This window comes from Pseudopipra pipra, chromosome 10 (genome assembly GCF_036250125.1).
Source record: "Pseudopipra pipra isolate bDixPip1 chromosome 10, bDixPip1.hap1, whole genome shotgun sequence".
Taxonomy (NCBI): Eukaryota; Metazoa; Chordata; class Aves; order Passeriformes; family Pipridae; genus Pseudopipra; species Pseudopipra pipra.
In genome coordinates this window covers 16,125,055-16,246,950 of record NC_087558.1, presented here as the reverse complement: position 1 = coordinate 16,246,950, position 121,896 = coordinate 16,125,055, and the positions used below count along the sequence as shown (strand labels likewise).

The window sequence follows — 121,896 nt, the reverse complement described above, 5'->3', positions numbered from 1 at the left end:
TGCTACTCCCACGGGTAGCTTCTGATGGCCAGGGCATCTCCTGAGACATCTCTTTCAAGTACTTCTCCAGCTCCCACTTGATCCTGTGTACAAGTCTTACATCCTCTCATTTAAAAACCTGTCAGCTCTTTCTGTTTGCCTTGAATCTGGCTCATATGAATTCCATTTGTCGTGTCTTAGTTTTTATTGGGATAGTGAACAATCACTCCCTCGTGATCTTAACATCTCCATCGTGCTCATGAATAGAGAGATTTTTAGCTAAGATTGTATTTAGTATGCTGTTCTCATTTATGTGTATTTAACATTCACTTTTAAAAACAGCTGAAAAAATTAATGGTGGACAAGTTCAGTTCTGATTTACTCAGCCGAGTGGTGGTTTCCTTTCCTGTTTAGCAGTAGAAATACCCTTGCATCTCGGCAATAGGGCAGGAAATACCTCTGCAAACTTACACAAGTAGAGGAAACTCCTGAGCTTCTGTCTCCCCACCCTCCTGCCCACCTTTGCAGGTACTGAAAGCAGCTACACTGAGCACTGACAGAGATTTGGTACACTGGGAGTTATTCTGGGCTTAATTCTCAGCAGTTAACGTGTCATTTTTCTTTATTTTACTGTGATACTAAGAATGTTATGATTAGCCTTTTATCTCTTGTATTAATTGTGGAACCTGAGTAAAGATGTAGCTTTGATATTGAGGTAAGACCTGGCCCTTGCTCTGATTTGTTTTGGTTGGGGCCACAGGTCAGATCGTTCCTTCAGAAGCAGAGCTTTGAGAAGCTCCAGGGATGGGAGGCAAATATTATTTAAAAGGTAAAAAAAAATCCATCCATGATCCCAATTCAAAAGCCCATTCAGGAACTTTCTAGGAAGGCAAAGAGGACACACATTATAACATAAATTTATTTCTGAATAAATTGCAACATTAAGAACTACTGTACAGAGAAACTGCATCACACTGTTACAACTGTCATGATATTTGTGCTTTGTAGGGTAAGGAAACATTTATTCTACCACAGCAAAAAGTTTTACTGACAACTAACTGTATTTGGTTTAAAAATAAATACATTTTCCCATTTATTAACTCAAACAAAGCACTTTATAATTCTCGGTGCTTTTCATTAGCTTTCAGCCTCAGAAATGCTGAGCTCACATTAGTGGGAGTTACAGATGTTCAGCAATTCTTAGGAGCTGGTCCAGTGACCGCACAGTTGTGTTCAGTGTTTGCAATAAACTGACCTTTATAGACAGTAAAACAACCTCCACTGTTCTGTATATGCTGCAGAGTAGATGGAGAATTACTCATGTTGTTTAATGCTCTACATTAGATTTTGATTCACCAACAATTTGTATTTTGTAACAAAGAAGTGATGCAATCATGCAAGTTTAGGAATGGTTTTAAAGATAAAATTGAGAATATGGCTCTTTTTCATAAATTATTTAAAACTACTTCAAACTTTTCAAAAATATTTAGTGCAAAAGGATAGTTTTTTTTTTCAAGAAATATTACAGAAGCATATACTGTCATATGGAAAATAAAACTTCTCATAAATATTTTTTGGGGAAAAGCAGGCAGGTATTCTATTATGCTGCTTGGGTAGGAGGGATGAAATATGAGTATTTTCAAAGAAACAAACTGCAGAAGAGCTATGATAAGTTATTTTTACCTTTAAATTCAAAACCAATCTCTTTGGCAGAGTTGAGAGAATGTACCAAGTGCATGATACCAACAGATCATCTCAACAAGACGATACCATAGTACATCTTATCAAACAGTTATATAAATGTTAGAGTAACGTGAACTATCACATGTAGTCCAAACACTTATATCCAAAATGAACACGCATGTCTGCTGAAATTTTTACAAACATTTTGCTTTCTTGGAAGTTACAAAAATTAACATTAAGATTTCTAGGATGAGATGGTGCTCTTTTCATATATGCATTTCTTCACCTCATTAACAATATATTTGATTACACTAAAATTAAAATAGTACTTTTTTCACTGCTTTTAACTGATATGTAGAATGTTACATAGTGCTTTAAACAGAAGCACTTTAGGTAACAGCTGTACTATCATTATTCCCTTTTACCAGGTAGGGACACTGAGGCACAGAGGTGAAATGAGCCGCCCAAGGTCACGCAGCACATCTGTGGCAGGACAGGGCTCGTGCACCTGCTGCCCTGGCTCACAGAGCTGTTCAGGAGTCTACCAGGTGGAGCTATACTGAACTGCACTGCTTCCCAGTGAAAGGGAATGAGTTTTTTTTTAAGGATAGTAACTGAGGGACTCGATTTTATTTCTTTGGGAAGATTACAGGAATCAGGAATAGCTGTGGAAGAGAAATAATCACATGGAAAAAAACAAACTAAAATGTATTTTCGGCAGCTTTTTATTTTGCTGTCTAACTGCAAAGGTGCTAAGTGTTCAAAAGCATTTATCCCTTAGCAGACTATGGGGATTTAAAAAAACCCTAACCAACATAAATATTACTTATTTAGGGACAGAGTGTCTTCAGGCATCCTGAAACACACTTTGGTTCTAATACTTAAACTGTACGAATATCAGTGTTGTTTTAAAACTAAATGTTAGTGTACATTTTAGCTGATTGATTTAATCAATTTGATGAAAATTGAACATATTAGGTAATTAAGCCTTTACTGTGTAGTCCATTACTTCAGAAGGCTAAAAATCCATCCCCTCCTAGTACAGTACATCCTATAGCACAATGTCAAGAGTCCCTCATGACACAGAAAGACACAATAACACCTTGGTTTCGCTTTGCTCCTTGGTGAGTTGTGGAACAGACGTGTGCTGTTTTTGTAGAGTTTGTATATCTTTGCACATTTTACTCAGTGATGTTCAGAAATCAGAGTGTTACACAAACCACTGCTTGTTTAAACTGGAATAAAACAGAAATGCTGGACCGGTGAGCTTTCTTAACCCAGCTCCAGAAGCCAATCAAACAGGCTTGGTGTCATCTCTCTGCCTTCCTCGCTGAGCTTGCAGTACTGCACCACGGCGTGGAAGATATCCCCCACTTTCCAGGACTTCCGCTGAACTAGCTGCACAACATCTAAAAACTAAATAAAAACAACCAAAATGAAATGCACTTAGGGTTTGTTTAACATTTTCTGAGGTTTTGTTAAATGAATACACACAACCTGCTGTTAGTCCTTTGTAAATGTGCTGCTCTAGGAGGGAGAGGACAGCATTCACTGCACAGCAACATAAAGGTTCTTGCTATTTATAAAACTTCATTTTTGAAGTTCCATAACTCCCCAAAGACTGATTGGATCTCATGACATTTTCTAAATTAGCTGCTTCCATCCATTATTTCTTATTTATTGCAATGAAAGTAAAAACAGGGAAAGTGAGTTTGATAAAGGATCACTATTTTCCTCATTATCAACAACTCACTGTCAAAATAATGGAAGTGTGACCATCCATTTAAAGGAAAAAAAAACCTTTCTTCATTACCAGTAGCTATATTTTAATTTATATTTAATTTTCTGTATATCTCCATATCCATTCAATAGTATTTTAAGTATTCACATAGTACTGGTGATAGGGAATTCTGTATAAAATTTTGTCACATGAAGAAATTTGCCACAGTTGTGGTTGAATCACAGAGAATATCTATATTTGATTTTTTTTAATTTCCAGAGAAACCAGAGGTTAAATATATGTTCTTAAGCAGCTGTAAAAAAATCCTGAATTTTGTCCACTTTGTACTTAATAATAGGCTTCACAGTGTCATCCATCTGGTCCCTTTTTTTTTTTGTGAAGCACATAAATTAAAATCAAAGCTTTTTATTTCTTTGAATTTCACAATATCTAATTAGCTTTCTCCTTCTGTGTTTCCAGCTTTAAACCACACAAGAAAATATTGTGTGTCTCTAGTTAGTGCAGCTCTTTGCTATTTACATACTGAAGCCTAAACTTTTAATATGTATTTTAATGATATTTAATAGGCACGTGATTTCCAAGAATGCTGTTGTAGGCAGGATGTGCCTCATTATTCTCTAGTGTATTTTTGCAATTGAATTAACTGTTTGCCAAAGCACATGGGTAAAGCTGACAGCTGTTTCTTTAATTAGATGCAATTTGGACTGTTGCTGTTGAATGCATTTTAAATTATGTTTATGATTCCCAAATGGATGTACTCAAGAAAATCAAACAATATCTCTGCTACTCAAAATGATCTTCCCCTAAGAGACCAAAATACTGATTTGTAATACTTTTTTCATTAATTGACTTGAATACTGTGACATGTTTTTAAGCCTTAAAGCTTGAGCTGTTCTTGCTGACCTTGGAAGTGGGTCTCTTTTGGTCTTTCCTGAAATGCTGTGGCTGGTATTTGGTGGTATCTATAAGGGAGCACTAACTCAGGAATAGAAAGAGTCTGCATCTCTTGTGGCCATTTTGGGTTTCGGTGTTCTCTCAGTGCTCTGGCTTGGACTAACCCCTCATGGGGTTTCTCAGTTCTGGTAGCCTGTGTCTGTCTGCTGCTCTCTGCAAAGGGACTTCTGCTTTCAAAACAATGGTTGGCAGAGGCAAAACTACACCTGAGCAAGAGAAACAGTGCACACAGAGCACTTTTTAACTCGTAAGCCAGGGGAGGTGCTTCTGAATTTCCATAAAATGATGCAATATATTACAATCAGTCAGTCTAATTTTCCATGTAACAGATGTGTTATTGCAAATATGGCTCCACTGGAAACAGTGGTGGGTCACTGCTGGGCTAAAACTGTCCCTGAGGGTAGTTATAAGGATATGCCGACACAGTTACATCCTTCCTGCCCATCCTCTGAACTTTCCATCAGGTGTGGAGCAGGTTATGTCAGACAGTGAACCTGAGCTAATATAGATTGGCTTTATGTTGCAGTTAGACCCTTCTGTACACTTGAGCAGTGGGCCTGTTCCTTGGGGGAGACTAATCCTTTCCTGCTGGCACAAAGTGACTGTGAAGGCAATGAATTCACCCATGGCAGACTCATGTAAATGTAGGAGGAACTGTCAGGCCCAGGCACTCCCCTCCTGTACCCTCAGCTGCAGCAATTTAGGAACAGCCAGGCACAACTTCAGACCTGCCTAAGGCTGCCCTAATCAGTGTTGGAGACAAGACAGAACCAGCACAAGGACTGAAAATCTTACGTCCCACTAATGTCTCACATTATAGTGAGATCAGCAGAACTTTCTAAGTGTGATGTCCACACACAAGTGATTCTTATTTTTAATTTTTAAAGCTACATACTTTAACTCCATGCAAACCATCTGAAGCCCTTCAAATGTAGCCACATAAAGGACTCTGTTAATTCTGCCTTGGGCATTGGTACTTAATGTATCATTGATATGAAAAAGTGAGCAGCTTCATCAAAGCATGCTACAGAGACTTTGGAGAAGGTCTCATGGTAATGCCATTTCTTGTGCCATGGACAATCTACTAAATATTTCACATACCTTAAATTCTGACACACTTATGCTCTCATCACTTTCTCTAATAAACAGTAGTATTGCCATCTTGCTGTAATGAAGATGTTTTTGCCTCTTCTTTTAAGCTCAATTACTTCAACAAATCATAACTGCTACCGTGATTAATTAACTAATTCCATAAATACTACCTTTTCAATTCTGTTTTCCTGAGATTTCTTAAAATAGATGGTTGGAATTCCAAGTTCAGAAGCAGCTATCCACTGCAGGGTGGCTCGCAGCTCCACATCGGGGCACTCTGGTTCCAGATCAAAGTTTATCACCAATAGGTCCTTTTGACAGTTGGCTGTTCCCACTGAAAGCTCAGAAGTACTTTCTGGAAAAATAAGCCCAACAGTTACTGTGCAATTACTTGTGTTAACTTCAAACTGTATGCTTTAATTGATATGGTTTAACTTACCGTCTGTATTTTCTGTCTGTTCTTTAAGGAAAACCTTTTCTTCTACTAATTCACTTAGAAACAAACAACAACAAAGCTTATTAGTCACACTTAGGAACAGTCTACAACATTGCTTCATGATGAATAAACTTCTCCCTCAATGTAAGACCTAGAAAACTGCAAGAAAAAAGTTACATAGGATGAAATAATAAAATGCCAACTATATTTCATTTATTTAATCTGTAAATCAGGAAAAGCTATGGGAATTGCAGCATTATTCCTGTAGTAGGATGAAGTACTTGTATTGTTTGTGTCATGTGTTACCTTTCACCAGGCTCTTATGTATCTTTACAGTTTACATAATGACAAGCAAATGACATTATGGTAACACACAGCAAGTCTCATAACCTGGCTGGAAACGCTGAATTTCCAATGTCTGCACTTTGCGGTGCTGTACTCTCTGGCTGAATCTTTTCCAGTCTTGCTTTCTAATTTTATCTTTCATGGTTAAATACAATCATAGCTACCGATGACTCCTACTACTGCTGGTTTTAAATGTATTAGCTGTTTGGATAAACAAATTCTATTTACACCTTGCAAAATTTTTCAAAGATACATGTTTTCTTATGTACCATTTTCTTAAACTACAGCCAAGTGGTCACTGCTTTAGCTTCCATCTCTAAGCACAGTATCCATGCTCTTGTACATGTGTCAGGAGACTGCAAATTCACTACTGATGTCACAGCTATTCCATTTGTTTCATCGCTCCTGGAGGGATTGCACTTTCAGCACACGTTTCTAGACTGTCCCATTTTGCTCTCAATCAGGGGGAATGCTGCAAATGTAAGATTTTGTTTGTAGCATGGGAGGACACTACCACCCTCATTCCCAGGGTTTTGGAATATCCCCAAGGGCTTCAAAGAATCAAGATTATATATGCTTGTGTAGTGGTTACTGCAGGATGTGAAAGAATAAAATGGCAGCATGCAACCTATGGTTTGTCTTGACTTAGAATCATAGGTGCTTAGTAACTTCCTTATCATCAGATTTTTTCCAGTTTTTCTTTTGAACAGCAAATATATTCTCTGCTTTGATTTTTATTTGAGGTAGTAGAAACTTCTCATGCCTATTGGCTAAGACCTGAATGGCCCCTGGAAGCTAACAAGGAGAGTTAGAAATTTATCCCTTTGATCCTTTGAGGGGACATGTTTAGGAACATGTGTAGGAGGTATCACTGCTGATGTGAAGATGGGAACGTTTTAACATTAGTCACAGAATCAGCAGCTGAAAGAGAATGCATGGAACCCTACAGAGATGTGAATGCCCTGATTTCTTACATAAAAAGAGCCTCTTGAAAGCAGGGCAGGTTTTAGCATAGTCTGGTAATGAGCTGTGACAATTTTCTGATGTCACTGCCTTCACAAAGTTCCCATGCTCTATGTGTGATGTCCAGTCTAAACAATTCCTCAGTGGCTGTACCCTGGCTGCATCATGACAGTCACCAGCTGGCAGGTTGTACCAGGATCTTTAGGCAGGTACTTGCACATCTCTTGATAATTTAACTCCAAGTTCAGTAGAAACATGCCTGGAAACAATAGGTAGGATGTACTGTGGGCCAAACTATTATTATTGGAAAGAATGCAATTATATTTTTTCTTTGTCTTTAATTGATCCTTAGTTGCTTGACCTTACTTGCTATAACAGTAGAGTTTTGGTAATGTTTGAAGTTATTCAGAAAAGAAGTTTCACACAACAGGAAACTGATACAGCAGAAAACTGTCTTTTAAATAGAGTGGTTGATGGACCAGTATTCTCCTGGGAGATCCACCTGAGTAGTTTTTCCTGTAATCTTTCACTGTCTAGTGCTCTCACTCTCCACAGACACCTGCATGTGCTTTTTTCTGAAACTATGAGCAGGCACAGCAGCAGGTGCGAAGCAGGGCTTGGCACGTTTTAGGTGGTGTAAACAATTTGCAGTTAAAATTGGACTAAACATCAAGTCTCGCTTCAGTGACTACTTACTTAATCATAGGAGAAGGTGGCACGTTCTCCTGATAAATTTCCAGGTCCATAATGCCAAGACTGCTAGTTGTACTGCTGTTGCCATTGCTGACAAAGCAAAAGTTTAAATATTAGTGCCAAGCTGTGCTGAACATGTCTCCATACATCTTTTAAAAATTTATGTATGTACAAAGCAAAGTGAGGAGGCCGCCTCCATGTAGAGTTCCACAAAATCAGTTGTGCTCAGCAAGTGGTTCCCAGAATGAAGCACACTAGTCTGCTCAAAGTAATGAGGCTTTTATTAAAATAGTTCTAGATGGAGCATGTATGAAGTGCATCAATGTGCATGTGTGTAAACTGAAGTGATGCAGTAAACTGGAGGATAAAAAGATGTGGACTCTCTTCTTGTGCATGCCTTATGCAATGAACATTTGGCCTCAAATGAAAAAACCAGTCTGCTTGAGTCCTTGAAAAGAAGGTTTAGCAGGTACAGAGATGCCCTGGAAGAAACCTGCAGAGATTCAGATATCTCTGAACATGGGGAGTTAGAGCAAGACATTGGTTGCCCATCATACTACTTACCTGTTGGGTGACTCCATGCCTGTAACCAGCAGTGGTTTCAGTGTATTACATCATACCCCAAATACTACTGGGGATCTGATGGAACCCACAGGTACAGAGATGGCCCCTCGTGTTTCTAACTACTCTGAAAGACTGAGATTTTAATTAAAGCCAGTGCTCATTGGGACCAACAATACATAGAAGTATTCTCTTTGGCTTCTTCACAAGGATAAAGTAGTACAATAGTATTAGTTCACTTTATAACATCATTGTAAATGGGACAGTAAATGTTTATGCAGATATTGTAACAGTGTCATGAGCAGGTTGTGAATTTGCTGCCTGTAAGTCAACTACCAGGAACAAATTCTGTGTGGCAAGTCATGTTGAACCACTTAATTTTTACTGGAAGAGCAACTAATATTATTTTTCCTTACATTAGAAGGATTGATTAGACAGTTCCTTTTCCTATCATGCTGATCTCAGTCTGTGCCAGCATGCCATGCATTCAGACTTGCTATGGAAATTTCTGTTTCAATGCAGAGCTGAAAGGCACAGTACTTCAGCTCTCTCAGACCAAGGACTTAGTTAAAGGTTGATACAATAATAACAGGATGAATGTTCAACTGCGGTGACAGACATGTTTTGTTCAGTTCTTTTTAGCTGGCCAACAGTGCTTTCTGACAGAGACTCTTTCTTTTCCCTGCTTCATTACCATAATGTCTTCCCTCCTTGTCATATTGATACTCAAGAGAAAGATGTAATTATTTGACAATATTTTAAAACCTAGTCTAAGAGCATATGAAGAAAAAACTTTGCTCAATTTCATGTCATGAAAGGGCTGAAGTCAAACTACCATCACTTTATATAAACTCCAAGGACTAGATAACATTTTTAAACACATGTCCTGACTTGAATAGATACAAAAAGCAGCACACTGCTATGGGAGCTCTGGAATTTATGTCTACTCAGGGGAACACTGGTCATCCTCTGTTAATCTGCACTCCTGTGCCAGTCTAAGGAGATCAGGCTCAATCTCTGCTCTTCTGGCAGCAACAGCAATCTTGTCAATCTTGGCTAAGGAGATGCCAAAACAAACATTATGCAAAGAGTAGCAAATAAATCAAAAGACTGCAGCAATTAGCTTGTCTGGTGGCCTTTTCACTGTAGGACTGAGGCACTTCAGTGGTGCCAGGAAGTTTTTCCTTTGCCTGAATCTAGCTACTCACCAGTAGTAAAAAGACCTAGCTGAGAACCAGAATGTGGATAATTTTTTTCCCCTTATTAAAAAATAAAGAGATAAAGTCTACCATTAGACTTTCTTTACAGTGTTCTAAGTAAATCTCGAGCTGCTGCCTCTCATTCCTGATGCATGGCAGGGAAATCACTGGCTTGGTTGATAGACCATATTGTACAGTGAGAACAGACAACACGGGTACCTCATGGATCGCTCGCTGAGTTGCAAGTAGCTACTTGTGTCGTCAGGATTGTCCTCATCATTAGCTAGCTGGGACCAGCTGCCAGTGCTTTCTTCACTGCTGCTGAGATGGTTTGGGAATTCTTCAGCTGCTTTTGTCTCTCCTATGATTTCAGCATCTGATCTGCTCTGAGGGCTGTTGCTGGCAGGGTGATAAGGAAGGCACGTTGATATGATAATACAGGCAAACAAACTGGTGACACCAATCTTCAGGCAATGCTGCTCATTAAAGTCAACCAAGCTGCAGAATTATATAGATGCAAAAGACTGGACAAGCTTATAATTTATCCATACAGTCCAATAGAACATATGATCTGAGATGCTCTTAAAAAAAGACTTTCTTATGACTGCTACAAACAAACACAAACCAAAGTAAATATTATACTGAAATATGCATAGAAATGGTTTAACTTGTAAAAAATGATTTTACATGTATGAAAAGAACTGATCACTGTAAGGGTCTGATGCTTAATGCACTTCAGTCAATCAGTGGTTGAAATACATGATATATGTTAGTGCAGAATGTGAACTACCAGCTCTCTGCAGGATCTCTCTAGAAAAGTTCTTGGTTTCAGACCTGTATCTAAGTTATGACTGAGGCACTGGTCTTTAGTTAGAGCAAAAGATTGCACTAGAAACGCTACTGCTCCCGAGTCATCACCTTGACCAAGAATATACTGAGACAATATCATTGTGGATGTCTCCTTTTGCCAAGCTCTCACTCTCAGAAGTTGTTGCATTAATGCTGGATGACAGAGAGAGAGGCAGCCTGTGCAGGGAGAATGGGAGCTGTTTGCCCAAGGGCTCTGCTCTAGCAGGCAGGGAGCATCTGCCAAGTAACTGTGCCTGTCATCCCTGACCCCTCAGGGGCAGAGCTCAGCATCTGCACCAACACGTGGGCTCTGAGCAGCCAGGTTGCAGGGTAGTGATGTTACTCAGATTTTTAATACAGGGCAGGAAGCTCCTGATACCTGGTCCAAAACACAAGAGATTTCTGTGGGTGATGTTTCTTGGCATTTTGGGTTTTGTTTGATTCATTAAGCAATTGCATCTCAGACTAGCGATGCTTTGAACTGACAGTTCCCCACTTGTGAACAGTCACTTGGAACTGTTTCTGTGTGACAGGACTGGGTCTGTGCCACTGCCTACATACCAGAAACAGCTCTTTTTCGTTGCTGAAGACCTCTTCCCTAGGCCTGCACAGCTTTTTATTTTTTTTTTTTTATTCCTAATTGACTGTATGTCTGCTTGATATTTTGCCTGAAGTCCTCTGTGCCTGTATCTGAACTAGCAAGTAGTTTAATGCAGTAGGAGTGGATCAAAGCAATTGCTGCTGATGCTTTTATAGCTACATTATATATTTTTAGGTTTTCACTTCAGCCTACGTAGACTTGGTCCAGCCAGCTATGCCAGAAATGGTTCAAATCTGTGTGAAGAACCACAGGAAGCTTTGCCTTCCCAGTAGGGGTACGAGCACATCTGGAACACACTTGGGCAGCTTCTATTTGAGATTCCTTTAAAAGAAATCTGCATTGCATGCTGCAAAGAAAGCTGATGTATGGAAATGGGGATGAGTTGATTCAGAACTGCACTGCATTGCTGAGCCAAAATGCTCTTGTGGTGTAGCCTCTGGTTACTAATTCAGCCTATTGCTTTAAACATCCCATAGGCACTTTGGAAACTCTGCATCAAAGGCAGAAGAAAAGTTGTTATGAAAGGGGTCAAAACTGCAAAAATAACTTCATTTTCACAGTCAAGATTCCAAATAGATGGATTTCGAAATGTATCTTACTAAAAGCAGGTTGCATTTTAAGGAAGAGGAAGGTGAGTGGGGGAGAATCAGTATGAAAGACTAGTGACACTATGATAATTATCATAATTGTTAATATACACAGGAAAGTAGATATAATCCATGTACTTTCCCACTTCAAGGAAAGCAAGTACTTCTGCTTTCTCACTTCAAGCAGAGCTTTGTCAAATGCCAAAAGAGAGCACTGCCTAGAATAAAATGAGCTACAATGGTTTCTAACACTAGCACCTGCACTCTTTCTACCACTCTGAGATAATGGGGTGCTGCAGTGCTCCAAGAGACTGGCAGTTTAGATACCATTAAAGTAACAGATACAATGAAGAAGTATAGTTAAAAGTAGGCAATGCCTTGAGAAAGAGCATTGCTCTTGGCCTCATAGCACTCACAGCAATCCTCTACATTTGCACTGCACTCTCATACTGGGCTCACACTTTGCCATAACCAAAGCAAGCTACAGATTTCTTAAGACAAGGAGTAGAGGTGCAAGGAGAGTGTGGTAAGGTATGGTGTAAACTCCATGAAATGGCATTAAAATAAAATGAAATGTTATTCTTTTCTCTATTTAAATTCTACCAGAGAAATCTTGAACTAAAGGAGGTGAGGGGTACTTTTAATATTTTGTTTCCTTCACTAAAGAATTTTTCTTACTTGTAGCTCCAGACTGCAAACACAAATTTGAACTTCAAGGCCTCAGAAGTCTGGTCTTGTTTCCAGGTACACAAAGCATTAGTTACACAAACAGGCATAGCAGAGAACTACAAATTCTGCTATCTTCTGTTATACACTAACACTGATTTTTATTTATTTATTTTTTTGAATTGAGATATCAGCCAGCACTACATGAAAGTTTATGTTTTGTCTATTTTTCCTGTCTTGACTATGAGAGACTTAAATATCTGTAGAGAGAAAACTTACTTATTAGTAAGTTTGAATGTTAGAACCATAATGTTGTCATATTTGATTTAAGTTTGCTCCAGAAATCAGCACTGTGATACTTGACTGGCTGATTTTATGTCATGAGAAACCTGTAGTCACAACTTAACCTGCTTGTTTCTTTAGAAGTTATATTCTTATCTTCTTCCTTTATCAAAATAACTTTTACTGGGAAAATAAAACACCGAAGCAATGTGCTGATTTGCTGTTTGGTCACGTACCTATTTGCTGGGGAACTGGAAACAGTGTGTTTGCCATCCAAAGCTTCTGGAGGCTTTTCTTTGCTTTGATGCTCCTTTCCAGAAGGGCCACATGAAGTTAAGGACTCTGAGTCTTTGTGTGGCTCATCTCGTTGATCACTTTCTATCTGAATCAAAGGCACTTCCCTGTGCTGACCTGCAGGGAGGCTCCCGGGGCTCTTCACGTGCTCTTTTTTCTCATCCAAATTTACTTCTTCCGTTTTGGGTTTCGATTGTATCTGAGCTGTGCTTTGGGGATGTTTGCTTTCCAGCACGTGTTCTCGGCTTGTATAGTCACAGGAATCCTGCTGGACAACAATTAAACTTTTACCACTTTCAACAATATTTGCGGCCAGTCGTTTTGCATATTGTTCCACGTGCGGTGGGGAATCGCTGTAAAACTGCTCTGCCTCTGCAGCCTCTGCCTCATCTGCTATGATTTTGTTCTTCCGCATCAGAGATTCAATAGAACTCGCCCACGTCTCGTGAATCAACATATCTGTTATCTGGTCAGTCTTGCATCTTTGGTACAGGCACGAGTCAGACTTGCAAAGACCTGAAGAAGCCACGGTACTGGCTGGCTGCACACTTAAGGAATCTTGGCGATGGTGGGCAAATCCATCTAAGGAATTTGCCTTAACTGGGACATTAACTGTAAGCCTGGAGCCTGATGGTCTGCTGTCAGGCATTGATGACTGCCTAAAGCAAAAAGGTGACCGTAGAGACGGTGGTAGCAAACTGTCACACCAGTCCTTTGAATTCCGAGGGGAATACAGGTTATCTTTATTTTCCCTTTCGATTTCTCTTAGCATATACCTATAAAATTCTTCTGTTATACTTTCTGTGCTGGACTGTTTGGATGGGCAACTTGGTCTTACGTTAAGATGGCCATTTTTCTTGGCTACCTGTTGCAAAGCAGAAGTTAAGATATTGTTTGCATTTTTTCCTGCATAGTAATCCAGTAGCAAATCAAAACCTCTTCCTTCATTTTCCATCTGGTTCACCATAAATCTTGAAAATTCATCTGTAATGCTTTCACAGCTAGACTGCTTTGAGACAGAACTTGTCTGACTCATAGACTGACCAAAGCTGTTCATTAGGCCTAGGGTATTGAAAGAGGCTTTGGAATCCGAGTCCTCCTCGGGAATGCTCTCACAGCTTGAGGCCTTGGCTCGACTCCATCTTTCACAGTGCAGTCTGTTCCTGGGGTGGTTTGGACCTTGCCAGATGCTATCAACCATGGAGAGTTCAGTGAGGTTCATGATCTTGGCAGCCACTTCATTTGCAAAGATATTGACTGAATCAGGTGTGTCCTCAAGGTTTATAGATTCATCTACTACCCGATTCATCAGTCTTTCCTTTAGCTCTGGATGCTCATCTGTTTTTCTTTTGATCTCACTTAGTCGAGGTGCCCTGTGCTTCCGAACCACTGAGCCATTAGTATGGGTTTCCTTTTTCCTTTTCATGGTTCTGCATGATAAACTCTGGGTCACTAGATATTCATTGCCTCTCTTCCATGCACAGAACCAGGGTTGCTTTCCATTTGAATTTTCTAGACAAATGGCAGCTATTTCTGTTGCCATAGAGACAACTGTTTCTGCCAATTCTTCTGCAAAATCTGTTATACAATATTTGTCTCTTGAATTTTTCACCTGTAGCACAGGCTGAGAAGGAAGCAAGACATGGTTTCCTAATAAAGACAAGCTAAGTTGAACATCATTATTTAGCACAGAATCACACTTATGCTTGGCTTGGTTTTCTGCAGTTGTGGTGGCACTGGAAGACAGCTGTTCTTGAACACCATGTCTGCATTCATTGTTTGCAAAGGTATTTTCTCTGTTCGAAAATGATCTGTAATCTTTCTTCTGATGCTGATTGTTGCTCTGATTTGGGGATTTGTAACAGTCTCGTGCGGTTCTTTTCAGGTATCTTTTCTTGGGAGATGTTTTTCCACCAAGTGTGTTATCCTCTGTATCTCCACTTGGTTCTGAGCTCAGTGTGGCACCTTCGTTGCTATTTACATCTTTCATATTACTTTTCCAAGTGGTTGTGACATTTCCAAGATCTTTGCTAGTACTGGTACTGTAGGATGTACCAAATGGCTTAGCAGCAGAGTGATCAAGGGGGCTATGAGAAGTTTCACATGCTGTTGCTGGTGTTGACCATCCTTCTGCTCTTGTTACTTTCTCTGCTTTTCTGCCCTCAGAAAAGAGAGGAGAACATTCTTCAACTTGCCTTATGTCGTTCATCTTCTTGCAAGTGAAATACATTATATTAAAAAGCAACTCGTTTGCAGTCTCTGTGAAAATGTCTTGTGTACTTGAGCCATTTTCTGAGTGGGAGTGTAGCTGTCTCTTCTTCCTAACCTCTTCCATAGAATGTCGTAGGATGATATTGGATAAGTTTTGCGCAAGTTCATCCCTGATTACTTCATCAGCACGTGGAATACGTGGCCTTGCTGCTGTTTCAATAATTTTCCCATTTATGGATTCCATAAAATGCCCTACATTTTTGTATGTGTTGGGTTTTGTCAAAATTACGGATGCCTCTTTGAGAAGTGCCTCTGCAATGCTCTCATTTAGCTTTTCCATGCTGCTTCCTATAGCTATGCTACAGTGCAGAGTAATGGCTGCAGAAGCCTGAGCAGCAGACAGAAGTCCACTTGAAGTTGCAGGGTACTTCTCCTCCTTCGTTTCCCCCAGACCACAGATGGCCACAGCACTTGCTACTTGAGTCATGCCACACAGAGCAGATGGAAAGGAATATTCTGTGCCAGCAGAGTCATCAAGGGGCTGTGAAGGTGCTGTGTGCACCTCTTCATCTACTACCACTCTGCTTCGGGAGTCTGTGACTTCTTGGTCCCATCTGAATTTTTCTGCAGCCTGGGGACTGGAAATGGTTCCAATGACAGTGGCTGCACAAGCCAGAGCCACTTCCAGTGCACTTTGGTCATGTCCGTTTGAATGTTCTTCCTCAAAGTAATCTGAAACTTCAGCAGAGCTTTCTGACTCAGTCCAGTGGCACAGGTTGGGGAAGGCAGACCCTGGCCAGTCAGGTATGTTCTCAGAACTGTCTGGACTTTGCACTATGACAATCTTTGGAAGTTCATTCCATGATCGGGAAGCAGATACATCTTCTGACTTACCGGAGCTTCCCACAGAGATGCTGACTGCAGCCTCCTCACTGAAACTGGGTCGGGACTGTGACAGTCTAATGAATGCATCCTGCAGAACAGATTCTGCCAAATTTGTGGCATACTGACCTGTGGTCCCCTGCTCATTTTGTGAGGGCGGATCAGTTTTCCTGATACCTGCACAGTCTTCCCCATCTGTCTTACTGTTGTGTTTTGTTGTTGGGTCACACAGAGGCTCCAGCTCCTCTTTAGCCATTTTGGTTAAAGATACATCTTCTAACATGAGCGCTGGGCGGGAATTTTCAACCTCATCAGTCAAATTAGTAGCACTAAATGATGAAGTAGCTTTTTCAGCTAATTCCTTCTGCCACAGTTTTTCCTGGTCTGACTTATGTTCAGGTTGTAAGAGGCCATTTTCAGCCACAACATTCACAGCTTCAGAGACTTGAGTAGCTCCATTATCTTTATTAATGCAGTTTCCTTCAAGAATGAATGGCAACCTGGCTTTTCTGTAGTGAATATTTTCAAATCCCTTTCCTTTATTTTTTTTGACATCTGAAGATGCTTCTGAAACGTTTAATTTTTCGTGACCTATTAAGAAAAATAAATAATTAGTTTTTTGCAGACTATCCTGTGGCTTTAAAAAGAAAACAGCTGCACAACTGTGTACCACATCACTGCTGCAAAAGTACTGCACAGCCATGTATCCTTGTTTCTGAACAGCAATTTAAAAATATGAATGGCTGTCCATTTTCTAAATTACATATGCACGAATCAAAATCAAGTGTAATTTCAGTGAGCATTGCCATAGCAGTTTTGCAGTACCAACAATAGCAGAATTATGCTCAGTCCCAAAGCTTTTACCCGCTTTGCATTCATCAGCCTCGTTGTCATCCTCGAGGTGCTCAGATGCCGTGAGGAAATCTTCTTCTATTGAGGACACGGAGCAGTTTGTGTCATCCTCTGGCTTTAGGACACGAGTTTCTATCTGCAGGTGCCTCTCCTGAACGAGCTCAAGTCCAATCAGAAACTTGTTTATTTCAAAAATGATGCAGCTTGGGCTGTTTCTCCTGTCCCCCCTTGCACACTGAACCAAGCAGACATCTGCCAGCCAAGGACACTAGAGGGGAAAAGAATCTCAGACAGTTATTTAATTAAAAAATAAAACTTATTTTAAGCTTCCCTCTCTATAAATATCTCGAGGATGTTCTGTTGCAAAGATGCAATATGATTTGTCATTTAAATGTTAGTAACACAGTGTGCAGTTACATATATGCCAAAATAAGACTTCTCGGACTGACAGCTTTTGTTATACAAGTGCTTTAGTAGAGAACCCAGCTGTATCACAGGGGATACTTGGCAATTTTGTTGAAATTGCCAAGTTGTTTGTTTTCAATCAACTTGTTTTAATGACAGAGACTTATTTGCAGTTAGCCATCTGACATGCTGTTATTAAGGGCCTTGCACCACCCGGCATTACCCGTCTCTTGAAGGGATTGTTTGTGGGCATGAATTCCCTTTCAGGATAATTTCCCTTGCAATGCTTGTTTGAAGGCAGCCCTGTAAATGCTGGCTGACAAGATTAAGAACAGGTCACCTTTAGTGTTCCTACAGACTGTTTTAAAATAGTGTTTTATTTTGTTTCTTTGCTGCTCTTCCTCTCATTCCTTCTTTGTCCAAAGCCCCATTATTTCAGTCCAAAGCCCCATTATTTCAGGCCTATATAACCTCCCACTGGAAACAGGGCTCCAGTGCACAATGTGATGAGCCTTTATATAAAACTGTCTTACCCAGAGAAGTTTTAAAATTAAGTTGAAAGTTGGACAGAAACGGAGAGAAAGGAACTCTTGTTATCCTCCTTTTATTGATATTAAAAACTGTTGGACATTTATACAACAACAGAGCTAAGTCAATATCTCTGCATGGGACCATGCCTGTTGTATGGATGTACTCTGAAGCAAAGCCAAGCTTTTGCAGTGTGTGATCCTGTGCTTTTAACTCCAGGCCCCCAGGAAGGAACCAGCTTGGGTGGAACCAACTTTGGATTGAGGCAGTGAATTTTAAGCTGTGCAAAAGATGCCTTGGACCCACTGGGCATTTGCACAGTATCTACCATAATGTAACCTCATTCTGGACCTTTTGTCTTTGAGTGTGAATGCAAAGCAAATATCTAGTAATAGAGACAGTAGAATGAGTGCTACGCTGGATTAGCATGTTTATTAGCCTGCTCTTCCTTTCCACCTAAAAAATGTGTCTGAACAGAAAACCAGATAAATTAGTGTGTTAAAAGGAAAACAGAAAAGATAGATTAGATAGCTGCTATGAAACAGTTGCTGAATCAGACGTGAGCATACTGTATTGTGAAAAATGTAATAAAAAACAGATGCAGCCTTAGATCAAACATTCCCCTGCTGTTTCTCCAGGCCACAGTTTGCAGGGTTATACTTGTGAAAAGGACTGAGGGGTGAGCAGCATAAAAATCCTTGCAGGAAAACTCTGCCAGTCACCTTACAAATGAAATTCTCTGAAAGCCAAACAAAAGTGTGATGATGGCATATCTGGCCAATAAATCTCATCCAGTCTCAATGCAAAGCTTTACTTGTCTTACAAGACAGAAATTTAGGTTAGTTCCCTCTATGAGAGTGCTGCCAGTGTCACTGGATTTGGAGATGGGGATGACTTGGGTGCTTGTGTTACCTTGTTTGAGCCTCAAAACACCCTTGTGCATATTGCAGTAGCTTGCCCCTGGACTGTGGGGTTGGGAGCTCCAGTGCTCCCACCACAGCCTTGTGCTCATATTTTTTTTAAACCTTTCTAAATTCAGCCATTAGTCACAAATGGCAAGAAAGCTCAATAACTAGGTAATTTCTCTCTTTAATGATCAGCTTATTGGTATAACATGAAATTCAATGATCTTTGCAATATAGCTGTTACAGGGTCTGCTTCAGGAAGACTTTTGTACACAAGTTAATTTCAGTGAAAAGAAGTTTTCTGCTTCTTTTTCTCTGCAGCAGACAAACCTGGCAATACCTGTTTTTTTTTTTTTTTAAGTTTGCTGGGACAGTTTTGTACTCCAGGATAATTCTGCAGTTTTAATGAGTTTGAGAGGTGATTCTGCCCCTCTACTGAGGTGATTCTGCTGCTCTACTCCACGCTGGTGAGATTCCACTTGGAGCACTGTGTCCAACTCTGGGGTTGCCAGCACAGGAAGCACATTGACCTATTGGATAGAGTCAGAGGAGGCCACCAAGATGTTTAGAGGGATGAAGCACCTCTCCTATGAGGAAAGGCTGAGAGGGTTGGGCTTGTTCAGCCTGGAAAACAGAAGGCTTTAGGGTGACATGATTGAGGGCTTCCAGTACCTGAAGGGAACCTACAAGAAAGATGGAGAGGGACTATTTACAGGAGCATGTAGTGACAGGACAAAGGGGAACGGCTTCAAACTAAAGAGAATAGGTTTAGATTAGGTATTAGGAAAAATTCTTTACTTTGAGGGTAGTGAGACACTTGAACAGATTGCCCAGAGAAATCATAAATGTCCCATTCCTGGAATTGCTCAACACCAGGCTGAATGGGGCTCTGAGCAACCTGGTCTAGTGGAAGGAGTCCCTGCCCATGGCAGGGGGTTTGGAGTGAGATGATCTTTAAAGTCCCTTCCAACTCAAACCATTCTATGATTCTACTCTATGAAGTTATTCCCATTTCATGAATGGCCCAATTATATCAGAATCAGGCCCAAAAATACTGACATATTTTTCACTCTTTCTTTACACATACATGAACAGGTATAAAGGATGACAAAAATGGAAAGGAAGAAAATAGCTCTTATTACAACAAGGAGTTAAGCTTCTGGAACTTGTGTATTAAAATGTCTTTAAGCAAATGTTATCATTTGCTTCCTTTCTCTATGTGGTGCCACTAAGAGGAATTCTTGGCTTTCAGATCACAGATAGGGAACGTTTAATTGGCAATAATGGGAGTGAAGGAGTGAGCACGAGAACCTCGCCTCTAGCTCCTTTAAATGTTAAATTTTAATTAATGCATTAATTACTTTTTAAGTTGACAGAAGCTAAACGAGGTGTCATCTCTGCTATGGTTAATGTCACTCGGTATTTTCACATTGATCACATTCAGGCTTACAGTAGCCTCTAGGATCTTCAAGTCCTATCATCAGCCCTTTTCCGAGGTGCGCGCGTGGGAGAAGATGCATTGGGAACAAAAGTGGGAAGTGGCAAGACTTCACTTGAAAGGGAGTCTGTAGCAGCTGTGCCCTGGCCTAGCTCTGTGCACAGAAGAAGTGTTACATCTTTCCTTTCCCCTCTGTGCTGCCTTTCTGATTTCTGCTACTCTTGAAATCTGGCCAAATGAATCTCATCTCTGCCACCAATGCTTGCTTTCCCTGAAGGATCAACTGCTAATGTGGCTCAAACCATTATCAGCTGCAACCCAGACACCCTCAGGATCTACAGGGAATAGCAGGATCTCTTGCCTATCTGTGTAAATGGTGTGTGTGTGTGTCCCTGCCCACCACAGACTTAAATCTGTCTAACACAAGTCTGTTGGTTTTTTATGTTTGCAGACTCTCACTCATCTCAAACTGATGTGAGGTCTTTGCTTTCAGGTTCATTTTTCCCATATTCCAAATTCCATCCTTCACAGGTGTGATGTGATCTTAAAGATGAGTTTGATTCCTACCTGGGGAACCTCATAATCGGCCTGAAGGTTTCCTGATGCCAATCCACTCAGCAGGACTATTTCATTTTCCTTTGGTGGCTGTACGTTCATCGAACTGATAAGTTTGGGGAGGTTTGGTGAGACGTTGATCAACTTCTGTAGTATGAAAGATAGATTTTACTCTCAGGTAATGAGATCTGAGTTGCACAGTTATATTCAGAAATATTAAAATGAAATACCACTTATATGTAATACTTCAACTAGATTAAGAATAGAACTGGCAGCATTAAAATGCACATTCTTTCTTTTGAGACACCAGACCAGACATTATAAACTTCTGCACAAGCATCCAGCAGGACAATCGGCCATCCCTGACATTGTCATGTGATAAATGGCTTGACTGGATTTGTGAATCTAAATGCTTCCTATTACAAGTGAGTTCCTGAGAGACTGAAACACTATCTCTCTCTGTTATGGTCTGAAACAGAAAAGATTTGTTAGGTGTGGTAATGAGACCAGGGCAAATCTTCCTGTTTTCCTCCAGGCTTCTGACTAGCGAGGAAGGAAAAGTTAGCTGGAAATTACTGACTGAATTGACACAATGCTAAACATGGAACAACAGAAATATTGAAGGGACAGATGAAATATACCTTTCTTTGCTGTTCCACTGGGCACCTTTGTGACCTTTCATTTGTAATGGCACAGTCACTTCCTATGTGTTACATATTTGCTAAAGGTAAAAGCAGTAACAGTCACAGCATCAGTGATGCTACGTAACACAGGAGATTTGTGCTGCCATACTGCTGGGAGCCAGTCCCTAGCCCGTGCAGGGGACATCTGTGCTCCTTTGTGTACGAAGTCCAGGACAAAAGGACAGTGCCTGAGAGTGCAGTTCCCTCTGCCAGGGATCTCTGTGTGCTTGCTCTTAGAACACAAAATCAAGGCTGGCCCCTTACAGAGGGAGTAGAGTAAATACCACCTCCATTTTAGGCACTAACAGAGCCCATGTGTTAGTGCACAACACATGGCAAAGCCAGTCAGGGAATGGAGATCTTGGGCACCCAGCCATAGGCTTTGTTTCACTTCTTCCTTTTTATCTTCAAAATGTTAAGCTTGCAGTAATGCTATTTTTCCTTGGAGTGAATTAGACATAATAAAACTTTCTGGTTTAGAAAAGCTAAATCAATATTAGAGAACAGTTCACTTTTCAGCAGACTGAATCACATGAGACTAAGTACTTTTATTTGACATAACTAAATTCAGTCCTTCAATTCAGTTTGACGTTTTACTGTTGCACAAAAAAGTTCTCATCCTTTTTTTTTTTTTTTCCAAATTATAACCTTTCTGTTATCACACACATTTCCCTACATATCTCTATTTTTCTACTGCCTAAATTGCCACATTTTATCAGATTTCCTAGGTAGGAAATGATGGCATTTTATATACCTTCTACTTCAGTTCTTTACCTTTTGTTCAGAATTAAAAAAAAAGTCTGAAAACATGATTATTTTACACTAAACCCCCCTCAATTTAACCCACTCCAAGGTTCTGTGGGTAATGCAAAATCCTAACAGTACCTCTTAGTAAATAAAGTAACTGTTAGAAAATGGTTAAATATTTCATATGAACAACAGTTAGGCTAACATCTTCAAAATTCTTCTAAGAAATACTTTCACGACACCAATGTGTTTTATAAAATTCCACCCCACTCAGTGGTAATTTACCCAAACTGCTTATTATACACAAAAAACGTGATGAGGGAGTTTCCTCTTGGAGAAGAACGAAAAAGCACCTCGTGCTAGCAGGGAATTTTCATTACCTACATTGAAAACCAAAAAAGAAAAAGAGTATCGTTTTCCAGTCAGGGCGAATAAATGTGTTTGCACATAAATGCACCAGAAACTGCCCTTCTAGAATACAGCCAAACATCGGGGTGTCTCTGTCACCAGTGCCCTCGTGCAGGAGAGGAATGTCTGGTGTGGGCATGGTGGGTGCAGTGCTTTGGGGAGCTGACCAAGCTCTGCTGCCACGTCAGAGCTTCTGGGTGGTGAACACAACCCCGCTCTGAGGCTGGTAGATAAAAAACATGCAGCTGCTTCCAGAGGGGTTTTGTGCTTGTAAAGGAGTCATCAAACCTCCAGGCACTGTAAAGGGTGGCTGCACAAAGCTAATTTCAGATGGCTTTTACGGATATCTAGTTCTAAGACTGAGGGAGAAACTTGGGGTATTTCCTCATGACCTGCTACAGCTTTTGTTCCTCAACAAACACTGTAAACAACAATAAAACCTCTGCTTAATAGGAAACAACTAGTGCTTCTAGGGATTCAGTAAAGTAAACCCTCTCAAGCTGTTCTGCACAGTTAACCTGCTGATTCGACAGAAAAGTCATTTTGCTGCAAGATCCTGTATTTATTTTTGATGTCCAAATTTTCACAGATCCAGGATGCAGAAAACAGCATAGAAAAACTGGTCCTGCTAGCAAATGACTTGCAGGAGGCATCAAGGTCCCAGCACTGGTTGTTCTCCTATGAGCTAAAAGTGGTTTCAGCAAACTAACTGTAATGCTTTAACCAAGGAATTCCCTGGGTACTGTCAGGAGACCCTACCTTTGTTCACTCACTACATATTGCCCCCATATAGCTGTGTCTATCATAGGCACCAAGCCAGGATGATGGAAATGAACTGATAAAGGAAGATGTCAGCACAAAACTGACACTAGGCCATATCTTTAAAATGTAACTTCAACAGTTTTAAGGTTTCTTTTGGAACAGCATGTATCTTAAATAGCATATCATGATGTAATTTGTCTTAGTGTTTGTAAAATAACCAATCTTTTTTATTATTTTTTTAAAATCCCCTTTTTTTTCTACCCTCAGAACCTTCTGTTAAACAGATAAAAAATACCTTTAGTTCTGTCTTATTTAGACCCCTCCTAAAGACCACATAATCATACTATCTGGAGTTTGAGTAAGACTGCTGAGCTGAACAAGACCTAAATGAGTAAAAGGTTTTTCAAAGGCTTTTAGGCAGTAGGACAGAGAGACACCAGAAACTCTTTTTATGCAGTATTATGACAATTCTCTGATAAAACCAAGGCTGAGCAAGAAATCTATTCATAAAACTGTTGTGATTTCACAGACTGCATCAATCCATTATGTATTTCTGGGATGGGAGTAAGAAATGTTATATAACATGGTCCAATGTTGAGGCAGTTTCAGAATCCTCATGCATTGCTCTCTGTAAGCATTAAAAATCCAGGGCTGGCTTTGATTTGTTCATAGAATTTTGATCTGTTTTTGTACTGGAGAGTTCTGGCACACCTGACTAGATCCACTGTGCGTGTTTTTAAGACCTAAACAGTTACCTGTTTCACTTGCTCATCGCTGCAATCATCTCTGTTGGCATCTAAATTCACAAAACAAACCTGTAATAAGAGAGAAAAAGAAACAGTAGCTTATGAAATTGTATTAGAGTGGCAGCAACCCTTTGAAAGTCAGTATATGTTCCTTTTCTAGCCTTGTTGCTGAATATATGAAGCCTTTTCCTAGTACAAGAAAGGCTGAAAGGTTAGCAAAGAGAACTTTCTTGATATCAAGAAAGGAGAAAAAAAGGAATAAGAGTCATGGCTATATCTGCTCTGACAATCAGCTTGCCTGATGAACGAGTGAATGTTGCCAATAAACTGTAATACAGAGGATATTAGAAAAGGTAGAGGAAAAGTTAAAAATGCATTTGACTGTATATCAGATAAATTCTTCATGTCTTTTTCAATGGCTTCTTCTTCTTTTCAGGCACTTGTTGCTAAATGTTTGATAAGTACAGTTGTGAGTTGCTTTTCGAGTTTTTCTGCACACCACATAAATATTGGAGTATTTTTCCTAATTTTCCAAAATTTCTAAGTTTAAAGAAGTTTAAAATCTTATGAAAATATATTTTTTAACCCTTATTTGTAAGCCAATATGCAACCAGAAGTGTTCAGCAGTGCTAATCAGGTACTACCATAGGTTGCAGAACTGCCTAGTAAGTACATGATTTACCAGAAAGTACTACTTTTAATGACAAATTTTTCTGCCCCTTCTTTGATCATTATGAGTTTCAGAGACCATTAAATGTTCTGAAGACTTTTACTATATGCTGCCTGGAGGGCTGTTTTCTAATCAGAAAATCCCTCCTCCAGCTCTACTTCTGAATTAGAAGCAGGGACTCAAAAGCTAGGCTCTGAAGTTTGAGAGAGTTTGGTGTTGTCGTCTTGATTTAAAGCAAAACCTAACACAAATTCAAGGCTCAGCTAAAGCCAACAACCGATTCCAAAATTTAATTCCAGACTCAGAATTTAACTGAAAAGAGCTGAGCAATTTCTGTGTTTTGTTTCTTTCCCAGCAAAGACTCAATGCTTCTTATCCTAATTCTATGTAAATATCCCCTAGAAAATAAAAATGCTCTACATTATCCTTTTCACAAACATTCTTGTGTTAGGCATCCGAACTCCTGTTGTGTGCCTGCTTTTACCCCAAGACAACCCTGACTTCAGTTTATATATGCACATACCATATGTACAGATTATGGCCATCTGCAGTAACAGCCAGCACAGCAGATGGAAAGATCCAGTCAGTACTCCCATTGTACACCAAAAAAATCCCACTTAAAAAGAAAGCTTTTTGCCCTTTTAAACAGTTTAATGGCATCTTTATGTGAACTTACAAATGTATTTTCCAACCCTTTTATATTTTAGCAAAAATATTTCTATGCCTGATAATGACAACAATCAGGATATGCCACTGTCATCTGGTGAACTTCTAAGAAATAGTTATAAAAATGTCTAAGCTATAAAATACAAAAAATGCCCTCTAGCAACATAATGTGGTAGTTATGTAATGTGTTAAACATGTTGCAGTTTAATTATACAGACAAAAATTTTTCTTACTTTCCACAGGGTTTTCACATGTAGGCATTTCACATATCAGCAATAGTTGTTAAAAATCATTAGAAAATTACACTCTTGGCTCATACATGGACTTGCCCAGTGCCCAGCAGGGCATGTGGTTATGAGTCTGCAGGTGCATGGAGGTGTGTTTGCTTAGGGACCATTAATATGGGAACCAGGGTGGGAGTGCTGGAAGGTGCAGGACCAGTTTTGAGTCCTCTCAGGCATGTTCACCCCCATGCTGAAGGTAGGGCTGTTCCTCAGGACCTTTGTTTTCCAAGCTCCCATGCCAGAGTGGTAAGGTCTAGTTCTGTACTGGATTTGGGGTGAAAGGTTTGGGGAAAAGCTGCACAGCAGCAGTCGGGTCTGTGGGGACATTCCGGCCAACACTTCATTCTCTGATAAGCCTTGTTTTGTCCTTTGCTACCTGCCTGTTGGTGCAATGGTACCTGTCTCTGCTGTGCCATACACTGGCACTCCTGCCAGTGACACCGACCACCATCCTAAAGACACGGCCCTTCTGAGCAGCCAAAACAATAATCTTTGGTTCATGTGGCATGGATGGCATAGAACTCACTAAAGCCTCAGTAGAAGAAATCTCAGTACAAGCAGGAATATGTTGTATTTAAAGTCACATTCTCTTTCTTTCCTTTATTTCTTTATTTTCAGAACCCAACGAACTTCTGTCATAAAACTTACAGCAGTTCTGAATCCAGTTTCCAAACACACGTGTCAAATTCACATTGACTTTATTACGCCACCAATGCAATCTTTTAGTGTTTTCTTGTTCTCTGGATTTCGCAGTTTTAATTACAGGCAATTTTTCAGCAAAAATAGTTTTCCAGTGGTGAAAGACACTGAAGAACTCATTTTTCTGTTTTGCTGTTTGCTTTGAGCAGGAGGCAGGACTAGATGGATACTGTAACCATAAATTAACTCTACAGTTCCCTCCTGGCATGCTCTACACTACTACTTTTGGTTCAGCTTTCCAAGGGTAGAAATCCCATTTGCTCAAGTGAAAAAAATACTGTTCTTGTGGTGAACATGTATCACTGCACTCAAAACTAGAGTCTCAATAGTGGCACAAAGCAGTATGTTACATGTCCATTAACTATTTAATACACAGTCACACTGTGAATAGCAACTCTTGCACTATGCAGTTTACTGTACATGAATAGCACAAATTGGGGTCTGACCCTCAAGCCTCCTCTTCCTTCTTAAACTCTCCAAGCATTTCTATTATGACAGTACCAGGCAGGTTACCATCACTAACTTGCTGAGCTCTCATCTTGAAAAAGTCTTTACTTTCCAGGATCATATAAAAAGCAAACAGAGAAAATTTTGTTTTTTCTTTTCTTTTTCTTCCCTATTTTTGCATGATAATTTCTGTGCCTGGTAAAAGGTGTATGGAGAAAATTCTCTAGGTCAATGATTTCAAGTCCTGAAATCTACTCAAGCTGGTGTAGAAACTATGCAGACACCTCCCTTCTTAAAAGAACTATATATTAAGAAATTTTTTTTAATATTACAGTATATATATGGTATATATACTGTACATATGGTATATTTTACTTGCTAAAAGCTAACAGTCTTCTCACTTAGGAAGAGTAAAGCAATTCACTTTACAGAGTACCAACACTGCCAAACAGCTGAATGACAAGCAACGAAATATATGATTGTCTATATTTTCCTTATTGCTTTCACTTCAGCTTGTATTAACCAAGGTTGGTATTACTGGCATTTTAATATTCCTTAGATAAAAGAGTACACTGATGGTAAGAAAGAAACACTGTCTCAGAGACATAATGCTAACAGCAGTAATTTTTTTCAAAAGTGTGTATTTTTCTGAAGTGTCTATTCTAGGGTGAAGTCTTTCTGCTCTGTACTATTCCCCCCAGACAAGACTCCTGTCTTCTGTTTGTTTTAGGAAGTGCTGATGCTTCTCTCTGTTGTCTGTGTCAATGTCTGACAGCAGGGAAAGGCTTTTCCTTTGTCCTGTGAAATATCTTATGGCTTTTGGTGAAATTAAAGCAAGCCCTAGCTTGTGGGCTTTTTATCAAACTAGTATTTCTTTTAATTAAGAAGAAAATATGTTTGTTTTTCAATCCTCTTCTGTGCCAAAATACAAACTCAGCAGAGATGTCTGAAGGCTGGGCTCACCCTGCCCCAGCAGTAGCAGCTTTAGATGCTCAGTCCCCTTTCTCCTGTGAAGTCTGAGTTCCTCCTGCTTCCCCTTAGGGAAGAGACTGAACTGAGAATCCACTCTGTTCCTCCCTCTCACTGGGATAGTATCTGTCCCTTGCACCTTACTGATATAGTTGCTCTGGTAAGTGAAATGAGAGCCACAGTCCTGTGTTCTGTTGTGAAGGGATATGGTCAACATTTGCTTAAAGTGCTGCAAGAGGTGGGCTTTTTTCCCCCCCATAAAATCAAATACATCTACATTATATACCACCCTCCCCCCAAAGTTTCAATATCTGTTTTAAAATAAAGGAATTTAAACTGAAGAGACAAGAGTAAAAAACTAGAACTATATACAGATGGCTTGTGCAACCTTAATTTTACCTCACATGTCCACATTTATACAACACAGGAATAGTGAACAGGAAGCCTGCAAAAAGGGGCAAAACTATGAAGAGTCATAGCCCTGTGTATCTGCCATTTTCTAACATTTGGCTTTGTAACTTAAAGGATACTCTTAAACGTGTTTTCTTTGTTTCTAATCCGTGAGTTGGTGGATTACAGCCACATAAAGACAGTATCAAAATGGTGGCAGGACTATATCCAGGTTACACAAATCACTTCATCCCTGTCACTGCACCACTGTATCCATCCAGATGATTCTCAGCTTTGCCCTAGTGTCACTAGCAGGTTGGGTTCGGTGCCATATACCTCATCATAGGCTAAACTTATGTGTTTGGGTGTACAGGGGAATTGTGTAGAACTCTCCCTGTTCTGTGCTGTCCTGGTTGGCATGTCAGCATGTAAATGCTGTCTGGAAACTGAGTTTATAGAGTCTTTATGTCCAAGGTCTGTTTTGCTTCTCCCATCCTCTCCTGTCACATCTCCAAGTCAACTTTAGACATGCCAGGTGCCAATTCAGAGAGTCCAGGAGAGAGTTAAAGGGAAAAACTGGTTTGGGACTGCACTGTAATCTGCCCATAAAACTCATGTTTAATTTCCTACAAACAGAAGTGAAAAAGGTAATTAGCTCCAGGAGAGATGTCAGGAGAAAGTAATTCTGAGCAGGCAGTTCCTGGGTGCCAGGTTAAAACAGTTTAAATGCCTAAGCCTGAGGACATGAGGAATACAACTGTGTGACATAAGAAGGTGAGGGACTGCTGAGCCCAGGACTGAAGGCAGTTTTATATACACAACCAGCCAAAGCGCTGAAAGGAATGCAGACCTCAAGGGCAGAGAACTGCAGCGACTGTGGCTGCACAGCAGGAAAGGCAAGTTCAAACTGTGCTGCTCCTCGCACTGCAAGCTTTCCCCGATGCACTCAGTAGTTATTTTGTTCCCTTTAAATGTTGCCATCTGTTGCTGACCAGAGTCAGTGGCAGGAGCAGGAAGGCAGCTCTGTGTCAGGGCTGTGTCCTCTCTGTCCTGGTTTGGTTGATACAGGGATGAAGCTCTCCCAATATGACTTTCAAATTAACATGCATCTGACTGTGCTTTGTTTTCATCTTGCCTTGCTCCTTGTGCCCACTGTGAGTGACACGCATCTTACACTCATGCAGTGATGTTCTGATTATTTAGCATTATCCTATGAAATACTAAAGGCTTGGCATTTTCCTTCCATGTTGTTTCCCCTCCACATTTTGGGCAGGTATTGTTTGTTCTCAGGGTGTGTAATGTTTCTTATACACTACTCTAAACGCTTTATCCCTTTTTTAAACGTAGGACTATGAAGATGCAGTTTGTGAAGAGGGTGATCGAATTTTACATCAACTGTAATTGCTATGACAGTTGTTTTAAGGACTTAATGGAATCTCTGACCTCAATAATTTCTGCTGTTAGCAATAACTCTGTGATAGGATAGCAGTTTTGGAATTCTGAGCCTATTTTCATCCTAATTTCATCTGTGCAAAAGTAGAAAAACAATACAGTTGCTCTAAAGTTTTATTAGACCTAAGTCTGAGTCTCCTGGCTTTAGAAATATAGTTTAGATGCCCATAATTTCCCCACAGCACAGTAACAGAATATAGCTGCTCCAAGGCATCTTTCACTGGAATAGCGACTATTTCATAGAACGCACAGTTGCATGATGGGCTCCCTTAGGAGCTGAAGTCAGCAAAAGCCCTGGGAAAAATACTTTTACTCTGTGTTTCTGAGCCAAAGCAAACTGTAATCCACAGAAAAAATATCAAAGGGGTGGCAATGTACCAGATTTTGCCCAGAAATTTGCTGTGAGCTTTGTCTCTTTGAAAATGACCAGAAACACTCACATATTTTTGACTTATATTAGAATAGCATAAAATGCCTTTTCCAGCAGATTCTAGCAATACAGCCAGGCTGTATGACAAGAGCATTTGTTTTGATGGTTAACAAAACGCTGATCTGCAAAACTCCCCAAGAGAACTTTGTATTTATTTTCACTTGACTTATTTATGCTAATGTGATGGCTAAATACAAAAGTCTTGACTTCCTGTAATATAGAGCTATGTGTGTATGTGTGTGTGTATATATCCTGTCTGTAAGGACCTCTTATCATTGACCTCTCTGTTCTTTAAACTTGCAATTTCTTTAATCTTGTAATCCCAATAGAGTTTCAAGTATCTTTTCTGGGGGGTTTTTTAGAAAGAAAAAAAAAGCTGTGAAATGATGATTTGTAAATAAATGTTCTAAAATGACACATAGGATTACTCATTAGGTAATAACAAAACAAACTACCTAATAATTTTGGAGATCCTAGGAATTTTATTAGCATCTAGGTTTGGTAGGACTAGTGTGAAAGGAGGCTGATAGCAAATTTTTTTGGCAGCTTGTGACTTCGGTCATTTCACCACAGTTACTAAAAGAAAACTTCCACGATGGACACTTGAGGCCAGTATAGTTGCAACTTTCAGTATAATTTTTACAGTATAATTCTGATTCATGCGCTGAAAAGCAGGTTTTCACTGTGACTCAGGTTTTGGAGAGTAGAAGTCCCCCTACACTGCATCTTCAGAAATTTGGGGTCTTGGGCAAATCCACTGCATTTGATGGGAGTCTTCTTAACAACGACTCTGTGACTGCCCCAATGAATATACATAAGTTGTGTGTAAAACTTCCTTCACAGAAACAACTTTGCATCCATTAAGGCCAAAAGCAATAAAAAACTTAATATTTCTACCCTTTGCTGGTCTCTCATTACCATTACAAAGTTCATTTTTTCTCTGCCACCATTTTAATTTATAGACTGGTGTCAAAAGGAGTTCTTACTGAAGAATGAATAGAAACTATTATCGTTTGTGCAAGACTACAGAGTTAATGTACATTGCTGTAAAACCCTATGTGCCTGCATTAATCTTCTTAAATTATTTTTTCGATAGGCCTTATTATGCTTATTTATTTTCTTTCTTTCCGTACTCATTTAAATGCCAAGTAGAATCTCAGAGAACTAGATAATATAACTGTGACAGTTAACAAAGCTGAGAAATCTGATTTCAAGGCCAATCCAAATAAAACAATGATAAATATAAACCAATATATATATATAAACCAATATAAACCATCAAACATAATTGATACCATCATTTAGCTTTCTTCAAGTTAATCTTGACTTTTTCCATTTCCTGTATTTGGAGATTGTTGGTATGGAAAAATTATGGTTCCATCAGACCATTGCAGGAGATGATATTTTAAAGGAGGATTTGTTCCTGAGCAAAATAATAAGTGCATGTTATTTGAAATCAGTTTATGGGTTGCTCAGAAGCCAGTCCTGCACCTTATCCTTTTCCTGAACCCTTTGATCTCCTGCTCAGCAAGGCAGGCAGACCTGTTACCCAAATATCAGCATAGTCTAGAACAATATATCAGTGACCAGGCTGTTCCAGAAAGACAAAGATAAAACTTTATGAAATAGTACTTTCAAATTTTAGACACTTCTGGGGAAAACATTTCACAGAAATTCTTGAAACTTTCAGATGCCAAAATGCCATGAATTTTTAACTGTTGTGGTTAACTACAGGCCACACTCAGCTAAATAACTGCACCAAAGAACATAAAATATTTAATGGTTTGGAAAAACAAGCTATTTAACAATGAAACCAAGGTGAAAGATTTGACTCCCTGCAGCCCCAAATTCTGATTGCCTTGGCAGTCTCTGCCCAGGCTAGTCTTGGTAAGCCAAGAAATGTAACTGCCCATAGTCTACAAAGCTAAACAGATGAATTCTTTAATCCTATAAGCAACTGAAGCGGGAAATTATTACCATGTTTGATTTACGGAGAGGAGAACATTGATGGTGCATTACTAAATGAATGCTCAGATTTCTGGGGCAGTTGAGTATTTGCTTATTGATTTTTTTAAACACACCTAGATAGTTTCACTTGGTACAGCATTGCTCTAAACTACTATAAAAATCAATTATTTTTCTCAAAGACATTTGTATGTCATGTAGAAGCAAAAAACAAGATTAAAGCGTTTTAAGTCCTTAAATCCATTCTGCTTATCTATGCACGTCAAACTGTTCTGTGGTGCTCTACAGGATTTTTCAGTACTTGAGAAAGATGAGGAAGTAAATGCTGCTAAGCCTAATTAAAAAAATGCAAATGATTTTGCTAGACAAAGATGTCAAGTGAAAATATTCCATAGCAGTGACTATGAGAGAATGATTGGATGCAAGTTCCAGCTGCTCCAGCTCTCTGTGGTGTCTGAATGAGCAGGTATTACCAAAGCATAAGTGTATCTATCAGCTGGATAGAAAGAGTAAATTGTGCATTATACAACTAGACCTGAGGTGTTAGATCAGAAGCTAAAACAGCAAAATCTGGAACAGTGAATTAGGTTTTTGTTTGTTTGTTTGTTTGGGTTTCTTTTAAACTGAGCTGGTTTCTTTCTTACTTGCCTCTACAATATCTTCCCCCTCATTTCCTTTTTAAGTATGTTAGTGTGCATAATAGTTCAGATCATGTATCTCATTTTTGTACTGTTTTTCACATAGAAGGGCAGGTCTGCTGTGTCTTGCTGTCCCTTGGGCTTAGGTGCCTTTGTTCTGGACTACAGCAGCAGAAGAAGCCTCTCCTGATAAATCTCTAATCAAAGCCTTCCGTGAAAGGATTTCAGGACTGGATCCAATGGATCAGAAACTGTTGTCTCTAGATTGAAAACAGGCCCCTTTTCTCCTCTGGTTAGTGACATCCTTCTGTAGTAAAAGCACATAATTCTGTAAGTTCTCTCTGCTTTTGAGAGATTGGGGTGAGAATTAAGGAAGGAAAACAGGTCTGATGACAGGTTTTGACTGAGATCAGTCGTATGATAAATGTACATCAATATAGACATTAAGAATGAAAATCAAGATTGTAAAATCTAACTGATCTGGATAATTTCCTCAACTCTTCCTTTCCCTCCCCAAGCCCATCCTGGCCCCAGTACTTCTTCTTGCTTCCTGGGTCATAAAATTAATTTTTTAAACCAAGACCATTGTGTTTTCCCCCCTTGAAAAGGAATGTTTCATCCTTCCCTTCACAGTATTTGCATTCAGTACACAAAAGATCCAGCTACAGCTAACCACTGGTACAAGCAACAGAAATTACAGTTTTGTAATGGACACAGTTTGGTGACAGTGTTTTTACCTCCATGCACTTTATTGTCCATATGTACTAGTCACCCTCTAGAAATCTCTTGATTAACTTTAGGTACAAATAAATAAATCCACTTATTCTGTGACTGAACCAGTTCATTCTTCAGAGATTTTTTTCTCACATAAAACAAACTAGTTAGTGGTTTCCACTGCAGTTCAGAAGATTTAGAACTGAGTTCATAATACATGGCATAGCCTCTAAATTCAGCAACTCATAGTCTCTAAACACAGCCTTAAATCTACTAATCTAAATTAGTTCAGCTACACAAAAGCCAATGAAGATAAGAGAGAAACTGGTAGGAAAACAACAACATGGAAGCACAAAACCAGAAATGGCAGTGCCAGGCTTGTCAGAGCTGTGGATCATCCCAGAACAGCAGGGATGTCCTCTGCTCTTTGCTTCCCCTTTTAACAGCAGGCTTCAAATAAAAGGCTAATTGCTCAGCTTCACCATCTCAGTTGTTCACTGAGGGCTTTTTTCATGCTGTGGGTCTCCTTTCATCATTCCTGACTAAAGTCCTATAATAAAGATAACATATGGTTGCCAATGATGGCTTCAGTAATTTTAAATGAAACCTTTTGGGACTCACCTCTGTTCCTGCTGAAGGAGACTTGCATAGCATCTGGCTGCTCATGCATGCTCTACAAATTGCAGGGCAGCTCTGCCCCAGCTGTTAGACAGGTTATAAATAGGTAGAGCTCTGAAGCAGCAAGATTACTTAAAAAATGGAGAAACAGTACATGTTCTTCCTTCTGCTTATGAATTGTTCTGGAAAAAGCTGGTTTTCTGATTGGCCATGTGAATGCTGGGATTAGAAAAGCCTGCTTACCTATGTATTAACATCAGAAAGTTAACTTTTCAGCATGTTGAGGTGTAAGCTCTGGCTGCCACTTTCCCCTCAGTAGACTGTTTATGAAAGTATGGCTCTGTTTGCTTTCTCTGTTTTATAGGGAAGGTTTCAGTTCACACACTCCTGGTACACTTACAATTTCCCAGTTTCATCTATGTTCATAAAACCTATAGGAATTCTATCTCTTGAACCTCTGGCCTATTGTCAAATTAGATAGATATCATCCAGCAAGGTTGAATGTAATACAGATTGTCACATGGAGACCTTCACCATGGGTACTCACAAGCTATGTCTTGACTGGAAATGAAAATCTAATCTCTAGTACACGAAATGGGAGCTTTCTGCAGCATGTCAAGCACATCAGATACCAGATCCTGCAAACTGCAGAGGAGTCACAAGAACACTGGTGGGGCAGAAGCACCAGCTCCTCCTTCTCCCACTGTCAGCACTGGTGGCAATGCAGTCTCTCTGCTAATCAAAGCTACCCACCTTCCAGCCTTCTTTGTTCTTCTCACCTGCCTCCTACAGACCATCAGGCTTAAAATGTGGCTTGAAAAAGCTGAAGCCCAACACTCAACTTCTGCTGATGGAGCCTGTTGCTTTAGGAGGTTGTTTGATGTGGCTCTGCTGAGGCAATGGACCCCCCTGTCTTTCTATTTAAGCCTCTCAGAGCCATCAGGGGAGGCTCTGTTGCCAAATGTGTCCCTGAAAGAAGGGTGCCTGTAGGTCCATCTGCTTTTGCATAAATAGGGGATTACTTTGGTTTTGTCCTCTTGTTCTCTCTGACTATTTTTAGAGGACTGCTTTGTGTTGGCATCCATTAAAAAAAAAGTGTCCTTTATGATACCACCATTTCAGATCCCACAAATTTTTGAAAATGAAATCATGAATCACCATGCCTACCGTGCTTGCAGAATGTGTTGTTCAGTAACATTAAAAAGATTCTTCAAGTCAGTTAAATTGACATCTTAAATACATGCTCTCAAAACCCTAAATGCCACTGCATAATTAGAAAGAAAGCCTTAAATGAACTTTGAAATTTCCTTTTCCCCCACTTCTCAATTTGCACTCTCCTCAACTTGAATTTCCTTTTTCAGTTGAGCCTGGAATTATTTCTGTTGGTAAACAGGCAACCAGAAACTCTAATTATGCATCTTTACTGAAACTGCAATCCTAGGTATTCCCTTGATTCTTTAAAAAAAAAATTGAGCTAATTTAAACCTAATTCAGCTGGTTTGCTAAACCATTTTTATTCACACAAACCCACAGCTGATTTGGGACAATGTTTTGCCTAACTACATGCAGTTTTTGACAGATTTAGGTCTTGCCCCAGTTGAGGTCTGATTTACTGAGTTCCAGAATCCTGTATGAAATAGTAAAGATAAGTAATTTCCTCTCACAGAGGTCTTTAAGCACTTCGAGGGAACAAAATAAATAAAGAGGGCAGGGTGCATGTTGTATGGACAGCTGAAGTGGATATTTCAGTTCAAAGGGCACGTGAACATACCCTTTGTCGTTACAAGGTCCCGTGTTCTGGAGAACAAAACACCTATGGCAAAACACTCAACTGCAGTTAGGCACCAATGACAGAGGAAGCTACAAGTCTGGGCTAAGGGCAAAAGCTAAGCAGAAGAACTTCCAACCCCCATATGTTGAAGTTCTCACTGTCATGGGACTCCTGTGTTTATCTGTGTAACAAACAAGTGCTCATTTTAGTTACTGGGAGCTCTGGTGCTGCAGCAGCAGCAGCCTGATTTGGAACAGAGGCAATTAGACAACTGCCTGGGGCAGACGGTTTCTGCACTCACTCAGGCCCACTCACAAATTTCTCAGCTATTTAAAGATATAACTGTGCAGTCACACACACACTAATGAAGAGGAAACAAGGATTATCTGAAGCAGGAGTGTGTGCACGTGGCTTTCTTGTGCATAGTTTCATAATGCCTAACGTGTCATCTTCATTCAGCTTCATTCTGATTTTATAGTGTGCTGCTTTAAAATGCCTTCATGTAGGGCAGTGAGGCTTGTGGCATCTTCATTATAAAGCATGCAAAGAAGAAGACACATTCCTATGGTTTCTGGGAGAGAAAGATCCCAACTGTTCACTAACTGCTAGCTGAAATTTGTGGGTTTCAGGCAGTATTTTTTAGAGTGTTCTACCACCTTCCTTTTTTATTTTTTTTTAAATCATTACTCTTATTTTGGCTCCTATTGCTCCACCTCTGAGAAGTTTTGGGAAGCAGGCAGGACTTTCTTTCTTGCCTTGCTGTTGGATTAGGGTGCTGTCTTGGGATGGAAGAAAGTAACCAAGTAATTTCCCAGTGTTTCCCTTCCCTGAGCACAGGGATAAATGCCTACTAAGAAGGATGTGTTATAAGGATTGACATTTCCTTTTTGTGGAGATCTGCAATATTATAAGAAATAAGGAAACTCAAAATTATAAATTGTTGCTTTTCTGTTGCAGATATTTGGTTTTAGATTACAATTTCCTTTCCCCTACTGACTAAATTTTGGTGAATTATTTTCACTGCCATTGGCTGTCATACTTCTTTTGGAGTAATTTGAAGTTGTAACTAATATGCACAGTGCAAATTTTTAGTAGATAGGAGACCAGGAATGGTATAAGAAATGTAGCTCTCTCCTCCACGCACAGTAGAATTCAACCTTTTATATTCAAAGGGTTAAATTCTTGAGTTGGAATACATCTTATATGAGGTGTTTAAAATAGCCTGATAGTGACTCAGAATAAAAAAAAAAAGCTTTTGGAAGACAGAGCTAATTATCCATTAGCATTTGGATGCAGTGCTTGTCTCACATTAATTTCCATGCTTGCCAAAATGATTCTGGCAGAGGAACCAGCTGTGAAATGTAGAAATTAAAATATTAGTTTGGAAGTACTAGATATGCCCTGTAGCTGCTTGCAAAAGGATTTACATGAATAGAAGTGTGAGGCAGCAGCATTACACAGGTGGGAGAATTTCTGTACCCCCTTTCCTCCTTCTCCCCCTGCTTCATTTGTTAGGCATGATGTCATAAGCTCTGGAATATCCCTTGGGTCAGCTGGGGTCTGCTGTCCCAGCTGTGTCACACCCCCCCAGCTTGCTGTGCACCCCAGAGAACTCACTGGTGGGGGCAGTACAAGAATGGAAAAGGCCTTGATGCTGTGCAAGCACCATTCAGTAATAACAAAAGCACCTATGTAGTATCAACCTTGTGTTCAGCACAAATCCAAAACACAGCCCATACCAGCCACTGTGAAGAAAATTACCTCTAGCCCAGCACACAGAGTGATAACCTGAGGGTATGAAGCAGCTCTGGCACTTCTGCACTATAAACTAAATAACTCAGAAGGCTTCATGACAGGTATTCCTCAGCTGTACAGGTCACCAAAGTGAGATCAGGCTACTTCAAACCATCAAAAAATGCATTCTTGTCAAAGTAGGACCATGACACTTTACTGACAGTTTCTTTGCCCAAAAGGATGCAAGGCAGGTTGGGGAAACATCAACTTGAAATCAAGTCATCCCAAGCCTTCCTTCTGTTGTGCAGTCCTTTACATGATTAGAGAGTGATAATTTCTGTCTCTGGCTGTAAGTGGACAAAGTGTTTTTCCTGTTTTGCCTTGTATTTTCATTGGGACAGCCACAAAACACGTTATTCCTTTCAGAGTCTATGTAAAAATCTCTCCCATGAGCTGCACAACTGCTGTCTAACATGAGATGAGGTTTCCAACTGCTCTTCCCGCAGGCACTAATGGAGCGTTTCCAAAAGCAGACAGCTCAGTATATCTTCTGTGAGTCACTCAAGCTCACGTAAATAAGGTCCTGACGTGACTTTCCTGTGTCTCCCCAGACCAGCCACAATTCTTTTTTAGGTACACCTTGTATGTTGTCAGAAGGACGTGTTATACTGCTCTCCCTTCAGCATTTTTAGCAGTAATCTGTCTGAAATTTAGTCCAAATTACTCTTCAGCAGGTGTTTATCTCAAATGACTTGGTGGATTTGTGGGTCTTGATATTTTAGAGACTACTCCTACTTTAATGTCTGGGCTGCATTAATGAATCTTCCTGAGTTATCTCTTCATAATCCACTGCTTCAAAACCAGCTGTGAATACTTTCTTCCCATTAAAGCTTATTCCTTTGGGTTTGGTGTAATTAATTGCCACTTATGACTTAGAGAAAATATTTCAATAAATATTTATGCCACATGCACCACCTACTTTCTCCAGTGCCCTGGACACTTAACATTTAACAAATTCCTATAAGCCTCAGGCTGCAATTCATTTTAAAGGGAGCCTGTGGTTATAACAGCAGCAAGCAGCCAGAGATGTCCACTCTGGAGGTAGCACGAGAATCCCATTTATTGATAAAGCAGGCCATGGAGGCACTGAGAATATGCCAGAGTGAAATGCTGAAGAGGATACAGCTGCAATGCCACGGTTGATCCTCCCACTGTTTATTTATAGCTTTTTCAGAGTAAGGCTAAGCATCCACTTCTCTTAAACACAGATAGAAAACCACTGCAGTATGAGACTGTCACAGAGGGACAGGAAAGAAGATGGCAGATCTAGACAGAAGATTAAAGAGTGTCCAAGTCTGAAGTGACAGGAAAGATAAAAAATCTTTTGTCAGTCTTTCCTACTCTGAAATTCATGAGGCAGGTTTTGGCTGCTGTATGATATACATGTGTGGTACTGAAAATACAACCCTTTAAGGGCATATTTAAATTCTGTCTTAACATTAGCTCATATGTGAAGATATATTTTTCAGAGCCAAGTATGTACAAAAGCAAAAAGTGAAACATATTTTACAGATTATACAAGTAATGCTTTCAGTGGTCTTTTAAACTTTGTGCTCAGTCTGCCTGCACTGGCTCCATAATGCAGAGAGCAATTGGTGAAGAGGAGGGTTTTTTATTTCTCTGTGCAAGCAAGAGAGGGGCTCTCTGGAAGGTACAATTCCTTACCACAGCAGCATGAACACCCACACATGCCTGAGAAAGGACTACAACTCAGTGCCACAATTTAGCCTGCAGCTGTTGATTCCTGCACCTTGTCAGGATGTAATTAAGGTATCGTCAAGCTGAATAGGAAGATGGGACTTAAAACTAAAAATATCTCTACTAATTATGGTTTAGATCTGGAAAGCAGCGGATGCATTTTGATTTCTGAAAGAGACAATGCTGTTCCTGAAGGTGGTTGAGTAATTATGGAGTGAAAGGTAAAATAAACATCCTTGTAATTCTCTGTCTTTATGACATGGTGCTGAGGGTGTTTGTGCAATCTCATGAAGGGGGAAAGATGTTTTAGTATCTAGGTCTGTCAATTTTATGCAAGAAAATAGGGCTTTGCTACATTTACTAGGAAATGTAAAACTTCGTTCAAGCCCAATAAAACAAATCAGCTCTTTCAGTTATGTATGGTCACTATTGAGGAAGACACATATGGTTTTGTTTTAAAAAAAGGCAATAAAAAGATCTTCTTTGGGATTCAAGATTTCACTTTCATACTTGGCTGTATAAAGACGCTTGTTGACTACAGCCAACCCTGGGAAGAAACACCCTTTCTGAACTTCTGTAAGAGTAGACCTTCATGCTTCAGTGAGGGCATGCTCTCATTCTTTGGACACTCTGAAGAACATATTGGATACAGGGGCCCTGAATAAGGGATAGAAAAAATTCTGGTCATTAGATTTCAACATCCTGACCCAGTGTCCGCACTGTTAGCAAGTTATTTGGAAGTTATTCTAGTATCAAGGACTCATGTAAAATATGAATCTGTATATTTGTACCTAAATATTTAAAGATACGTAGTGTCAAATCTTTAAAAAGACTTGGGTGAAAAAATGAATGAAAACCACTCCTAATCTACTTTAATTCAAGTGAAAGCTGCTCTCCTTTTTTTCCTCAAAATATACCTTGCCAAGGATTTTTCCTTTCTGCATATGTTATCATTCAGTTTGAATTAATTTGTGGGAACTGTTTCCTGGATGTTTTTGTTCCGTCCCTTGAGTGAGCGCTGGCATTTATCTGACAATATGGTGAGATGATTCAAGGAAGAACTGGCCAGAAAAAAACAATTTCTTAATTTCATGGTTACTTCTCTCTCTGAACTGACTTATTGTGTGTTTGTACAAATGCCAGGGCAGTAAAAGAGATGAAGTAGGGCTGAAGGAGGAGGTGACGCCACAGAAACCCTCATTTGGCCAGCTCAAATTAGTCCATAATGGCATCTTTAACCTCCTCCTGAACTTGTTTACAAGCTTGATGGCTAAACTGCAATGAAAGTGATAATGCTTAAGTACCTGCTTAGGACAGCGAAGCCATGCAGTAGCAAAGTAAGCAGCCAGTTCTGAAAATCCAGCTGCTATGATGGCAAAATGACATTATTCGCTATGTCAGTAAACAGAGGGATCATACACAACATGATCCATAATCACATCACCTGTTTTCTTTGTTAACAGTCAGGTTTATTTCTCACCAAGGCAACAGTCTTGTCTCTTCACTGATTCAAGCATTGCTTCCCTTCCTTGAGAAGCTAGGGTTTGTTCTCCTGCACTCAACTGACCAGATTACAACCCTGAACTGTAACTCTTCCTCCTCCTGTGCTGCAGATGGATTAAGGTTTTTCCATGTGGCACAGGCCCACTCAGTGGCTGTTACCATCTCCACTGTCCCCGCTTCCCCAGTCATGTTGTCCTCCACTCTCCTTTGTGCTGCCACCAAGACTTACCAGACCACTTCAAGAAAAAGTGCAAATGGCCTGGGGTCACAAAAAAGCAGCCAACAATTAGATGAGAGGGTGTTTTACCACGACTGAATCTGACTGAAGTTTGGGCTGCTGTCCTTCTTTTCCTCTGTTCTGGCCATGTGTTCCTGCTGCTCCCTTGGGCTGGATCTGACCAATATACAACTGCATGTCTGTGCATACAGCCTACATTGCATGCACTCATGTAGGGAGCATTCTGATATGAGCATCTGTGTAGTTACAGAGTAGGAGCACTTGCAAACAGAAAAGTTGCTGGACTATTTCAAGAATGTTTCAAAACGTTTAACACTTCATTGAAACTTTTCTTTCATCCATCTGCCTGCAAAGCCAGATTTTTTTCAGCTTTAAGGAGATGTAAAATAATTTTAAAACAAGCTTTAGAGCCCTTGTCACATCCTGATTCTTTAAAAAGTGTTATCTTGTTATGCTACCTTAAGAAATAAGCACTGGTTTTTATTGCTTTGTTTTAGTTGAAAGGCAGATATTTTCTGCCTGCCTTATCTGTCGCTGGCATTTACTGGTGTGAAGTGTTTCTGCTTCTCCGGGGTTCTTGAGAGGAAGTTTGCAGCATTTCTGCCAGTCTGGAAATTCATTGCCCCTCACACAAAGGCACACTGCTGGGGAAGGGAAGGCTCTGCTTTCCTAGAATAGTAGTTCTCAAGTGCAATTCCTCATTAGGCTGTGGAGTGGGAATGCCTGTCTCCTGGCCTGCTGTTGGGACAAGATGGTCATGCAAAGAGTGATAAGGCATGATGTCACTTTTGTGGGGAGATCATTTGAGTCTGGGTCCATTTTGAGAGAAAATTTTTTTTTTTTCAATGTGAATATAATTTCTAATGGCTTTTCTATCTGTTGCTGGTCCAGAGCATGAAAGTCCAGAGAATTTCTGGAAAATTCACTGCTATACCTTAAGCATCTTGAGGCATATGAATGCCAAATGTCTTGCAGGACTAAACCACCATCTTTTTGTTTGGTTTTGTATCCTACTTTTTTCAAAATAACTATTTTCATTAAGAATTCCTAAAAGACAATTAAGATACATCTTTAGCAGTGTGGCAATACCACCATAATCACGGTAATACTGCAATGGTATTGCAAAGAAAAATGTTAAATCTTAGGAACTGCTAAGATAAAGTTATAAATTACATTTCTGTGCAAGATTAAGACTTTGCACTTCAGGAGAGTCCAATGTTAGAACAAACTATAAATCATCTAAGCAAGGAAGGTTTCTTAACTTGTACTAACATAAGCCAACCGCAAATTTTCAGCACTGGTAACTAAATAATCTAGATCTTTGGAGGGAAAGTAGGGACAAAATATCTATCAGGTTTTTTCTTTTCAAATAAGGTCTGCTTAAAAGCATGTCCAAAGCAGGAAACATTTGTTGTAGGTCCAAAGAAAGATAGGTGGCAATAGTGGAGTAAACAAAGGTATATATTTTTATGTGAAACCTCATTTATTTCATGAGGTCTCTCCATGGGGTAATGTCACAGATATTTTAATTACATTTATAAATCACTACAGGGAGCTTATGTCTCATGAATCCACATATTTTATTCTATTTGGTGGATTTTGATTGAGTTCTCATTCAGTAGAAACAAACAAAACAAGACTTCCATAATTAAACTACTTTTAAAATTTTTACTACCTAATTATATTAGCACGAAACTATGTATTCTCATCTACAGTGGTAAACTGGTGCTAAACAGTACCACTGTTAACTGAATTAAGTTTAATTAAATGTTTAGCAATTAATAAAATACTCTCTGAAGAGGAAAAACTGCTTCTAATATTGGTGTAGAAGAAATTCTAATATTGGTGTAGAAGAAATTCTTTGAGGTAGTTTAACCCGTTTGAGTAGACTGCATGGCAAAATCAGACAGGGTCACCTGAAATAAGGAGGGTAGCAATGGTATAATCTTTCTATATAACATATAATGTAGTCTTTCTGTAACAAGTTATCTTTTCTTGGTAGCTCTGTCATATCAAAGCTCAACAGGTCAAAAAGCAAGTCATAATTAATTTTTATATTATTATTTGGAGTAATCATTTCCTCTAAGAAACTAAGACCAGATTTTAGGACATTAAATACTAAATAGTAAAATTAGGTGACTGTGGTCAACGTGTTCTGCCTTAAAAACAATCCCTTCTTACATCAAACAACAAGGATCACTGGTTATTTGCCTGATGAACCTGTTTTGGTTAAGAATGTATTCAGGATACTGTTCAAGTGACAAGATTTGCTGCAATTGAACAATGTTTGTACTTCCCAATGCTTGTGACCCTTTTGCTTGGGAGAACAATGCAGAATGTTAAAGAGGAAACTGCTGTCTTTCTGGCTGTAGGAGTCTAGGAATTAGTACCAGTAGACATTACTCCTTAATATCCTCTTCCTCGTTTCGTTCATTATCATCCCAAGTAGACACAGGAGCCTGTTTAGTTTCTCACCTTATACCTTGAATGCCTGCTCAGTGAGCACACTATGACTATGTAGTGTATTTTGCTCCCTCTGACTTGTGGAAGCTGAGCCCAATAGCCTTTGACCATATTCCTCACTTTCAACTGCTGCAGTTACAGTGTTGTGTCACTCCTGCTGCTCTCAAGCAGCTGCATCACCCCCAGGCAGGACACAAAGCCTCCAGTCACCACCACCATGGGAGGAAGATTCTGTTTCTTGGCAGCAGGTGTCTGGGTTCTCAGTTAGAGCTGATATGTCCATGTCCTTGAGGGAATCTCAGCAGACTTCACGGGAGCCCCCATCTGGTCTTTGTGTGCAGCACAAGCAGTGCTGGAAACCTTGTACCTGAGATAAAGCTGATCTTTTCTAAAGTCCTTCTTTGCTCACTGAGACCAGGGAGTAGCATTCAAAAAGGATTCTGAGTAAGGATCTGCTCTCCTGAGTCTTTCATCAAGTAAAAAACTATTAAAAACATAGCAATGCGTTTTCATCCAGTTTCATGTAGACAGTGTGTAAAGCAACATAACTCCTATTTCTTCATGCATATTGTTAACCAAAAGCTGTTCTTAATTGCATTATAACCAAAAATAATGCGACAAATTTAATTTCAAATGTAAAACAGTTCTGTTTGAGTTCTTTAGTAGCTACTCCACATCTAATATGGAAAGAGTTTTCTCTTTAATTGTGTCTCTGTGCCTTCAGGAACATTGAGCAGCCTTTTAAACATCTGCTTTTTCCAACCTGCCACTTAACAAGTTATGGTTTGGAATAATTTTCTCTTTGTCTTATTTTTATCTCTTGTCAGTTGCAGATTATGAACCTAAAAAAATACAGAGGGCCACAAAATCTGAAAGACAAGTGTGGGGAAACCTCTGCAGTAATCTTTATTAATGTGCTCTGTATAGAAATCTCTATGTATTTTTAGTTTATATGTTTGCTTTTAAAAGAAAACTGGACATTTCAGACACTTCTAATTTAACATGTGCTCTCGTCAGCCCCACATCCTACCCAAATAACTCTCAGTGGACTTTTCTCCAGAGGAGATGACAGTGGTACTTACTGAGGCACAGTTGCTTTCCGACTTGTCTTCTAGAAAGCCAATTTGGCATGGTGTCCTCTGATTCTGCAGCCAGTAGTCTGTTGATTCTAGCAGACTGTTACTGCAGAGAATCTGTTAAAATAGTTAAAAAGAGTTAAAATAATTAAAAATTTCACTCAGCCCTACTGTGCTTTGGAGGCCTGAACTCTGCTGTTGTAACTCAAAGGAAATTTTGCCTACAGAATTTTGAGGGGTCAGGATGGACCCCTGTTTGGTTTGGACCCGTCCAGTTACTGTAGCTTAAATCAAATTATTTATATATCCCCTAAAGTATTTCAGAACTGAAAGTCCTGAGACACTTGAAGGAGATGCCTAAACCCAATATTTTTACTGGAAAATATTTCTATGAGTTTTGTTCTATGGTAAAGTCATAAACATAAATGTTGGGAAAAATAATTATTTAATTATACCAGAGTGCACAAACTTGCAGCCTTTATGAGTGACTGTATCTCTCTCCACAATAGATCAGTACTAGTCATTCTGCCAGCAGTCTCATTTCTGGGACTGCCAAGGCTCCTAACTCTTTCTTCTTAAATACTTTTTTCTGCTTTCTGAGAAGCTAAAGTACTTAAGATTTCTGTAATGAGTCCTGAGCTCATTCAGTGCCCTGAGATCAAAACTTTGGGTTTCATCTCTGTGTTGACTCAGTCCTGCAGACTGTGCCCACAGGCTTTGCTCAAACAAAAAGGAAATGGGGCTACAGATATCTGTAGACTAGAAAGAGGCAAAGCCAGTTTTGCAAATCTGACATTTAGATTGAACTGAATTCTTTACTTTCTGTCTCTGCACTAATATTCTTCCATGAAAAAGTAGGACCATTAGTATTAGGGACTATTAGTATTCAGGAACAACAGGGAAAAATTGCTGTAACACTGATGCTACTTACAGAACATTTTATATGGTTTATCATCTTCCTCAGGCAGCAAGTATAGAAGTTAAGGGAGCAAGTTAAGAAGTATGTTTGTGAAATAGAAGTATATTTTATTTGTACTTCTTGCAATTCTTGTATTACACGTAAATAGACTGTACTCTCGTTTTTACACTTCGATTTTAATAATATTTAAAAATATAAATTTGTTGTGATACCTGAGGGAAAAAAATCTACCTACAGCGCTTTACCTTAGTGAAAGTTTTGCACTGTCACACATTTGTCCTGCTTACAGACCACTTGATCTGTAAGCCTTAGGAAGAGAAGTGAGAAGAACTTGTGAGGCCTTCTCATTTCTCAGGGAAGATGAATGACTGTGGAAAGCTGATCTGGCCAGTTGACACAATTTTCTAATATCAGGGGCAATTCAGAGGTAAGCTTGTTACCACCCACAAACTAACCCACTCTTATTTTTATCGTTCTGGTATAAAGCCAGTTAGGTAGTTAATACTTCACTCTCTGTATTATTCTATATTGATTCTTGAATAACAGTCAGCAGAAGATGGATGAAGAGTTAATTGGGAACACCACAGTCCTGAGTTTGCCCTGCTTCAGTGCCCTTATTCGGTACTTTCCACCTTTGTGGTGGTTGTTTCTTGGTATCCCAGCCCTGCTACGGGATTTCTTCCAAAGAGCTTTTGAATACAAATTTAGGGTTCACAAAATACTTTGAAAAAGTACTGTGCCCAAAGACTTTGTTCGGAGAAAGAAAAAGGCTCATGAATGCTTCACATGAACACCAGCCTCTGTTTGGGGGCTGCTGGCTAATCTTGTTTACCAGTCGAATGACTTTGCACTCAGTAAGTTTTATAACCTCCTGTCTCAGTGCAAAAAGATTCCTGCCACCATAACCAACTCTGAGACTAGATAGGGAAAATAATATACTCCATATTCCAAAGAAGCAATTTCCTGTTAGTGTAATAACATGTTCATTTTTTTTTCTCTTTTTTTAAAGCAAATCTTTCTAAATGTGGAAATACTGAAGCATTATGAACTAGTTGGTAAAATCTAGAATTAAGCATTTTTTTCTTCATTTCCAAAAATTACTATCCTCTGAGGCTTTTATGAAGACATATAGAACTGAACTTATACAGACATGCACACATACACATATATATCTATATACATATATGATTTCAAATTTCATTGGATTCTAGATATTCTCATCCTCAGGGGCTGAAGTTCTACCTCTTAAGACATAATTTTCATACACAGGAAATAGTTCTCTTTAGCTCAAATAGCTTTTGCTGTAACAAGCAATCTTGTTTCATTTCCTTAGAAGTCACAGTGAATTTGTCTTCAGCCTTAATCACTTTAGATCTTTCTTTCCCAAAACTCAGTTTCTGAGAAGGTGTGATAGGCAGAAATTTATCATCCAGAAACAAGCTGCAGAAATCCTTGGTACTGTTCTTTTTCTCATAAGGTGGGCATTTCAGAACAGCTATATCATAGCAGAAGTGTATTGTAGATGATAAAACCCATGAAATGATCTGTGTAGTCCACACTTCACCTGGTTTGTCTCCTGTGGGATGTTAAATGACCCCTGGCAGTTCCATCTTTCTTTCAGAGGATGTTTTTATCAGGAAGCAAATACTGGTAAGGCAGCAGCAGAAGAAATAACTCTCCTGAACAAATGTTTCAGTCAGGTCAGGTCATAGTTGCCAAGCTTGGGTCACACCAGGATGGTGTGATGCAAAGCTTTATATTGCATTTAATTTTTTGTATGCAGCTTTTCATAACAGACTTTGAAGTCAAGGGTAGAAATTATTACATGGAAGTTTTGGACAGCATGTGATTTTTAAGTAACCTCAAGGAAATGAACATTATAAATGATTATGCAGCATTTGGATTTGAAAAAGACAGGTGAGAAAAATAAAACCAGATATACTTGAGTCTACGCAGTAGAAGCTGGCAGAGGTCAGCAATCTAAGGAACACAGGGTGGCCTAAAGTCATCTGGAAAGCCTCCAGAAATTTCCCAGAAAAGACAGTGCTGTGGAAATGGGAGGCATGGGGGAACATGTGCAAGAGGCCTCCTTGCACATGGCCTGGTTTTACACATATTTAAATGGAAGTCAGGAGATGGAAGGTGACATTTGAGTAAGTAGTGGTAGGAATGAGGGGTAAACTTTGGTTGAGTTTAAACTCCATGTTAAAAAACACAAGTTCCTGCATTAGGATCATTACAAACATATTACTGCTGAAAGCCTTCCCATCAGTACTTCTGTGAAAGAAGAATAATTTGGGCCACCCTGTAGTGCTGATCACAGTTAGGGTTCCACACACCTGCTGTGCAAAAATGCATCTATAGAAGCCATGTGAACTTTTGGGCACATTTCTTTGATAACAGACAGCATATTATCATGGTCAAAGACAAACATAGGGTAAAAGTGAATGTAATATTGTTTACAGCCCCTCGCTGTTGTAAGGCAATTCTCCTTACATAGGTTAAATAGGTTCATGTGTTTATATGTGCATTAGAACTTGCTGGGATATTCGTGCTTTTAAGGGAATATACTGAAGTCCTTATAGTAAAATAATGTATGACTGCAATGATCAAAAGTGTATAAGCTTGAAAGAATTGACCTAAATTAGCAGAGCTAAATAATTAATCAAAAGCAGCGTGAGAACTGGTATTCCTCAGATCTCTACCAATACATTCCTATTGCCATTTTTGCATTTAAGCATAGGTTCAAAATATACTGAGGTGGTCTGCACCAAATCGTAAGAAACCTAAGCCTGTACAGCTTCAGCTGTCAGTCTGCACTTCTGCACTTTTAAGGCAAACAGTATCACTTGCCAAAATTTCCTCCTCCTGTCTTGTACTTCTCTTCATTCTTATCTAATTAAGACAAGTTCAGGGCCAATCCCACTGACATATTGTTAGCATTTTGCTGAATTCAGCAAGGTTCTTTTGGTTTGCAATGGTACAACCGAAAGCAGAACTTGATTCATTGACCATACTCGTGTGACAGCTGCACACACTATACTGCTGCATATCTGGTTTGAAGCAGGATCATCATACTCAGAAAATAATTCAGGATGAATTTGCATCATGCACTAAATGTGAAATCAGCAGTAATTCATGATTCTAAAAAAAGTTTTCCACTCTCATCTAGAGACTCAGCCGTCAGCATTACTCACTGTGTTGGGAATCAATGAACTAAATCAGCCTCTAGCAGTGTGGATCAGAAAAGTCACTTTTTCCCAGAGGAAAATACTGCGTATGAGTTTAGTGTAACAGCTTCCTGCTCCCTGATTTAGATCATAAGACATTAAAATACACTAAATATCTATAACCGAGACAGCATTAAAAAAGCTCTGCTCCACAAACGAAACATCTGCGTCTTCATGACTGATCATCCTAATTGCTTTGGTTAATTACTACTCATCAAAAAAGACAGGAAAGTGGGACATACAGTGGGACACACAGAATAAAATGAGCTATCAAGGGGCACATCTTCTGCATTCATTCAGGTTCTGTGTCATATGGTTCCTGGCAGGAGCCATTCATGCCAAATACAATTACTCAAATCTGCAAGTTTAAACTGTTCCCTTGCAGCAGGAACCCACAGCATTTCACTCCACCACCAATTACACATCTAACTTAAAAATCACTGTACCTAACAGAGGCTAAAAGAGAATTCTTTATCCTTTTCCACACACACAAAAAGAACACTAACACTTTCTGTGACAATGCTGTTAAGAAGCCCAAAATATCCTGCTGTTTGTCAGAAGTGTTGTCAGAAGCGAATCACTTATTTTAGTGTGCCGACAATCATAAAACTGCCTCGTGTTCCAATGAACAGCTCAAATTCATGGGATCAGAGAGGTGAAGCAGCTCTCAATCATGTGGTAAAGCCCAGCCTTTAAAAGAGAGTGATGTTTCTGAAGGTGACCAAGCAGGAGCATTTGTAAAGACAGTGACAGCACTTCTCAGTGCTGTGCCACTGTCCTTCACTCTTACATAAAGTAGACAACTCTGAGATTAAATGAAAATTTAAGATGTTCTTCCACATAGTAGGTTTTCTATGTGAAGATTCCCATTACATTCAGCAGCCTTTTTAAAAATCATGTATTATTTTGCAAAGGAACCTTTTGATCAAAAGAAATATTGACACTTTAGCCATGCTGAGGTGAGCCAGAGAAGCCCAGTCCCAGCATACATATCCACTTTATTGAATTCTTTTTTTTCTATCAATGATATTATATCTACCAAAATTTCTGTGTGTGGTTTTCAGGATAAGGAAAATAAATCTTTAGCATCTACATGTTTTATCCTTCTCTCTCCTTACATACATAAACATATATTGTTGTTAGTTTGAAAACAAACAAACAAAAAACTCCAAACCCAAAAGGAAAGCATTATTCTTATTAGTTAAAGAGGGAGGAGAAAAAAAAGTAAGAATTATAGGAAAACTGAATGAACTGTAAAGGTTTATAACAAATGCTGTCTTTTCAGCTCTAGAATTATGCCTGTGGGAGACAGTAGAGCTCTGAGAGTTATTGCAAAGTGAGAGGTGAAAGATAGCCTGTCCTCCTCAATAGTCTTTGGTAGTGCCCCCTTCCCTCTGCCATAGCATGGTTCTGGGGAGGAGGAATAAAAGGAAGCATCCATGGTCTTCACTTCTGTATTCTCAGTTGTACCAAAATAAGCTACATGTATAAATTAACATCTGAGCCCTCCTAATGACACACATACACACACAGATGCCATTTTTCCCCCCACATGCCCTAAATTAAATAAGTACATATAAACCTGTTTTAAGGAAAGAGTAACAGCAATGTATACCACCTCCTGTTGTAGAAACCCTTCCAGTCAGACATGAGGGAGGACAGAAAACCTGTTTCATAGACCAAGCAGACAGAAACTGCAAGATACCATAACAGCAACAATAATTTATTTTTCTGTATCAAGACCTTTAAGTATCACTTAAGTTTGTATTCCTCAATAAAGGCAAAAGCTAAAAAGCAAAGCTATGTATATATCTGACTTTGAATATAACATAAACTTAGAAGTTACCTTCTTACATGCTGTGACAGAGCTTCCCAAACTGCTTGCAGAACTGTCTGTGCTGCTGCCTTGGCGCTCTGGGACTTCATGCATCAGTGGAGATTCAAAGGTGCTGAAGAACAAAAAAGAAACAAGCCCCCAAAAACCTTTCCAGTGACTCAGCTACATAAATAACTCCAATAATACCAAAACACAGTTCAGTAAAGAGAGGTAACAGAAAACAGGAAGCTGTCTATAGTCTCCTTGCTGATGTTACTAGTCCATTTATTGCTAATTTTCCCTTTTTGGGAGATTCTCCTGAGCTTCATGCTTTGGATATAAAATAGCAGACTGATGTCCTTTGAAGACTAGAGGGTAGCACAAACTGCCTATAATCATATCTGTCTTGAATGACACTGTAAAAAGTGATACTAGCTTGTTTTCATAAGCAGACAGCTTGGAACAGCAAATGAAATACTTGTTGCATAAATTCAGCTTTGTAAACAACAGAAATATTTGCTGCATTTTTACCTGCTAGGATAGAAGTAAAGGGGTGGTGACTAAAAAGTAAAAAACACAACAGGAGAGCTAGAATTCTGTAACCCACATGGAATTGCTTGATACATTGTGGGTTTAGAGCAAAGGTAAGTCATGCTCATACTCTGTTTTGTGAGTCAGTTGTACAAAACAAATATATTTGCTTTGGGACTGTGCAGATGTGAAGTATAAAACCACAAAGACAAGTTCTCCCATCCAAGTTATTTGCACACACTGCAGGTACCACCCCTCATACTTTTCTTCTGGAATAGTCCAGGCCAGTCTTGTAAGATCTTCCTTCATATAATAATCATATTGTTGCAAGACTAGTGAAGTTTCTCCCTCCTTTACCACAGAGTGTTAAAGGGCTGTTTCTCCAGAAAGGTACTAGGGAAAGAGTACCCTACATGATCAAGTTCTGTTTCCCTAATTGGGTCTCTAGAGCGCTTTTAATTATTGCAAGTCATCCATGAGAGACTGTGGAGCATGTTGTGATAGACCATAATGAGTGACCAGGTTGCCACGGCTTGAGCAATGATCTTTTACTGGAGCTTAAACCAATATGTTAAGAAGAGGCAACTTAGGCTACTGTCCCCTTTTTTTTCCCCCCCAAATCTACAGCCAAGCATCAGTAAGGTTACCTTTCTCTCAAAGATCCATGGATGTACATTTCACTTGACACTACTGAGGACTAGACATGAATATATCCATTCCCACTGATAAGTAACTTTGTAAAAAAGAATTTTGCTGATGTGTGTGGTGGTCTTCTATAATTATTTAAGAAAAGTATCTAGATGTGCTGCTATTAAAAGAGTGAATGAAAAATATAAAACTAACTTAGTGCTTATTAATTGCCAACTGGGGAAAACTTCAGGAATTGCATGTGAGAATTGAATACAAATGTAGAAGTGAGACCAGGGGGTTAACTGACTTCACTTGAAAAGTGTGATACCACTTAATACTCTGGAAGATATCAGCATCCTTTGTATCTAGAAAAAGTACTTTTGCCTGTTTACAAAATTCTGCTTCCTTGGTCAGTTGATAAACAGTAACATTTCTGGGCAGTGATTTCTCCAGCATTTGACAAAGCAAAATAACATTTTATTGGCCTTATGCAGAGTTCTTTAACAGAATGAAGGACATTAAACATATTAAGTCAATTCTGGTTTTATATCTTCATTAAAAATAAGCACCTCATATTCAGAGGGTCAAATATTATATAAGTTAAGTATCCTCCTTGATAAGTCCACATTTAGGTGCAGCCTCTGTAGTAGGTAAAACTCACTACTCCCAGCAGAAGCTGTGCCCTGCCTCTTTTTGTAAGATGCATCACTTCTGCAACATGAAAGGAAATTACAGATCAGGTCTGACCTGTAGGTTGAAGTACAAAGCTTGTTTTCTCCTGCTCTTCACTGAGAGGAAGACTGAGTGGCTTTGCCACTTCTTCTCCCTACAGGGAGCTGAGGTGCTGATAATGACGATTTGCTCTCAGTTACACCATGTGCAGGGAACTGAACTGCCAGTGCATGAAGTGCTGCTGAGTCTAAAAGCAACAAAGAGGACAGTTTGACCACTAAATGAAGGCCTTTTTTGGAACTTAATTAAACAGTACAAGCAGAATAGTACATTAAAGCATAGCTGGAAAATATAGTTGAAGAGTCACATTCTGGAGTACTAATAAATCTGTGCTATCTCTGGATGATACTCCAGTAATGGGTAGCACATGACATGTCCCATACAGAAGTAAAGCTCTCCTTCTGGTCATGTGGGAAGTGAAATGATCTTTAAAATCTTAATCCTTTTAAATCTGTGTTATTCTCAAAACAAGCCCACTTTTCATAGAGAAAATCTTGTTAAAAGTATGTGATGAGTGAAATAAATGTAGACTGCCATTAAATGTTTCCAAACAGAAAAGGTTCCATCTATGACTGAAGTTCAGACAGGAAACACAACTGCCTTTGGTGTTACTGAAATCTGGTAAACCTCAATTCTCTTGTCAGCTATCCCAGTCCTCAGCCACATCCAGCTGATTACTTGGAACACAGGAAAAATCAGCAGCTGTGTTTCACAGGACAAGGGGCAATGCATTTACAAGTATTTGTAACACTTTCAGGGCTTCTTTTTTTGTGTTAGGTTCATGTTTCCTGTGCCACAACTGCAGAGCAGAACCCCTGTTCTCCTGCTGCACTGCCGTTCAACACTCATTGTGCCAGTGATATGAACTCTAGGCTTCCACTGTTTGCAAACAGGTTCAAGCAGTCAGGCTTCACAGTCACTGAAAAGCAGAGCTATTTTAACAAAGAAGTGTTAAAATAGGAGAGCTACATTCAGAAACAGTTTTAGACCCCACAGCCTTTTCCTCAGTGAGTTTATGGGTACGCAATTTCTAAAACAAGTACAGAGAAACAAACACACTTCCCCACAGCTTGGCCACTACTGATGATCAGTCAGCTACATGGTCACCTCTAGGTATCACACAAAGTAGACATGTTGCAGGGCATGCTAACTGATGGAAAAATGAGCACCTAGGTGTGCTTCTTCAGGCTGGGTATCCAATGCCACAAATCGGAGTCTTCCATAACTCAGGGAGGTGCAGTGAAGGTCCTGTCTAGATACCTTCAGATTCATGTCTCTCTTCCAATGTGGAATACAGGTTTGGCTTTTAAACATCTCTTTTTCAGTTATCTCAGCTCTCAGTAAAATTCCCTCTTTTTTTATCCCGTGGGTACCCTTTCTAAGCTTTCATTTTCAAGGTGTGTGATTTCTCAAGAGACCCTCCTCAGGCCATACAGCTCTGCCACCTTCACTCTGTAGCAAAGAAATAAAGATAAACCTACTTTCCATTAGCTCCCCAGGGAAAAACTATTCTTTCTTTGAGAAAGTGTCTGGTCTCATTAGTTCCTCAACAGCAGGAAGCTGAAAGAAGCTCTTGCAGAGATGTAGCCAGCTCATCACTGAATGATAGCTCTGCATTCATGTACTCTTTACTTCACACTAAGAGTTTACACAAAGCGCTGGTCTTTCAAGACATCTGGCACGGATTGGAGCCTCTCCTCTACAAGAGAAAGAAAGCTGTTGAAGATTTCAGGTCCCAGTTCTCAATTTTGCTTGGCTCCCTTGTTTAGTACTTGATGGAAAAGGCTCATCTGACTTAGATGTGCTCATCTGACTTGGCGTTATCATGAAAGCCACTGAGATAACAAAGAATCTCTGTTAAGGGATGGCTCATTTGGGGAGTTTTCTTTTGGTCAAAGGTCCTAATCCACAATTCAGCTTTTGAAACTGAAGTCTGGAACCTGGACCTATGACTCAGTGTTAAGAATGTGTCATTTTCACTTTAACATTTCTATTAACGGAAGAGTCTCTACAGCCACTAATTTTCTACCAGGTACTCTCTTACTGATTCATGAATTCTGACTTGTATTTTTTCCCCTACAACCTAAATGCACTCACAAAAAATTTCTTGGAAATTAGAGGACTGCAGTAAATATCTATGAGATTTATGTCACCAACTGTAATAACAATACATCCTCTATTACTGACCAAAATGCAAACCAATTGCTTATTCTTTCCTATGTTGAATAATTCAAAAATACTGACCTCGATGACTCAAGACTTAATCAAAAAACCCACAGCTGCTCCTAAAAATAATTATCTTCTTTGCAGATGTGGCAGATGGTGCTACATCAACTAAGATGAGGTAATTTAAAGAATTCCCCAGGTTATCACTAAAGAAAATTAATCTTGTGAAACAATATCAGAAACTTCAATTTTCTACTATCTTGAACAAACATAACCAGCTTCCAAAAACTCGCTGTTCAATCATCATTCCTAAGGAGCAATCTCAATAAATAAATGACCATTATATATATTTTTTGAATCAATCATATTACAACCTACTGCTTTTCATCTTTACGTTATGATTCCTAATCTCAGCATTTTGAACATACAAAACATACTGATCCATGAAAAAGATAATGTTGAAGGAAGTGAACTGAATGAACACAATGAGATTTCTCAATGCAATTAACTCCAAGCTATAGTGAGATACATTTCTAATGTTTTGTTAATATTTCTACTGAACACCATGAGCAACAAAAAAGGGATGAATCTCATTTTGAAATAGAAGCGAAAGCACAGTAAAATACCTAAGCATATTCTTACCTTTACCCTCACAAATAAACCCAAAAGCTAGTCAGAAACTGAGGAAGGCAGTCAGCTTAATCCAGACCCTAAGCAAGAAGCAGTTTTGAAAGGCATGCAGTGTTCAAACAACATCTCCTAACTTCAAAGCCTTTTTGAAGTGGACAGACTAGTTACACTCTTTCCTCAGGCTACCTTTCAGATCTTACAGTTTTAAAATTTACCTTTACGTGTAAACAGGTCAGCAAAGTCACTAGGAGCAAAACCTTTAGATATAACAGTGTCAAAGTTACTATTCTAATCCATATAAATGGTTTTTATTCAGTCTGGACCATGTGTATACTTCAATCAGAGCACAGATGGTTAGTCAAACAGATGCTCTATAAATACCTCAAACAAATGTCTTTCTGATTTTGTTATGGATTTGGAATCCATGTGCAGAATATAATCACTGGCAATATCAGGATCTCATCTTCTAAGGTATTCATAGACTTGTTTCAGTCTCCCGTGGCTGCTATTGACTTCACTTGGAACTGAAAATACTGAATACTTCTCCTCATTGTCTATGCAGTCTAACAGGTTCTTGGGTTTTACAGATCAGTTCACTAAAAAGACTCAAAGTTTAAGGGCTTTATATTCAGATTGCTCATTTCACAGTGTCTATTGGGTACTCTTGATTTGCATTTCATTTTTTATCAGTGATACAGCTGCAAACAGCCCAGGTCTTTAGCTACATGCTGATGAAAAACAGAAGCAGAGAAAAGACAACGCATGCTAAGGTGCACTTCACAATGCTGAAAGAGCCCTGAATTACCTTTATTCTGCTCCAAATTAAAAAAGTAAACAAATCTAGAAGCCTCTGTAAGCAGTAGAAATTATTACCCTTCTTTCAAATCATGTTTTTAAAATATTATAAAAGAACAGTCAAGTTTTACTAAAGAATAAATGTAAACAAATTAACTGAATTTTATATGATCTACTTAGAAATATTCCTTCCTTCCTGTATTTACTGATTGAATTACTAAAGAAAAAATAACAAGGCTTTATGTACAAGTCTGACAAACTCCTCCACATTTAATAGTTATGGCAGGATACATTCAGCTGAGAGAGCTGACAATCAAACCAAAGAGCTGGCACTCAGGAGCTGAATGACGGATGATTGGGTTGGTGGTTTGAGATTTCAGCAGCTTACTGACAGAATCATCCCAATACAAACTGGCTTTTGCACTCAGCTGATAGGCCTGCCTTTTTCCCACCTATCCCTGGATTTGACATGGCTTTAGGATAATTCCTGAGGGACCTTTGTTATGCTGGTAAAATGGCTACTTACTAAGGAAACTTTCTAGAAGGAACAGGCTTGGACCCATGGCAGAAGAGGCTACAGACAAAGCACATGAGGGACTGTGAGGTCTCTCCCTGGTGGGGTGTGTAAGGCAATGACAGAAAATGCCTAGAAGGATTTGTAGGTAACAACAGCTTCTGCTGAGTTCCTGATTTGGAGCCTTAGGCAACTAAGGCTGCTTTTCTGCCCCAAATGCAAGGAGCTTATACTCAGGTCTGGACTGCCAGCTAGGTGGGAAACAAAGGCACTCTTGAGGGTTCAACTGCAGGAAAGAAATCTTGTTAAAGGAAGGATTCTTCAAACCAATTAGTCTGTATGTATATAACTTAAGTGAGCAGTGCTGACCAGGAAGATGATTTTAGAGAGATGTAGACTGAATTAATGACAAACAGGCTTTACAGAAACATTAGAATAAGGCAGTTTTATTCCCTCTACAGCAAAAGCAATAGGCTTGCTACTATTTGAGCCTCCTAAGTCAGAGAGAAACAATATAAAATCTGAAATATTCTTAAAAAGATGACCCACAAAAATTCCTTATTCACTTAGCATATATAGTTGTAGTGTAGAACAGTACTTGTCCTCGTGCTATAGGAAGGAGGCAAAGGAGGAAACACTTGTTTTTCCTCTCCAGCAAGAATGTTCATGACTGTGTATTTATTAAGCAACTTATATTATTACTGTTCTTTCAATGTCAATGCCTATTCTTAATATAGATTATGTTGTTAGTGCAGTACAATGTAATAGTCCAAGTGTGTGATGTTATCTATCTTCTTCCTTTAAAAATAATGGAAAAAACATTGTGACACAGCTGGAAACTGGTGAAACTTGGTCCAAGTTAAATACATAACAAATGTGCAAGCAGCTCCTGCAGATTTCAACTAGAAATGGAAATTCTCAGCATTTTTCCAGATGAAATCAAAGATGTTGCAAATTAGACTCTCATGCCATAAAGCACTGGGTAATTTTTCCAAGTCTGTTTTATATGTTTCTTGTATTTAAAAACTTGTGTTCACTGACTGCTCCTCTCCTTCTTATGCTGTGCACAAACTGTCAGCTGGGCATTTCAGGAGAACCAGTGGAATGTACATAGGAAGATACCAGTGTTTTTATGTGGAGGATGTAAATCTTGGCTTAACTAGTTTAAATATTTTTTGACATCTTTTTATATTATATAGCCAAACTTCACAGTCAAGCTTCTCAACCAGCTTTTGTTATCAACCCATGCAGCATGATTCTCATTTGGCACATCGGAGAAACAACAGTCAAATACTGACAAAACAGGCCTCAAAGCACAGCACATGCAATCAAGTATTTCACTATCTGACAACTTTTTTTAAAGGGTTACCTTTTAAAGATTTTTATAAATCTACTTTATAAAAGCTTTTCACTAATCCTATTCAAGACAGATACTGAACAATTCTGAAAGGAAGAAAAATGTGACAAAGATGTTCATAACTTGAAAGTAAATGTGTATGTCATGATTTTATTTGAATAGAAAATGCATGTAGCTAATCAAAACTTGCTAGCTGTTCCCATGTTTTCTTTTTTAGATTGATTACAAATCAAATAGATTGTACAAGTGTAACTGAAATGTGGTAGGTAGTCAGGATTATGTGCGTGATCAGAAGGTGAATATTGCTTTCATCCTTTTAATGGAATGTTTCTAATGTTTGTCAGACTTTCTGAAATTCTTTGTATCCAGTTTCCTCAGAAATAACAATCTGGCTTTGGAATCATGAGATTAAGAAAGGGCTGACTTGTCCACAGACATTTAAGGGAGAAGCATGGTAATTTCACAGTGTCGCAGCATCACTTTCAGCTACTTTAAAAAGGTAAAGGGCAAAGCTGTTAGTGAAAAGGGACTGGTGATACTGGAAAACCAAATTTTTCAGCAGAGAATCAGAATTATGGAACAGGTTAGGGTCTTGGAAAAAGCAAAGTTTGTGTATGACAAGCCAAGTGGCCATAATATCATGCTGTACAGTGCTAATACAAATTATGAGAACGGACTTCAGCATAGTGTAGCTGAAGATGCACCTCTCCATAGGACAAAAGTAAATGATTCTGAATACTAGAGGAAATTATAACAAAATATTCCTTCCAAATGCCTGAAGAGTCCCCAGCCACTGGTAAGCCACAGAACAGTAAAGCATACCATCTTATTTCTTTTCCCTTTTTTTTTTTTTTTTTTTTTTTTTTTTGTTGGGGGGGTGTTGGGGGCTGCATTTCTGCTAATGCCCAAGGATTTAATTGATATTTTTCTGTAGATAATCTACTCTTCTTCCTCTGTTCTCAGAAATAACATCACTCAATTCTAACATAATTTCTATAGCTGTAAAAATGAAGGCAATTCGTTGTCTACTGTCATTAATTTCTTTGGCCAGGCAGCTTCACCAACATATTTATATATTGAAAAAATAATTGGTCAAAATGACACTATATAGTTGTAATGTTGGTCCCTACTATACTAAATTTCATTACAGTAAATATTTTACTCTCAGAAGTACCTATCTAGTAAATGTATTATTTCTTCAACTCTATTCAGTTTTCCAACCCTTTTTATTTGAAAGGAAGTCAAGTTGGTTTAGATTCCTGCTAAATCTTTCAAAACATTGTTTACGATTATAATAGAGCTCAGAAAGCAATATGTTTTTACCTTGACTAATGACACCAGAAAAATAAAACAATAGTCCAAATATAAGTGTTTTCATCTGAAATATTCATAGAAATTTCCTATTCTCTTGAATCCAGTATTGTTTCTATGACCACCTGCAGTTACATTCATAAACTATCTAGTTAAAATGTCAGAGTACATTCTGGTTATTTTAATGCCAAGGAATACATTCTGTCATTGCTTATTCACAACAAATCTTATTTTAACATATTTTACATGCCTGAAATATTCCCAAGCAATTCTGATTTACTACTAATATCCCAAAGGAACACAAATCTTATAAATTTTGATGCTATGTTAATATGTCAATAAATACAATCTGTGATAACATAGAAAACAAGACCTCAAAACCCACTTGCTTAAAGTATGGGTTTTTTTAAAAAAAAGCATAACAGCATTCTCAAAGATGTGAACAAAATGAAGCTGCTTTCAATTAACTTTTAATATGATGAAACATGCTTTTGTATAATTCTGTCAAGATACTGCAAACATTGTCTTTGGTTTAGCTTGCTTCAGTCTGTGAAACCTGTAATGTGATTAACAGGATTGAGTACATTGATAAAGGCAACATTCTCAATTTCTTCCTTACTTACACCAGCACAAGGAAAGCATGAGATTTCAGTCCAAGAAACTATGATTGAGCTTTTTTGGCAAGACGAATCTTTCTTCTTTCTACCCCTAAATCTACTGCCTTTCTAACTCTACATGAGGAATGTAGGACATTATCTCTGAGAGTCTAACAGTGAATCAGGTCAATGAGTTATTAATTTAATTAATCTGATTTTTTCCCTTGGTGATACGATGTAGGTAAACAGGGACTGCTTTGCAATGAACTTCAGATTAACTGTAAAACTGTTGTGATACCTGGGCTTGAAATGGTTACCTTGTTCACAGTGGGATGCACAAGGTCCAGCAGCACTGTCTGCACCACGGACTGAGCTCAGGTTAAGCTCTCAGACAACCTTACCAGTACCTGCAGTGTGATTCCATGAGTACTTGCTAAATGAGTATTCCTGCATTTACAACTAATGCAAAAATACACCAGACTAGGTGTAGACATGAATATTTAGTCATCCACTCAGCAGGAGAGGATTTGGTTGCAGAGAATCTGAAAGAGATTAAGTTGCTCTTCGATGGCACTTGCTCTTTTTTCATGCTTGGTCCTTGCAGATAGAAGTGTTTTATCAGATGTTAGCTCAGGGACAGACAAGTTCACTTGCACCACAGCCTGGGAAAGCTCCTACAGTAACTTCAGTGGAACTGACCCTGAGGTTGTATCCTACTGGATGAACAAAATCGGTGTCTAAATTGAGCAGATGTATCACAACCATTAGCTTATCCAGGCTTCTATTTAAAAATAAAAACACTATGGCAGCATGGATTTTTTGTGGTTTGTAATGCACCCAGAAGTCCCCAAAAAGTACGAAGGAAGCTGAAAGAATATACTCACTGTCTCCGGGGCAGAGATGTTACTCTGCTTCAGCAGAGCCCAGCAACAGCCAAGCTCTTTCTATTAACTTCATTTAGAGTAGAGCTTGCCTCTTGTTCTATGCCTTTGGGTGTGTTTGTTTTACTCTGATCAACACTGCAAAGTCTAAGTTCTTTCAATTCAGATGGTCAAAGAAAAGGCATGCACTTAAATTCAGGTTTTGCATAATTATTATTGTTTCATTAGTGGGGAATCTCTTTAACAACTTCAGCTAGAGAAAAACAGTATAATACAGAGGTCTAGTTCTGTGTATCCAAAAGCAACCCATGCAAAGTAAACCTGGCCCTATGGCCTCTTTGTTTGTTTGTTTTAATTACTGGATTTGGATTAATATTTGTATTTATATTATGTGTTTATGGTCTTTCACTGTTTTTTTCAGTAGTTACTCAATTATTTTTCTAATACACTATACCTTAAAAGCCTCACCCTTACAAGTCTTGCCTTCTGAATCAGAAAAATCACCTGTTGCAAATACATTCATGCTTATAATTCAATTTTACTTGTATGAAATAAAAATCTGCTACTGATGGTAGTACAAAAAGACACCTCTCTCCTGTAGTCAGTTGTGCTGTTCCATAACGTACAGTATTGATTTCCATAATCTTACAACTATGGCTATACTTGTAAAAGTACCAAAACTTGATGCTTGGTAACTACACTAACATTTAAATGACATCATGTGAACATTGATACGGTTCATATATGCTACTTTCAGGAATGTGCATAATGTGACCATGGGATTTCACTGAATTTATGGCACATATTATGTTTAGGATTGAATTTATTGGCAGACACAATGTGATCACTTAACTAAGCTCCTTAATAGCCATGCTATTACTTCTGTATTTTTATATATTCAAGAAGCAATTATTTTTTATTCCTACTGAGTGAAGGGTCTTATTCCAGACTTTATGTAAGGATAATGAGTTTTCATTTCAACATAACAGCACACAAACCTTTTCCTTTTAAAAATAAATGACCTGTTCATTTTTATTAGATGTCTACAGTGGTAAACCACATTTTTCACTGAGAAGGAAGACACTGCCCTGACAACACAGAAGAGGAACAATCTATAAGCATGTTGTTGAACCATTACCCTGCTGACTTGATCTCTTCCCTTTTCAAATTGAAATAGCACAGGCAGTTATAAATTAATCTTGGGGGAAAAGGATTTGGACTTAATTTAAACACAGTTCTGAAAACTAAGAGACACCATTTCTTTCTTCCTTTAATATTCTGAAGAGCCACTGCATGTAATGAACAGCTCCACTGCTGATGAAGTGCCTGTAGATGAAATTCTGATAACTATGCAATCTCACAGGGACTACATGAGGACCACAGAGGTTTTTCACTGCTGGAAGAAAATCTAAGTCCCGTGGAACTCTGTGCACCTTTCTATTTAAAAAGTTTAAACTATACCACAACAATGTCTTAGTTCAATGAATTCTGGTTTTCCAACAATTCATATAATAGATCAAAACTCTTCCAGAAAACAGAAAAGCTCCCCTAACACTTGAAAGCTGGTTATTGCAAGTGCCTGGAGCCAGATTAGGGTGGAGAATGGAGGGCAGGTCCCAGTGTTAAAAGTGACTGCTGAGGGTTATACAGGACTTGTTGGCTGGTTCTGAATTTCAGTAGCAGGGAAATATAAACTGCAGCATAAAGTTCTGTGTTAGAAGTTTTAGAAAAGTCCTTTCTCTTTCAGCTATAAATTAAATTTGATCAAGACTTAGAAAGGAAACTTTCTTACATAGCACTCAAGAATAATTAGATAAATAATAAATTGTGATGCCACAACCAAGAGGAAACATAGCTTTGATAAAAAACACTGACTACCTATTGTGCCATGGGCATTGGCAGTAGCCAGATATTTAATAACAATCAGGTAAATCTTGAAGTGAAGAAAATTAATGATGGAAACTAAAAAGATTAATTAAAACAATCCAGAAGTTTTAAAATTCAAAATCGGCACCAAATAAATCCCAGCAATCGTAGTATTAATCTGCACGTGCTAAATTTGTAGTTCTTATAAAAAGAAAACCAGAAATATGTAGTACAGTTTTTTCTCTCTGTTTTCAGTGAAGCAGAAGGAAGGGTAGGTGTACTGTACACGCAGTCTGAAGCATTTGAATCCACTGATAAGCAAAGAGATTTTTAAAAAATTGGGGAAAACCCCCCCACAAGTTTCTGATACTGAGCTCTGGAGAGATGTGAAGTTTTTCAAAGTGCATCATCCCCATGGGTGCCAGGCAGGCTTTCCCTTCCTGCTTCTCCCCAGAGAGCACAGCCAGGAGCCTGCACAACACACCAGGAGAGGGGGAGCTGCTGCTTCATTTTATTCAGTGAGTTGGTAATTAAACCTATTGTTTTGCTGTAGAAATTTAATTAATTTTTCTTCTTCTTTCGAGAAAAAACCTAAAACTGCCTGTTCTGCTTCTGAGTGACTGCTCAAAACTGCATGGCTCTTAGTGCTTGCATTCCTGGTCCCTCATGTTGAAGCTGCTTCTCCACTGTTAATTAAGTAAATACTGTCCCTGAGAGGCAGCTGCAGCACTCCAGTTGAGCAGTATACCTGGAGGGAACACTGTTGGGATCCCTGTGATCCCAGCCTGGTATCCTCAATGGAGTGAGCTTTCTCAGCCTCCTCTCCTCCTCAGCACCTCTAGCACACAACTGTGCTGTCTAAATATGGGGCTTCTGGCTGCAGGTGCCAATCATGGCTTAAAATGTTGTCCTTTAGAGGGTGTTCTTAGACACACGTTTAGGGAATGACAGTTGCCTGAGAAGGGACCTGAACCAGATTTAGTGCTAGGGTTCATTATCCACAGTGCTGATAAAGGCTCCCACCAGTTTATGCCCTGCTCCCTCCTTCTCAGGGAGTAGCTGAAGAAACAAGATGTAATAAGAAAGACTAAAGTGATTAATATAGGGCTGAGGAAGGAGATGGCAAAACCTCCATGGCCTAATGAGTGTGCCTACAGCAATTAATGGAAGGAGGTCATAGCCTAAATGATACATAAAATGAACAGCATAGCAACAAATTATGGATGTTTCAAACTGTCACCTACAGCTGTTAGGGTTTCTCAAGTCTATACTAGGGGAAGGATATTTGAAGAAGGAGAGGATTGAACTAAGAAGGACAAGGGTTGATACATATTGGCAGACTGAAAGGACACTATTACAAGCATTGCAGTCAGATAGGGGAGAAGTGATGCATGGAATTGGAGCAGGAACAGAAAGAGGAGATTAATGAATGGTTTCTGGAAAAGTAGTCTGAAGTTCATGTGGGAGGCTAAGGTAAGGTGGATTAAAGAATTCAAAACAGATGAGATTGGTAAACTAAAGGAAAAAGCAGAGATGCAAGCCTGGAAATAAGCAGTAGGGTTTTGTCACTATAGTGCATTTTTCGTTAGTGAAACAAAGCATGGAAATTATATAGTTAATTTCTTTACAACTTCTGCAAGTTTCCCTCTTCCTGTTACTCACAGTCCTGCTCCTCAAGCGATAAGAATCCTCATCCACAGACTTATAATCTTTGACAATTTAAGTTCCTTCTGGTTTCAGCTGATTTTTTTCTCCCCTGACCTCACTGAAAGAAAGTATCTCTGAGAATTGTTGCATATGTTTAACAACACAGGTTAACCAGGTTAATGAACTGTTTAAAGTAATTCCCCATGAAAACAGGGCACAGCATGTTGTTTCAAGAATTCCCACCACTGACAATCAAACTAGCATTGTAAGAAGTTGGTGAATGTTGAAAATTACCAGAGAGCATTAGATAAATTTTCTGGCCACTCCACTCATAACATCTGGCAAATTCATCTGCTAATTTGCAAATGAAAAGAATACCCAGCAAATATTAAACTGATTCCTCTGGTTGGGCTGCAGTACTGGTTCTGCATGAGTGCATAAAAACAAATTTCATCCTCATATGTGACACCAGCTGCTGTTCTAATGCATGTAGTTGTCTTGATAATGAGAGTTCTGTCATTACACTCTTGTTCAGGGGATTTCTTTATTTGCCCTCTTTTATTTAAATAATACTTGTAATACACTTAGTTCTCTTTTACTCACAGAGGTGGAAAAATCTAGAGAACAGACCTGTAAGCTTTGTGGCCTCTGTGCTCAGTTTCGCTAAACAGCCCCCATCATCCCAAGTAGTTGTCTTCACTTATTTCATTTCACTCATCACTGACAATTCTTCAAAATAAATTTTTAGTATCGAGTCTTGTTTATGTGCTGCTGTTCTGTCTGTTTTATTTTATTTTTGTTGACATTCTGTTTTCTTTAACGATTTATTCAAATTAATTGTTATCTGTAGCTTAGTCCCACTGCTGTTGTGGAGTCTCTGCCTGCAATCTTGTCTCCTTAAAGGATCAAAGTTTTATTTGATTCACTCCTAAAAGCATCTTAGTACAAAGCCAACAAATCTGATTTCTCTGTTACACAAGATCCAGGCTGCTTTGCTGGACCACAAGAGCAGCTGTGAGCTTTGCCTGTGACATAGTGTTGGCTGTGTAAGTGCCCAGTGGCACTGAGTGTGTGCCACATGCCTGCTGCCTGTAAGGGAGCTCTGGTCCAGACCTGGCTTTTGGGTCTCCTCTCAGCTTTGAATATCCCAACTTACCTCTTTACATCTGCGGTCACCCCTAGCATGTTCATCAAATATAAACAATGCTTGGTTTCCAGCAGGATCCTGTAAAACCAGTAAAGGCTTTTCTTAGCCATTCTTTGTGCAGTATGTGCCACACACCAGGTATTACTGAGATGTAGCACAGATCATTTTGTGGTGCTGATACAGCACCTCTTGCAGAGCAGAGCAGGTTTCTCAGAAACAGCCAGACTTTCTTTGGGCTTGTCTTTTTCACTTTTTAGAACAGAAAAACTGCTACTTCTCATCTCTGTTGAGTGGATATACATTTTAATTCTTCTGAATTACCATTCAGTCTAATGTTGTTTCTAAGACCTAGTGCTGCTTCCAATTCTGAATTGAAAAACACTTTTAATTCCTCTGTTTCTTTCTAGTATTCACACAAAAGGTGTAGATGCCAGTCTGAAAGAGACGTCTGAAGACTTTTATATGTCAGTTAAGATTACTGTCAGATACACAGGGTTGGCCAAAAATTGCATATGTGTATAGGTTTACTTTCATAAGCTTGAGCAGAGAAACTGCGGTTTTACCAAAAGGGGTGGTTGTATGTCCTTAGGCTTCTGTGCAACAGCATTCCAGATAGTCACTGAGTAACAAAGGGGACAGAAACACATAAATTCTTGCCTCATATGTAAAAAGTTCTAGCATTTTTTATTCCTGTCTCTCGCCTGAAGAGGCAAAGTGCAAGTTGGTATGCTTAAGATATTAATGTGGGGGGGGGTTTCCCTCCACCATAAAAACAATAAACTAAACAAAAACACCCACCACAAACAAACAAAAACCCCCAAACAATAAATCGTTATAGACCACATTTTCAGCTTCCCAACTGCAACCTGCACCCAAAATGTCTTTTAGCTGCTTGAAGAAAAAGTGGCAGCTACCAGTTCTGTGCAGTTCTCTGCAGCTGCTCATCTGACCCCCAGGCTGAGTGTTCACTGCAAGCTACTGCTAGAAATGCTAAATTATCAGTGGATGCCCAAAGGCCAGTCTCCTGCCCTGCTCTGCTCCGCAGTAACTGTTGGCATCCACACCCAGGGCTTACATTTTTTGCCTTCAGATATGGAAGCCAAAGGAAGGGAAGGCCCTGAGCAGGAATTAACATGCACCCTGAGTTTGTGCTGGACTCAGGGACTGATCATAATGTGGGATAGGCAAGTCAGCAAGTGGGCAGAGCTGTGGCCTTGGTTTAGGAAGATGTGTGTAGGTGGGTAAGATCAGGCATGAACAGCCACAGAAACAGGTCAGTGCCTGAAATGATTCTGAAGGGAAGATGCAAAATAGATTTTATTTATAACAGTTTGACAGTGAAAACTTTCTTTGGTGAGGCTGTAAAGCTAACTCCTAAAAGCTAACATTCATAGTTTGTATTTCTCAACAGCTGCTGTAGCTAGATTTCAATTAAAAGTTGCCTAAACATTTTATTATGGGAATAATGAGATGAAGCTGTATGATAACAAGTTATCTGTCCCATGACTTCCCAGGTATGCTTTTTTCACAAGATTTCCTGGTGAAGACAGGAATGACCTGAATGAACTATTCACTGTTCTGGTCACCTTCTTTCCTGGAGTCCTCTGATCCTTATTCACAGACAGAAAGTATGAAGCTTACCACTGTTCAGCAAAGAAAGGTTACCTTGATTAACAAATAACAAGCAGCTGTCCACATACCAGCCTCAGGAGATAAGAGAGATGAAAGAGAGAACTGTGGTTCTTGGTGTAGGGAAGTCTGACTTGCTTAAGCTATGGGAAAAGAATCACTCTTCAGGAAGAAGGAGGAGGTATGTAGCTCACATGAGCAAGATTAGCCTTGGCCTTTTTACAGAAATAGGCAATATTATCTGGGTAATAGGCCTATAGCTGGGATGAAGAGACGAACAGATGGCAGAGCTCTGGAATAGAGTAGTATTGGTTTCCTCAGTTCCTTCATGCAGTGATGAAAAGCCTAGCAACAATAGTGTGGAGTTGGAAGATGGCTGTATGACTATAAGGAGGTAAATTTGTAAAAATGAGAACAAGACCACAAGCCAGGAAAGCAGCAGCTTGTTTAACTCTTAATATCTTTAAGACTGTCTCTTTGGAATATCTGTTTATCCTGGGGTCAAGACTGCATTCTAGCCAATTTTCCTTGTGGAGTGTGAAATATGGGATGTCATGTCAGATAACCTAAAAGTCTCTTTGGCCTTAAACTCTGTGTTCCTCTCTCTTTCAGATTGTCGCTTCCCATAAAATACTAAAATTTGTAGAATCTCTTTGTTATTCAGTGGGCAAAAATTGTATATAAAATTACTAGCCATGATTAACAACAACGAAAGCTAAATCCTTCTCATTTCACCATGAAATGCCAGGGGAGAAATCGTAAAGGATTATTTCTAGATTAGGCAATTCAGATCAAAGTAGAAAAACATTATTAAGCTTTGGTCAGTAAATGTTTATTGATGCGAAACACTACTTAATCCACTCTCTCTGAGGGGTTGCTTTAAAGCTTTTTGTCTTCTTCAGGTAAATAAAAGCAATTTCTACTGCAAGTAATTATCACCCACTTAGGTGTTCTCGTGCGTCCCTCCCCCCGCCCTCCAGCAGTTCCTCTTGCGTGTTCAGGTAGCTATGCGTCGTTTTACTATCTTCCTTTTAAGGCTGTGCTCTCTCCAAACTTTGTTTTTATCGGGTTTTTACCACTCATTAAGACACTGCAATGGAAGCAACTAAACCAAAACGAATGTGATAATTTGCAAAATATACTTTTTATCTCTGATAGTCTGTATCATACTTAAATGGTACAATTTCTACAGTATTTGTCTGCCTGCTACCATCAAAATGCAATTTACTTGTGATTGTTAAAAATTACGCTTAACCACATCTCGCATCTCCGGTAGGCTACTGCTATCTGTGCATCCATTTCCGTCTCGAAGGAAGTTTTGCTCTAATCGGTTGTTTGTAACCACTATAAATACATGTTCGTTGGAGCCGGAACAACAGAAGTACAGTGATTTTTTTTTTTTTTTTTTTTTTAGATTTTTCTTTCAGATAAGAATCTGACTTAGTAGGTTCCGGACACGCGTCGCTGTGATTTAAGCACAATACCCTAAAGGTATTACTAAGCACTAATTAACTTACCGACTCTCTTAAGGCGCTACGGTATGAAAACCAGCTGTTAGGGCAAATTTAGATGACAAAGTCTCTGTTTTTCCTTTCTCCTGTAAGAAAAGCCCTCTAATTCCCGCTCTCCGCGTCGGAGCAAAGCCCCAGCGAGGTGATCACCTCCCGATGGGTGACCACCTCTCGGCAGGTGCAGCGCGTCCCCCGCCCCTCCGCAGCCCAACGCGAATTCCCGGCGCCGCTCCGCTCCCGGCAGCGGCTCCCGCTCGGCCGCTCCCCTGCGGGCACCGCAGGAGCGCAGCGCGGTCCCTCCGTGACCGCCCTCCGCCCGGGGATGTTCCTTGCCCGCAGCCGGGGATCCTCGGCAGTGGGGCGGCTCCTCTCCGGGAGGGTCCCCGCGGGCGCCCGGCGCCGACACTCACCGGGAGCAGCGGGACCCGCGGGCTCCCGGGGCCGAGGCTCGGCGGGCAGGGACGGGCGGTGCTGCTGTCGCCCAGCGCGGCGGCCCCGGGCACACGCGGCGCGGCCCCGAGCGCGCAGGCGGGGACGCGCGGGGAGGGGCGCGGGCCCTACCTGGGGGCGGCGGGCGGGGGCTGCCCGGCCATGGCGGGACCGGCGGCGGGACCCTCCGCTCCGGCGGGGTCCGGGCAGCGACAGCGCGGCCCCGGCGCGCTGCGGCGGCACCTCCCGGCCCTGCCCTCTGCTCACTCCTCCCCCGCCCGCCCCGCCGCCTCCCCCGTCCCTCCCTCGCGGCCGGCGGGCGAGGGGCTGCGCTCCGCGGGGCAGCGCCGCTCCCGACCCGGGCGCGGGGAGCCCCGGGCGAGTGCGGCCACCCGGGGCAGCGCCGTCCCCGCACTCTTCGCACCTGCGGGTGCCCGGCCGGGACATGCGGGAGGGATGCAGCGGTCGGGGTCTGTGTCGCTGGAGCGATGTAGCGCCTGTACCGGGATCAGGACGGCCGCAGAAGTTGCTGGCGTTGTGCTCTGTCTGCGGTGTGGGAACAAGGATGTGACGGCGAGGTGCTGGGTGACTCCAGCAAGGAATGGGCGATCGTTGCCGAGTCCTCCTTACGAATGTCATGATGTTCTTGGAGCCCCAGCCCCGTAAACCATGTGATTTAAATGACGGGGGTTTCTGTCGGTTTGGATGTGAGACTCAAGCATTTAGAAAAGGACCCTACTGAATTAACTACAACTTACGTCTTGCTTTAAGCACCTTTAGACTATTTTACTTGGTTACTTTCAGCAAAGTTCCCTCCCTTTGTTTGTTTGTTTACTGGTTGGTTGGTTTTTTCAAAACAATGCTGGATGTCCTGTGGCTTGGCTCTGTCGTGTTTGCATAACCATGTCGGAGAATCTGTGCAGTACAAACGATTAGAATTGGTCTGTAGTCATGGAAAGGTGAGATTGAAAGCACCTGAATCACAGGTGATGCGTGGTGCAAATGTATAGTTTTGAACCCACAGCTAAAGCGAACACAGAGCCTTCGAGGTTCAGCAGGAGTCCTTTGGCTCAGGTGTCAAATTTGCCGAGCTGGAGACAATTGTCATCACTCTGTAGCTGCAAGAGTCTCCTTTTGCTGAGGCTTGTTTTCAGTAAGTTTAGGATCTAGATCAAAGCCCCAGATCTGCTCTGTCCAGTTAGGTGATGAGTGTTATACTTTTGTTAGTTATGTAGCAAACGTTGTGCTCAACAGAGGAATTCAGTAGTAAAACCATAGCAAGAACTTACACATATCCACAAATACCACTGAAAGCTTGACTCCTGTATGGTGAGCCCTGTTCTATAGTCATTGCTCTGTTCAGACAAAGAGGAAGGGCAGGTTACAAGGGCAATAAGTCCATGCTTGGGCAACCATCTTTTTTTTTTTTTTCCCCTGCAATAAAGATTCACTGTTTCTTTCTTTAAATACATCATTCCTGTGACTTTTCTATACTTTGCTATTGCCTTTAGTTGGCACAACATTATGAAATCGTGAAGCTTAGTGAGTTTTGGAAGGGCCTGGGGCATGCAGAGAGAATTATTTTATATATTAAGTCAAGTTTTGTTCTCTGTTCCAATTTAAAGCACAGAAATTTCTTAAACCAACTTTGCAGCCAGAGGCATGGTAGCATTTAACTATTGAACCAACATTTTTCATTGTTAAGAAAGGCTACCTGAAGCATTTGTTGTTGGTGACTTTTGCATAACCAAGAGAAGGAAGTTTCATCTTAATTTTTAAATACCTCATAAGACTTTGTGGTAAGGATATGGATAACACCTTCTGTCACCTTGTGAAGTGACAACTGAGAGATGACAAGGCTAATAGCTACATTGTGGTGGTTAAGGGTAAATGGAAATCAAAGCCAAGTATTGGGGTTTAAATGTAAACTGGAGAAGCTGAGGAAACTAAGAGACGTAACAGCCTCTGAGGGGAGTACTTGAGACATTCTGACCTTCTCTGCCAGCCCATCTAAAAGCATAGAAACCTGAGGAATCTTTCCAGATTCTGAGCGAGTGAAAAGTCCTGAACTCCAGATCCACACATACCTGCGGCTTTACCTGCTCAAGTGCAAGCCCAGGTTAGCATTGGAACTGGTTGTCTGCATGAAACATCTACTTAGTACTTAAATATCAGCCCCTTTGACATGACTTCCTTGTTACTGTGCTGTACTTTTCTTGTGCCCTTCCAATGCTCTTGTATCCTTTCATTCCTGGAAACAGGAGGCTGTAATGCCGTTTCCTCTTCCTTAGTTCTCCCTTTGCATATTCTGTGTTTGGGGGTCACTCAGACTCCCAGGTCTATTGTGTTCCTTATCCCTGTAGACTGTTTCTCATCAGCTCTTCTCTAATAGACACCACTGCTCTACACAAATAGTGCTTAATATTTTCTATCATCTTCCACTTGATCAGTTACTTTAATTTCATTTAAGTTGTTTTCACATGACTTTGCATCAGATCTGCAGTTTTGCATTTGAAATGTCTTTTTTTCTCTCCCTCATGATAGTATTTTCTTTCAGATAAATTCAGTCTTGTTGCCACTGAGCTTCTAATATCTCACATGTTCTTCCTTGTTCAGTAGCATGTCTGCTCCTCCTTTGCTGTCATTATCTGATCCTTTTCCTGTCACTGTTCTTTTGCCCCAGAGATTTCATCTTATCCCAGACTGAGTCCACATGTGACACTGCTGGACAGGGTCCAATGGAGGGCTATGAAGGTGATTAGGGAACTGGAGTGTCTCTCATGAGGAAAGGCTGAGAGAGCTGCACCTGTTTAGCCTGGAGAAGAGACAACTGAGAGGGAATCTTATCAATGCATACAAATATCTTCAGAGCAGGTGTCAAGATAATGGGGCCAGACTTTCTTTTCAGTGATGCCCAGTGACAGGGCAAGGGGCAGCAGACAAAAACAGAACACAGGAAGTTCCATCTGAGTATGAGGAAAAACTTATTTACTTTCAGAGTGACAGAGCACTAGAACAGGCTGCCCAGAAAGAATGTGGAGTCCTCTTCTATGGAGATATTAAAAACGTGGACAGGACCCTTTGCAGGCTGCTCTTGGTGAACCTGCTTTAGCAGAGGGGTTGGACTAGATGACCTCCAGAGGTCCCTTCCAACCCTAACATTTCTGTGATTTTAACTTGGTGCCTCCTAGGTTGCATTTAGGTTACTAATTAAAGCTGGTCAAGGCTTGTTCGCTGGCCCCATGGGCACAGGGTAGGGCATGGCTCAGGTCTAAATTCCCTTAGTTTTTGAAACACTGTTACTTCATCTGGACTGTTTGGGTTTTTTTTGTTTGGTTGGTTGGTTTCTTTTGTTTGTTTGTTTTGTTTGCTTGCTTTGTTTTGTTTTCTTTTTCTTGAGCAGAAAATTCGAAGTTAAAGAGTACAACTAGTCATGGGGCTGTGCCTGACTGACATATATAGAGCACACAGACCCTGCCAGTCACATAACATGGCTCACTATTTCAGTCATAAATATGCTTCAATGTCTTATCTAACCTCTTTAATGCCTTCCCTTGGACACATCCTGAGCACTACAGCTTCTCTCCATTCTGTGTATTCCTTGTTTAGTTTCATGGTCTTATGTACTGTAGTTACTGAAACCTTGTAAGGGCTAAGGAAGTTAATGTTAACTTATCCCTGGGATATGTTACTTATCTTCTTCATAGATTTTGGAGAAGAAGCTCAGACATAACATGCAGCATGTGATTAATCTCTGCATATTTTATATTTTTTTTCCTTCTTTTTCTTTTACTTTCTTTACTTTTTTCTTTCTTTCTTATTTTTTTTCCCCTCATTTTACTCTTGCTCTCTCAACTCTTCTGCTCTAAGTCCCTTAACTTTATAGATAGGGTTTTCACATTCCTATTTCTGGGTTTCAGAACAGCTTCTTCAGTACTGTTGAAATGCTTTGCTTCTGTTGTGAAGGAAAAGGACAGAGAGACCTTCAGTTAGGGACTCAGAAAGGAAATGACCATTTTCTGTCAGTAACTTTGGCACTTCAGAAGTTCATGACAGGTTTTCTACTCTCTAATTTCAGATTGTCTGCTCTTGTGAGTTGTCAAGGGTAAGAGCTCTGTGACAGAAGAAGAGAGGAGAGGTTTTTCCCTCGTTAGAGGTGGGGATTTTTGTAGCTCAGTCTCACCTTTACGTTTGGTTTTTGTTCCCTGACGTGATATGACTGAACCATCATTCTTCCACCATGGACACTGCCACTCATCTGTCCCTTACTGCAGCACATAGAACTGAGGCTACACACATACTGGTTCTTTGGTTTTTATCATATCCTTGTAGCTGATATGAAGTTCTCTGATTCTCACCATGTAATTTAATTTCCTCTCTTTTTTTTTTCTTTTTTTGCATTAGTAACTCTTTATTGTCTGTTTCCATCATCCTGCAAAAACTCCACAAACATGTCTTGTACTAACATGTTCTCTTCTGTCACTTCTTCTCACTGTTTCAGAGCCCTTCTCTGAGCCAGCCATTATGACTTGACTTCTTCACAATCTACCAGAAGTGTCCTTTTCTCAGGTAGACAGCTCTCCTCTTCCCTGAAAGCCCATAGTCTTTATTTCTGAGGGATATGGCCAAGTAATACTTTGTGCCTTTTTTCTTATTCCTTGACAATGTTGGCATATAACCTAAAATAACTATTCTTTTTTCCTGGAATCTGACTTGACAGAAGAGAACTGATTACTGTCACACACTGACTTGTTTCAAAGCTGTCACCAGAAGTATATTTTTCCCTCAGCTTTTAGATATGAATTGGCAAAAGGAAGAGAATACTGTGGCATTTTAGTTAGCTGTCTGTCTTTTATGTGTCAGCCTAGGACACTCTTCTCCTACTGGATAACAGAAAGTTATGGTCAGAGAATACAATATTAATTATTCCAGTGGTCAATATTTTGCTCATTTTGACTTTTATAAAAACCCAAAGGAATACTTAAAAACAATTAGTCAGCCCTTCTGTTGAGAGCTTAAGTAGAATAAACTGCTGCAGAGTTGTTAGTTTGAACTGAGAGAAACTGAAACAATAGCACCAGAGATGACTGTCTCCTAAGAAAATATGTCAGTCATTCCTGAAAATCAGAGGGAGCCAAACTTACAATAAGACTTTGATTTGGCTCCAGCCATTCTTGGAGATATTCAAAACCCCATCTGGATATGGTCCTGCACAACCTGCTCTAGCTGATACTGCTGAGCAGTGAGGTTGGACTAAGTGCTCTCAAGAGATCCCTTACAATCCAAGAGATTCTGTGCTTTGTATGCTTCTGTGGCTTTGAAGTTTTGTTCATTTGCAGTAAAAAACTATCCTCAAAAACTTATGCTTACGTGTGGCTTGGTTGGTCTTGGGAAATCTACAACTCTACACAGACTCTGTAACTGGATGATATTTTCAGGAATAGATCACCGTGGTAGGGGACAGAGCTTTTCACTTCCCTTTGCTTTTCAGACAACCCTCCTAATTAGAAATGCAGAGGTGGAAAGGTGAAAAGCTTATCATGTAGTGCATGTTTGCAAATGCAGGATCAAAAACCTCTCAATATTTTGGTATTTTCTGGAGAGAGGCATAGTATTTCCAGAACAAATGTGATACTGTCAAATGCCCAATACAGGGACCGTCTCTCTTACATAATGAAAAGACTTCACCCACTTAGGACAACTAGGCCCTAAGCCTAATAGGGGCTTTTGGACACTACTGTTAATCAAACAGTATGTTTCGATGAACCTCTATTTACTCTCCTTGTCTCTATTTCCTGTGTGGTTGTTGTGTGTACATAGACTACTATTTTGACAGATATGTAGTTAGTCCCTTACAACTAAGCTTATATCCCTTCTCCAGTGAATGTAAAAGGGGTGCTACATGGTTGTTGTGTAGTTATTTTGAAAAGTTTTAAAAGCATAAGTCATGTAACATGGTTTATATTTGTTTACTAGATGTTTGTTTACTGAAATGTTTTACAGTTGGCTGTATTACTGTGAGATTGATTATCATACATAATTAATGACCTCATGTACTATCAAGTTATTGATGAGGCTGCATAATTCTCTGTGTTGTATAGTACATTGACTGAGTTCTGACACTGTAGATGGACACATATCTTTTACCCAAAATATCAGATGTATTTTGCTTGTAATGTTGTGTTGGTTAAACTGTAACTGCTTGCATTGAAGATTAGTTTGTTAGCTTTAATATGTTAATATGTTTTAGACAAGATGTTCTTGTCCAATACCTTTTTCATTTTCATTTTTGTTTGTTTGGGGTTGGGCAGGAGGGAGTGTTTTTGGGTTTTGTTGCTTTGGTTTGGTTGGTTTGGGTTTTTTCAGTTACAAAATCTTGTTCTGTCAATTGAAGTCCTTTTCCTTTTGAGCTGTGTACTTGGGCTGTGACTAAAGCACCCTCAGTTAACAAATCAGTGTTGAAGAGGTGTCTTAATGTGTTGTAGCAATTAAGTAGCATGACTTAATTTATATCAGAACACATCTAGCTCATGAGATTCTTACTGGAAATGGCCAGGAGCTTGAGAGAAAGGCAGTTGTTAAATACAGTGAAAAGAGAATGAATGGTGTAGCTTGTGCTTAGCTCCAGACTGCATGACATGGTTCCCCATTTAATAAATGCAGATCGTTACCACACAGCATGGGTGCTAGATGTACTTATTTTTCATCTACACACATATCTGTAACTACAAAGAGAATATTTTCTAACGTAACCACGATTTTCTTTGAGTTAATATGCAGTTTTAAATATTAAACCTACTCAGTCTGTCTGCCTGTCTCTCTAACTCCCAAACCTACACTCTATTTTCAGCCTACCTGCACTCCCAGAAAAGGATGAGGGAAGAGAAGGGGTTAGGAGATTGCATTTAAATTCTGAAAGATTAATCAAGAATGTTCAATTGGTGCCAGATCTTTGAAATTCTGATTGGTTTGTTGTCACTCTCATTGCAGTAAACTAGAGAGCTCCTATAATTGAGTGTTCCAGCTGATCTCAACTGTATTATTCCATGGGGAAAGAAGGTGGTGTTTGCAATAAGCTCAAACTGAGCCATTTAGTTCCTCTTAGGTCAAAACTAATGCACTCATTTTATTCAGAACTGGGCTAGAAGCTGATAATAATAACCAGCTGGTAGGCAATGAGCCATCATCTCTAGCATTAACTGAAATCTTTTAGGCATCTAAAGGTGATGAAGCATGTCGAGTAGACAGAAGGTGACACATTCACAAGCACACTCTGAGTGAGTTCATATATGCTGTCTTGGGTTTTTGGATAAAGATGAAAAATGCTTTTGGCTTCCTCCTGTTCTCTGAGCATCCAAACATAATGTCACATGAGCTGTGAGAATATATTGTACAACTGCTGTGTGTTCACTCTTGCCCCTTCCTGCAACTCCAAAGGTCTTTCAGAGTGCTGGTACTATTTACAAAGAAGGCTGTGATTATAAGGGTCGGCTCTGCTTTGAGAATACATATAGAATTTTTAAATTCTTTTGAATAATTAATGAACGTGGAATCTGAAATTCTGAGTCTTCCTTAAAATCACTGGAATTTTTCATTACTAAACTATTGTTGGAATTTTTATCCTAATTCTAGCTGCCATCCTTCAGTGTAGCGTTTCCCTCAAGGCTTCATATTTTTGGCTGTTCTCCTGGGTGAAATTTTCAAGTGCTAGGAGCAGTTAGTTTTTAAATATGTATTGTATTTGTATGTCTCTAGAAAAAGAGGTCAAGTTAAAAGACATACTGTAGTCTTACTAATAGCAGCTATCAGTAAGAACTATCCATTTTTCCTTTATGTCGATAGGCAGGCAGAAAACAAGAAAAATTGGAAGAGGTCTGAAAAAGAGGCTGAAAATTAAAATACTAGTGCAACCCATAATGCAGAATGTCTGATTTGATGGGGTTCTCTGCAGCAATACTGCTCTGTGCTTTGTAAGATTGCTATTGAGGTATTAAAATTGCATAGGTGTTATGAAAATACAATTAAAATGTGAAGGAAAATGGTTTACTTTTTTAGTAGATTTTCCATGGAAGAGTATACCACCTGCTGTGTGTTAATTGTCTGGGTGGATTATATATTCATGAGATGCAACGTGAGAAGTTGCTCATGCAATATATTTGAATAAATGACAGGATATGCTGACAATGAAATGCAGGCGTATGGAAAGAGTTACTACCAGTAAAAAAAAAAAAAATAGGAATCTTCTGCGCTTCAATCTCGTTTTGGACATCTCTGGCTAAACTCTCAAGAGAATAACAAAAAGCTAGCAATCTTTGTTAGGAAGCCAGAAGGACTTAAATAAATGTGAAAACCCTGACCTTTCTTGTTTTGCAGACTTTGTGCTGATAAATTACCATGTACAGTTGTTTAAATAGCTGCAGGAGGGGAGGTTGTAAACAGAGGCCTACAGTCATGTACAAAATCCTATGGAGTTAAAGGTTTCAAAATTACTGTGAAATCAATTGGCATCACCATAGTAGCTAATAGTATTTCCAAAATCATAAATACCAGTTGTTAAACTGAAAGGCATTATTTCCACTGTAACAGGTACAGTTGATCCGCAGGCATGAAAGCCCCTCTGCACAGCCCTGTTAATGTGGTACTCTGTTTTCTGAGGAAATTTAAATAACATGACCCCTGCACCCATAATCCTCTGCATTTTCTCAGCAAGCTTGTAAAACTGCCAGTTACAGGATAACTTTTTGAGATATCCATGAGAACCAGGATTGCATCAAAGCCTGAATTTGCAAGAGCTTAAACACTTTTGAATGAAATTTTACTTGTAGGATAACCTATGTAACTAAGATTAAGGCACACTTCAGGAAGGTTTCAAGAAGGCAAAGCCAATTTCATTCATAGTTCAGAACAGAAAGAGCTTATCTAGATTTGAGGAGGAGGGAGGAGCGTTTACAGCTTGATAAGGTCCTGAAATAATTTTTTGTTTTATGAGAAAAAAATCAAAATTAATGTCTCATAACTGCGAGTGAAGTCAGGCATGTCACTCCACAAATCTGAGTATATACTTTTTGACTTCTGTCAGTAAATTTGCACTGCAATGTTTAAGTTATTTACATTTTGATATAGCAAACAGTAATAAAAATGAGACAAGGCACATGTACTTCTGCTGTGTATCCAACTTCTAATTCCTAAAAACACAATCAGCTGGAGCCAGAGAAATGCTTCGCTGAAAAAGTTAATTGAAGATTCATCTAGGGAATGGTGTATTTGAGGAATAAGTGAATGTTTCATGTGGATGGTCAATGCAACTTCACTTGAATTGGATGAACTGCTTATGATTGGAAGAGGAATGGGTAAAATAAAAACGTTTTTCTTTTAAGGAAAAATTTTGCCCCTGATTTCCCTCCACCTCCCTCACCCCTCAGCTTTTTGAAGTGCTTTTGGAAAGCTAATTATAACTGTTTGACAGAAGTTTTGATCATGTTGTATGTTGTGAATTTGTGGAGGACAAAATTCAGAAGATTTCGGGCATGATTAAGCATTGCCAGAAAGAGCAAATACGCTATAAATATTTACCAAGTCCTAGTTTGGTGATGGTTTGGGGTTTGGGGCATTTTTTAGGTTCTCTGGGGCCAGCAGCTTCCTGAGCAGCATGTGAATAACACCACAGGCTGAGGCTGCACTTGCTGCACTGTGTGTCTTTAGAGAAGGCAGTACTTCTAATTTGTCACTGTACAGCTACTGCTTTTATGTGCTTTTAGCACTTCTGCTCTCTTTGAAACAAATAGATCTGTCAGTACGTGGTAGTCTCTAGAGACTCATTTCCAGAGTAGCCATGTCATTAAACTTTAATCAGCCCACAGTAATTCACTGACAATAAAGATGTGTATTAAGGTAACAATAACCTTTTGATCTGAACAAATGAAGACTGTCTCTGTTTAAGGAGCTACAGATAATGGGCAAATTATTATTAAGAAGTTTATTATTGCATGTTGACAATCTCATTGTGAAAGTACATACCACTATGGCAAAGGGTCTGACAAAAATGGAAAGATTTTATTATATGGTTTCTTATAAGGATTACATTTCATGATGTCTGTCACTAACCTTTCAATTTTCCAAAGCTGAGCTGTATTTACTCACAAGTAGATAAGTAATGGCGAGTTATTTATTTTATTTTGGAACAGGAAGGATTAGAGTTTAGGTGATTTAAAACCTCCCCAAAACATTACCTACTAGGCAATTGATTTTGAAGTGAAATTACTATACCTAGGGAAAGATATTTTGCAGAATTAACAGAACTGAAGACCACAAATTATAGTAGAATGAATTTGTAAAAATATTTGTCATGGACATCTCATTTTAAGTCTTTAAAATAAGACAGAGGTTTTGCCTTATTCATTTAATTTGAATGTCAAATGTTGCAGTGTTGCTACTTACTGAAGTTTGTAAGAAGTTATTGCATAATTCATTTGAAGATTACAACTTAAAATTTAAAACCACTGCAAAAATCCTGATTATTTTGGTTTTAATGTCTCAGAAGAGTTGTGTGAAGATCCTATACAAAACCACAGAATTCTACCACGGTCACATTTTGCACTAAGCATTTATCACACGTACCTTTTGCTTTTACTGACATACTTAATGACTTTTCCTACATTTCCAGTATTACATTTCAACGGGCAAGATTTTTCAAAAGCAGTCAGTGTTATCCACACTTTCCATAATGACTGTCCTACTCCACCAGTGGGATTTTTAGGAGTTTGGCTGTCAGTCAGTAATTGATAATTCAGTGAACTTAAAAACTGTTTCATCTGTCTCTTTCTCCATAGATTTTTCTTTGCCATTCTGTCATATTTCCTTCTCCTGATCATCTAAAAGCATGAAAAATACTGTGCCAGCTCCACTACTTCTTGCAGAGTGAAGCTGGTCTTTAATTATAACCTTCAAAATTAGAATTTGCCAACGAGTTTGGAATCTGGAAAATGTTATATCCTGTGCAAGCCATTTCATAGGTACAGCAGACTAATTTTGGTCCTCTGCAGGATTAACATTTTTCTTCTTCATAAATTCAACCTCTTCTCTCTTCTGACTGAATTTCCCATATCTATACAAGAGCACAGTGCATGCATGAGAAATGTAACTTTTTCCAAATTTTGAATTTGTTCCTTATGTGTTCTGCTACACTCATGCCAGCAAATCCTTTTGCACTCTGCATTTGCCCTAGGAAAGAGTTGTTTGGGATAAATTTGTTGGATTGTGTTTTTTGTTGGTTTTTTTTTGGTTTATTGTTTGTTTGGTGTTTTGTTTGCTTGATTTGTTTTGTTTTGTTTTTAAGGGACAGATATTACCAATGTGATTAATGCAGTCTACATCTTTCTTCCTAAGTGCTCTTGAGATGTTCTCAGGAAAGAGATCAGACAACAAACAGACTCCTTTTTTTATTGACTTCTCATTGCACTTTAAACCAATCTGAATAGCAGCCATGGTCTGGGTTTGGGTACATGTACATATATGTGCTAACAGTGATTTTGGGCTTTTTGTGCTTAGTGACCATGCCATCTGCTGGGGATATTTTGGCCAAAGTCAGAACTCCTTGTATAGCTCCTGATATTATCATGTATAATTTTTGAGATTTAAATTATGATGGTGTTGCCTGAAGATTTTGCACTAACACCACAACTTCCAGCTCTCAGAGGCATCTGTACAGTCTTTCCAGATGCATCCATTGCTGGGGCTGGCTGAGCAGGGACAGAGCACTGATACAGTGCCTGTTCCTTTCTTCTAATCTTTAGTGCCATTCACAACTCCTGTAGAGAGGTGGCATGTACAGTAGGACAGATCTTATATTTGACTTTTGCACCTTTTGGCTTGCCAAAATGTTAGTAGTTGACAAATGAGTGGGCTGTGTCACTGTGCATTAACAGAGATCCAGATTTCAATTCAATATTGATTACTGGTTAGAGAGGGAAATGCAAGAAGCCTGGACAGGATTGTAATAAATGCAGCATGTCTAGTGATCTGATGCAGGCTGGGCACCTCTAGTGATCCCAAATCTCTCAGATTGCATGTTATCTCCTCCTTTTAATGAAGTCAATGGCAGTTCTTCTGTTCCTGTTCAAGTCACAGTGTACCACGTGCTTTCAGATTCCTAAAAGTCTTAGCCAATTTTAAGCTTTAAATTTCCTACCAAACACACCAGAGATTCCAGTCATGTAACTCTGATGTCTGCCATGTCAACAGCTCAGTGTATTTCTGGATGGAATTCAGACAATCTGAATACCCACCAAGCATCTCGGATCTCTAGGGCAGCAGCAGTGGACCCCAAGTGGGAGTAGGCTTATATTGGTAGTTGGTTTTCAGATTTCTGATTTAGGGGTCTTTTGTTTCCTTTTTAATATTTTTAAGCATCTATTTAATCAGCATTCAGCAAGATATTAGAAAACACATACAGACCTCGTTAAGGGCTGCCCAATCTAACCACTAAGGCATATTTAAATAATTTCCTGAACGCAAGCCCTGCATTTCAATTTTTTTTTGGTAATAAAATGGAATAGGAGTAGAGCCATACAAAACCTGCTTTGTCAAACTGAGTTAGTAGTTCAGTAATTTAATTAAAGCCTGATAAAATTAGACTTATTTTAAGGGGGTTTTCCTATGGCTCTCAATTACAGGTTCTTAAACCTTAGGGAAAGGCAAAGGTGATGGTAATTGTATCGTGTCTTGCTTCTCTGAATGATTTACTTTCTTATTTTATGCCGTACCGAATTGATATCTTTTTGGTTGAGCTTTATATCTACATACTATAAAATATTTGGAGTAGACCTCAGGAGTATGCATTTGCTCACTGCTCCATGGTTCATGCTCAGATTTCTTCCTTATCAGTCTTCCAAGCCAAAATTCATGCAACCATTCCCCTGCTCTTTACATAAAGCTGAACAGTGCAGAATGTTACCTGCACTTATTAGTGTTATTTTTCTGTGTTGAATCCACTTTATCATCCAATCTTGCTCTCTCCAGCACTGATGGCAGAACTCTTTTGAATTCCCCTAGCACAATTTGAGTTTTATAAGTAAATAGTGCCTACTTGGATATATGAGACTGCTTTATGAAATTTTGGGGACAGCTGTACTCTTCATACTTCATAGGCTGAATTTAAACATGTGGGGAGGGAAGGGGTGTGTGAGTAGGGCAGTGGCTGTCATTCCATGTTCTTCAAACGCCATTAAAAATTGCACATTAATATGTGGTACCTAAACTGAAGGTCACATATTAGTATGGGTGTAAGTTTCTAGATAAAATATAAATATTTGAATGTATACTTCCATATATACTATCTGATATCTTGTATAGTTGTCTTCAATATTTGTGCAATGACTTTATCATCCTTCTTGGAGCAAATATTTTCAGTTTGCAGTTTATTGATCTTGTTTTTCAGTGGAACATCAAAATATCTTGTGTGTTGCCTAAACTCTTCTGTTTGGAAACCCTTGTCATGAAGGGCTCTCACTGAATATTTGTGCAGACAAGGGCTTGATCTTCACCTTTGCTATCATGTTGAAGGGTGAGAGATTGGTCAAAGCATCTTAGTTTGGGGTTTTTTTTCTATCTTAAGAACAGTGGAGTGGTGGGGGGGAAAATCCTCATAATATTCTTGGTGTAAGCAGATGGCTTTAATCAGTGTTTCATTAGAAATGGTCTGATATTAATAGGTTTTAAATCATATTATTTGGGGAAGAGGGGAATGTTCTTGTTTATTAGTTTTTTAATTTATTTTCATTTGGTTTGTTTCCTTTTTATTTAAGAAATCTAAAGGCAAGTTAATTCATTCTTAATTTGTGGTTGATTTACAGAAAAACATCAGGAAATAACCATAAGACTGAACCAAGTTTTATGCTATATGGACTTGGTTGATTTGCTATTGGAATACAAAGACTACTGATGCCATGGGATTTAGAGGGAACTCCTTGTATAAACAAGGACAGGTCACATGAACCTCTTAAACTTGACTGAGTTCTGTTTTGTATAAAGCACAGTGTTTTGGATGGTTTTCATATCTCAACTCAGTTCTCAGTATCTCCAAATCCTTCTTAAACTAAAGAAATAATTTTAATAATAATGAGGAAAAAATTAAAATAAACTTTAATTTGTTTTTGGGATATCAGCAATGTAGTCTTCAAGTTTAAAGAGAAAAATAAATATTTTTATTTAAGCTTTACAGCTTTAATGGTGTTTCAGATGTAGCTAGTTTTTATCTGTCACCAGAATCTGCAATGTTCTTATTCTTATGGAGCCATGAAGCTGTTTTTCTTGTCAGAAAACACTTGCTAAGAAGCAAATTCTAGAGAAAGAAATAAAATTATTGTGTGGGTTTATATCATGCTATAAATACATGTAAATTGCACCATGTATCAAAAGCTCATTTATACAAGTCGGATAATGAAGCTAGTTATACTGAAGATTGAACTCAAGAATGTTGGTTTTTTTCTTTTTTCTAAGTTATTAATATCTTGGGTCTTTTTTCTTTATTCCTATGTTGAGATCTTAGAGCTGACTTAATATCTTACATGCTCTTAATCCATTTTATATGGGGAAAACTGTTCATTCCTCCAAAGTTAGTGATGTAAAAGTTGATTGCTGTAGCAGCCAAGTTGTTGTTTTTGCTGTAAATTAAATTTTGAACAATTTTTTTTTCCATTGTTCTGAGCGTTCATCTATAAATACAGTTCTGTTAGATGTGAAGATCTTTCAGCATGGTAAAACACTTTGAACAAATTCTAAACACATGGAAGTATCCACTAAAATTCTCAGAATGTGGTGCTTTTTAGAGAAAAAGAGAACAGCTGAGAGAAATAGAAGGGGAGTATAAACAGAACACAATACAGAGAGAAAGGGGTGAGGGGTGTGTACACACACTAAGATTAAGGGTAAGAAATGTGCAGCAGAAGAACCATGTTCATTTGTAGGGGTGCATGTTACCAGCCTCCTCCATAGTTCTCCAGATTGGATGCTTTGACCTCTAAAGTCCCAGTGGTGTCTAGAGGGGAACAGTTGATCCATATCAATCTATATAGCTATACATATCAATCCATACAGATATACAGAGAATCAGGGGGCAAGTCAGCCTGGAAGGAGCTTCAGAAGACCATATAGTCACACCAAACCCCAAGATATGTGAACTGCTGCTGTCTTATAAATTTGTACCAAGGTTTAAATGCTGCCATGAAACTCTACAAAATAGGTCTGGGAAAACCCATGAAAGATAATTCCCTTTACTGAAAGTAATGTCAACTATACTTAAGCAACTGTCAGAAGCAGTTGTTCCAACATGTTCTTAAAAATTCTCTCTGCTAGACATTTCCATAACCACTGCAGGTAATTTATTCCTGTGCTTCAGAGCACTGGGTAGGCGATGTGCTTCAGCATTAGCACAGTTTCAGATGCCCCTGTACCACAATTCAGAAGCACAAAGTACTCCCTGAATTAACACAGCAGGAGACAAACTGGCATAACTTCATTTATCTAACTATTAAGTTCAAGATACTATCTTACTTTTGTGTTGCCAAACAGATAATTTCTGCTACATTTATGCTGTGCTTTGAGCTGTCAATTGTCATAGTAGGCACAGAAGTATTTATCTTGGGATGTTTCAGCTGGAAACACTTAAACCGAGCCTAATTGAGAGAGACTGAAATCATAATAAAAGGACCGAGCTGAAAACAATTAAGGGTATACTTGGATAATTACGTAGCTGCATTAATTCAAGGACTTTCAGAAGAGGAATTGGGTAGAATTGTGTGAAGTATTTGCCTGGATTGTGATACAAGTGCTGTTATGGTTGTGAAAGTTAGGTAACCATTAGTTGAAGGAGTTCGTGCAGCTGTGGAAGAAAAGCTAAGCAGCGCAATTTATATTTGATCTGAAGAACAGAAGGTAAAGGTGCTGAATGATGGTAAAACTGAGAGAATGTCTGCATGGAGGCTTAGATTTTGGGAATAGAAGTGCAGAATTCAGTCCATTAACCCCTGAGTAAATGAGCCCCTCCAGGCTTTCCAGAACTGCAGAGTAGTTCAGCTAACACCAGCATTTTGCTGAAGGAAGGTTACTCTATTATGCTGAAAAATGCCGACTAATTTCTGCAGAGCAGCAGTGTGATGATGCCAGTAATGCTGCAAAAGCCTCTATGTGAAAGTCTCATCTTTAGTCCTTGTTGCTGCTTGGGGTTATCACGACTTGCTACTTTCATGATGTTGTGGGCAAAAATTTGCACTACCAGATTATCTGTTATCACTGTCACAGCCCAACACTCTCTGCTGCTAACACAAGATGGAATTATAAGCATCAAAGGGAAATGAAAAATCAAATCAAATTGCCTACTGAGTGACTCAATTGCATTTTCTGTTTATTAGATGTGATGACAAGATAAAATACCATCATTCCTGGGCAGTTCAAAAGCAATCACTGGCAATTTATTTGATAGTTATCTCTTTAGGCTCTGTCTTTATTTCCAATCTGCGCAAGAAGAGGTATTTATCTGCCTAAATTTAGCCATTTTCCTCGGATGTCTGTGTTTGCCAGCTTGTCTTCTAGGCAGACTAGGAGAAACAGAAACATCTTCAGAGGATTTTTGAGTAGGTGTTGAACTCTGAATCACTGTCTGGGAGAGCCCACTGAAGCCTTTTTTTCCTTGTTTTGTTGAGCAATTTGCCTCCTTTATATAAGAGTTGAAAGTTGGACAGTGACTTTCCCCCTTGATACAATCTGACCCCTCTGGGAGTAAGCTGATAAACCCCATGCTGTGCTTTCCTTTCCTCCTTATTGTTCTTGGGACTAGGGTGTGTATGCAAAGAGCAAAGTCAGTGCAGGCCAGCCTTTGGGAAGAATAAAGTATATAAGATGCTACAAACAAGGACTTCGTTAAATGTCTTCTAGGACCTGTCTGCTTTGGGCCTTTTTTAAATCTCTGGGACTTCACAGATAGACATATTGCTTGTTCTTTATGGCTTACAATCTCTTGAGAGATAACAGCGCAGAAATAGCTGTATAAGAGGTTATTTTAGTTAAAAAAATTATATTGCAAGGCCCTGCCTCCAACAAAAATCAGAAGCAAATATTTAGAATTGAGAATGAGAACGGGACAAACATGTATGTCCAGCATCCTCTTGTCCTTTCCCCAGCTCCAAGTATTTTTAGTACAGAAACATGCTGAGGTAATGTTTATGTAGACAGTAAATGCTGATGGATAACTCTTCCACAAATTTGTCTACTTTCTCTTTAATCCATATAAACTTACATATATGCCATATATGGCAAGGAGATCCACAGCTTTACTAATTTTTTATGAAAAAAAAAACCTTTTTTGTTCATTCTGTGTTTGGTTTTTATTAGCTTCATTTGAGGCCACTTGCTTCTTGTGCTGAAAGAGACAGTGAATGGGCATCTTACCTTACTACCTCTATGACATTCACAATGTTGGAGATCTGTTTCATATGTCTGTTGTTTGCTTTTTCAGTTTTAAAAGTCTTGGACATTTATGACAGGCACTTTTTTATCTTTTAAACAACCTTATTTTCTCTCTGTGAATTTTACCTATCCTTCCTTTTTTGAGAGGAGACCAGAATTTTCCACAATATTTCCCACCAACCCCTCAGTCTTTTACCTTGTCCAACCTTTCAGGGTTCATTGACATGACATTTTTCAAAGGTGCAGTATTTGTGCAAATTTGGAACAGCATAGAGCACATATACAAACCTGCTGTTCTTCCAAATTTAAGGTTCCTATTCTAAAGCCTAAGAGCACTGAAGAATGAAAAAGGAAAGGTCGCTAGGATTGCCTTGGGGGACTGTGTGTACTTTTTTGTTGTTTTTTTTCGGGGCTTTTTTAATATCTATTAGACATGTTTCATCTTAGGAAAAACCTCAAGAATGGCTGAAACATAAAATGGAGAATTTCAGCCATGTGCAGAGTCTAACAAATTTCTGTGTAGCTGAATGGTAGTTATGGATTGAACTGTGCTACCAGAGGCACTTTGCTCACTGTTCTGAAATGGAGCTGCACATAGAGATGAGTTGCCAAATGTAGGCCTCCTGCTTACTTTGTCTCACTTCTTGACTGCTGTTCTTTTTGTTCAGTGGGTGAGGAAGCTGGTGAGAAAGTTCCCATGCTCTTCCTCTTTCATCATGTTCCTGCAATGCAGCTTGAATTTGCTACAACATGCGCTTTTTACAGGAACAATAATCATGTTCATATGACCTCATGCAAATCAGTGCTGAACCTATATAGTCTTTGTGCTTTTGCACATGTATTTGAAATGTACTGCAGTGAAATGATATACCAGCTTATTTTCTTGTAGTAAGGGCCCTCTGGACTGAATTTACAGGGCTCCTATGCAAGCTGCTGCAGAAGAGTAAATCCTATTATGGGATTTCTGAAGGCAGACTGAAGAACTGACAAAAAGATGGGTCAGTTCAACTAATCAGCTTTGTAAATGCATTAACATTTCATTCAGGAGAGATGACCTAGAAATGGTCAGCTGCCTGCAGTGTCCGTAGGACTGAAAGGACCAAAGCTGCAGAGACTGTGCAGTAGGATGGTGTGGCTCTGTGCAGGCAGGCTGCCTGCTCACATCTCTGGCTGATGGGCATGAGAGATGAGCACAAACTTCACTGTTCAGTTACACTCACATATCTTGCTTTGTCCTGTGATTAGACTGAACAGGCATCTCCCACAGAATTTTATCTGATGATCATCCTGCAGAGGGTCTACGTGAAAAGTACCTAATACTTGACTGATGTGTAGCTGCTGTCCTAACTGTAACTGCAGGCAGCAACTGTTTGTATTGCATGACTAATTTTAGCATAAAATGGCTACAGGCATTTTAATTGCTCTGTCGATCAGGCCTTCACTGGTGAGGTAGCAGAGGCCCTGATTGGACAAATTTTGGCTCTAATTAGCTGTGTCAAAGCCAACTTCATTGAAGTCAGAACAACTAGTGTTTGGAATATATGTGATTAAATAACTACAGGTTTTTCTCCCAATTTTACTTCAGTGGCTTTCCAGGCTACTGTCTATGAATTTGAACAGTTATTTATTAGATTGTAGTGGCTATACAAGCTGCAGAAATGCAAGTATAAACTTGTAAAAGAACCTTGACCCTGTGATTTAGAAAATGGGAGTGCCAAGGGTTAATGAAAAAGAAGCAGTAGGTGATATGCAATGGTGTTGGCAGGTCCTGAGCAGAAATTGCCATGTTTGTACAGATGGTCTCGTGTCTGCAGTGATGATGTGGCTCAGAGAAAGCAGGAGCTACTGCTGCTAGTGTAAATAGAGATGTCAGTAAGAGGATTTGTTGTATTACTACCTGTGTAACAGCAAAAAGGTGCTGGATTTCCATAGCCAGAGTCGTTATCCTTTCATTTAGACCGATACCAAACCCAAAGAGAAGGATGAGCAATGCGAAAGATAATCCTGGTCAAGCCAAAGTATGGGCACTTGTGCTTTTTGGTTTCTCATTTTCGGGGGGGATGAGGGGATGGGATGAAGTATCAAGTGCTACCTATAGTGCTGTTAGTCATCTATATAATTGCATTGACTCACTGTTTTTGATGCACTGAGTTTTCCTTCCAAATTCAAGAAGATGGAGAGGATCAAGGTATATTATGTAGCACCCAGATAGAAGTTACCGTGAGTGAGGTGTAATGAAGAGTGGCTCTGCAGAGTGCATTGGTCTTGGGAGAAATAAGTGGTTGTGCCAGGAGACATAGTCCTATAAGCAGAAGGAAGAATGAGTTTATATTGTAGGCTGAGTCTAGTTATAGCTCACATCAAAAATCTTCTCTTTCAATGTCATCAATATCAGTCATGTTGGTCAGATATGTGGGGTGCATGTGCATTTCCAGTGGGTTGTTGATGCCAAGGTCTAAGAGGGATTTTTAGTGCAGAATGAAGAATTTCATTCTTCATTCCTCATATGCCCATGTGTTATCCTAAATAATAGGAAGCCATTTCACATCTGCTAAAATCACTGCTATCCCACAAAAGGTGTTTACAACTAAAAGGGAGTCCTATTAGGGATACTTAGTTCCCCTCTTGAGCTAGCATATTAATTTGCATCAACAAGTTGTATTGAGCTTGAACACAAATATGATTTTTTTTTTACTGAGAATGCTGCAGATTCCTACATATGTGGAGTTTTGTGCATGTTCACAGGGGCAGACGAAGACATGATAATGACATTGAGTCAAAAAATGAACAGAGAGACCAAGAGAAATAGACCAAGAGAAAATAATCTAGTAAAACATTTGACTTCATAAAACAAAAGCTATGCAGGACAACAGTGTTACAAACTTAGCAGTCAAAGACAATAGAAACAAAAAAGTGAAAGCTACTTTGTGCTTTTGGTCTTCCACCTGCAGCTTACTTGTTTCTGTCTGTTCTTCTTTCCACTCTCTCACCCTAGTTCTTGTCCCACCTGCCAGTCTGCTTCCCTTGCCATATCAGCTGGGTGAGAGGAGCAGAGGCACTGAAACCCAGGAGTGAGTGTTTCTGCTGGCATTTCTCTGCCTGTTGCTTATACAGCCTCAGCTCTCTCATTGCTGCCAGGACATTCAGCATGGCAACAGCTAAGTATTATTTTTCATAGAAATGGTGAAAAATACATTCCTGATGGCAAGGAACACTCATACATAGCAAACTGCTAAAAAAAGTTGTTATGTAGTGGATATTGTTAATAGCGACAAAAGAGAAGTTTCTGCTAATGCTAATCTTTATAAATGACTGAAATACTTCCAAAAAAAAAAAGCCCCAGTAAAAATTACCAGTGTGGAACAGATAATGTGGGAAATCTTCAATTCCATTTCTTGGAATATGAGAAAGCTCTAAAATTGGCTGCTACTTCCATTATAACAATTACATTATAATGGTAGACACTGTAATGGTACCCGAAGGCATCATCATTTGCTTTGGTAATTTTCATTTACATCCCTCTATTATGATTTAGCTCATGGGCTTTCCCAAAGTTTTTCAACTGCATGAATAACCCCTGTTTCACCTATTCCCAGGCTGCCCTGTTTTTTCCTGTAGAATTGTTTCCACTAGTGGGAATCTCTATGACTTTGCAGTTTGCTGCATAGGTCTAATCATTGCTTAAGAACATCGTGTGGTACAGTATTACAAATAAGACCTTAGAATAAATGAAATAGGTTCTTATTAGGAATTGTTTTCTTACTGTTATTTACTGATTTGTTTATAATCAAGAATTTTGGCATTAGAAAATGAGTATAGTTATGTTCCATCTCTTTTGGGGTGTTTAAGGACATAGACTTCTCTGTACATATGACTATATAAAATTATCTGTTGAAAGATAGCAAGATTTGTTTGCTAACATTCTCATGACCAATAAGACAAAAATAACCAGTATGTTTCTGGTGTAGAGTCTTGTTTGTTTTTAGTGGCAAGCTGTTGTTTTTGGCGAGTTAAACTACTCTATGAACCTTCCCTTTGGTAACTATTGGAGTTTGCTGTGTTTGTGACACAAACAGCAGTGCAAAATAACAAAACTCTCAAAGCTGAGGGGATCTCTCCAATTTTTGAGATATTGTCATCCACACTAAGTAGGTTGAACTGTATCATACTAGTTCTGTTGGAAAGGATCTGCAATAAAAATTCCAAGTGCAAATGTCTGTATTAGATACTTCAAGGATTAAAAAACATAAGTAAACAATGTGTCAACAGTAGCAGGTTAAGAAAAAAAAGTTTCTCGTTGTTATATTCATCTCTAGATTTTCTTTGTCTTTGAAGTTTACTTTTTCTCTCAGTCATGAACATTGCAATGCTTTTTTGTTTTTAATGAAAACTAAGCCTCTCAATGCCTCATGTCAGAAGTTTCAGAAACAAACTAAATAGCACAATACTTGAAGCAGAATAGAGAATAAGCAACACTGTCTTGACATTGCACAAAAGTGTTTATTAAACAACTCCATCTATATCATGCTTCCAGACTTGCTCTACACTCCTGAGTTGTTGGTAGTGTTTAAGAGCTGGAGTTTTTAGCGGTTCAGCTATATGTGTGTTTACCTCTCACGGAAATAAAACAATCTGGCTTGTATTAAATGACTGAAGTATGAATTGAGGATTGCAACAACAGATGTGAAAGAAACAAAGACATTTTAGCAAAGGCCCCTTTTTCTTGTGTTGCCTCCAATTGAGGCTTGTGCAAAATTCTATTTTACCAAACGACAATTCAAATTCAAATATTTGCATAACTGGCCTTCTCCTCAGAATACCTTCACACACAGGTTTTAGTTTGCTATTTAGATTGTTTTTACAGACATCTAAATCTAATCTCCTCCAGCTTTATGGAATGTTTCCAGAGGAAATGTTGAAATTGATAAATTTCATGTCTCAGTTGCTTGCACCATTACCTGGTCTTAGTGCTTGGTCATAAACTAACTTGGCACTTTCAGATATTTAGATATTTCTTCTGTGACCTTATTTTGAATTCTTGATCTGACTGAAGATTTCATAGTCTTTTTGGGTATGTAAACTTACAGAATCAGAACCAGCATCTGCTATAGCCAAGAGTAAGTTCCTTATAAAAGCCAGACTGAAAATAGCTGCATATCTCTTCAAAACAAAATAGTACAGTGAGTAATATACAGTGAGTGGTACATCTGATTTGTGTTATGTTAAATATATTATAAAATAAATAATTTAAGGTACAGTGTGCTTACTCCTGGCAAGTGTCAGTAGCAAGCTGATGACTTAACACTAACTCTGAAAAGTCTGAGCACAACAAAAAAATGTTGTGGGCTCCATTCCCTTAAAGCTTACGGGAGATTTTTATCTTTTGCATTGGTCCCCTCAGCAGTAAGTATATTTACCCGAAGTCTTACATTTAGAGGCAGAAGTTACCTGATACAGGCCATACACTAAAACAGGCCCAGCAGTCACCAGCCTTGGGGCTTGTGGCAAGTGTTGCTGTAGAACGTTGATTTTTTCTTTTTTTAAGATCTATAAAATACTGCTTTCCCCTAGGCTATTGTTTTTAAATGTGTTGGAGTCTTATCAGAGGAAATAATCTTAAAGACAAAAGTTCTGGTTTTTTGTTTGTTTTTTTAATGGGAGGTTTTGGCACAAAGCTACACAATTTTACAGCCTCAGAAGAGCTCAGTAGGCAGCCTCTAATTTTTTTTTTTAATGCAATTTTGTTGCTTTTGCTGCAGTAGTCAAATCTGTTGTGTTCCTAACAGAGAGCAACACTACACTTATCCAAAGCGTGGCCTCAAGGTAGCATCTGCATCAATGTCAGTTTGAGATCACAAACCTGACTTATTGTTCAGTGTCTGGAACTATTTTATGAAAAAATAGCTTACCTATTCTTTCTGCATTCACCTATGAGACCCCTCAGTCCCTCATTCCTCATTAAGCTGAAAACAACCCTTTAATAGAGACATTTATGACTTTTCATTACGGTAAATGATAAACTTCTCTCTGTGTTCAGAGTACCTCTTAGCTGAAATGTTTCCAGTCAGCTGCTCTAAGAGTACTTACCCTTTACACTCTGTCTAGATAAAAACACAGTTTCTTTATTTTGATGCAGCCCACACATTCCATAATTACCTAAATGTTTTTCTTCCAGTTTGTTGCTTATTTTGTGACAATGTTTGTCACACTCGTATATTCAGTTCTGATCACTCACTGACTATGCAGGATGATCTTCAGCAAGCAAGTGCAAGTGGAGGTCAGACACACTGAAGATTACTGGTGCTCTTTAGCAAGAAACTGTTTTAGTAGAATCCCTAGTGATGGATGAAAATATGGGAATATGTCACAAATACAGGGTTTGTCCAGCAAAAAACCACTTTTCTTCAGAGACTGGACAGCTATGAATTGAGGAAATAGCAACAGTGATAGGGAAGGAATAGCTTCACTATAAAGCTCTCTAGCTTTCTGCAGTGCATGATGGTACAACTAAGAGACATCTTACTGTTTTATCACAGGAGAATTGGATTTTGGCATGCACTATAGAATGGGATTAACTGCATCAGAAAGAAACTTTATTGATCTAAAAAGGCTTTCATATATTCAAGGTGAAGTACTATTAGAAGAGCAGAAAAAGAGGACTGGGAAAAAATCTCTTACCAACAGGCTGAAACCATGGTCCTGGGCCATCTTGGCAGGATGGAAAGGAATCTGGGTGTAGAATTCTTCATGGCAGTCAGGCATCCCATATTTTTGCTTCTTTGGTCAGATATGGTCAACTTGGTCCTTTGTCAGAAAGGCTGCTGAGTGCATTAAGAGCACTCTGACACTAAATGGGTAAAGTGCTTGACAGGATCTGACAAGCAGGATTGGAGAGTTTAATTCAAACATGTATCTCTCTTCTTTGGAGTGATAGGGTGGTGAGACTAAGAGAATATGTTTAGTGTCTCTTCTGTAGAGGTAGATGTGAGTTCCTGATATGGAATCTGCCTGTGTGACTCAGGGAGGAGGACCAGTGTTTTATAACACTTCTCTCAGTTTTTCTATTCCAGTCTTTCACTCTAAGAATGCAGGGCAGATGGAGGTGACCTGTTAAACATTTCCCGGCTTCCTATGCCATCTTGTTGGGTTTTTCTTAAGAACTGCATCAAAAAGGAAGTGGATATGTTCAGCCCATAGCTGCTGCTAAGAGTCATCATTAAGAATCGGTTGCTTCTCCATATTGAAAATTCTTTTTCCCCCCTAATTTAGTTAATTTAATTTACATATTGTCTACTGGTTTAATTGCACTTACAGGTGCATCTCAGTATCTCTCTGTGCCTAATGACTTCAGGAGAATTTATATGGTTCTTGTTATAGCTTCAAAGAAATAAGATGCTACAAGCTGATTTAAATGAACATATTAATGCACATATTCTGCCTGTGCAGAATTTGCTGTGACTTCTGTAATGCCTGTATTTATTTTTTCATATAGAATATTTCACCTACTCACACTTCATTTTATCAGCATGTTCAATATAATCCTCAAAGGCTATAGTACTTGGATTTTTGGTTTGAGGGTGACTCATGTTTCAGCTATTACTTGGAAATCACTCTGTACATAATTTATTTAAATTTCTTTCTGTCAGAATCGGATGTATTATTTTAAAGAAACAAGCCCACAGGGCTTCCATATTTTGTCAATGTGCAGCAACTAATTTCATGAGAAATGTTTTTAATATCAAATCTCTGCTCTGATATTTTAATATGCTCAAATTTTACTGTATGACACAATAACGTTTCTGACAAGACTGATTACATACTTGGTATTAGGACAGGTTATATTTTTAGCAGTATTTATCTATTATTCCCAGGTCAAGAATGGCTTTAACATGCTCTTTAAGATCACCTAGGAACTTTCATTTACTTTAATCGCAATTTTTAATTCATAAGAATTTTAAGACAGCACACCCCTCCCATAAGGCATCTGAATTTTTTTCTGGGTGCAGCAGAGTGATACTACTTCCTAATATTTTTCTGCAGTGGAGAAAGAGAGACTCCAAAGGGATCCCTTCCATCATACTTCCATGACAAAGATTTGAGCTTTTTTGCTTTGACTGGTCCAAAAATTCTAATACTAATTCTAGATATGTACCTACCATTTTGCAAGCATCCAGTTTGCCAAATGTACTGCAATTCATTCAGAAAACTAGTTGTAGACCCAACTGGAAACTTGGGGGTTCCCCGTGTCATGTCTTACCACCATTGAGACTGAGTACTGCTGCTCTGATCTACTTGCAAAATGTTGTATTGAGGACTAATACCTTATTTGAACAGAGGAAGGTAGAAAAGTTGCAGGAGACATGGGCGGGCAGGAATCGAAGCCAAGCTGTGGGAGAGACTTGGAAACAAAAGACTGTTTTGATTTAATTGGTATCACAGGAACTCAGGTAGCAATGTTGAACAAGACTGTGTATGGAACACTTGAATGCTTCAAACTCTCCTACAATGATGTTGCACGTACAAGATAACCTTATCGATGTGTTTAGTAATTCTAAGACCAAGTTCACCATCTGGCACTTGTAACATTTGTAGAGAAGACTATCTTTTGTATCTCTGCAATGCCAACATTAGAAAAGATTCTTTCTGTTCTTCCCTTTTGTCACAGTATTTTAGGAACTCAGCATGGGGTAGATGGCATGGAGGAAGTTGGAGAGTAATTTTTCCACAAAGAAGGTAGGAATGTGTTCAGTCATATGTAGGACAGCAGGCTATTTCCTTACTAGGTCATGTGCATCCAGCCACATGAGCCTGGTGTTTCCTATACTGATATTCCAATCAAGTGCCCATTCTAGCCCTTAAAAAAAAAGCAGGCCATGTATAATTGCACTGCTTCCTTGAGCACAAGTTTTTTTCTGAATTTGCTTTTATGCTTGTCAGTCTGTTGACTCCCTCATGTATTTTGTTGGCATTTTGCCTCTTTTCCATGATACAGGTAAGAATGTCACAAGACTTGCACAAAGATGGATGCCCTGTTAACTTTATGATGGCTGGCTCTGTCACACCCTTCCTTTCTTCTCAACAAAAGGAAAGCAATTGCCTTGAGTAATGCATGAAAATTGGCAGGAGTTACAGATGACACTGTCAAATAGAGAAAAAAAAAATAATGTCCCATCTACTGTGATTTGTCTGGCAGAATTTAGGATGCTTCTGTCATTTCCTTGACATTATGCTATACTTATCCATGGCACACAGACAAGACTTGTCATTTAGATAAGAGCCAAAGTGAACGGAGATAGCAGAGCTGCAGTAGATGTATTAGTCTGGATTGAATTCAGAAGAAAAACTGCTGTTGAGAGTTTTGATATTCACATTACGTGATTCTGCACTTGCTGTAAACTATAACAGCTTGACCCAATAAAGATGTTTCTGGTTTTTAAACATACCTTTCTATGAAGTTAAAGTGCGGGTTCTCTCTGCATACCTTGTAAATGGATCACCTGTGCTGGCGATGAAGCTTATGTATAACTGTGATATCAACCTTGTGTCATTCTTGTTTTTAAAAACCACCCAAATAAATAGAGCAGTCATAGCAATCTGTATTGTTAGACAGACAATCAGTTCCACAGCTTCTAGCCTTTTAATGTTCTAGACTATGTTTTGTACAGCAGCCATATGTCATTTGAAACAGTGTGTAGTTTTCAGGTATAATTGGGTTTACAACATGTTTATTCTCAGCAGGCTTTTCTCTGGTCTATGTGTGACTCTGAAATCACTTCAAGATCACTTGCACAGTGCCATAAACTTCATTAATAATAAAAAACCTTAAAAAACCTCCCAAACAAACAACCCCCCTAACCGAAAATAAAAACAAACAAACAAAAAAAACCCAAACAAACCAAAAAAACCCAAAAAAAACCAAAAAAACCAAATCACCACACTGAGAATAAAGTAAAAGTTCTTCACATCTACATTGGAATATACCTAGAATATGTCAGTGGAGAGAACTATTGAAAGGACTTGTAAAGAAGCAGATTTAGCTTTGGTGAAGGAAACAGAAATAGGAAAGTACAGAAGATGGTTAACACAGGTCTGAGGATCCACCCCTTGTTATTTGGATCCTGAACAGTCCAAGCAACCTTAGGAGATTTCACTTGTTCTCTGTGCCTTTTTCTCCTTCCCCTCTGTGCTCTCTGTGTACAAAGATGGGTTGGCCAGATGCCACCCCAGCCAGAGGTCCATGTGGCACTGCTGCTGCCCCACTGAAAGTCATGTGTGGAGGAGTTGTGTGTGCTGCATAGCTCTGCCACTGCAAAGCTCATCCTCAATACCTGTCTGACAGAAGGGGAAAAGGTATAATGGTGCCTCAGAAAACTGGTTGGTTTGGTGTAAACCCTGAGAGCACATCTTTAACATGCATGGTTTGGTCACATGTTTGTGACCTCAGCAAGGTCTGTAAGGAATTATCTTTATGATCTGGACCCAAGACAGTGGCAGCTGTTCTGGATGCTTCAATTTAGAGGGTGAGTTCATGAGAACTGTCTGTATTTTCACAAGCATACTTCAGCAAGTTAAATAGGTCACAAACACTTCTGTGAGTATGGATGAATAGGAAAAAATATTTGGAGAGTAAATGGTTTGATCAGTAGTGGAATATGCTGAATTATCTTGTTTCTCATTGTTTCTTACTTTCCTGCTCTAAATATTTTCTTGGTATTGGCCCAGTGATGGCTCCTGTACTAAGGCACTACTCAGATAAAATAACCTTGGATGCTTCTCTTGTAAGATCTATACATTTAAAAGGAATAAATCACTTTAAAAGAAGTCACTTTGAAAGAGTTACCCAAGGCTCTCTGGGGCACCTGTTTATGCTGCCCTGGTGTTATGGTGGTGGTGAATGGGCATGAGAGGGCCCTGGGGTGCTGCAGGGTCATTGTGGCTGGTTGGTGCATCTCCTCCATGTCTGTACCCCGTCATAAGGAGGAGACAGTCACTGATGGCTTGCAGAAGCTTCTTAGGATCTTTCCAATGTATGCTAGAGGCCTTTACAATATATATGGGGTGAGAAGGGGATGGGTGCTCTTCACCTGTGTAAAGAAGCAGTTAAAAACTTCTGTGCTTCCCCATTCTGGAGCATGAACACAGTGGTAACTGGTATTTTTCTTTTCTCCAAAGAATTTGCATAAATGTCTTAATGTCTTCTGTACTCTTTAATTTGTTCTTAAGTTTGTAAAATACTAGCTTCCTGTAGCTAAGATCTAGTATACACTGGTAGGTTTGGTCATAACAAAGATGGGACCTTGGAGAAGTTGTGTAGTGGGGGTGGAATTAAGACACTCTGGTTCAATATTGAAAACAATAAAGGAAGTAAATATGTAACGGGGAATAGCTTGAGAGCACACCATTAGTAGGAACAAATGTAAAATGATGAGGATGTAAATCCAAAAACTGAGAAAATAGAAAGGAGGAGTAAATCAAGCAACTCAGTTTCTAGATATGACATTACTGGTTTTATTCTACTGCACTCTAAAGGGCAATGAACGTAGTAAGAGCCTGATGTGGGACTATATCTTTCTTTAGAGTGTTCTCACTGGAGCCGAAGTGCAAAGTGATGTATGTATTAAAGGAAGTATTTGAGCTAGAATTCTCAAACTTTTACTTAGATTTGTTATATCACTGCATCTAGAATAAGAGACTCAAATCAATGACTAGACTTCTGGGATAACCTCTGGTTTTCTACATTTCTCCCACATAAAATCCAGTATATCCACATGAAAATTAGGACCCTAATTAAACCCGATGGGAGGGGAGACACACATACATACCACCAAATGGAAGTCTATTATTACTCTGCAGGAAAACTGTCACTTTGGATCTTGGGAGAGGAGGGATAGGGAGGAGTTCCTGCTGAGACTTAAAGATACTGTGTGAGAAAGAACTAAATGGAAACTGTTCATTTTGCTTCTAGTTCCCTGTGCAGACACGATAAGCCCGTGTGGAGGCAGATGACAGGGGAGATAGCAGAGGTGTCTGGGAGAGGGAAGGCTGCCTGGATACCTGTCATGACTGCTGCTGCTCTGGGACATGTCCAGACAAAATGAATGAGTTCTTTGGAGTTGGTGCTTTCTAGAGTGTTCTGCTAGAAATGGTTTTCACTAGCTTTTGTAATCTGAAAAGAGAAACTGTATGAAAATTTGTGTGCATTCAGGTAGAGAGGAAATGCTGATTAAGAACATTTATTTTCCTTGTGATAAATAGAGTCAATGGACTTCCCTCTTTTTCTAGGAAGGGGTTATTTTGTTTACCAGAATATCATAGTACTTGAAGAAAATTAAAGAAAAATACAGAAACAATTTTACTATGTCAGACCAAAAGTCTGTTTAGCCATCTTTTGTGTTCAGCTATAGAAGTGGTGAATAGATATAAAAGTAGGATAAGCATAGAGTGATCTACTTCCACAGGCTATGGAAATCTGCAGTCAAAGCACTACCAAAGTTGAAGATGGCATGAATTGTGTTTGTGTCCATCAAGGAACCTATTGTACATAAATTGTTTTCTTTTTGAACTTGCTTGTTTTACTGATCACCCTACTGTCCTGTGGCAAAATAATCAATGAAATATGTAAAAATATTTATTCTTCTATGCTTTTAAGAGTAGCACTAAATAACATGACTTGGGTGATTGTGGTGTTCTGAGAAACAGTCAATCACTTCCTATTCATCCTCTCCACATTGACAGAAATCCATGAAATTTGCACATTCCATCTTTATTGTCAGGTTTCAACTCTGAAGAGTCCTCTTCTATTCAATCTCTATTTTTAGAAAATCATTTTGTATTTCTAATCATCCTTTGTTGCCCCTTTCTGCTATGTGTGTTATGAGGTTACTAAAATTATACTCATGATTCAAAATGTGGGCATCCAAAGGACTTATATAAAAACATAATGATGTTTCATGTTTTGTTCTCTGTTCTTTTCCTAACAATTTCTTATTTACATTTAGACCATTGGGTATTGAAATTATATTTTTATTCAAGTAACTGTTATTTTTGAGCAATATCAGAGATACTACATTACTTTTTCAGTAGGAAATTATCTTTTTCAGAAGGAAAAGATAATTTCAAGCACGTAATTTTGTACTTATGTTTTCCCCATGGACATTTTTTCATTTGTTGATGATGGACTTTATCTGCCCTTTAATTACTCACTCATTCAGCATTGTCAGGTTTTTCTGAAATTCATCTGGGTTTGTTATGATCTTTATTACCTTGAATAATTTATCATCAACAAGGGAATTGTTCAGTCTTGTAATTTGCCTTCTATCCTTTAGCAACTTATTAATCTGCCAGGGGATGTTCCTTCTTAATCAGTGATAGCTTATTTTCCTTAAAGGTCATTCATTGAGGGACTTTTGTAAATTAATTTCTTTCAGAAAATCTGGGATCCTCCACGGCTGGACTTTCCTATCTTATTTGCAGCTTCAAGAACTTAATAATTTTTAAATTTTACTTTTATTGAAAAAAGAGAAAACTTGACTCACTTTCCATTCTGTCATATTTTTGGCTGAATACTATCAGATATGTTGTTAAGGTGGTGATTTGGCTTTACACATTTAGTTGACTTCAGTAAGTAAAAGCTTTCTACAGTCACTGCAGACTTTCATAGATCCTCAAATATGACCTGGTGATTCTTAGAAATGCTTTGGTGTGAGAAGGTCCACTCTTCCTGCATTGTGAACATCAGCACTTGGATGTCATTGAGATTTTATGCTGTGGTCTCAGCTTCACTGTATGTTTTTCCTGCACTTCAAGCAATATCTAGAATGATTCTGACTTTTATGCCTTTAGCAAGTTTATTATTTAAAATCTCTGCTTGGCCTTGATAGCTTCACAGTCAACTTTCAGGTGTTTTGCTTTTTTTGTATTTTCTTCAACTTTCCACATTTTCTGTTTTCTTAAGGATTTCAGCTCTCTGCTCAATGAAGAATTACCCCTTTTGTTCTTTCAAAAATGGTTCCCACAAGCTTGTTCCTACTAGCTTGTTTCATGTACCTTACTTGTCTTGGAAAGAGAACAAATGGTTACATCCTTTCCATGTGGTGGCAAGTCAGGTGTTACCCATTTTTCTTGAGTGTTTTCTGCTTATGTTATATTAAAAAAAAAATCTTTTGTTATGTTTAAGAAAACACTTCTAATAAGTATATTGTATATATATTTCTTCCTTTGATATGCCCATTGAACTAATGTACTTGCATTTTTATCCTTTATTCAGAACTTGTCAGTTATTTCCATTATGTAATAATTCAGATTACTGAGGGTTTTTTTGGTTGGTTGGTTGGTTTTGTTTGGGTTTTTTGGGGATTTTGTTTGGGTTTTTGTTTGGTGTTTTTGTTTATTTGTTTGATTGTTGATTTTTTAGTATTTATTTGTTTGCTGTGTGTGGGAATTGTTTGGATTGTTTGGATTTCTTGGGTGAGATTGAGGTTTGGTTTTTTTGGTTCAAGATGAAGCACAGGTTTTGCTTAGAAATATCAGACAGACTATTTAAAGAGGTCAGCAGTAAAATGTTAAAAGAAACACTTTGCCTAAAAGAAATGCATAAATAAATTAAACATTTTTAGGGGCACAATTAATAAGTTTGTGGAAAAAGAAAAACAGTGTTTTGCACTATAGTCAACTTATGCACTCATTCTTTAAAGCTGGTTTCTGTATTCCTTAAATCCATCCTCGTTACTGGGGGTGGAGGGGTGGGACAGATTGGCAAATCACCTTCCTACCCAACACTTCCATGTTTCTTGGCTCCCCTGCTGCTCAACGTGGACTGAGGGTTTACATCAGCTGGTAGTGTGGAAGTTCCATCTGGAGAGGAGAGTTTGGAACAGGTCTTTTATTTCCACACTTCTTTAAGTCACCTTTCAGGGAAGAAATACTCTTTGTCTTTTTCAACAAGAGCCTCATTTTATCCAACCTATGATGAAGATTCACAATTCAGCCACCAAAATGCAATTAGGGTGAAAAAAAATAAATCACATATCACTTCAATAAACTGTTCAATAAACTGTTCATTTCTAACAGGTTCAGTGGGGTTAAATTACTCATAAGAGAACCCCCTGAAGACAGAAATTAGGCAATTACCTAGGCCAGTACTGAGTGACTGAGAACTGGGAACTTTTTATTAAGTTGATATAAAACATTTATATGTAAAGTGTATTTTACTTAATATTGGCTGCATAAATAATTCAGCTGAGAAAGAAGATGGAGGTTCCTAGGCTAGTACATTTGACAAGCCTGATTGTACTCATGAAAGTGTATGCACATAGAGCTTAAAAATGATATGCTCAAAACAGGGATCCTAATGTCACCATTGTCACAAGTTACTGAAATGGATGAAAAGCAACCTTAGCTTTTGTTTGCTAATAAGATTTGCCTAGTAATAGCAGCAACAAAACTATCAAGTTCCCTGTGCCCATTAGTCAAATTAGTATAACACAGTATTTGATTACCAGACATTACTTGTGAAGTGCCTCTGTGTGTGTGTGTCTGTGTGTGTGTGTGTCTGTGTGTACGATCCACAGACTGACTGCAAATACCTGATTGCCAAACAAGTCATGTTGCATTGTTTGGGTTTTGTTCCTAACTGGATGAAGCACTTGTGGGCACTTGTGCAAACAGCTATTTGCAGTCAAAGTCCATTTGAGAGTCTCCCTGGTGGAACAGGGACAACACTTTGTTGCTTTTTCTTGTCTTATTACAGGGGCCAGACATAAGCTATCTGAAATCATAGCACACTCATGTTTATTAACATTTTTTTTTAAAATCCTTCCTTTTTTTTTTTTTCCATTTCTCACGTTTTGTTAAGATTTTCTATTGCTAATTGTGCTAGTGCAGAGGAGTTAATGAGAAAGGTTAATCCACATCAGAAGTCTGGGGGCAAAAAGATACTATCTTCTGCAAAACAGTCCCAGACATGATGTCAAAAATGTATCTGTGTAGTTTGTGTCTTAAAAAAAATTGTTACAAGGAATTCTGCCTTTTTCAGTCTGCCATATGCAGGTTTAGACTTCATGCACATATGGTTGATTTATGGCTTTGACTTTAGTGAGTCTGTGGATGGGCTTCACTTGCTAAGCACGGCTTCAAGAGGGAGCAGCCAAACACTGGTGCTCCTCCACAGTGTTAGAAGTGGGCAAGAGGGAAGTGGGAAATGCATCTTGCATGTCCCAGCTTCCGTGCCCCTCTCCTGCCCATGAGGTAGGAGGGCTGCAGTGGCAGAAGTGGAGCTGAGCAGTGCACATTTCAGACAGTTGTTCTAAAAGAACATTTTGATTTGTTAGGTTTGGGTTTAATACAGACTTTAAGCAAACAGTTCAGAGTGGGAACAATATGAGGAGAGGAAAATAAAGTTTTTACCGTTTCCCTACCAATGTTTGGCTGCAGTTTGTTGTACTGAAGTTCCTTTATTGTACTGGAATAACTGTGGCTATTAGTATTTTACGCCTTCCATCTTTCCATCAGAGATCTACAGCCCATCTGGAACAGACAGGAACAAAGAGCAGGGAGACAGACTTTTAGCCCCAGGTCTGTCAAAGAGGACTCAGACAGTTAAGCAGAAGCTGTTAAAATGATACTAACGTGCTGAACCTGTGTTTGTGTCCTAACCTGACCCCTCTATATGCAGTGTCTGTTTTGCAGCCACCCGTGTCACCTCACTCCTTCATCCCACATTCATGGCCAGGGGGGGTTGAGCACATGGGCTACCTTGGGGCTCATGATATGTGGGGGCACCTCTGTGTGGAGGAGGAGGGCTGGAGGCCTGACCTCCTGCCTGAGAATGACTAACTGGGTCTTTTGCTCAATTACTCCAAAATGTTACTGAAAAGTTTACTGTTCAGCTTTCCAGAACACTTACCCTGCGATGAAAGCAGCACAGTAAGCTTTCTATCTGAGTGAAAAAATATAATTTACTATGCTTATTGCTATAATACACAAATAATAGACTGGAAATTGTTCGCTGCAAAGTGGCAGAAGAGGTGAAACATTAGAAACACACTCATTACAGTCAAAAGTGTTAGGAAATGAAGTACTGAAGAACATAACTGAAAGGTCATTTAAGTATTTGTATTTAAGTTTCTAAGTTTTATTTTCTTTTTTTTTTTTCTTAACAGGATTATTTTATTCTGACTTTGTGGTTTTGCAATAAAGAATAGCTAGCATATTTTCCCGGCAACCTTGCCTTTGTTAAATGTGGGAAAATTCTCTGCATTTTTATATTAGGCAAAGTTGCTTTTCCTCTTCTGTGATAATTACGTCACAACTTTCTGTTGCCCACTTCTATTTCTCGGACTCTGAGAGACAATTCTAGTAGATGCTCAAGGATGATACTTTTATAAATGCTGTGTCTTCGTGCTGGAAAGGAGTTAAAGTAATCTGTGTAAATTCTTACACTTTAAAGTCACTCAGGGCTGTCAATTAAAAGGATTTGAACACGTTCATCACTTCACAGGATTGTAGCCAATATTCTCCTATTACTTGGACATCTCTCATTCTCCATATTTTGTAGTGCCTGTTACCTTTTCTCCTTTAGAAAAATTTAAAAAGCTAAACTTTGGTTTCAGAATAAATATTAACAAGTGACTTGTCAAATTTACATAAAATAATTGTAATTAAAAAAAGGCCCCCAAAACAAAATATTCCTTAGTGCAGATTTAAGAATTATGAAGTAGAAATTGCATAACATTGAGCATATTTCTAAATGCATATATTAAGAGACCTGACTAAACTCTTATTTTTATAGGGCAGTCAGTAACTCCACACAGTTCTCCATGAGGCAATAGGCTGTCTGAAATGTATAGGAAGTGAGGGCAGAGCTAAATCAGGGAGTTTGTTAGGAGAGTGCAAGGGATGGAACGTATGAGGGGGGAAAAAAGTGAAAATGGTTCATAAAGCATAGGTTGTCTTTTCTGTCATCTGACTTTTCTCTTCTGTAATTCTTTTAGAGAGAGAGTCCTCTAATATTAAATGCAAGTCTACCATGGGAGCAAAGGCTTTGAAGGGAGCTTCTGCCAACTTTTAGTACCCTTCTCCACAGCACCTCTCTCAATTTGTTCAGCTTGTGAATGAAGAGGCAGATTGTGCCATTGATCAAAACACGTGGCAACACTGTCCAAAATGGGAGCTATGACTAGGCTATTATTAATTTATAATGTTCATTTAAGAATTTAATTTTAGTTTGTACCTCCAATAATCTCTGAAATACATGTTGTCTATAAATTCACATATAAACAAATTCATGAAACTTAGAGGGCCCTGTCCCCTCTGTATGTACCACCCCAGCCCCTTTTGGGCCAGGTGCCTGGCAAACCGAAGGATGCCAGTGAAGAACTTCTGACTTTGTCCTCCCTTGGCATGGTTTTAATTACTTTAAAGTATTTGAGTCCTTTTGTTCAACAGTGATATGCAGGCTCTGTGATGTGACTGAGGGGGAAAAAAAAAGTCAGCATCACAAATTGCTCTAAAATAATTCAGCAGAAGAGGAAATGAAGTAATTCCAGCTCTGGGATGAGTAAACTGACACTTAAGAGATTATATCCTGTGTTAAAAATAATAAAACAGCAAAATGCACAATATTTTCAGCAGCTAGGCATTCTAGAGGGTTGGGACTGTGCTAATCCGTCTGTTTCTTAATGCTTGTAAAGTGCTGGGGACTTGTGTTCTAGCTGAAGAAAATATTTAAATCTCCTTTTCACTTCCAACAGCTGAACAGTTTTGCTGAGGTCCATAGGGTGGCTTTAAACCTAAACATGCAGAAATAGCATGCTGCTATCTTTAATATTCCTGTGTTCCTTCCAAATTCATTGGGACTTTTGCCAGGGAATGGGATTAATTTGATTGCAGTCTCTGGTCAAGCCCCTCTTGTCACAAGTCAACCTATAGAGCCAGTGGCTTTTCTGCAAGTTATTCTGCAAATCACAGCAATGCTTCAGGCAGGGCCAGGCCACAGAGGTGTTTTGGGGTAAAATACAGTACAGGGGAATGAGAGCCTGAGGGCTCCAGCGTGTGAGATCATGACTCCTTCACCTGGGCTGAGTTTAGTCAGATCTGAGGGCGCTTGGGCATTTCCAGGGAATGATGTCTGTGGCTCACAGTAGGAGAGAAGAAAGTAAGAGGTGGAGGGAAGAAATCTGGAAGTGACTGATTGCTCTGCATTCTTACCTGCAGCAAGGCTGGAGGATGGGTTTTTCTTGCCAATCCATTTTCATTTTGTTTGGGGAAGGCTGATGTGCATCTCGTGAAGTCTAAAGGGAAATGCACACAGCAAATGAACACTGGGAATGAGCCTGTGGTGCTGGCATAATTAATTTTCTTGTCATGTTGCATTGCCTGAGCTGTAAACAACAACACAAACAGCTGGTAAATTATTCAGTTTCTCTTGCAGGTAAGAAAGGTGGAGATAGTTATTTTCCTGGCTTGGCTTAGATGTTCCTGCTTCTTCACTGGACTTACGTGGTGTTAAAGGGTTTCTGCAGGTAAAGAGTATTGAAGCTTAACTATTCCAACACTGGGTGGCACATTCCTTGATATTTCTGAGTATTTGGATTATGGAATATAGCAGTTCTTGCTTTCCACCTTCCCAAAATTAGTTTAAATCTTTCATTTGCCTCCTGGAATCCACAAGCATAAGACTGCAAACTTGAACCTTACTGCTAAGGAGTCTATGCTGAATTTGCCTCTGAAAGCTGATGCTGGTTGCTTATGCCTGCATAAAATCCCAAGAAGAGAGGGAAGTTTTTTGTTTTGATTTTGTTCACTCTCACCACTGTAACTTTCAAGTTAGACTGACAATCTCACCAACCTGTCTCTTGAAATTCCTGGTTTTAGTACACAAGGATGATTAGGCTTTGAGCTGTACTTACTTCCATATTAAAAAACAGCCCCACACAACAAAACCCCACCAGCAACCCCCCCCCTCCTGCCCCAAACCTCTTATAAAAAAACCAAACCACAAACCCATAACACCAAATCAGAAAAAAAACCCAAACCCCAAGCCTCAAACCCAAGGAAGCTTCCACAGGAAAAGCATAAAATATGCCTTTATTTTATTTTATTTTATTTTGTCATGGCCTAAGGCCAGAACATGATCTGTCCCTGCAGAAAGTAGTTCTTGCATTTATAGCTGAATTCTAAGAAACAACAAATATTGGCATCCTAACTCATGCTTTGACTTTTAATTCTATTTTCCCATAGTATACAGTCCTCATTAAAGAGAATCCATAAACCCTGGAGTTTCTGGGTTACTGTCTAAGGCAGGTAATGGCTTTGTGGATTTTTCAGCACACTTTACCCCAAGTAAGTCTGAGTTCATGTAAACAAATCTTTTGGTGTCAATGGGTCCGGTTTTGCAAAGCTTTTATCAAAAGGATCTTCTAAATTCTAGCATGGATTCCTACCCATTATCTCTCTTCCTTGTTCCTGAATAGCTTCTATATTACTCTATTTTTGTAGTTTTCACTTCATAATTGACATTCAAGAGCATTTTATGTATCACAGCTGAATGCTGAAGTTTGAGTGCTGTGGAGGAGCCTTTTGTTTTGGTGCAAATGATAAACAAATGACAAAAGTTTGCTAAGTAGAAATCTGGTTTTTTTAGGAAATTTTAGTAACAACAACTGCAGGAGAAACCTTCCTACTTTGAGACTCTCACCTATCCTTTCATTTTATTACATTGTCAGAATCTGTAGGTGGAAGGGCTGATGTTCTGCAAGCCTGAACTGTTAGGAGAAATCTGCTATAATTAGGTATATCAATGGCAAGGTCAATGTTGGTTGTAAGACTGTGTTTCTGTAACTATGTATTTCCTTCTGCTTTTTCCTCACCCTGAAAAGAGGCCTAAGTGCATTTGACTACTATCCTGTGTACACATATTTGTGTATACAGCTTATTTGTGGAAAAATGTGCCTACAGTTATAAAGCATCATCATTATCCACTTCTCTTCCCTTAAAATGCTGTGAAGCAGAACTACCCTTCTGCAGTGTTCTGTCACATTCAGTTACTCTGACTCACTACAGACCACAAAATGGAATGGCAAATTCACATCTGCATTTGTAAAAGAGGATCCCTGCATCATTTCCAATTCCAGTGCTGTTTGATCCTACTCTCTTGATGGTCTGAATTGGGAAGGGAGGCTTGGAAGCTCTGTGCTGCACAGTTCTTGATGTAAGAGACTGTGCCAGCAGCCTGACAAGGAAAAAGCTAGGGAATCTGAGATTGCATGGCCTAATCTGAATTCAAAGTCTATTAATGATTTGTTTCAGATAATTGTAATCCCCATCTTTTAGTTGCATTTATATAGTGTCACATTTTCCTTTTAGTTTTCCTTTCAAAAGTACTTTTATCTATGAAAAATTCTGACACTAACAGGCATGAAAACCTTATGTATTCATTCGAATCTTTCTGATACGATGTTCCCAGATGTGCATGTTTGCTTACGGCATATTTCTTACACTATTTGCATGGTGTGAGCTAAGAAAATGTTTTGTGATACTCTTAGTCTTGCAGCAGTGTGGTCATGGAAGTGTGTTTGACCTCCCATGGCAATGTTGTGTGTTGTTAAGAAAAGTTACAAACAGCAGACATTGAGAAGGGGGCACATAAAGGCATTTTAGAGGCAGTATTGCAATTTTGCTGTGACGTTAGATTGGCTCAAGGCCACGTCTTGTCTTGTGAGAGATCTAGAAAATGAACTCCAATCTTGCAACTTCAGTTGTGGCTTTTTCTGAAGACCACCTCAGTTAACCACTTCTAAAACTACTTTCCTTGCTGTTACACTTTGCAGTGGAAGAAGAATGGGCATCTGCTTTGCATTTCAGTATTCTCACTTTTGCATTACTAGATCTGTGTTAAATTCTCTCTTTTCACAAGTTCAGTTTCACAAGTTTTTTTTCTTTTTGGTTCTTTTCCTGATCTGTGTCCCAGAATATAATCCTTGCCAATGAAACAGCACTGAAAAACTGTAAAATACTGAGCCAGTTACAGTGGAAAAGTGAAAAAACAATTCTAACCAAAAGTAGTGCCTTAGTAGTGCTCATTCAAAAGATGTTAGTTTATTGGTATGTTTGGATATTCTACAGGAAAGTACATAAAGGAATTAAATGTACAGGTTGTGTTTACAAAACTGTGAAGTTTAATGACATAAACTTAAAGTGGAGATGTCATAGCAGATGGAACCTTATAAAGAAAAGCTACTGCACAAATACTTGTATCAGTACCACCAGCTGTCAATATGTTTTTGAATCAATTGATGGACTAACTTATCTCTCCAGTTAAGAATAAACAAATCATTAAGCAGACTAAGAATTTTGCTAAGAAAACCCTAAACCAAAACGAAACAACAAAAAAACCAAGCCACAAAAATTATCAGAATCAAATTTAATCAAGCTGAAATGATCTTTAGAGCCATCTTAAATAGCTGCAATATTTCAGTTTACTTTGACAGATTTATAAAAGCCTACCTGCCTAGGATTCAATACCATTGACTTTCCTACATGAAGTATACTGACTTCTGTGGGAACAATATGATTTATATTGAAAGCATATAAAGCACCGCAGGGCTATACATATAGAAATCCCAGCAGTCTTCTTGCATGCCTAAGATTGCTTTTTTATAACTAAAAATATTCAATTTTGAGTTGTTACCCCTGTTCACCAGTACAGCTCCTCTTATTCAGATAGTCTCTCTAACATTGTTTTTCCCTGTGCTGTGCTTACTGTCAGCACTCAGTATTAAAGCATTATATATTTGAAGAATTCTTCTGTGAGAAAGTTCATTGGATTGATCAGGCCATTTTTAATGTGATGGAACATTGAATATTTATGCCTTGAAAAATATAGAACCTAGTTAATGTAATGGGGTGGGTCTTGTAAAACTTGTTCTTTTTCATCTTATGTGTTGTTTGTTATAAAATCATCTTGCTTCCAAACGCACTCTGGGAAACCTTTTCCATGTAACGTGAAAATGCATTGTTGGAAGAAGTTTTTCCTCTAGGTGGAAACGGCATGAATGATGAAATGCAGTGGAAAGACAGGGAAAAGACATAGCTTGTGCTTGTGTCAGAGGAAGACATCGTGTGTTGTATGAGGGAGAAGTTGGTGGTGCAACACTTGTCTGCGTGTTTGTGTGCCTGTATGTCTGCATGCCTGTGTATACATCCAAAGAAAGAAATATTTGATGTTTTGTTAGTAACCAGAACAATTTTTTTAATAATACATTTGTGTCTTTCCACTTCTGTCTTTCTTTATTTGGGTATCCTCCCTCAAAATTCAAATAACGCTTTCAGTGTTATTCTGAAAAAGAAAGGCTGGATTTAGTCAGGGCGCCCTGGAAGTGTTCCTATTCACATCTCTTTTGCTGGTTACTCCACTCTGTCACTCTGTGCATGTGACCTATCACTACTTCTATTCTTCCATATGTATTGTCCTATAAACACAGGATCTATTTGTTATATCACTGATTCCACACTATATGTGTGTGGGAGACCACTACATGCTACTAAAACCTCTTTGACGTGAAAGGGAGAAGAGCCCAAATTCAGGGCATGGTCCAGCACAGGAGGAAACATAGCAGTGTCAGGCTGGTAGTGCCAGGCTTCCAAGGATGAGAAACGAAAGCCACATCTATTAAATTGCTTTGGCAAGTCTGCAAAAATGTGTTTGTCCTAATACTGGCTGTGCTGCTCTATTTTTTGTATGACCTTCAAAAATCCTTTGATTCCTCTGCTTCTGAATTCTATAGAGGACCTTAATAATGCATTAATATCAGGCAGGAGTCCTGTGAAAATTTGTGTTGGTGGAGTGCTCTGAAGAGCAATGTACTGTTGTTATGACTGTATGGTGTGTTATCCTGGTTACTTGGTTGGTCTCTCTTTCTTCACTTTTTTTAACCTAAATCCTTGTTCTTCATTAGTTAAATACTTGTCATTGTGACAATTTTCAAAGCACAATTAAGAGCACTCTGAAGTAATTTGAGCCAAAGTACATTGGAGATTCAGAAAGAATCAATTTGTTGCTCTGCTTTCAGTACTTCTTCGCCGACAGATATACTCTGGTGTAGCAGGTGGTACTTATAAAACTAGCAAATGATAGCTGTACTCCCCAAAGGGCAGCCAGACTCGTGTACTGTTATTTCTACCTGCTGGGGAGAACTGATTATGTAATGTGAATCGTGAGAAAATAAAAATGCGCAGAAAATATTATGTAGTTTCTAAGTTGTCAAGAAATTCTGAACAAGTTTTACAGTCATTCTGCCTCAAAAATGAGGAATTAATGGATTTTTTTTGAGGTGGGATTATGCTTTATTCTTTTTATGGTTTATCTTTTGTTATTATCCTTCCAATGCTATGATCAAGTTCATGACACTTTGCTTTTCAAGAGTAAAGCTGGTGTCTTTCGTTTGGGGCTCCCCTAGAATTTTAAAGTAAAATTTAATAGCTGCCCTATCAGGAACGTCTTTCACTTCTTCGGTGGCAAGTCCAAATGCAGTGGGATTGAAAGGAAAATCATGAGCAGTTCTCGATGCTGGTGCTTGCTGTCAGTCTGTTTCCATGATGATGTTCAGTCCTAGAGGTAAAGGAGATACACCTTAACAGGCTTATTCCCAGCCCCTTTGGCCAGGTACAGCACATTACCTGAAGTAGGAAAATCCCTGTTGTCGCAGATGACATCTCCTTTCTTTAACAAGTCAAGGTGATAGTGGTTATTCTTTCTGGGATTTAAGTTCCAGGCTGTATTCTGTCAATAGGAAAAGCTTTTTTGTTCTTTCAAGACCTGAATATTAGCTCAGTTCTATGTATGCAAAAGAGGGTTTTTTTCCAAAATTGAAGTTGAGAAATGCCACCAAGAGAAAAGTTTTCTTTTGCCTGCATGTTGATGTTAGAACTACTAACATCATTATTTATAATCATAGGTTTTACTTTTTATTTTGCTGATATCTCATGGAGATGGTACAGCTGAAATATTGAGTGGTTATAAAGTTAGACAAGATTGTAGAGGGATAGGGATGAAAAGAGTGGCTCTTGCATAAATGTTTAACACCCTTATCCAAGTCTTTGAATCTTGAATACCTGTGACTTCATATCCAAATTGATAAAGTATACTTTGATGTTTTTACACGGCTATCAAATCACTTTTGAAGTTGGAATAACGAGCTTCTCAAGTGCCTTGCTAATATGTGCTGAAGAATAAAAAGCCGTCATCTGGGGAAAGCAGTTGAGAGATGGATCATGGTATTCTTGGGCTGTTGAAATTGTAGTGTCCCTGAAATATGTGTTATGGAATGCCCCAAACATAGCAAAAAAAGTGGTATTTGACATAATTTTTGACTGAATGAAAAACAGTAAAGGAGAAGTAGCTTTTACACAGATAATTATGAGTTTATTCCTTTTGTATGCAGGAATCCAAATCTTGCATGAGTTATAGTGCATTTATGCACATCAGAGAAGGGCACACCAAGGTAATATTTTAATAGGGATAGAAGTGAATTTGCTGGAAATGAATTTAACCAGATGTGAACTATAGATGCAAAATCAGAATATTTTATTAGGTGCTCTATAAGCCACTAACTTGCACTGAGCACTTAGAGAAAGAGCAAAGGCAGCTATAAAAATAAAAAAAAACCCCACATGGTAAATGTAAAGAAAAAGAAAACAGGCAATGAAGACTTAAATTTGATTCTCACAATTTTAGTTATGCTTTCAGCCTGTTGTGAAGGAAGGTATGTTAAGTTTCCCCTCCCCCCCCCTTCTCATCTGGGGCTAAAAAAGGTGATATATCATCAATATAGGTACTAAAAGTACCAGAATTCGCATCACAGAATGAGCCAGAATTCACTAACAAACACATCAAAAAGTTTTAAGAGGGCTGCCTGAGGAGCTGTGCAACCTACTGATTATTGATCTATATAGCTCATTTCAGAACACTGGAAGAATTGCCTAAAAGTGAAGAAAGCTAAAGCTGTGTATTTTTGTGGTGGCTGAAGGGAGAAAGGAACAGTCAGTCACTGATTCCTTCTATAGTTTTTGAATAGTTGGTATAGGATTCAATGCTAAAGTATTAAAAGAAGACTGTAGTAAAAGAAGAAATAAATGTATTGCTAAATAACCAGAAGATCATTAGTTTGAAAGGATCTGTACCTTCTGGCTGGGTTCCAAGTTTAGCTGATGCAGGCAATACTAGTTGATATTGTTGATAATTGCTAGTTGATAATTCCAGCTAATATAATTATTTTTACTAAAAATGTGATCAGATAATAGTCAGCATTTTGATAATGAAATGAGAATGATAGAAAACCCACCTGGCACATAAAGAAGGGATTAAAACCTGGATAATTGTCAAGTAGCAATCACTGTCAGGGAGTTGCCTTGTTGGTGTTTGCAGGCTGTGACATTTGACATTGTTATTTTCAAAGTGGTTAGTAGAGCTGTTAAAATAACTATTAAAACTCTCATGTGACACACAAGCGAGCAGTCAGACACTGTGACAGGACAACGTGAACTGACATGTCTAGAACTGAAGCCTTAGTGGGCTGCAGTGATGAGAAGAACTAATCATTGTGTAGAAAAAGAGAGGGCCTTTCCAGCAGGAATAGAGGCTATCCTTCATGATTAGCTTTTGTCTCATCATTTCTGGAGCACCATATCAAACACTGGGGTGGTTATTCCAGGAGAATCTCAATAGGGAAAGTTCATCTAATTGGGGCAGAGAACTAGAGTGATTTTACAAAACCAAGTATTGTAGTTTAGAAAATCACTCCTAAACTTTCTCCTAACACTCTGTCTTAATTTTTTCTTTAAGTGGGTTGGTTTGTTTAACAGAGAAAAGATAATGTATCACTGTAACAATGTGTGGGTTGAGGTTTACCTTCCACTGCTAGCAATTTTGAAACGTGGATCTTTTCCCCCTTTTTTTTCTTCTTTTTTTCTGAAGATGAACATTAAATTCCATTTGGACATTAGCCTAAACATCTTCAAACTGTGTTTCTATATTCAAACTCTCCTTTGTGTTATTTGGGAGAGCATGCTGTGCATTAACAGTGGTACCCTTTACCTTTTCTGTCAACATGAGCTTCCCTGACCCCAAAACCAGCAACTCATTTCTTTTGAACAAAATGAGGGTCAGAAATACACCAAAAGGTGAAATTCCATAAATAACAAACTGCTGCCTTCTCTCCTTTTGTCAACAAAATGTGTAAAAATGTCCTTTCTTTTGACTTTATAAAGTCAAGTTATTGCAATTCTGTTTGTTCTCTCTGGTTTCTATGGAAACAGTCAGTCAGTCTAATTTTAGGGAATATTTGTCTGACTTGTCAATGGAGTATCAGGAATGGAATAGAACCATCTAACCTATAGTCAAATCCAGGAGCAAGAGCTCTGCTTCTGCTAACACTGAAACAGGAACTCAGTGTCTGGAGCTCTCAGGAAAATGATGCTTCTGAAGATTAGGGACATATGAGAGAGGCTTAACAATTCCAGCTTCAAGAATGGCTGTGTCTCATGATTTAAGTCAAATAACAGCTCTACAGATTCTTCTGCATGCTTTAGCACAACCGATGATATTCACGGCACAGCACTGGGAAGTACATGGGACATGTCTGTAACCTGCTCTTCTTGGTATTGAGAGCAAAAGAATCTGTATTCTTGAATCTAAAAGGAACAGTTATCTTCTCCAAAAAATGTTATTGAAGGAGATTCAGTGCCATAAAGAGGAACTGAGACAGTTATTGAATCTGATAATTGTAGAGGGCTTAAAGAAATTAGTGCATGCACATGCCCTTGTTGGTTTTGGTTCACGGCTGAGCCCCAAATGGCTTTCAGCAACCCTGAGTGTACTCACTTAGGGTGACTTATCCCAGGCAGTAAACAAATGCTCAGCTGTAGCACTGCATGTCTGTGTGCAATTATATGAACAAAGCTCCTTCAATTACTTCTCTAAAAAACAATAACGACCGTAGAACATAAAATCACAGTGTATTGTTAATTATCAAGTGCTTAACCTAATAGTATTATCGTGGAACTAGCTATGTTTATCCTCTCTTGTTTTCTTATTTTTAATTTTATTATGACTTAGGAGGAATTTTAATGAATTGAACATGTTTGGTTGTGTTTTCTTTTGGCTTTGGTCTTGGAATGTTACACTAGATATATAAATATTTATGAATGGGAAGCCTATAATGTAGAAAATAGCATTATAGAACATGCAGATGAAAAAGGATCTTCACAGGAAAAGTGATGCTGCTTTATTTAAATTTGCTAAGAAGTAATCTGGGACAACTTTCACAATATGATTTGGAGAGTTAACAGAGATCCCAAAATACACATAGCAAATTATTCTTTTCCTTGAATTGATGTCAACACAGTAGCTCATTTAGATTTACATTCAATAAACTAAGTAGCTTTAAAATATTCTAACTACAGATTAATTTGCTGTTAACATTTTAGATGGGAATATGTTAGACTTCCCTTTCTTAGAAGTAACTTGAGCACTTGGAAAAGTAGTTCCCATTAACAGGAGTCTGGGGTGTTTTACATGTTTTACCATGTTTTTCTGAAAGATGGCAAAATACTTTGACCATCTCTCCTAGTAGGAGCAGACATTAAATTTTCTAGAAGATAAAATTATCTGAAAATGCAAACCATTTAGAACTTCATCTATTCCTTACACTGGACAGGGATTTTGTATGTAATTCTTTCCTGTTCCAAACTGTTACAACAAGGCATCCCATACCCAGCTTAGAGATTCATCTGGCTTCCAGAGAGACATGAAGTAGCATCTATTCCATGACCATTGCACTGTCTTCACTTCTACATTAAGTCAATCTATACGACATTTCTACTAGAACTCCCAAATATCTGTTTTTTAAAACTAATTTTTAGCAGTTGTCCAGTTTCTAGTTGTATATGTCTGGTGGCAATGAGTCTCTTCCTCCTGTCTGCTCATGCTTTAGCAAGCACAATTTTTCTGTACATGTCAGGAGACTTGTTGTGGCGTTTTAATTTGTGACTTGTGAAATACATCTTGTTAGAAACAGGAAAAGCTACCCCCAGAAGAGTACAGTTGGTGACAGTGCAAGAAAGACAAAGAAACTGGCAGCAGAACAACACACTGCTGGGAGAGCATCTGTGCTGTGCTTTCAAGAGTAGTGTGGGGAGAGAAGCAAGAGCAGTGTGAGAGGTAGAAGCTGTAGCTCCTGACTTATACCCCATGCAAGGTCAAGATAATGGATTAAAACACTATTAATAGTTTTAGTTCATTGACTCAGTTTTATTATTTTTCTATTTTGACAGAGTTAATAGGAACTCATTCTTTCTAGAGGCTGCCAGAGATGTACTCAGGCTCAGGTGCTCATTGAATCTTTAGACCACCTGCTGAAAAGCCTCACTTGTGTCCTGACTTACCCTGTGTTGCCTTCTGTCGCTCTTCTGATCAGTCCCATTAAGTCATACCCCTCTCTGAAGCACATATAACTCTTGGCAAGACATAGCTGGATGTTTGATCTATTCTGGTGCCTTCATTCCTTTTGATGCTTCCTGACAACATTAATGGAAGTTGTTTCCCCTAAACCAATGTAGAGGTAGAGCTGTTTGCTTTTTCTCTTAAACTTGTACCTGTGTGATGGGTCATGCTGGAATAGGGCTGACATGGCTTTGCAAGCTCCTGGTTTCCCAAAGAGCACTGTTTCAGAAGAAGCTTGGGAGAGAGCCTTGGTCTTTCTCAGATGGCTGTGATGGCATCATACACTTGAAGAAAAGCTTCTTTAGTATCCCAGGTAGTTATGTAAAGTCCAACATGGATTGGCCCCACTTGTGCTGTCAGTTTTACAAGTGGAAGACAGGAGTGGAAAACGTGAAAACCAGAAAAGAGCCCTGTGGTTTTTCTCTGTCATACAGAGGTATCCCATGGAAAGACTGTTTCACAGCTTCCACCCACCTTCCTCAGCCTGGTGCTTTGGCTACTGAAAAAGAGCTTTAAACAAAACCAACCCAGCCACTGTCCCAGCCCCCGTAGAGAGAGTATGAAATCTCTGCTGAGTTATTGTTAGTTACAGAATGCTTTGCACCTATATTTTTCATAGAATCATAAAATATTTTGAGTTGGAGGGGACCCAACAAGCATCCTCAAAGTCCAGCTCCTGCCCTGCACAGTACAGCCCCAAGAATCCCACCATATGCTTTACTTAACTTTATTTTTATTTTTTCAGAAGATACTTTGTGGTGAACATTAACTTTTAAAATTTAGACTGTCCCTAGGTAGAAGATATATATTTTATGTAGTTGTGATAAATTTGAGGGGGTTTGGGTTTGAGTTTTTACCTGGTTTTGTTGGTGGTGTTTGATTAAATGAAGGACACACAAAAAACCTGCAATTAATTGCAATTCACTATCTGCATCTGCCTCTAATGCAGAGGCCAGGATTAAAAGTGAGTAGGATATACAAAAATGTGTATGATGTGTAGAATGCTTAAAATATTGGCTTCTGAAGTACTTTTACAGAATGGAGAAAATGACAGAGAGAAAATTCTTTTCCTGTCTGTAACAGCAGAACTGTGATTACATTTAATTCTACTATTCATTGGCTGATGGACAATCTTTTCTTTCCCACTCTGCCTCTTAGCATTTGTTATGCTTAAGAGGATGTCAGGTTTACTTTTAGAAAATTTGATTGTCTTCAAAATCACCAACTCTACAGCTTACATCTAACTTTTTTGTTTTTTGACAAACTCCCTATTGTTTGATTAGGTATCCTTATTTCGAATTTAGACTAGGAAGCAACTTGTCAAGACTAACTGGCTGTATTTCTTGGTGACTGAAAAGGCACCTTTACAAAAGGAGTGGATTGTTTGTAAGGTGTTTGCATATGACTGAATGTGATAAATGTAAGTCCAATAAGTGACCATATATTGGTTTTCTTCGCTTTGATGCTGTATCTTAGGAATATTTTAATTTTTTCTCATGCATAGTTAAATCTACACGTAACAAGTATAAGCTAACCCATAAGTATAACCCAGTGAATAATGTAGTTGAAACCTAGCTGTATTTAGAGAAGAAAAACTGGTGACTCCTGGTGATAATTTAAGTTTGTAGGCTTTGTTTGGCTTTAGTCAATATGAAATTGATGTACAAGCAGAACTGAACATAGAAGATTTCCCTCTTATAAAAGAAAGAGCAAATAGCCCTTTAATTTAATTTAAACCCCCCAAAATTCTTCTGTTATCTGAGTTGACAATGGAAAAATCCAGATTAGCTGCATGTTGTCATAGCTAGCAATAACAAATTTAGAGCAAAATTAAAGGCCCAAACATACCTTATAAAGGCAAATTTTCATGTTTGTTTAACAAGTGCATGGTTAAATTCAGAGTTCTGTCATTTATGCATAAAATACTAGACCGTTTATAGTTCTTCTCAGTAAGTTGTGCTGCAGCTTTTGTCATATTTTTAATGTTTTCAGAGGAGTAGTGCAATCAATTTCACAAAAAGAAACACTGTGTACCAAGCTCAAAAAGCGTGAAATGGAATAGCATGAGACTAGACAAGAATGCCTGGCATCAAATGCCATTATCCTTCTCTTAACAGCACAGCTCACAGTCACTCTTGGCTGCCTTACAGACCTAAGAGTATTTCTGTGTTAAGCTGGAGAAGTTTCTTAGTGAGCTCTGTTAAGTATCAGAAAAACAGTTTGCAGAACAAACATCTTACTGTGTTTGTAACACAACAGGTCATCCCGATAAATTTTTAGTTGCCATCAAAGAAAAAAACAGTAGTTCCTATGAACTCTTATTGTCACTAAGGACTCGTCATGATGCTCAGGGACTGATGCTGGGATGGTACAAACCCTCAGCTTCTCCACGAGGCTCCCAGCCTTGGTGTCAGTTCGGTTGTAAATATCTCCAGCTGTGACATCTTACACCACATAACTGCAGAACTGCAACTCAGAAGACATCCTGTCTGCTTCTGCTGGAGGGGTTAAGATGGTGTTTGTTTCTCACAGGTATCTGAAAGTGATTTCCTTATACCTGTACATGGGCTGGTATTTGGAATACTTTTAAATTCAGCTTCAGTATTGTAGATGTTGTGTAACAAATTAATAGAGCAGCATGTGATAAACAAAGACAGTCAGAGTAACTGTGGTGTCCCTTACAGCTAACTTCCCAGCAAGATTTATTTTCAGCTGGAAGGTTGGCATTCAGCTTTCATCACAGTTGTCCTGTTGCTACAGGGATGTTTTGCATACAGTGTATGGAAAGCTGACATGTAGGGAAGCCAGTTTCTACATTGCCTTTTAGCTATCTTCTTAGTCTGTGGGGAAAACAGATGCAGTTTTAATCCTTTTTAACTATTCATTGCAAAGTGACAGTGCATATTATGTAGGTGAAAGAGAGGACAAAGTCTTAATGTATTTACTTTGCTTTCTTGGAACTTTTTTTTAATAACTCCTATAAGACTGCTGATTTTGGCAGTCTTTGTAATTTAAAGCATTTTCAAAGCAGACTCACCAGTTCCCTGGATTAAATCAAATAGAATTGTTTGACAATGTATGTGGTGTGGAAATGATTCCATGATCCTCTTGTGTATTGGAGTGAGTATGTACATGATCCCTATTTAGGGAAATACAGTCAGGGAAATATGCACACATTTAGCTAATACTTGTCTCTGTCGTGAACCTTTAGTGATTCTTTTTTTTTTTTTTACTTCAACCGTAAAGTTTGATTTCATATTTCTCACACGGTACAGGTGATTTCTGCCCTGTAAGCTTTTCCATGGCTAAGTGCTTCTTATTCATTCTGGTGAAGCAGAGGAAGTCTGTGTTCTGTCACAGAAATATTTCTTTTTTTCATAAGTGCCTATATAGGCACAAGAAGGACATGAGAATTGTCCTAATTACTCATAATTTGTGTCTTGGAAGAATTTAATATCTTGCTGCAAACACATCATCACTTGGGAAAAAAAGCAAGTTTTTGCTTTCCCTCTTTTTATTTTCCCTTCCCCCCCTTTTTTTCTTTATCTATTTCAAACATTCATATTTCATCTCATCTGTTAAAGCTTTTTGGGAAATGCCCTGTATTTGCTCCCTGGTGGAGAAATCATCAGAGTGTATTCATGTTAAATGAAGATTAGAATTTTACAGCTGACTGAACATGAGAGCAAATTCACTATTCATATTAATTAGCTATAATTTTCCGAAACTAATTTCACAGAAATTGATCCTAAACATGCACAATAATGTGCAACTCTCCGTAGAGTTGTACTGATAAATATTTCAGAAGGGAAATCTTAAAAGGTGTCAAACATCTACAACTTTCTTGCATGCATGATAGAAAAAGCAGTAAATTCCAAGATACGTCTATGAGTTAGATTGAGTAGATTCATTGCATAGATTTTAGGGAAAAAAGAATTTTAAGCTTTGAATTATCCAGTATTCTTTTCTGCTCCAGCTGAAGTCAGTGAATCTGAGTTGCCAGTGCAATTAGGGGGAGTTGAATTAAGCCTGTCTGTTGGCAGCTCTAGCTGGGAAAGAGAAATGTTGTGCATAAGCAGAGTAAGAACTCTGAAGTCCCTTCGACAGCCTTTTCAGATTCTGTGATCTACTATTTCAATAGTGGAAAAGAGAGATCACTTCTAAAGGGTGGCAGAGTATATCTTAGTAAATGGGCAAAAGATGTAATTGTACACCAGCAGAGCCAGCAGATAATGTAGCTGGAGTACTCTGTACCTGCTGATATGGAAGGTGAGAAATGGAGAGTGTCAGACTAAGAGCAAGGCTAACAGGGATGTGTAAAGGCTGTTATTGCTGTGCTGGCTGGTGTATTTGCCACGAGAAAAGCTGCTGACTGTCTGGGCTTTGTGTTAAGTATGATCTGCTTACCTGTTGCAATGAGGGACCTACACATTTAGCTTGGCCTTGGATGATAGAGTTAATGTGTTCTTGCTTGAGGCTTTTTCTGATACTTGATTTCTTGCTCTTTTCCCTTGTTATTTAATGCTCTCATTAATATTGGCTACTAATCTAAGAGAAGCAGTCATCCGAATGGGCTTTGCTGATGAAGGGCTTGGCTGTTTCTCTGCTCTCACTTCTGAGATCCTTTTGTTGCCTGATTTTTTTCTTGCTGTTTCTTTACCTCAAATTATTGAGAGTGATCAGAAAAATGTTTATGTTCTGTCTTCCACTATCAGTGATGGATTCCTTTATCTTTAGAGTGAAATATATTTTAAAAAATTGAATCTAACAAAATAAATCATAAATGTGTTTATGGCTATTTTCTTTTAATTGTAACATTAAAAACAATAGCAACAAATGAATTGGAGTTACAATTATCTTGCAGGTTTTTGCACTTCTAGTACTAAACCAGTTTTCTCTATCACTGTAAAACAGCCAGTTACTTAAAGCCCAGGAGAAAGAGATTGACAGAGTTTCAGAACAAATGTATGCTAGGGCATCAGTGTATTCCTATTTATTTTTGCACAATCACAAAAGAATAGGCATTTTAGACAGTCAAAGAATACATACCATTGATTCATTCTTTTTCACCCATGTTTTTGACTTGTGTTTCTGCTGCCATTAGGTCAATTACAGGAGCTGAAGTGCAGTTTTCCTGAGTGTTATTCTTCTCTCCGGTCGAGAGGTTATACCTTATCTGAAACAGAAGCCTTGTGCTTCCACATGACTGTGACAGAATCCCTGTGTGTAGATTTTTATTTTTAAACCACTACCTTTGTTGTATTCTGACCCAAATCACCCAAGGTGTAAGGAAGAAAAAAGTGAATTGATACAGTAATCCTTACTTAGTGCACCATGAATTTTGCTTTCTGATGCTGCAAATAAATGTGGGATTTGTTCTGTTCCTCATTAGGACCTGGTCATCTCCAGTTATAAAGGCATTGTTTCTGTGCTTTGGACATAGAATGTTCTGGTGGCCTGAATTATGTTTCTCCACTGATGCCTCACTGTTATGGCTGTGGGAATGAGTAATTCTGTCATCCTTGTTAGCTGGGGAAGAAGCTTAGGTCTGATATTCAACTTTTGACACCTGATCAGATAAATCAGAACAACCAAGATACTGCCTGCTGGGCCAGGGCTGCAGAGGCTGCTTTTATTTCAAGAAGAAACACAGCACATTTAGCATACTGATGGCAGCACTGCAACTGGCAGTTCCTAAGAAAAGTGCTTTCAGATACCTACATATTTCAGCACACCTACATTCTTTTTAGCCTTTACTGTGCATGAAATGATAGTGAAAACTTACACCAAAGTCATAAAGTTAGGGCAGGTCACAGTGGTCCCTTTTTTGGCATGTGTGAGCTAAACACTAACCCCTTAATGGTATTAATTAGACCAAGGCAGGTGTGATATTCAGGTTGTGTTGGCATCTAGTACCACACCTGTTGTAAGAGACTAAAAAAGTGGCATAAATGGTACCATTTTTCAGATTTCCCTTGCTTCTCTGTAATGTTAGCAGAATATGTAAGGCACATACATTCATCCTTTCAGCTAACATTGTATATGCTGTTTGGGGAAAATACTAAGAACC

At 38.9% G+C, this 121,896-nt stretch overlaps 1 protein-coding gene across 4 annotated transcripts; it reads right to left on the bottom strand.

Moving 5' to 3' along the window:
* Positions 1-880: 880 nt before the first annotated feature.
* On the bottom strand, positions 881-69,523 carry SPHKAP (SPHK1 interactor, AKAP domain containing). Of its 4 annotated transcripts, none has more exons than XM_064666453.1 (12): positions 69,294-69,523; positions 50,528-50,630; positions 44,539-44,649; positions 24,057-24,116; positions 20,714-20,848; positions 16,883-17,138; positions 12,868-16,609; positions 9,866-10,045; positions 7,890-7,976; positions 5,889-5,941; positions 5,620-5,804; positions 881-3,078 (listed from the first exon to the last, which is right to left on the bottom strand). In XM_064666453.1, exons 1-12 carry the CDS (start codon positions 69,506-69,508, stop codon positions 2,935-2,937), a joined length of 5,271 nt encoding a protein of 1,756 aa, XP_064522523.1. In that variant the 5' UTR covers positions 69,509-69,523; the 3' UTR covers positions 881-2,934. The 4 variants fall into 4 exon arrangements, with proteins under 4 accessions (XP_064522523.1, XP_064522525.1, XP_064522524.1 ...); XM_064666455.1 differs by lacking the exon at positions 69,294-69,523 and adding an exon at positions 68,851-68,940; XM_064666454.1 differs by lacking the exon at positions 7,890-7,976.
* Positions 69,524-121,896: the final 52,373 nt, after the last annotated feature.

Coding starts and splice junctions, on each gene's coding strand:
- SPHKAP (XM_064666453.1), bottom strand. CDS start 69,508: ATGACATTCGTAAGGAGGACTCGGCAACGATCGCCCATTCCTTGCTGG. Junction 17,139..20,713: donor CCGATTATGAGGTTCCCCAG/GTAGGAATCAAA, acceptor TTTCCCCTCTAG/TGTCCTTGGCTGGCAGATGT. Junction 5,942..7,889: donor CCACCTTCTCCTATGATTAA/GTAAGTAGTCAC, acceptor TTTGTTTCTAAG/TGAATTAGTAGAAGAAAAGG.